This window comes from Hippoglossus stenolepis, chromosome 1 (genome assembly GCF_022539355.2).
Source record: "Hippoglossus stenolepis isolate QCI-W04-F060 chromosome 1, HSTE1.2, whole genome shotgun sequence".
NCBI classification, from domain to species: domain Eukaryota; kingdom Metazoa; phylum Chordata; class Actinopteri; order Pleuronectiformes; family Pleuronectidae; genus Hippoglossus; species Hippoglossus stenolepis.
Window position 1 is genome coordinate 17,105,273 of NC_061483.1, and position 144,179 is coordinate 17,249,451.

Genomic DNA, 144,179 nt, shown 5'->3' on the forward strand with positions numbered 1-144,179 from the left:
AGTAGATGTAAACACTGAGGGACCCAATTAACTTAACTACCTTCATTTGTAAATAATAAAGACTTAAACGTGTTTTTTTGAATAAGTAGTAATAATTTTATATTTTACTTGCAGCCAAGGGGAGCAAAACAATCTCAACACAAGGTGCATTGAGTAGCTATTCTGTAAACTTTCAATCATATCACACCACTAGCTGGGGTTTACACTGTTTATTATTAGGGCCCAAGCACCGAACAGTGGGAGGCCCTATTGAAATTGTAAGGATTATTAGGGCCCGAGCACCTACGGTGGGAGGCCCTATTGTATTTCGAAGGATTTCCATTTCCCTTTTAGGCTTTTTCAGGGCCTAGACGCTCAAATTCATACCAAAGTTTGCAGGACATTCAAGACCCCAAAAAGTAATTGTATTCTGGAGTAATTTGAAATGGGCATGGCACAATGGCTCAACAGCGCCATCTAAGGAAAAGCCCCTCAATTAGCTTTCACCGATCTTCACACAAATCGTAGCCCAGGTGTATCATGACCAGACAAAAAAAAAGTCTAGAGGTGCAATTTGAAAAACGCAACAGGAAGCCCGCCATTTTGGATTTAGTGGCCATTTTGGCCGTTTTCTACATTTTTACTTTGACGACCTTGTCCCAGGGCTTTCATCAGATCAACTTCATATGGAGATCAGTATCATCACAACAAGATGGAGATAAAAACTACCTCAAAGATCGATTTTTCGTCACACGGTGTGACAGTGGCGTGGCGTCAAAGTTTGAGTTTTAATTAGGGCCTGAGCACCTACGGTGGGAGGCCCTATTGTATTTCGAAGGATTTCTATTTCCCTTTTAGGCTTTTTCAGGGCCTAGACATGCTCAAATTCATATCAAAGTTTGCAGGACATTCAAAACCCCAAAAAGTAATTGTATTCTGGCGTGGCATCAAGGTTTGATTACACGCCATCAAAACACGAGGTTCTGTATCTCGGACATACATGGACCATGAATCCTTTGATGCTGATAATGCAGGAGTGGAGTTGATGTTGACGGCTCAGCATCAAAGGCTACAACCAAAAACAAAGGAAGCTGGACTTCAAACCTGTCTCAGAGCTGTGGCAGCTGCTGAGAAGGCTGTGATATATGATGTTGTGATATGTGATGTTGTGATATATGATGATGATGGCTTTACTGGTGCCATATGCTTGGCCCTATTGTATTTCGAAGGATTTGTATTTCCCTTTTGGGGCTTTTTCAGGGCCTAGCCATGCTCAAACTCACCAAAGCATGTGCTCGGGCCCGTTATTATTATTATAATAATCCAATTTTTTTTTTTTTTTCAGGCAAAAGAAGGGGCTTTTTGAGGGCTTCAACATGCTTAAATCGTTACCAAAGTTTGCAGAAAATTAGAAAGTGGTGAAAATGTACGTATTCTGGAGTAATTTTAATTCTAACTAGGGCTACGTTGTAGCACTGACACACCCAAGCACATGCATTTTGAAGCCTGTTGCGGTTAGTAGAGAGAGCAATCAATGACCAAGTGCACGTCTTCGCGTTGGATGCGTTTTGCGCACTGCGGCAAGGATAAACGCTTCACTTCCTGCGTCCATCACGCGATGTCGATCCTTGCCTGCTAATTGCTCATTACGGTCCACGCTATCAATTGCAGATCACATGGTGGAAATTGTATGTAAATTGAATAATAGTTGTTAAACAAAGCTTAGTTCCTGTTGCCAGTAGGTGGCGCCATCAATATTATTACATAAAGACTAATAGATCTGTTCAAGTAGGGGCTCTGATGTAGCATTAGCAATTTTGTTTCAATTGGACAATGTTACAACAATTTAATTATTATTATTTCCCTTTTGGGGCTTTTTCATTGTAGAATTGTAATTTAATGAGTAAAAAGTTGTAATAAGAGAATAAAGTTATAACAAAGCTTTTAAAAAATCATAATATTACGAAAGTAAAATTGCTATTTCATTTGGAAAAGTTATATTACGAGGATAAAGTTGTAATTTAATTAGAAATCGTTATAAGATTAGGAGAATAAAGTTGTGGATATGTTGCAGGACTGTTGCATAATATTAGATAAGGTTTAGCTTCTTTTTCACTGCATGAAAAGAAGTATTTGTGTCAGATACTGTCGCTGCAAATTTCAGTGGAATTTCAGGTTAACGGCTGTTCACAGGAATCTGCAGGCAGCACAGAAAACTGCCAGTAACTGCCCGGAATTGATGCGGGGTTCCAGTTTCTGGCAGTTTTACAAGCCTGAGAATGTTGGGAGGTGACCCCCCTGCTCCTAAGCCTAGGGGAGGCTTTCACATGTAAATGACAATGCTGTGAGCTTTACAAATGCAAATCAGGATAGTTTCACTCAGTTGTGCAGAGGTAACACCTTTTTCTAAAAGGTACTAACTAAGGTACCAACTAAAATATCTGGCGTAATTACACCAGGCTTAAAATAAATATAAAATCTGAAATTGTAGCTTATATAGATTTCTCTTATGAATTACATTGTATACCATGAGCAAAGGTCAATGCTATAAAAAAAAATTAGAAACAGTGCAATTTATTTCAACATTTGCCTGTCAAGCTCATCCAAGATAATATATTGGAATGGAGAGAGTGGCACCACTGTACAGTTTTCTAAGAGAAGTCTTTCTGCTGACACCAAAACACTGTGCTTCACATAAATCAGTTGTGTCATCGCGTGACCTCGTCATTTTGCAGAGGCTCCTGTTCTGCTGCGATTTTTTCATCCATAGAGTCAAAGCAGTGTCGCAGCTGGTTCAAGTTATCACGCACCAGTGCATTAAGGGAATGATCCTGCTTCATGGTCGTCAGCAGGTCACAGATTTCTTCTTGCATTTTGTACCTTTCTGCCATCCTGTCTCAGAAAAGCTCCTCAAAAACGTGTGCTCGTCTCTCGGTGTGCGCTTCACTATCTAACAGGGATGTCTTGCTAAATGTGATTTTGAGGGAATCCACATGGCTATGATGTTGCAGGTCAAAGGACTGACTGTGATGTTGCAGATAAAAGGACTGACTGTGATGTGTCAGATAAAAGGACTGATTGTGATGTTGCAGATAAAAGGACTGACTGTGATGTTGCATATCAAAGGACTGACTGTGATGTTGCATATCAAAGGACTGACTGTGATATTGCATATCAAAGGACTGACTCTGATGTTGCAGATTAAAGGACTGCTTTGATCATTTGAATCCTGTCCTGTACATTACAATGGACAGGACATTTGATTAGATTTTTTAAAACTATATTATACACTCACATTTTGAAATATATAATATATATAGATACAGTATATATATATATGTGTATAACTCTTCAGAAACTCTCTGCTCTTTGCAATGTTCCTACGTCTTCATACTTTGTGCTTGACACTTCATTTAAACTTTCAGCTATTTACCTTGTATATAGTTTTTCCATATCTTGTACAGTTTTGAATAATCAAAGTTTAAGTTTTATTATGGATTTTATAACGGGACACTGCAGGAGTGGGCTTTCATCTGGTCTGCTTTCCTACATTAGTTTTTTTTACTTTTTCTTTGGTAGGTCCCACGTCTTTCTCTTCAAACAGTCGATTCATGGCTTGTTTGTAGATCATTTCGTGCTCTTTCACACACAGTGTCCCAGACCCTTGGGTTCACCTCAAGAGGCAGAAGTGACTTGGTACTTCTGCCTCTTGAGGTGGTGGTTGCAGTCGTACATCTCTATAAATGCAGCCTTGAGGTGCTGAATTATTTTGGCCTGTTCTCGGATAATGAAATTCCTATGAGCCACTTCATCCTGTGAAGTCGCCACCATATTCCTCAAGTATATAGTCTCCATTAACTGTGGATAGTAGACTTTTTTCTTCCTTTTCTTCTTCTTCTTCTCGCTCCAGGCAAAATGACGAGGTCTGGGACCTTGGGTTCAGGGTCAGAGACGTCCACTTCATGGTCCTTTTATATCCCATCTAGCTCCTCCCCCTCCTGAATTTCCTGGCGGCGTAGCTTCCTATTATACTCTCCAATTAAAGTTTGCAAACCAACTAGCATGGCGTATTAATTGGGTCCAGACCACACACTCAGGTTTCGTCTTCTTTGGACCCTTCGTCCTTTACGATAACTCTGTTAAACTAGTTGGGTGGGGTATTTCTCAGGGTATTGTTGCCTTTCTCAGGGATTTATGGTTAGGTTTAGGCTATTAGCTATTAGCTTCAATGCAAACACCTACAGCTGTTCTAAACCAATGTCCCTGTCTATCGACCTAGATGTAAAAGAACATTCAATCCCCTCGTGGTCACTAAAATATGTCGGTGAAACTACAGTTTCTGTCATAACATGTTTTTATATAGATATGGTTAATTAATTCTCAGTTGTTGCTTGGGTGACATGTTGGATATATTTATATATTATTATTTCTCAACAATAATACAAATGATTATAATAACTTTTTATTAGTAGTAGTTGTATTATTAAATCAGTTTTATCATTAGTATTTGTAGTGCATGTTTCTTAACAAAGTTAAAAAGTGCCTCACAAGAGAATAAAACAGCAATTCAATTTAATTTAAATAATGTTAAAATCAACCATTGTATCATTTCATATCTAAGCTGGCCCAGTACTGGCCCTGTGCTGCTAAAGCATGACGACCTACTGTCACCAATCAGGCTCTGAAGCTGAAACTAATCTGATACATCAACTGGCATTTTATCAATACCAAGCTGTCAATACTTACATAACTATTTTCATGATTGATTCATCATTTTAATCATTTGTCAAAGAGAATAGGAAACCTTCTCTGATTCCAGTTTGTCGGACGTGAGGATTTATTGCTTCTTTGCATCATTGTAAATTAAAGATCGTTGTATTTCGAAAAGCATAACATTTGAAAGGTAATCTTGGAAAAGTGTCAACCATTGTATATTCATTTGTACCTATAGTGCAATATGTTTGCTTGATTTACATGAGAAGTAATCCCATTTAAACACACTACACGCTATAGCACACATTTTGTTTTATCTCACATTCATAATACTTAAGGTTTTAGGTTGTTGTTGTGCATACACATAAAAAAAGTCTCATCAACTCTCTTGTTTTATTGTTATAATGTATGTATGCAAATATTGTAATTGTTGTATCTGTGCTCTGCTGTAAGTCATATTCCCCCAAGCAGGACAATAAATACTCAAATAAATGATTAATAAAATAAATATTAGTTTAATAGTGTGTCCCTATTGGACCATTACTAGTTTAACAAGTTATGTGTTTGTTAGTTGTGACAAAATAAAATATCAACAATAAGAATCCTTATTACTTGCGGAACTTCTGTTTTTAAGAGTTTGAAAACAACGTAAGTACAATAAAGTTTCAATACAAGGCAAGAAAATAAAGGCACCTTCATGAATGTGAACGATAGAAGAGACAAGAGTCAGGAAGATCTGCATCAATAGATTTTTTTTAATTCAAAGTGAATCTTAACAATAATACACCATAAAGTCTTATTTTGACACTCACCAAAAGAGTCACCTGGAAAACCCGCTTAATGTGACAAAGTAGAGAAGGCTTGGTCACACCTAAATCACTGAGAACTAGAGAGGAAACACTATCGCAAACTGTAAAGAGACATCACATCCATAGAGTTAGTTTTCCCAGTCCTCATACTGTAAATATTGCACAGTGCAATTGCTACATGGCAAACTAGTGTAGCACAAAATAAAAAAGCCAATGAAACAAACAAAATAAACGAAGAAACAAAAGAAAAGCCACAAAAAAAAATCTACAGGTAATAAACAGTAACAGTTCAGATTTTATAATCAAATTGATGAGCAGACGATTCCATAACTTGCAGTGTGAATTAACTCTGAAATTGATAAGATGACCAGAAAACTGAAAATAAAACAAACCTGATCCAATCAAATCAAGAGTAACACAGTAGCACGTTCAGAATAATACAGACCCTGAATTTACGTCTCAAAAAGGATAATACCGCAGCAGAGGATTTGTTTTTACTGATAACTTTTAAAGTAATAATGTTACACATGACTGTTTTATCTGTTAAATGTTCAAAAAATGTTAAATCCTCAAAATGAAGAAAAAACAATCCAAACAAAAGGTGTCAATTGTGTGAGAAATAAAACAGTTTTACAGATTTCTCTTCTCTTGCATCAATTCCATTTTCCTAAACAAGTATCGGAGAGTTTATGCAGGCGCATTGCTGGTGAATACCTTTGGAGGAATCAAAACACAGATTACATTTCACATGCTTATTATTGGGGAACTATTTCAAGCACTAATCTGCCAAGTTCATGCCTTGTCGTCATAAGCGTTTCTTTCCCAACGTGATACTGGAGTATGATCAGTAACGCAAACAGGTAAGAAATAAAAAACATCAAATAAAATCATACAACCACATTAATGTCAGTGTTTGAAGTGGGGAGTATTGCACTCATGACTGACTGTGCAGAGAAACCGCAACCATCTCCTTGACGGAGCAGTTTCCTTCCAGGACACAGAAAACATCCAGGAAACAAAGCACGGGTCCTGTTTTACAAAGCCGGCGCTGTCTCGGTTACTTCCCGCTCGGCCTCGACTTGCTCGGTGGAACCGCTGCTCAGAGCGCACGGCTTCTTCTAGGCAGACAAAGTGAAGCAACTCAGGTGTACATGCACGGTAATGTAAAGCATGGAGATTATCTAAGAACACTTGGTGGTGCAATGACCGCACAATGTAAAAGTATTGCATCTGCTGTTCAGCCAGAGTGACTATCCAAAGATCGTTGAGTGTCATATCATTCAAAGAGGTTGGGTGTGTGTGTGTTTTATTGGTGTGTTATCACAGAGACTTCAGTGGCGGCGCTAATCTGTAACAAGAGAACCAGCAGCACCGCTGTGTACATGTCCTCTGTCGTGTCTACAAGCTGATCAGAGGAGAACAAGTCCCTGGACCGACACTGTGACGAAGTCCTATTTCATATGTGTGTGTGTGTGTGGGTGTGTTTAATTCCTGGTTGAGTGGCCGCTAAAAAGGACTGTCTACATGATAACAGACTGTAATTGGACTCTTATGCTTTCCGCCTCCAATTAAGCGGTGAGGAATCACCATCTCCAATTCTCACTTTCTGAATCTCAAGGCACATACACAGTGCTGCTCACACTGTCTCAATTTCAGTAAGGAACACGGAGCGATGGCCACAGTTTTGCATCGACGAAACACCGTTTTTGATATGAGACACTCATAAAGGGGAGAGCGATCCGAACACAAGGCAGTTTAGAAGAACAAATTGTGAAAAGAGATTTTCTAGCCAGATATAACATTGAACAGATTAACAAAATAAATTAAAAAAAGGTAACGATAAGTAGTTGTGAAACGTTCTTTTTGGAACAGAATCATTGGGCTAAATTCTGTTTTGGACTTTAAGTCTAATCAGCCAAACCCTTACAAGCCTAACTACCTGTATGATTGCTTAGTGGCAGAGTGTTTGTTGTGTGATCGGTGGAAACTTTACAGAAGTTTTATCAAATCAACACAATGGATTTTCTTTTTTTCTGGCATCTCACAGTGCTCCTGTATAACACCTAAAGAGTACTGGTAGTATATCGTATACGTACAATGAGAAAGTTAAATCAATCCTGCAAGCTACAGCTTCAGATGTGTACAAAACATCAATATGAAAACATACAAAAAAAATTAAGTTACATCGATACATCATTTATATGCAGTGATGAGCCCAAAAGGTTAATAAGGATAAAATACTGATGCAAAAACACACACCCCGAGAAACAACGAATGCAACTAATGTTCATCATCAGCAATACAGTAGTTACAATGACACTCCAAATATGAACGCAAAACACAAAAAATCAAAACCACTTCTATTTCAGATAATTAGGGACCTATACAAAAATAGCAACGCTAGGTTTAAACTCAGAGAAATCACCTAATTTCACAGCTATTGAAGTGGCAATCATCATATAGCAGCTTATCTATGATACATTCAAGAAAGAAATGATACGACTTATTAATTGCCCAATAAGCTAGACAAAACCTCGGCCATTTTAAATACAAATACATCTTTTTTTTGTTTGTTTGTTTTAATTTAACCCCATTCTACGACTACAGTATAACTGAGGTCTATGCAAACAGAATAGCTACCTTGCTCAGGAAATGAATTACAGTCTTTGGTGCTGCACAAGCAACTTCATTTGAAAATTAAAGACAAAAACAAATTACACACGTAACTAGTAAAATGAACAAAAAAACGCACACATAGCATATCCACATATATATATAGATGGTGCTACCATCATATATATATGTATATATCCTCCCTGACGGAATGTAGAAAAATAAGCAGTAGACACCGATAAGCCTCAAGCCTTTAACAAATGGTATAATGTAAAGGGAAAAAGTTAACTTTGTCACACATGCATAAATGAGAGAATTGCACACAAATAACTCACACCTTATCAAGCATCTGTACTAAATAGTCTAGCTCTATAATATATGTCCATATATGTGTGTATATCAAATACTGCATGGTTTGTTCAGGCTTAGAAAATTCCACACCATTTCTTTGCATTTTTCCCCCCTTACCTAATCAAAGCCATGCCCACCACACTTCTAAACATCTACGAAACAAAGTGAAAACACACAAAAATGAAAAGTACGAAGACGAAAAAGAAAAACAAAAAAACAAAAATAATTAATGACTATTTAGATTGTATTGCAGTTTCATCAAACAGTACAAATACTGTTAGTAATAAGAGTTTCACTAAATAGAAAGTGATTATCAAATATTAAGCAATACTCAGTACTTGCACTTTGTACACTAGTTCATTCGGGAAAGGGGAGAACGGAAAATAACGTTTTTTTAATGAAACAGCAAGCATTCGCAACAGCAAAGCATGCCGTTCTTCTCGAGAGAACAAAAAGGTTACTCACTACACACTGAAATATTACACCGACTCCGAAAAAGAAGCACCGCTATCCGCGATACATCACATCCATGCAGGCTATGCATGGACATATACACATGTGCATATATATACTCACACATAGAATGCATCGACTGATTGGAATTTCAAGTGCTGCAGTCCAGTACATTAATAATCATGTATATAGTCATATATAAGTAGTAACATTAACAACCTCAAATATGTAAGGCACTATGGCTGGGGACAGTTATACAATGCAGCGAGTCTTGTGACACAAACAATAAGAGCAACGTCTATGCATCTTTCCGTTTACATTTTTGCTCATGCAAGACCACATGCAGCGTGAGGAACGACCCTATTTAAATTGGTTAACTGACTTGACATTGCTAACACCAAAAGACACCGAAAAGGTACAAATACTTCAAACGCTGTACGACATACACGGTGGACAACATGTGCATCTGTCAATCTAGAGCTAGAGACTGGGATGGCTTTACAAATATGGATGTGTCTTGCACATGTAAGAAGGCAATATAGAAAAATAGCTGGGATCAGGGGTGCAAAGTCTAACTATTCAACATCACCCCAATTATTTACCTGTTTTGGGGAGTATTTGTAGAAGATCCAATGCAAAGATATATCAAATGTGCAAAACACATTAAGTGTGAGTTTAACTATCAATCCATTCTTTCATTCAATCATTCATACATTATTTCCTTCTAATTTCTTGCCCAAATCATCTCCACCATTGGAACTTTATATTTTAAAGCTTGAAGTTCAATTACACCCAAGTCTACATGATTCAAAAAATAGCTTGCTTTCTCTGTGGTTGTGCCATGGTTTCTGGAAAAAAACAAAAAAGTAACCATGCTGTTTGTGGTTTAAAGATAGGATTCACCCTGCTAACTTAGCCCTCAGGTGGTATGAAGGGTACCTGGGCAAACACGCTCAGATGTAAGGGTACTGGTTTATTTTGGTGGGGCTGAGAGGGAAACTGGTGTAGGCGGGCGAGGCGATGTAAGAGTGCGGGGGAAAGAGGGGCTTGAATTGGCCCTGGTGGTGCAAGGTTGGGGAGGGTAGCAGCCGGGGGTTGATGCCCATTGTGACCTGATGCATGATGCCTGCCGGGTGGGAGATGCTGTAGGTGGGCTGGAGGACGGGGCGAGAGGATCCTGGGGAAGCCAGGAGGTGGGCCACAGGCGCAGCTGTGACCAGAGTACCAGACGGGGGATAGGACAGTAAGGTGGGCTGGGAGTGGGGGTGGCCCCCGAGGTGGGGGGGTGGGTGTGGGGGTGGGGGCCCGTAGTGTGGTTGGGACTGCTGTGGGACAGGGTGAATGTGTGCCCATGCATGGTAGGGGGGATATAGGCCTGTGGTCTGCGGTGGGCAAAGTTGCCGTTCCATTCCTGGTGGCAGGAACTGAAATGCTGCACCTGAAGGCGTAGAGAAGAAAATCTGATTGAGCCTTTTCATCAACACCTGAGTTGGTGTTGGTGTTAGAGAGCCACTAGATGCTGCTGTTTTCCATGTCACTGTTGTGTCTCTAATCAACCATTAACAATTATCACATAAACCTTGTCTTACTATCTTAATTTGTGTGAATTACATTACAACTTTCTGTAAATTACCTCCACCACAGACGTAGTGTTTCCACCACTGTCCATTGGTTGTTTTATTTTGCAAGCAAGATTATGCTCAAACTACTGGACGGATTAGCACAAAACTTTTAAATCATCAAATCTGGTGTGGATCCGAATCAGGCAACGGATCCACGGATCACTTTCTTTAACATCACAAGACATTTTAATGATTTCTCAGGGAATAATTCATGGATTTAGAAATTGGACAATTGTGGTACAATTTGCCAACTTCTTCATGCTCCACAAAAGGGACAAATACAGGATATAATAAAAATGTTTATCTTAATTTAATCCGGCAGTCTCATTGAGAGACTTAGCATGGCAATTCTTTATAAAATATGGCTTCCCACAAGCAGACACTGTCAATTGTGTTCGGTAGGACACCCCATTCAAACCAGCATTACCTCTGAAAAGTGACTAAACTGTTTTAATCTCTGCCATCTGTTTTCTTGTGAATATTAAATATAGTTTTGCCATCTTCGATCCTCACAAATTCTCTCTGGTCGTACAAAAACTTTTATTGCTCTGTATATTCTGCTTGATCATCGGGGCCAGTGTCGCCTAGTGTCTCACTGCTTCCAATAACCATTAGCAAGTGGAGGACAGAAAGTTGTGTGTGTGTTTATATGCTTTTGTGTGTATGTTTGCACTTGTGTGTACTGTACATGCATGTACTGTATGTGACTGCATGTACTTACCTGCCCAAAACCTATAGGCTGCTGTTGCTGGGGCTGGAATGCAGGGTTCATCTTCTGCGGCCTGTTGAGGAGGGGGTTGGTGTGGTGATGCTGTCGCCCGGGAATGCCTCGCCCTCTGTACTGGCACGAAGACTCGAAGACTGAGGTGGGATGTGAAGAGGAGAGACACGGAGTGATGAAGGTGATGTGCAAACAATTCAGCATCCAACCTTATTACCCACATAATAAATAACAGAAACAAAAAAGATTCAGCTACACCATCTGAAAAAGGCAACATTTGTGGCAGGAGGATTTGTGGGCCTGTCAGTGATTTCAGCTGTGTTTGATCAAACCTTTAAACATAGTGGCAACTGTCCTCCGAATATGATCTAGATGATTATAAATAGAAATGTTTGGAAGATACGGGGGGGGTTTATAGAGGGGTCAGACCATCACCTATAAATACAGCTGGTAGCACTAGAATAGTAAGCTGTGCCCTTTTATGTGAGGCTTTACATGCAATAGTTTGGGGGTTGGGGAGGGAGATGCCTTTGACATTACAGGAAATATGACTATGATTTTCTCTTAGGATTTACACTTGAACCCACCACTTCTAAAAAGAGGCAGTCTTAAATGGCAGTGCTGCTGAAAAAGACAGCAATGTCCCACTGACCACAGTTGTTACTGTGTAAGCCTTCATACTGCATGCGTGACTCCATTTTAACATCTGAATATTCATCAAACATTTGTTTCGAATATTTTGTTCAGAGCGTTAAAAATCGTGGGGGAATATGTATGCGTTATGTGGCATTAAAAAAGTGCACATCCACACAGACACAGAGGCCGGAGCCGGAGTGAGGAGTGTTGACAGCAAACAAATATCCACTCAGGAGATCGGAGCAGATATGACATATCACCTGTGAGAACCTCTGTGGCCTACTAAGACAGTGAAATCCCAGGCCATGTGACCTGTGGAGCAGACAGCAGCAGTGGTGACTGGATCTTAGAGTGAGTGTGACCTACTCATGCACTTCGGAGTAAATAACACCATCAGTGTGGACTTGAGACATAGCAGCAGGTAGAAGGTATCCTGACATCTGCTTTATTCTTACAACCATGAAGGGTTTGAAAGAATTTAAGTCTAATAATCTGCTTCCAACCGATTTTAAGTATATAACAAGGCATACATTTCAGTCTGTAAGCTTGACACCTTTTATGCATTATGTTAATTCCAGTCAGACTTAAAAAAGGAACTTATCTATTGTATGTGTGTTACCAGTGCATCCAGCTTTACCTGTGTTGCCATGTGTTCCGCTGACACCAGCGTTGTTGTTGTTTTGCACCCTCATCGGCGGCACCACAACAGTACGAACTGTTGGCTTTCCAGGCTCCGTCGCCGGGGCAACGCACGCAACACGGGGCTCGCAGTTCTGGTTGCTGTCGGCCATGTAGCGTTGCTCTGTGAAAGGACTGTTGCTATGGCCGGAGGCATCTGAGGCAGGCGAGCTGTCCACTGTGTCACAACCGCTCTCCTGCTCGTCGTCTGACATACTGCAAGTGAGAAGGGAGGTTACACACACGTCTCTTTGTATGTGGTGGAGCAACTAAGCGTTTTCTAACTTGGCTCCATTGACCATACCTGTTGGGGTGTTTGCAAGGTGAGTTGCTGGACTGGGCTGAGGCTGAAGAGCTGGTGCTGAGCGTGCTGTCTGGACTGCTGAGGGAGCACACTCTCTCCATACTGACAGTGCTCTGACACGCCTCACAATCTGCACTACCCTTACATCTGCGTGCAGGAGGAGAGGAAACAGCAGCAGCCAATTAGACACTGGTATTGTACAACAAGTAAGGAAAATATTTAGTAGGAAGTTAAATACTTACTCGCCCATCGAGTGTCTTTGTGCGCTCTCCTCCTCGTCGCTGCTGATACTGATGACACTGACAGTCGGGCTGGCAAGCTCAGAGATCACCATGGCCTGCCGCTGCTCCTGTGAAACTGACAGCTCTTCGCAGTCCACTCGCTCCACTTTACAGCAGTTCTCGTCATCCTCGTCCACCTGCTGTGATCTTTGCTCCTCTCTGTTAACATGCCTTTCCTCAGGGCATCTAGCTTTCTCCTCCTCTACCTCCACCACATTCTTTGCTGTATCAGCCATCTTTGGGGACTGGCATGCTAAATTTTGGATGTTCGTGTTTTGGGAGAAGTTGCTGCCCCTACAGGGGAAAACGTATTGTGTTCAGAGAGGGGAAACACATTTTCAAGGCACGTGTGTGTGTCTCGACTGTCCATGCATCATACCTGTTCATACAAGGCTTGGATCTCTTGTTGGCAGTCGGCTGCGGCCACACCACATGTGCAATGCCTATGTTGATTGGCTGGTGCGTGGACATGGTCATTTGGTTGGTTAAGAATGGCTGAGGGTGTGCAATCATGGAGCTGTAATGGTTACCATGGGGACGCACTTTCCTGCATTAAGAAAACAGAACATTGCAAATTGAGACAAAAGGCTTTAGCACCATTACTGACAAAACGGTCCCAGTCCCTGGTCCCAAAGGACACGTATGAGTCATCTGTCATTAACATTCAGGGGACTCAGCAAGCTGTACTCTGTATCAGAGCAATGCAGCCATTCTCCAGGGTGTGCACAGCAAAGGTAATAAAGAACAAATATATTAGGGTTTTATAAATTTTTATATATATATATCCTGTAACCTGTAAAGGCACAATGTCATGACAGGATACAGACAATGTCAGTGAAAAGATATTTGCTGTGTCTCAATTCAGCGGCCGCATTCTGCGGAGGACCTGGTCTATGCAGTCAACGACAGCTGCATCCCCCAACGACCACGTACACCGCGCCGGACCAAAACAAGACTGTCTGGTCTTCCTATTGCGTCACCAGCTTGTCCTGCCGTTACAGCTGTCGCCTAGCAACAAAGCTACGGACGAAAATGTTCTTCGCTTGATTAAAAATGTTGAAAACATTTTGTTACCATTGTGTACCATACCGGTTAAGTACTTAGTACTTAAATTCTGACATTTTCGCCCTGCTTTTTGCTACCATTACCTCTTAGAAAAACAGTCACTGAAGCGCAATGAGTTATGGGAAATGTTGAGGCGGGAAGGATCCAGCCGGTGAAGCCTCCGCTGCTCTGGGGTGGAAGGACACATTTGCCGGCCGCATTTGGAGGAGCCTTTGAATTTGGACAGTCTAGTCGCACCGCTGTGACGCAATCAGTCGACAAATGCAGCAGATTAAGGATGCGGCCCTAAATTGAGACACGGCTATTTCGCAACTCCCTGACACACACTAATAAATTGCTTACCCCCAGTCACCCAATCTCTGAGGGCCCACAGTGTCAGATGGCAAAGTGGTTGGTGGTGGGGGCACTGATGTCACCTGCTGCCAAGTGGGCACCAAGATCTGCTGTGCACGGTTGGACCAAGCCTGATGGGAGTGAAGAGAAGCAAAGCAGTTAGATCTAGTAATTTTCCTCTGAGTGATGCTTTCATCTGCCTGTATGTAAAACTAAAAGGACGTTTGGGTGTATTCCAGAGGCCGTCAGACTGGTACACAGACACAGTGCAAGGGTTGGTCAGTTTATCTTGATGAATGCGCTTGCACTTGGACCTCATCAATCCTTGAGTAAACATTTTCTGATAATTGATCTGATAATCTGACATTTATTGTTTTGCTATGTATTTTCTAAACTTGTATTTTTAGATTTGTCTCATCTGTTGTGTGTGTGGATGAATTGTCTGTGCACTTTTGTTTGCTCTCCCACCGGCCTTGAATTGCCCCTTGAGGGACGAGAGTATTTTGAATTGAATCAGCTCATACATCACACAAACCCACACGTACATACATCAGGGTGATGACAACATTTTTTAATGTAATGATAAATATATAATAAATGATTATATTACATTCTCTACTTCCATCATCTCTATCCTAGCTAGACCCTCACCTGTGTGATGACTCCAGGTCTGATTTGTATGGGCTGGATGGGGGGTGCTTGAGTGACCAGAGGCACAGAAGTCTCCATTCGAACAGAGTAGCCTGCTGTTTTAGCCGCGTTGGTGGGGATTCCTTCAGAGACAATGGACAGGAATAATATCAGACTTCAGTTCATTCAGTCCCACCACCAAACGAGTCACAAACAAGTGAAAATAAGATCAACACTCCTACCTTGAATGGATGGGGGACACAGAATGAGGGCCTGCTGATATGACTCGTTGCATCCAAACTGACCACTTCCTGTCTGCAGTGTTATCCCAGGGTGCATCACTGAGGGGGCTGATGGCGCTAACCCCTGAAAACAGGAAAAAAAAAAAGAGATGAGTGGACTCTTCTAAGGTATTTAAATGATAAACAGTGACATTAAACAGCCAGTAGGTGGCGACATTTAAGTCAGGAGCAGTCTTGTTCTGCAGCCAGGCACAGAACAATAACCTGTATTGTACTGAGAGATTTGTGGGTTAACTTTAGACATTAACACTGGCTTCTCATCGGGTAGACAGTGGCTCACTTGGCTCAGCAGCGGTAGATCAGCATTGTGATCTATAACACTCGACTCTTCCACTCCAGAAGTAGTTCAATATACATAATTAAACATTTAACCTATTCAATGCCCACTTCCTCACTTGTCAACCCCCTCAATGTTGATCTTGTCTAAATTGATACACATTTTTAATTGGACAAAACACTCAGAACATTGTCTGGCAGCTCTTGGGTTGATAACCGTCTTTTATTCATCTTCTTTTCTTAAATATCTCCATAACTAAAAGGTTGTCGGACAACGTTCAACTTGCTCTTTGAGACAGGCCCGAGGGATAAACAAGGAACAATTGAGCATGTGCCTCTGCTTCACCACTCACGCTGCTCTCATGCCTCACTATAATCACATTTATTGAATAACGAGAACTAGACGTACGTTGTTCTGCTCTGGCTCCTGCATGTAGCCCAGCCCCCATACACATGATAGTAAACACAAAGCAGCCTTTCAAAGGATAATACTAAAAGAGCTGCAATGCTTTCCTGCAAAATCCTCATGAGCAACAAGGATTTATTATTTACTATACTGCTCAATGGAAAAATAAATCACAGCTGTTTTATTGTGCAAGGCATGTGTTCTTTCATCAGGTTGAAATTCTGAATAGGAATGAGAGAGCCTTGAGACTTTAACCTTACATTTGTACTGACGAAACACACATGTTGTTACTGTTATAGTGTCTTACGAGTAATGAGTCACACATGGTCATGATTTCACATTTCCTCAGCACCGTGGCTTTCGAAATAGACTTTAAGGTGTTTTGCATTATAAAAGATCTCATCCCGAATAAGAGGGTCATCTCCCTTTTCTCCTCAGCAACAACACTGATATGAGCACTGTTGCCATGACCTCAGAAACATGACGTGATTTTGTTGCCATGACAGCAGTGCAAAGACGCAATAAGACAGGCAAGTCGGCATACACAAAAGCAATAAAGTCGAGGAAATAGTCGACATGAACAGTCTTCACAGGAGCAGATGAACTGAACAAACCACTGCTTGTCAATAACCCTTACAATCAGTGATTATTCAATTATAATGGAAAGAGTAATATATATATTTATTTGAATAATACAATGAAATATACAGTTATTTAAAACTTACTCTTGTTAGTTGGTTCCTTTCATTTTCCTTTGCTAATTGTTTATATCCCTTACTATTAGTGGTGCACCGATGTATCGGCCGTATATCGGTAACGGCCGATATTCGCCTCGTTTACTGCCATCGGCCTATCGGTAATAAACTTGACTTTCACCGATAACATTGGCCGATGTTCATTGGTATGTTTTCTGCAGCCTGCCAATCTGGCATCCAGATTATGGTACACTGACGCCGGGTTTACACCGGGCGCTGAAGCGCCGCGCCGCGCAGCACAGGGCCAAGGAAAGCCAGGCGCCTCCCATCCACCCCCCTGTTAAACCTTTGTGCGGTTCACATGGGCTGCGATGCGCCGCGCCGCGCCCAGCGCCCTTCACCGATGGTTTCGGCGTGCGAGCGAGCGTATCGCGCCAGGAAACAGACTGAAAAATGATTTTAAGCGATATAAATGACATATTTGATATGATATAAATGATCAAATATGCATCCCATACTTTGTATTCCCTTCTGTTGTCCTGGACTTTTAATTTTCCCAAATCACATAATTAAATGTCCCCTCTGCCCATCCACTACAGCCACACAAGCAGTCATATAGATAAAAAAGGGGGCTAAAGGCTTGCTTGGAGAATACGTCATTTACCATCCGACACCAAAATTCATATTATTCAAGTAATAAACAAATATCGGTATCGGCTATCGGCTAGATTGTTGTTTTAAATATCGGTATCGGCCAAGAATTTCCATATTGGTGCATCCCTACTTACTATGAGTGGAATAAAACACCCAGTGCACATCAACATTTCCTGTACGTCTTACTTGTGCATGGACACCGTTCATCTTGCTGAAGGGATGGTTTACTGAGGCGGCACCATTTGTGGTCACAGGTCTGACAAATGGACCTTTATTTCTGTTGACCATCTCGTACGGACTGGGACGAGTCCAGCAAACATCCATGATGTGGAAACACGACTTAACACTGTGGGCAGAAGAGACACACGTGGGAGAGTTCAAGCTGTATGTAGGGAGGTCAAAATTACAACATGTGGGAGAATTTGAGGCACAGCGGACTCACTGGTTGCTGTGGGGAAAGTCAAACAGGTGTTGCATTGTCACAAAGGGGTGGTTGAGAGCCTCGGCAGGGGCAATCCTCTCCTCCGCGTCAATCAACAGCATCTTCTTCAGCAGGCCCACAAACTCCAGACGGTCTGCCTTCTCTGCCAACAAGTCACTACCTTCCAGATTCATCACCAAGTTCACCTGGAATGCAAACACTTGTGTTAAAACCTCTTCTCACAGGGCACAAAAACAGGATATATAAATAATTAAACTAATTTCTACTATACAGTTTTCTCTGTGTATGAATAAGGATTATTATGATATCTATTTCCTAAGGATGATAAACCTCTATTCATCATGAGTAATGAATTCACAAGAATCGCCTCCAACTCCAAAAAGTACAGACCTGAACAAGCATTGATGTTTGCCTTGGGAATTTCCACTGTGGTCTCTTATTACAAAGTAATACCTGAACCTTCATTTCTTTTTATTCAGGTTTAGTATTTAACAGATGGTAAGTTACGCTTACAGGCACTTTTTTTTTTTTTCTTTCTCCTTAATTAGATGTGCGTGCTCTTTTTTGTTCATACAGACTTCCTACCGTGAAGACCTAGTAACCTACATTCGCTCTTCATTTGATATTGAACTTCCCCTGAACTCGTCTTAAGTTCATTGTGGTCTGAGCAGCAAATACGTACGTGCGCTATGTCATCCAAATAGCTGAAGATGTACTTCCTTGCTTCCTTTGATTTCATTCCCGTCTCCTTCTCGTGCTCATCTGTTGACTAAAGAAAAAGACATTTAAGTGAGGACACGAGTGGTCACCGTGCACAGTAATGTTATGATCAAAACAGTTTGTTATTAGCGGTAAGTTAATTCACGCTATGTCAGAAGCCTCTGGTTGTAGCTTTGCTTACTAGGAAAATGTCATTGAAGAACCGCAATCTGATTCCTAGTATGTGAAGCAATGTGACTAACACCCTTTGTTTCAGGAAAGGTATCATTGCCTCTTTATGAGGAACAAGTCTTTTTTTGACCAATGGGAGTTATTCCTGACCTTAACCAGAGGTTGCTTGTTTTTTAATTACTGGTAACAAATCTAAGTGTGTGAATACAACTAACCTTTAGTCTCCATGCTGCATAAGGTGAGTCAGCCTCTCTGCGAAAGAACCGTGCCGTCTTTGTCCCCGTGTTCAATAAGTGTTCACCTGGCAAACCTTGTGTCTGAGAAATGTAGCGAATCTGTTTGACATAAGGATAGAAGAGAGAGAAGAAAGAGATCATGAACAAAAGAAGAAAATACAGTTTTTTAAGTTCTCCTTCACAGAAGCACTTTATTTTGTGAACCGATGATGATTTACAAAGTCATTTACAGGGTCGTCATGCCATCATCTCCCCCAGAGCTTTAGGTTCCTGAGGGTGGATGTGCATGAATGTGCACATCCACCCTGGATGGTGGGAACGGTCGCAGACACCTAAAAGATGTCACATTCCTGACAAATGGCTGGACTCAAGGTCTTGTACTGAGTGTAGCCTGTGTTTATGATCTCTGAAAGGTGTCAGGGTCTTTTCATATAACCTCGGATAACAATAATCCTATGGTCTCAATGCCAAGGGCTTCGCTTGGTAATGATGCTTGTCAGTCAGATGTTGCGGGGCAAGAATGTCACACACAGGTTTATGAGAGGAGACCAGTGAGGCCTTGCTGACGTCAATCACACCCAAGTGTTAAGGACAACAACCATTACAGATTCAGCGCTGCTAAGAAGCAATGAGACAGAGCCGCACAGTGAGAGAAGAGTCACTCGTCATATTCAAATGTAGTGGATTAACAGATTTACAAAATTATACTTAAGTCTATATTTGGAATTCACAAATACAGATATGCATGGTCTCAGATATGCATGTTCTCACTCCTTCCTTTATTTCTAGTGTCCACCCTGTAGCTATATAACACTGTCTTTATATCTTTAGTACAAATATTTTCCTTTCATTTAGTCAATGCTGATTTAAACTGACAAAACTTTCCCCTCATTTTCTGTCTTGCATCTATTCACTACCATTCATAACGTAGACAAGCTTTACCGACACTGTCACTTCCAACAAACTTTACCCTGAAAGTCCCCATCTATACTATCATTGTACTGTAATTCAGCAACATCATATAAACAGCAACAGACAGGAAAATAAAAACAAAGGCAGTGTGTGTGGGTGATAAAAGTCTTGTGATGGGAGAACCCTTATTTTTCCTAGAGGGTGTGTCTCTGCAGAGATCTGGCAAACCAGTGAGATCACTGATGTAAAGCCACTGCTTCACAAAACAACCATTTAGCGAGCCCGGGCCTGTTTCAGAGCAGACAGGAAGCAAAGGCAGCCTTTCTTTAATGGCAGCCCAGATAACAATACATGCTGTATAAGATGCATTTCAATGCTATCCCTCACTGTAATAACTGAGAGAACAGCTCAGTTTAGGATAACGTACCCACACCCTCCTACATACCCTGTGTACAAAGACTCACAAACAGGAACATTCCTTCTGGTACCCAAAAAACAAGATACGGATAAGCTGTGCACATATGAAGCATGAAGTGTTCCCAGCCACAGGAAAATGTCACATTATACAAGCAAGGGGTGGCGCCAGGGTAGAGAATACAGGAGACAGAACATGACGCATAAATTCTGCTGCGGAAATCATGCGTTTTTGTTTACAGCACATCAACAGCTGCGTCTGCCCTTACCAAAAGCTCTCGACTCTCTTCCTTTTTGTTGAAATATTTGTATTCTTTTCGTTTTTTTCAATTAGGAGTCGCATGTTAAAAACGTCATCAAGACGCCCACTTACTTGCTGTTAATTTACAGGACATTTTCCTGCTGAATTCTCAAATGAGCTCCCTTGGACATTGTCTTGACATTTTACGAAGAGGCTGGCAGGAAAAGTTCAGGATAAGTCCGGAGTAACTGACTTGGACATTTGCGTTCTCACATACAGCCCCTCTGTAAAATTTCAGGAAAATGCCCAGAGTTCGATGCATGTCTGAAAGCTGAATTAAGAGAGACCAACAAGACAAAAATATGAGAGAGTAAGAGACCAGTGAATTTAGCTCCTGGGCTAATTATAGCAACTCATAAAGAGACGCTGACTGAATGCTGAGACTGTCGCATCAAGGAGGTGTGCAACCTCCTGCTGTAGTGAAGTAAAAGATGAAGTGACTGGGGGATGAGGTAAGACGAGGGCAGAGCAAGAGCCAGAGTTATAAATACAATATGCTGTGTGGGATGGAACAAGACCCCATGCAGGGGGCAACGGCTCAGTCAGCTCCAACCAGATCACCCTGTGGCCCCCGGATGACACCTCACACCAGCAGTTTGCTGCCGAGCTGTTTACTGACATGAGTTGGTTATTTTATTTTAAGCAATAAAATGATCTACAAGCTTCCTGTTTGTAAGTACGGTTTTATATTTATATAGCAAACAAATGAAGGTAAATATACACTTTAGACATCAATATTATCAAAGCAATTTATATCGATCGTGTTTTTCTGTCACCAATGAAGCTGTGAGATAACCTGGGCAGATTACTATGAATTTGTGTTCTTGTTTTTTGTATTTCTCTGAAATGTTTTGAAGGAATAATGAGTGATGAAGAGGCAGAGTATTTGCCTTCATTATGAGATGAAAGTACCCAGAAAGCACTAGGAACCAAAATGAAAGTCATGGCATTTGTTCCATTGGTGCTATGCTCCTGCACTGGCTGGTTTTCCTATTCAGCGAATAAATGGAGAACCTTTGTGTCAGTGGGCAGGTTTGCCAAAGAAAGAGTTTCCCAAATGGAGGAGGCTATGAAAGCAGAGTTCAGTCAGAACCACTATCAAAAATCATAGGCATTCATTGAAATTGCAAACCCACATGGCTAAAATAGGGGTTTCCCTGGGATGTGCTTCCAGTTCAGTCGTCCCGGAGAACATACAAAGCTTAAAATTCACTGTAGGTATTTTAATCAACTGACAAAAATAGACACTAACATCATGATCCATGTACGACCCAGCAAGATAAAATCTAAAGCAATTTAACGCTTGATTTTGCTCCATGGGTCTCTCCCACCCTCTACTGCCAGTGTTTACAGTGCATTTGGATTTAAATGAATTCATCCTCCATAAGCAGATGAACGGATCCAATTTTCCGAAGTTGGCCCCTCACATAAAGAACACACTATGAGTTTGGCCGTGGCCGACACACTCACAACACAGTAATATGTCCAGAACATTCAGCGGAGAGGTGGCGTCTGGGGCAGGACATGATATAAATTCCACAGCAGAAATCATGCGTTTTGGTTTAAAGCACATCAATATCGGCCTGAAAGCAGCTATACAGTAGGTTTAGATTTTTATCTGATGAATGCTCTTTGCTACTCTATTCCAGAGTTTGCCTCTCAATACTTAATTTATTGTTTATTAAATAGTTTTTCACACTGCCTGTGCATGCAAACTTCATCCCATCCCCCCTTGTCTCCCCCTCCATCAGCTGCAAGCAGCCCCTTACTAAATTGAGGAGGCTCACCCCAGATATCTTTAAAGCTGCTTTGCGACATGCTGGCTGGCTCCTGCAAAAACAGATTTATCATATTTAGACTGGTGCTGCAGCACTCAAGTCAAATCTCTTTCGGAGGTGTTGAGTTATCTCTCCTGCCTTGGTCCTAGTGAGAATGAAAAATGATGCCAGACCATAAAGATACTTTGCTATGAGTGCAGCATGCAGTGAGGCTGAGTGCTGTACTGTAGGGTACTGCATAGGACAGAGACGGATCTGACTGAGGCTCTTTTGGCAGCCTTTGAGTAGATAGGGCTCCGGGGTAGGGGAAAGCCACTCAACATAAGCCCAGATCAGTCTAGTCCTGGGAAGACACTGTAAGGGTTCCACTGGGAGGGCCAGGCACCCAGCAGCTCTTAATAGACATACCATCGGTCACAAGAACATGCCTCTCTGCTCGCTGGCACAGACGCCAGCTGGTACGACTCTCAGGGTAGGTATATCACCAAGGTACCGGTAAATGCTGCACTAATTTGTTAGTTCAAGTAATTTGAGCGCTCGGCCTCTTTCTTCATTCAAACATTCTGCCTGCAATTATGCACAGAAGTTTTTCTTTCCCTCAAAGTCAAAAGTTTCCTCTCCATGCCGTCCTCGAGCAGAAAATCCCTTCAGCATTAGACCAGGTTCTCACACAGGTTAAAATGCAGAAACTGATTTTTCCAAGTGTACACACTGTGATAATGGGGCATTCTTGTCTTAGGTACAAACCATCTGGCCTAAACTTTGATGGTCAATGTCCCTACTGCCTTTTTAAGCTTTTGTCTGCTTCTCTTTCATACTGGCTTTTTACAAGACTTCTTTGGGGAGAGACAGACTGAAGTAGCCATGAATGACAAATCCCACAAAGTTGAACAGCATGAGCCACGTCTGAGTCAGTAACCCGAGTGCTAGCCTGTAATAGAAAGCTGGATGGCATGCAAACTCAAAAACAAACACACTGAAGCCTCTCCTCTGTGGGCTGCTGTGATGGGAAAGAATAGGGGGTAATGGAAAGAAGGAGAAAAAGACAGACAGAAACAGAACCAGAAAAATAAGTGACTGGGTGGAAAGAGAGGGTGGAATGATGCCTTGACAGCCACGTGGGCGATTTAGGGATGGGTGGGGGGGAAATGGTCAGCGAGGTAATTTATGAGAGAATAGACGGTCGGGTGGGTAAAACTTATAAACTGAGGGAAGGCCCACTATAAAATCGTGTGCCACAAAAAAAAACACTTCATGTGGTGATGCTGCCGAGAGGAGAGACTTAGTCATGGAAGGGGGAAAGCAGAGGTAGGAGATGCTGGGATGATTTTAATAAAGATCTGGAATGAAAGAATAAAGGATAAAGACGCAGGAACTTATTCCAGAATTATGAGACAAGAGCAGCTAAACAGGGACTGGTCAGAAATTAGATTTTTACCTGGTCATACTCCAGGGCTCCGGGGTAGAGGGGCCAGCCCAGAAAAAGTTCAGCGATCACACAGCCCAGCGACCACATGTCTATGGCTTCACAAAACGGCAATCCCAAAATAATCTCTGGAGCCCTGTGGAACAGACAAAACACACACATGTTAGACTACAGTAACAGAACAACAGTGTTTAATATGACGGTATTTCAATGTGACCTGTATGAAATAAAAGTTGTAAAATAAATGTTTTTGTGCCAATTTTCAAATCTGTTTCTATGAAAGTCATCACAGAATGAAAACATATTCAAACACTGAACATTTCCCAGAAAACAGATAAGAAATTAAACAAATTTCTTATATCACGTTAAACTATTAAATCTTTAGCAGACAACATTTCAAAGAAAAACGGCTTTGTGGGTGAAAGATACTCAAATTGTTCATGATAGCACCAACAAACCATTTCTCTCAATTTCACTTCTCGTGGATGTTATGTTTTTGGCTTTGTAAGCTAAAGTCTTCAGCGAATACATATCCATTATTAGTAATGTTATAGAGTTCCTGATGAAGGCCAGTCAGACGGGATTGTGCAGTACATGTGTAACAGTGCCAAGTGACCCGCAAGTCAGTGTGTGAGTGTACTAGAGCCGCCAGGCATCAGCAGGCTGATCCAGTGGGTTAGCAGGTCAGCCAGGCTGGGATCAGGGCTTTGACAGGCTGTTTGTATCTGATCCAGGCTGCTTAAGAATAAGAAGCATAGTCACTATTTCTTCACCTAGGTGCTGGCTCAGTGTTACTTTGAGTAAATCTATAATAGCACTGTAATACCATGTCACAGGGACGGCTGGTGGTGACGCAGGCCTGTCAGCTCCAATATAGGTAAGACGTGTCTGTCTGACATGACTGTCAAGAACTCTGGGTTTAGGACACAACAGCCTATAAATGTAGACAGAGCACTGACAGCATGAGGTATACAGGGTTTTTTATATTTTGGCGCGGATCCGGACAAGAGGGTGGATCCAGGATCTTTTTCTTCTCTTAGTTACTTTAGTTGTCTTTATCACACATGTATATTTTCTGCACTTTACATTTTTTATTCACCATAGAATACATAAACATTGTAAGCCTGGTAGGAGATCGATTTACATATACACTCCTACAACTAGGTATAAAATAACGACTGCGAGTTTCTTTGGCATTTTCACCAATTTTCCAGGGAATAATCTACAGACTTGATGAAAATAACTATAATTCTTCTGCAATGGAGGTTGTGATATCATGATCTGCATTGTTTTGGTGGCTTAGCTACAAGGCTTGATTAAATAAAAGGGGACTGTTGGGCCTTGGTGGAGGTATGCGCTCTACTTAATGCCATTCCAGTTGCAATAGTAATTATATCCTCATTGCCGACATAGATTACAGCGTTGCTCAGAGGAACTCAGCCCTAAAATAACATTAGAGAGTAAGTTAAACGATGGAAATACTTTTCACTTCGGTTCAGTCCACATGATATACCCTCTATTTAGGCTGCTGTTTCACACAACTGGACACAACTGTACCTTTACTTGATGTATGTAAGGGGATCCTACGGACAACTACTCTCTGACGTCTTTAGAGCTATAGGGGACTCAATAGTGAGGGGCTACATATGGATGGCAACAGCGAGATTTAGACCAGCTAAAATAAGTTTTTGATAATTTTATCACATGGTCAAAACAAATGCAAGCAACAGCTGGTGTAGCAGGCAACAGAGCAGCAGAGAAGCAACCAGGCAGTTATTCTAACCATCTCAGCTTCACAGACATGTCCTATTTATAAGGAACAGGTTTTCCCTGGGGAAGTGAGGAGAGGGAAGCCACATATCAACACACCCCTTGCATTCATCAGGAACCAAGGATGGTATAGGGGCATATTGTGCTTAAGCAGGACTGCAAGTCATTATACAGTTTGTCCTAGGAAAAGTGCTTCTGGGTGCAAGGGACCGTCTCTTTATTTGCCTTTGTCCTTATCTTTCCCTGCTGAGAGCACAGTAGCAACACAAAACAAATTTCTCCCATGGTAGACAATAAAGGAACCATAAATGAATGTAAAATCATAGGCTGAAAGAAAGAAAGCCAAACAGAAAACAGCAGGTCTCTCCCCTTTGGTTAGACGGTTGCACAGCTCAGCCCTAATCAACGCAACTTAAGCCGCACCACCCTCCTGTGAAACCAGATCTATTTTCCATCCTGAGGATATGACGTACAAGCTGAGGGGCCACCGAATGCTAGACGAATGACTGTTCAGTGACACGTGCAAGACCTCCGGAGGAAACAGGCAGGTACAACAAAAACAAGGTGATGGACCAGCATCCTGCCTTTAGCCCAGTTCACAGATAGATTCCAACTCCATGTAACACTTAACAGGAATAAATTGATGTAGAATATTAATGAATGAATGGGTGTATCTGGTAGACAGAAATAATCAGACAAACCTGGTCAGTGCCCGTAAATAAGAAGCTTTTAGATATATTGTGGAATAAAATAATTGAGGCTGCCTCTGGAGTAATAATCGAAATAACAACCTGTCGTATGTGATGTGCTATTTTGATTCTAATCTTGTAGTGTGGGTATGTTTAAGATTATAGAGAAGATTCTCCTTGTGTTCGTAATGCAACCTGATTTCAGCTCCTGCTATTGTAGTCTGAGCCCAACTTAAGTTATCAAACCACATAAAACATGTAGGTACATTAAATACAGAGGCACAATTCCCCAATATGTAACAAAGGTAATGGCAATTGGTACATAAAATAAATTCAAAACGATAATTTTTTGGATTGTTGATACATGATCATGGTGGATGTTTGCTCCGCATGACAAGTTTCTGGTTTGATATGGACTTCTCTCAGAAAATATCTGATATTTAAGAGGTTTCGGCATCAACTCAAGATGCATCAGGGCAACATTAATGCATTTACCGTCCATTAAATGCAATCAGACTTCTTCTAATGCTTTAATGGGCTGCGACATGAAAGCTGAACATGTTTTCCTCAGTCGCAATACAAAAGGCTGCATGTCAGGGCTGTTGACTGGTAATACTACATTCAGTGAGGGTGAGAAATAAATGACTTGGAGTTAGACATGAGTTGTCTACAATATCACTGTGTTCAAAGGTTTCTATGGAGTCTCATGTGTTATCGGTGCAAAACACCTTCGGAGGCAGCAGGGGGGGGGGACGACACATCTTCAAAGAGCTTTCTCCTGCATTGTCAAACGCTTTTTTTCCAAAAACATTCCCCAATTCACTGTTCATGTCTAGAAATTCAACCTTTCTATTACTGAATAACGTAGTCTAAAAGATGCTCATTAAGTTGAAAAAAAGCAGCCGTTAGAATAAACTAATTCACAAGATTATTTTCATAGATTTTCTCCCGACATGTTTCAATATGTAACACTGAGTTTTGGTGAGGGCCCTACAGTGATAGAGAATGAAGTCTGCATTGGCTGCTAGCTTGACTTTAATGGAGTCATCCCTAACATATCCTAATGTAAAATGCTGAGCACAGCAGTAACAGCAGACCCAGCACGGGAACACCACTATGCCAAGTCTAAGGGCTGCTGCACTTTAGAGGATTTTCAACTCTTGACCGATTTAAAAAACATGGGAGACCACAGACATAATGACAGATTAAACAGATTTTTTATTTTATAATCTTCCGAACACACCCTGGACGATTTGGCAAGAACGTCAGACCACACACTTGGCATTTGTAGGAAACCATTTCAGTGGCGTTTTCTCAATCCTTGAAATCTCACAGAAACAGGTATCTTCTTCTTCAGTTTTTCTTATGGCCGTTGGCAATGAATGTATGTAAATATTATTTATGTAAATAACCACCACCTTCTGAATTGGATTGTGGAACACTCGCGTGATTAAACGTGACTTTAGACAAAAAACTAAAATGGAGGAGGAACCACGTCGTGTGTTCTGTTTTGCAGTGAAAAAAAAGGAAAAAAATACAATGAATGTAGTCATGGCTGAGAAGCCCCTGCAATTGTGGCAAGGGGCTAGTCGGGTCTAAAATCGGCCCAATTATCGTCTAGTGTGCGGCAGCCTAAACTGCAAGTATGATTTTCAGCAACAGCCACATAATAAGACTCAAACAAGCAGAAGTAGTGGTAAAACTTTTTTTCTCCTCTCAGCCTGAAGCTCCCACTATATTTTACTGCTCCTTTGTGGATTAGTTCTGGCCAATGAAAGCATGTTTTTCCCTGGTCAACAAGTTCAACAGTTTGTCCCCTTGACCCAAACGGTTGCCTCCCTGCTTCCATCCATCTCTCTCTTTTCTTCTCTCTCTGTTTGTTTCTCTCTCACCCACAAAGAGGCTGAGGCACAAGCCAATTAGCAGAGGCAATGTAAAGACGATGCATGGCCAGATTCCAAGGCGGCTTGCTGATGTTCAGAAAAACTCCCTAAAAATTGGAAGAGGAGTTGGGTAAAATAAAATATAACCCATAATCATCTCCACACTGTCCTCTCTACTGCACAAATACAAATTTGATACTTCTCTTTTCTCAAGATAAGAAACATGTTTCTAAAGATGTAATGTTCCTTTAATCTGCAGGTCTCCAAAGTGTTTTCTTTTCACTTCTTTATCTCAACTGAAAAATAAATTTAGGGCAGACACAAGTCCTATTATTTGCAAGAAGGGCCGTGGTAGAGCAGAGAAATGCTCTCTTTTTCATATTCATGCCCATTATCTCACACAAACAAACAATCCTCTGAACTAGGGTTGTGCTGATAGGCAATAGAAGCGAGGACCGCCAAAGGTCAGAGCGATCAGCGATTGCTGACGGCTTAACCAATATCAAGACAATTTTTGTTGTTTTCCCATTCTGAATTATTAGTAGGGCCTAGTAATCATTTTGATTTATTTGCCCCTCCTTAGTTTCATTTTGGCACCCCCTCTACAGTCCACACAAACATCCTGTCACCAAAATACGCCTGTGCACACAGTCCCCAGTTGCAAAAGAGAAGAGGGATGTTTTTATTAACTATTAATTGCAAACGTTTCCACCACAGTGACGCCTCAATCAGAGTCGGTGCAGACAACACTGTCATACTAAAAGCCCATTATAGAGGGAACGTCATATGATTAATTGAAACATTTCATCTCTCGTCCAAGAGGCTTCCAAGTTCCCCTGGTCTTGTTATTAAGGAACAGATTCATAACTCGTGGCCACGACTTATCATCTGGTGCCCACGCGTCGTAATTCGCAGAAGTATAAACCAGGCTTTACACAGGCCTTCACTACAGTTGTCGTGAGCTCAGTCACAAACACAGACTGACCCCATTGTGACTCCATGGTGGAAGAACGGAGCCTCACTGCACGTCTCTTCCAGGAAATGTAATTCCTCACACTCCCTCAGAACACTGCATTATTCAGTAGAACACATAGGCAGTGTAGCACAGGCAGCACTTGCACTCTGATCTGCCCAGACCTCAGATTAACGTTACAAGGCTTTGGACATGTTTTACAGATGTACACCACTTAATGTGTTGACAAAGAGCCAGAGTTCAAAAAAGGATTTTGTTTATTCCCAAGATGGACTGTGCTTCTTTGACGTATTTTCAAATCATTGGCAAAAACTGTATCTCAGCTCTGGGCTTAGGATGACAAAAACCCATTCGTATAGAGGGTATAGTAAATAATTAGATAACTAATTGTATGAATACAAAGCTAGAAATGGAAGCCAACCCACAGTTTACGAAACAACCAGTAACTGATTCACCAGAATATATCATCCAACCAATCAGCCATTAATAGCCTTGACAACAAAATATCCTTCCATGTAGTTGTCAGCTTTGTAGCTTTTTGCCATTTCCAAGGTGAAATCATACAAGCTCTCCTTCAACATCTCACCCAAAGACATTTATTCAGCAAAAATTGCAACAGTGACTCAGTGACTATCTGGAATACAGAGCAGATTTTTGGATTTGAAGCATTTTCTACAGTTTTTAGTTTCTTCTTGTTAAGCTACCAAGTGAGACAGGCTTCGTTTATTGTGAAGCAGTCATATCAAAGCAGACTGTGTTACTGCAGCGGCTCACTGTGTTATTATCATGAATGTTGTAGAGTTATTCAAACAAAATTTGTACCGTAACAAAACATTTGCAGCTATTTTCATAAATAGATTCCTCATCTACTCTGGTAAATACTGCAGCTTCAGTTATTCCTACCAGTAACAGCACAAGGCAATATTGTATGAAAACAATGTGACCATCTGCACAACACCAGCTTAATCATTCGTTGCTAAAAACATGAAGCAGTGACACTGACTGATACCAAATCAGTTGAAGAGGCCAAATGAGCCTTTCACATGTGAGCACCAGTTGCTTCCACTTCATATCCAAGATTAAGTTTAAAACTACAAGAACTGCACTGTTAATTTGTCATAGCAACAAATGCTCTCTTCTCTTGTTAATACAATACAACATGACATAAACAGTACAATTTAAAAAGCCCTGATGCAGAATTCAGATGCTTGCTAACAAAAAGACTAAAAGCCATAACAAGCTACTTAGTCCACATAAATACCTTCCATCTGCTGCAATCATTTTTGACTGACTATTATTTTTTTTTTTTTAAAAACATCTTACTAAATTTCCAAATTGGACAGAATTCAATATGAGCCGTTTTACATGTTTATTAAACGACAATACAGTTAATAAGATAAACATGTTTTTGAGGACAAGAATAACATTTCTTCCAGCGGGTACATCAGCAATGAATAATAATACACTTTAATATTTGCAAAACGATACATTTAAAACTACAACTTAAATGAATATAATTAAGGTTTCATTTTCAAGTTGGCACCGTTATTGAGCTCAGAGAGTTCCAGCTTAGCTGACTGTGCAAATATGGCTGGAACACCGCGCATGGCCATTGGCCAGAAGCACGTAAACTGAAGGAGCAATCTGTCAAACTTATTAGTTTGAGTGGCAGATAGATAGGAGGTATCCACCAGCCAATGAACATTACTGGCTTACAAACATTTAATGCTGCGCACATAACCAAGTGCACACAAACACAAATGGACATATGAAAATCAAAACAGCTGACATTAGAGCTAGTTGACCTTGAACAAGTGTGAGCTCTCTTGTATTTCAAGCTGTCCTTATTTCATTCTGGCTGTCTATGTGCTTCACCATCTATAGAAGTCAAAGCACACTGGCCGGTGTCCCATGAGCTATTTTAAGCGACTCTTCACTCTCACCCACAGCAACGCTGTTCCCCTCACCGTATGCTTTGCATTCTCCGGTCTGTGAAGGGCTACCAACTACAGGGGGACAACTTTTTCATGTCATTAGTATTTTGTAATCGAATATTTGTCCTGACAGGAGACTTGCATCTAAAATGGATCCAAATATTCACTTCTAACATTAAATACCTCAATATTTACTGCAGCTCATAATGAAATGTACTGAAACTGCTGTTCACATTAAAGCCAATGACAGTCTATTAGTATTATAGTACTATAACTGGTAAAATATACTAGTATTTGATTTCTGCTATTGGTAGAACTTTATTATGAACCAAGTTAGCGCTAGAGTGAGCTGCCTTCTTCGCTTAGCTGGTCATTTCCCAAGTTACTATAAAAACTATCCAGCAGCTTTGTTTTGTCTGTACACACCATAAACTACCAAATGATGATATAAAGTAAAGATCATTTGTTTATTTGACTTCTGTATGTAAAGTGTTGCTACTCACTTATGTAAAATATCTTCCATCTGTGACCAGTTGAACATACAAATAAAGTGGAAAATACAAATTTTCACTGCACCTGCTATTTTGGTACATCAAATATATACTAGTGCACGTGATTTATAAGCAGACAGGTATCATTATGATCCTGCACTCTCACATCGGCTATTGTACTGCCGTATTTATTTTTATCAAAATACAAAACCATGTTAGACTTGGAAGAAATTGCTGGTCACCAAAGCTCCGGCTTGACAGTGCTGACAAAGAGCTGAAGCAGCTGCACGGCTCACTTCCTCCCCCACTAAAGTAGAACAAAGTACGACAGCTCTATTTTGAGCAACTTCCTGAAACAAAGTGCATTTACAACGATATTCACAAGAAAACCTTGATCAATGTGTGAGAATAGAGAAAGCCATCATTCTGTGTCATTGACAAGTATTTTTTTCCCCAACATTTTCATAAAACTGTGACCAAGGTAGGGGCAAAGCAAGTGTTTTCTCAATTTAGTGAAAAAAAAGCAACAGTAAATGCAAATAGAGATTCACATCAAATCATCTATTATCAATAACAGTTTTTTTTTTATTCCCTGTCGACCGTGCTGCTTCACTGGCTCAATGTTCAGGTGGTGAGAATTATTCAAATGCCATGTAAATTCTTTTCACTGGAACAGGTAGCACTGACCTGAATAAAGCCTGTTCCAGTCTCCTAAGCCTCAGGAAGACAAATGTTCACTAACAATCTGCACCAAAAAAAAAAAATCAAATGAATCTCATCAGTAGAGCACACCTATAGTTGGTCAGATATTACTGCCATAATGTACCAGGTGTAAGACAGGGATCTAAAAACAAACAACTTCCAGATATTAATGATTGTGTTTGCTTAGTATAAAACATGTTGGAAGGTTTATGGTTAACACAAACTGCAGGATTAAGTCAATCTTTCCAGTACCATTTAATCACGTTTTAAGTGTTAGGGTTTTTCTAGATTTAAAAAACATGTTTTCAATTTCTTTTTACAGATGTCTGGTGATTCATGCTGGTGGCATTTTTAAATTTTCAAACCAAAATCTCTTTTCATTTGCTTCTTCAATGCTGTTGAAACTGTGTAAGAAACACTGACACAGTACTGAAAGAGCTGTGCTCTCCCTTGTGCTCTCGCTGACACTTTGAAGGGCTAGACAAATATAGGAAATTGCATCTTTCAAGACATGTACAGTTGTGATTTCTCATATCAAGATGCATCAAACCTCATAGAAATTAGTTAATGTATTTTGTGGTCAGACATATGCCGTCTACAAGTATGAGAGAGACGCAAGATGGCCCATTAGCATTGGCAGGCAGTAAAAACACAACTAAACCAATTAGTGCAACGCATCAAGCTGACGCAGAAATGACATCCTACGTACTATAGGATGTCCTCACAGAGTAAGATCCCCTGGCACAGTAGAGAAAACAAGAGCCACTTGCCTTTCAAGATGAATATTGCCTACTTGCATGGATCTGTGCAAGACTGCAAGCAGAATATTTTATTTCCTACTGTCCCAACTGTGGAGGCATTTTCCTACACATTCCTCCACCCCAAACAAACATGTATGATGTTGTGTACGCTCCACAGCACTGGATATAACTATAATATAATCTTACATTCTAAAGCGACATCTAGAGATGACTTGACAGTTCTCGCAGCATATTATGTTATAATCTACTAGTGTGTGTAAATAGAGACTTGAAACAGAAAAAAAAGACACACTGGGTCACAGTTATGTCTCTTCTGTGAGTAAAGCACGAGTGAAACATGAGGCATTAAAGATCCAGTTTTCACGGAGCACAAATTAGAAGGAAGCATATCCTCAGATGGAAACTTTAATGAAACCTGCATAGACGGGCTGTATATGGGATTGTTGTTGGATTTGGATGAATACGCCCTTTTTCAATGGGCTCCATATAGCACACTTAAACTGTGGTTGTGGCGTGATCGTGTGCATTTACACTATATCATTACAGCAGTGGGTGACCAGCAGGGGAGCAGCAGAATACAGGAATCCTGACTGTATGTATGGTGGATAAATATTGACTGTTAAGAGGTCATTACTTGTGCTGCGGGAAAAATAAAAGCAAGACATAATGACATAAAGTTAATGAGTCAGTTAAAAATATGACTTGGTTGAATCACTACTGCTGGAGAGGGTACACCAGCTGGCAAGGTTGGAATTAAAACTATTTACCAACCAGAAGTAGGGATGGGCGATACAACGATGAAGATAATAATTGCAAAATAACTAGAAATATAAGACATGGTCGATACGTCGATAGAACTCATTCCATCCATGTTTTGACAGACTACACGAACAGCCAATGATAATGGATAATAGAGCGTAGGAGTAGCAGCTGGCAGCAGCACACATGCTAATGTCTGGGCTACCGCAGCCGTGCACTAATACGCCAGGAGTGGGATTGAGATAAAAGAGAAAATAACGGCAGAAAATGTTAACGAAAACTCGAGCGACAAATTTAGCGAAGAAAACACCACAACGGACACAGCCCAAAGCTTAAAAGACGAGGACATTGTTTAAAAGGAGGGTCAGAGGAATTCAATGGTGTGGAGAGATTTTGGCTATTTAAAGTCTGACAAGAAGCAGAGACGTGTGCACTGCAGATTGTGTCAAATTGTCGGTGTTTCCTGTTAATTATCTTGACAGCCCGCTATATTCTGACTTGTCCCACCCGCTTCATAATGAACCAAAAAATATCTCTAACTTGGTGTGCAATGCAATTTGGAGCACCATTTGCTGTGTGCTCATTCACGCTACCGTAAATTTTTTACCTTTCACGCGGACGCATGCAATGCATTTCCTTCTCTCACTTAAGAACTAGTCTTTCATTCTTTAGTCTGTGTACTGCACATGCACCCTATGTTATCGCCGTAGAATGATTTAATTGTAAAAGTGTAAGGAGATGATAAATGCAAAATGGCCTATATTATATTTACTTATATCAAAGTCTCTGTGCAAAGAGAGTAAAGGTATAGTGAACTGATCACTCTGGCCTCTTACACTACAGTTGATACCATTTGAGGCTTGTTTTGCTAGAAAAAGCACTCCTCGCAAAATGCCAAAGGTAATCTATCCTGCCAGTTTTCCTTGTGCACATGCAAGACCAGCAGAAACAAAGGCATCCTCCTAACATATACATTAGGTATTGCATCTACAGCCATGTCAGACCCCACAGCCAGTAACAGTATACTTGCGTGTTGAATGGCATTCTGTATTTTTCCTCCCAATCTTTCTTGCCTGAATCAAATTGTGCACTGTATGCAGTTGAGTCAGTCTCGCCTTTGTCTATTTTTCTCTCTCATAGTTTGTGTAAATTCTTAAGGCCAAAGTTGCTTTATGCCAAACATACCCAACATTTTCACAAAATTAAATGAATATATTTTCTCCTGTACTTTTGAAGTCTTGCAAAACATTTTTTTCTATCATGGGCAGCAACAATGACTGTGAACCCTGCTAATAAAAACACTGCAGGGTCAGTTATTTTTCAGCATGTGGTATGTGGGTCCTGAATAGGCAGGATGTTGTGCAGTATGGGAGACATTTCCTTGTTTTGCCAGAGGAAGGATATTTTTTAACCTGGCTGTGGTGGTCTGGACACCAACAGAGAATAAAATTTGTTTTATATGCACTGAACTCAAACTTGCCATGTTAAAAACTCTTGTTTTGTACTCACCTATAGTACCGAGACTGGAGGTAAGTGGAGCACACCGCTTTGGACACGTGACTTGCGGAGCCAAAATCTATCACCTTCACCCTGTAGGGTTGCCTCACTGGGTCCACCAGCATTATGTTCTCTGGCTTGAGGTCTGCATGAATTAGACCCATGCTCTTCAGCTTTTTCAGAGCTGTAGCTACCTGCTGTAACACAGGTCTGATCACTTTCAGGGACAGGGGGCTGAACTTATTCTGCTTCAGGAAATCGTACAGGTTCTGCTCGAGCATCTCAAACACCAGGCAGGTGTGACTGCGGTGCTGGAAGCATTCGAAGGCTCGCACCAGATTGTGCTCATCTGCATTCTCCCCACTCAGACGAGCAAGGATGCCGACTTCGATTTGACCCTGCCGTGCGTATGAAGGGTGGTTCTTCAGGATCTTCACAGCCACAACCTCCCCCGTGCCCCTTTTCCAGCACTTTACAACCTGGCCGAATGTGCCACGTCCCAAGAAATCCAGCACTTCATAAGTATTCTTCATGGAACACAGGACTTCATGATGTACCACCTGATAGTCCCCATCTCCTCCTCCTGCCCCTCCCGCTGCACCAACACCCCCTGGGCCTGCAACCTGTTTGGAGGGGCCCCCTCCAGCCACCACAGCTGCAGGCGCGGTCACGGCTGCGTTCCCCACATTCGTCGTTTGCAACATGGCGGGCAACATTGACAGTTCTTCCACAATCTGCATGGTGCTCCCTCGATTATCCAGTTCCTCACTTTTACGTTTCAGTCCACATCGCTGCGAGCTGTCAGCTGAGTTCAAACCTCCACAGTTCTCTTCTCTGTCACCCTCCTCCTCTCCACCTCCCTTGCCTCCTCCACTACAGCCCTCTCCCCTTCCCCCTCCTCCTGCTCCTGTTGCTCCACTGCTGCCCCCACTTGCTGCGTCTGCCTGCTGCTGCTCCTTGCCCTGCAAGTGGACAACCCCTGCGTCCTGCCGCTGCCGAGCCGCAGCTGGGCCTCCTCCTCTTTTACTGGGCTGTTGTCTCTGTACCCCACGCACCACCACTGTCTGCACCGGGTACTCACGTCCTCCACGTACTTTCACACCCACTGCAAAGTCTCGGTTCACAAACGAGTGGGCTTGTTTTGTTGGGTGCACGATGCCAAGGTTTCTGCTGTTCAGATAAGTCTGCGGGTGTGCCCTCTCATGGTACACACAGCTGCTGGGCTCAACTTTGAGTTTCTTCACACTGCTAAAGGCACTTGTCTGGGTTTGATAAATGTGTGGTGGGTAGACCAAGACTTGTGAGGCCATACCTGCAGATAAAGACAAACAAAGCAGCATGTCATTAGTTTGGATGCTCAACAAAAACAAAAAACAAAACAATTTTAACAATTTTACAAAGAATGGTGCATTTTAAAAGAAAACTGATAACAATTGGAGCCCCACTAATAAATCAGTTATTATAATAATAATAATAATATGGTCCAATATAAGCCTTTCACATACGTTACGGTGTCTGTGCATGTCTACGCAAATAAGCACCAATATAAAAACTATTGTAAAGAACAATGCAAAAAAATATACGTATTTGTGTTTACATTTTATGTAAAACATTCATGTTAATTTTATTTATTTATTTATTTAAGTTTATGATTGAAAAGTAAAACATAAATCAATTACGTTTCTTTCTCATAAGGGTTTGTTAATGACATCTTAGGAATCATTGCCATTTTCTTCTTTTAGATCTGCTGATATATAGTATCAACATTTTTTTTTTTACTCCCTAATATCCGTATCGGCCGCTGAAAATCCATGAGTCTTGTTCTAAGAAGAACTGTGGACCGGACTAACATGTGACTTCAATGGTGAAAAACAATACAAAAATAAATATCTAGTTGATTTATTATGCCCAAAAAAATATGAGTATATTCAAAACAACTGACAGCACTGATCTAATTATATTGTTGTGAATATAAGTAGGTGATGACATCACAGATTGTGGTGCCACACTAACATCCGACCACCTGTCACCCAAGCATTTGTTAAATGTATCAGAGCAAGAGTGCATGTTGTGGTGGAGTGCTCGAAAACACCTTCACCAATTCTGCCCTATACTCTGCAATCCCACCCACACCTCCACACAGCTGATGACTAACTTCTCAAAGGTTTGCCTGACCTTTTCCTGCCATTTCCATGCATCCTACTGCAGGTCTCTAGGCAACCAATGAAGATGGAGAGAGAATAAAGAGACAGACAAAGAGAGAAAGAAAAATAACTAACAAAGCATCATCAGGCACAATTACTTAAGATGTGGTTCTTTCTTCCCTCTTCTCCTATTACATGTGGATAAAAACAACTCATGCTCATGGAGAAATCTTGCTAAAAATATTCTGAGACGCAATCACTGTGTAACAGAAAAGGAGCAGTGAAGTGGCATGAATTTCTTGATCCTGATCATCTTTAAATGCCATTTTGAAAATTCTCAGCAACCTTACAGTACACACCGTATGTGTGCAACACTGGAGTCAATGACCCAATTTCATTCTGAGGCACATTTACTGAGATACAAGCAGCTTGTCCCCAAAGGTCCGATACTTTAATCAATAGTGATTTTGCAGACCCATGTTTTTCTGCATAAAAAACTAATTAAACAACTTTTTAATTGTTCTGTGTTCTGTGTATAAACAAGTTTTACTAATACCACCATCATTTTAATGTCCCTATTTCCCCAATTCATTAAAAAAAAAAATTCAGTTTCTAAAAGTCTATCAATGAGGACAAACAAGTGAGTCAGGTGTAGTCTGTTGGTGGCTCTGTAGAGTCTCCTAAAATAAACACCCCTGATGGAAAACACACTTATTTTGTGATAACAGACGCTGTGAGCCACCCCCTGTGACTCTATTCTGAGCAGCAAGATAAGGTCAAACAATTCCCTAGACAGCTCCCTGAACAATCACACCCAGTGTTACTGTTTGGTGGCACTGCTGATCATCTTCTCACTTAGAAACAATTTATAAAATTATCCAAAGCAGGGCTCAACAGCGCAGCCATTTTGGTTGTGAATAAAAACTAAATAAGAAGTTATCCATCAGGAAATTAAACTTAAGGTGGACTGAAAGTCAACTACAGTCTCACAAATTGTTATTCAGCCCAAAAGCATTTGTATTAGTGCTCATAGGAATGTAAATGATCACTTTTGAATGACTATGGTATAGGAGTTTGCATGTTGTCCCTGTGCCAGCGTGGCCACAGTGTACAGTCTAAAAACATGTGTGCTGTGTGTGCTGGGATTTCCTTTAATTGTTGTTGGGACAGTTTCTAACACATCCTTCAGTTATGGTGTGTTGTCTGTAATTTAGAGCCCAACAAAGGCCTCTATTAGTCATTAGAGACAAAGTAGTGTCGAATGTGAGAATTTCAGACTATGTCATACTTAATGGGATTTTCAAAATAAAGTTGCTGAGACAGACATCAATGCACAGACAAACATATGTCTTATAAATGAAACGCACTACATCTGTACTGAGTGTTTACTCTGCTTCCGAAATAGATATGTTTATTGTCTGGTCTGGAGATATAATCTGTCTTTTGCCAAGATATAGTCTGTCCCAAGACGGAGGTAGTCTGCACTCTCACCAACTAATCAATTAGGATGTCTAGAATATGAATACAAGAATAGTATTACACAAAACCCAATTTCAATTTTAAACAAAACTAACTTGGGTAGGAGTTTATTTCCCTGGCCACAAAAATACAATCACCAAATCAAAAGGTAAATACAAGTCTGACACAAAGATATGAAGTAGGCTGCCTTTGTTGCTTCGAAGCCAAACGCATGGCAGCTGCTACTATTATTACCATCTGGAGCCAGATACTGACTTGGTCAGCCACGAGGCTCCTCCTGTGGTGTCGCATTACATTCTTCAAAGCTGCAAAACCTTTCCAGAAACCTTGAGCTGCTAAGTAATTGCTCACAGTTGAACCTTTGACCCTGGCCTACTCAAAATTAAATTGAGAAGAAAATAAACACTAGCCACCTGTCTGCAATGAACAAATGGTACTGACTGATGAACCAAAAGTGCCTTTAGGCAAAGAAATGATGGTGATGAGAGGACAAACAGGTGACGACAGTCACAGCATGTTATGAGTAGGGGACAAAAACAATAATTGAAGCACTCTCTCCAACACAATTTCTCCCTAACAGGGCAAAACAAATACATGGTCTGATCTAATCTACAGTAGAATGTTATGTTTCCATTCAAATGTCACTGAAGACAATTTAAAAAAGCAATATACAATACAAAAGTGTGTAGGAGCGTGTTTCCACAAACTACAAATATTCCCCTTAATACTGGTCTTACTCAAAATCAGTTAAATTGTGAATGATGGAAGGACAGTAATGATTTGTTTGTTACAGGACCAATAACCCAAAACTGCACTAGTGTACTGGATACACACAAACCCATGCCACAGGTCAGTAAGTCAGTGAGGAGGTGTAGAAACTGTTCATGGCCATGTGGCTTGACTTCACAGTGAAACACAGTGTGGCTGCTATTAGTTCAGCTTTCACTCTGGAACATGTGAGCTATAAATATTTGTCATCCTTCAGCATATTAAAACAGACACATTGAGCATTCACACTTATCAAAATGATAACATCACCTTGCATCATCAATTCTGTGTGTAGATAAAGCTAACAGCATACAAAAACAAATGCATAAAAAGGTATGGTCCAAATGATAAAAAAATAAAAAGTCTTCTTTAAAAAAGACATGATCAGTAAGGAGTGGATGACTAACAGAATTTCCCCAAATATGCCAAAAATCTGACCATTACCGGGAACGCACAATTCAAGTAAAAATGAAAGCCAAGACTAATTCAACTCAGAATTGAGATCACCATTCCCCCCCATGATCCTCAGGGGCTTTTTAAATTATTGCAGTCCATGTCATCTTCATTCAGACAGTAAAAGCAAATATGATTATTAGCATATAGTTAAAGATTGAAGAATGATGGTCTGGTGGACCGTCACAAAAGGCCAAATTAATAACAGGCAAGTTAACTGGTGTTGCACGTTAGTAAAATGTTAATCCTTAATCAACTAGTATTTCTGGTTCTAACTAGCTTAGTCAACTGATCGCACATGTTCCTAAAATATGACATTTGAAGTCATTTTTAAAATGTCACTAATAACAGCAAAATATTAGGTGACATTTGATATCTTCATAAAGTGTTTTAAATGCTTCTATGTGTGACTAAAGGTCTCAGTATGGTTCAACCAAACTAGGACGTACTGCGTACCATGGGGAAAGATTTTGGTAGATACTCTACCATACTGTTTTCTTCCTAAACTCATTTTTGCTTCTCATGATTTTAATTTTATTCAAGTGACCTTGAAATGTTTGGTTTATTGATTAAATAATGCAATAAGGTATTCTTGGCTACTGCTCAGTGACAATGAAAGTTAAGGTACTTTATTCTCCCTCTGCTTCCTGATGTTGATATCCCTCACGTCTGAAGAAGGGGTTGTCATCTTAATTCAATCCCACCTCTGTGCACACTGCCGTGCTTTGCTTGTGTCTCGTGAACATGATCTTATATGTTCATTCGATTAAAATTTTCTAAAGCATGTGACCATGTGTTGCTTCAACTATATATTTATGACTATCATTTAGGACAGGGGGAGAACTTTTATCCTATCCAGGGCAATTTCAGCTTTTATAAACATCCTTTAAGGGCCATACATCAAGCTCATGACCTCTAATGAAATGGCTGTTACAGCTTCTCTGTTGCGAGGTGTCACAGACAAACTGATATAGTTGTAATGCCAGACGATAGTGATGATAATGCTACTCACAGTTGGTTATCCACGTCTGATTCAGTGAGTCTTGACTGGATACAAGTCTTGCAAGTTTCAGTTTATTTAACAACTGCTCACAGAAGTGGGTTGTCCAAAACAGAGACAATCTGCAGTGTCTGTCTCCTCAGAATGGGAAAATCCTCTGGACTAAAGTTTATAGACCCAGAGGGGGGTTGTTATACTTATGTCTGGAGCTCCTCCTTGGTTTACAGCTCAATGACTTTGTGTTGCAAGTTGTCAGGTACTTTGGATGGTTCCACATTAAAGTTTTCAGTTTTCTTTTCAGGTCCTGACACCTCTCACCAAACGCCTGAGGGAGTTTTGCAAACACCAGTATTCTGTCATAGACATGACAGCAGGCTCTTTTTCTTGCAGAGCAGGAAAATACATGCGGAGTTGCAAAGATAAGTTGCAATTCCTTCTTCCTATCCAACTTGGCAGCAATCACATGCAGGGATGTTCATACTTGACTCTTAAACCATTAACTGACAGATCACCGTTTCCCATTAACTAAGCCAAACCTCTTTCTAACTTCGGTTGTAGGTGAGACTTTCGTTTATTGCAGTAAAAGGTCGAGTGCTGAGATAAGATTTTTTTGTATTTTAGACTTTCTTGTAAATGAATATGGTCAGAAATATCCCCCCCATCAAAATCTAGAGGTCTACTCCTTGTTGGATTAACCCCTGTATATAGCCAATACACTGTACAGTTGACTATTATGCTGAGGGGATTCTGAATGAACAAAGATTGTCTCTTATTGGCCACAAGGATAATGGGATCAAAGGTCGAAAATATATGTAGGTAAAGTTTCACTATAAGGAAATGTGTCAATACATATGTGTTAATTACTTATCAGCCACAGAGAACCATAAGAATAAGACACCAAAGAATCACTCACTACACATTCTCCTCTGCACAGTTTTGCATTCAAATCCATCAATCTATCAGATCTATCGCACATGTATCAACAGCTGTCACCAAGTAGCACACCGTGAAATGCTATATGCCCCAACATATTGATCAGCAGTTTTGATGACACAAGCTTACATTTCTCACTAAAAAGCACATGAGCACGGCAGCAGAGTGAGACATTTTACTTGAAAACCAGATCGTTTTTTTCCCCTCACCAGTATCTGAACTAAAGCATCTGCTGTGTCTTTAAAACCTATGGCTCTGACAGGATGGCTGAATGCTGGAACAGATTTCAAACTCATCACTTTTGTGATTAATGCAAATTATGGCACAACATCATCTTTTCTTCACAACCTAAACTCTCAATCATTCTGTTTTGTTCCCTGAGTCATGTCTGTGTGAACACCTCAGGATGACATTACTAGGAACCCAGTCTTTAGGGTGGCCAGTCTGGCCACAATGCAAGACAGATAACCAGCTGCCCCAAGTGCAGCGAATCTGTGCAGCAGGACATCACATGACAGCACATTCCAAAGTTCTGTTGCCTCCACACCTCAGTTAACATCCAGGCCCTGCTTGTACCAATCACTGTATGGGAACACACGTTTTAAACATTTATTTACTGGCCTTGTTGTGCTGAGTCTCTTGTATTACTGGTATCATTATAACTTGGAACCTTGCTCATGTGGCCTTGCTACTGATAAGCTGAGGAATGTGACACATACAGCGGAACCGAGTGGCTACGCAAAGGGGAAACCACAAAAACATTGCAGTAGTGTATTTATGGTGTCGTCTCAAAGGGTACACAGTTTTCTCAAATGATGACTGGCAGCTGATTCACTACCATCAATGTTTCAGAAACCTGAACACCAACTCATCTCTACACACAAGTATATATATAACGTCATTTGGACTAAGACATCCAATGCCGTACTCTCTGTATTGTCCTTGTGTTCCAGGCAAAGAAATTACGGGTAAAGATAAAAGGCAGAACAAACTTCCATTCTGTGACTGATGTGCCTCATATTTTTTTCCTAAGCTGAAAAATTCCCCAACCCCCGCATTGTGGTACATCTTTGTGACTGGGCTAGTACTACAATCATACGGGACCCACATACATGCTGGGGAAAGTACACGACTTTAAGGTACTTGTCCACCATCTGAAGCTAAGATTTCTCTTTCTGGTTTCACATTATAAAAACATGGGTGTTTGTGTGAACAGGAAGTCAAAGTGATAGTTCCCTGTCATATAAATAACAGGTACTGCAGACTATGTAGTTGCCTACAATTATAAACGGGCTACGTCTGTTTTGCTAGTGGGTGGTGTTGATGTCCAAACCCTTGCACTGAAGCTCAACTATTAACTCTATATCTTCTTTTCAACTTGGTTTGCAGTTGGTTATGAGTCACATGAACGTGCACGTTATGCATAAACATACACTGTTAAACATGATTTGCTAATATATTTTACATAGTGAGTTTAATATTTGCACTTTACCCTCAGCTTCTTCCGAGTTGAGTAGGAATAGGAAAAACCAGGGAGAGGAGTGCTGCACAATAAGAGTGGTATAATAAAGACAACACCCCGTCTGTAAGCCATAAAAATAACAGGTACTGCAGACTATGTTGCCTACAATTATGCATGGGCTACGTCTGTTTTGCTGGTGGGTGGCGATAATGTCCAAACCCTCCCATTGGAGCTCAACTATTAACTCTATACATCCTTTTTAACATGAGACCACCACCTTCATGGTGGTCAAGGACCAAGTAAATTAATACAGCAATGTTAGCCGGGATTAACTTGACGTTAGATCTAAATGTATTACCATTGTTATGCACCAACTGGTGTGAGGTGGCAGGTAAAAGAAAGAGATTACGGTTTCACATTACAATTCTGAAAATATGTTTTTTATGAAGGCACATTTATAGCTGTGTTGGCCCAACAATTTAATGATCATAAAACCAACTATAGTGACAATATTAACTGGTACTAACACTGAGCAACATTTAGCCGAAAAGCAGTGCTAGGTTTTTCACCCTGAAAAAGGTTTGCTATCACCAAAGCAAACACGGGTTAAGGATCTGCTGAGACCCTTAAGTGTCATGACAGTTTCAAACAGGTGTTAAAGACCCTTCCTCCTAGTTCTGATCTTACCGTCTATTTTATTCTTTCTATAATGTTTTTTTTAACTTGTTGTAAATATGTTCTAATCTGTGCTCTATTGCAGTGTGATCGTCAATTTGCTTTTTTAATGTTTCTTGTTGTCTCCTTTCTAACTGTTCCCCTTATATCTTTATCTTGTGAAGCACCTTGGAACTGTGTTTTAAACGGCGCTGTATAAATAAGTTTTTTTTTTTACTTCTGTAGTACATATTGTACATGTACATCTATCCATTATTCAACGATATCGTCACATATGCTGCCTCCCAAATTTTACAATGGGTGATGATGTGAATTCAAAAAGGTCTGTTAAGTTTTTGCAAGCTGTGATTATGGTTCAGCGATGTTTGAGCCAAGCGTTATCTAACATATGTGATGGATTAGAACAGCACTCACGAGTTTAGCCAATCGCTCCGTGTTTTCCATGTATGGTAATGGGCTCTTATGACACAGGATCTCTCATGATTTAAACATGTTCAAACACACGTCGACGGGTCGCCGTGACAACACCTACCTAACAAACACTCGTGTTAATGATTAGCACCAACGTCATCGCCGCTGCTGTTGCCCACGATGATTAAAGAACACGCCGCGAGTCGATTACTTCAGCGACGTGTCGTCACAGTTAGCTGAATACAGAGGCTACTGCTGACACCCGAATATAGCCCGGAGCTCGCTAGCTAAGTTTGTGGCTAAGTTATGACTTTGTATTACGTCACGTTTAAACTATCGTGTCAAAGCTTTAGCCAAACACGCATGACGCCATTGACAGACAGGCTTCCACCGTGGAACACTCACCTTCACATAGAGTCACTATAAGTATCATCCAGGGCTTCTCTGAACATGTTATGGACTTATAAATCCACACCATGCACAGTTCGCCTGCACTGCTGCCATCTTGTCCTGGACGACAGGAAGGGAGAGCTCGCTCTCGGCAACGCCACCATCTCCCACATTCTTAAACACTAAATAACTCCGACATGTGATCGTCTCGAAGCACCGCACCGGGCCCGGCTCGTAGCTACGCACTTCAAATTCGTCTCCTTGCTCTCAGGGCGCCGCAGCCCATTTCCGAGAGGGTGTCCGGACCCCGTCTAGACGCGAGGTTCTGCGGCCCTGCCACACTCCGACATGTCCCTTTTTCTACAGAGACTGCGAGCGAATGTTTGTGAACTGACGGCATCGGCCAGACCCGAGGAGTCGAGCACCGAGCACATGCACCCGCAAGGATTCAGGCTTCACAGTGGCACGTACACACATACGTGCATGTGCAATACAGCAGCCTGCACAATATATATATATATATATATATGAATGATGTTTTCATTATATTAATTTATGTTTATATTTACTCACAACTATTTCTTTTACATATTTTTATTTCAATAAAGAAAGAAAGAAAGATATACATCGTGAATTGAATTGAAAATGAATGAAATGTACATTTGACTTGTGAATGAATCACATTCCTGTTGTAGATTTACTCACCTGAAGCTGATGGTGAAAAAAACCATGATTAAACTCTTTAACCATACAAATATAGTTTGGTTTTTAACATGATCAACAATGTGATTTTCGCACAAACAAAATATATCTTACTTCATGGAAGTTTAAAGTCACAATTATTGTTTCAAGTCACTGTACTTGGCTATTTAGCTACAACACAAGTTTATTATCAATGGTCTAGAACAAGGAATGGGGACATTTTGACAATTAAAAGCATCTACCTATACCTGAGAACATCCTGTACAATGAAGGACCTGGATTGAACATAGATGCATGATGATGTAAAATGGAATTTGTTTGGCTCTATTAACTAGATTTATCAAGAATTTATTTTAAAGACAAAGGGGAAGTTGGCCCTAACCGGTTATTTCCCAGAAAACATATATATGTTCACAGGAATTTCATTGCTCAAATACTGACATCTGTTTCACATTCGACATTTGAAAATGCAGTGGAAGTACTTAATGAAGTCAGTATGTACAACCAGCACTAATTCCTTTTCTGTCTTCAGTGTCAACAACAGAGTGTTACTATGGAAATGATTGGCAAGGTCTGCTGCTCAGACAGTCAGGAGGCACCCAGCTGACAAGGAAAGCTGCTCATAAGCCCCCAGTATCTGAGAAGACCAGCTGTAACCTAATCCACCAAGAGGCCTTTGTCTTTCCCAGTCCTGACCCGTCCCCACCCCGGTTACAGACAACAAACCAACAGGCCTGGTCAGCTGTAAAGCAGGTGTGAACACCTCTTGGCTAACCTGCTGCGTTTTGAGTAAACACAGCTGGGGTGGGAAGAGTGGAAGCAGAGATCAGAAACCAAGATATGTTGCACCCAAAGTAGGTTGTGCATGATTTAACTTCACACTTAGACATATAAGCTTACAAGTTAACAATCCTGAAAATCCTGCACTGATGCCACCTCATCTTGTGACCATATGATATCTGAGAATTATATATATCGAAATGTGATGCACTGTTCTTCACCTCAAATGTCTGGTCCACCAAGACTCTCATTTACATTCATACAGATATTCGCTCAGTGGTCGTTTGCTCTGGTCTGTCTCTGGTTATTGACCACGCAATTGCAACCGCTCGTCCTCGTGGCTATAATTTGATCCTTTGTCTCCCCCTGTTGGGCAGCATGGTGAAAAGCATTGTGCAGTGCAGAAAAAGCTTTTGTTGTGTTGTTGCCGACACATAAATTATATGTTGTGATTTTAGATGCAACAACTAAATGATGCATAGTCTCACGCAGAAAATGGTTAAAGTGCCATAACATAAATATCAGGAATAATTGTTGTGGTTGCAGAAGTGTGTCTTTATTTCTATGATGACCACTGCGAGACGCCCCCTACAGGCCAAAATGATGTACTTGGTTTGCAGTCACTTATGAGTCACATGAAACGCACGTGCTCGACATACATAAACATATACACAGTTGTGTGGGAAAACAATGAAATGCTAACATATTTAACATCATGAATTGTATACACACAAATTATCAATTATAAGGCAGAGAAGTGCTGTACATAGTAGTTTAATATAGAGGTCAAGAAACAACAATAATTTGGATTATTTTGTTAAAAAGGAGAGATGCTGAAAGAGGTTGTATGTCATATCCGCCTAGAAAAAATGAATGCACCACCAGGGTGTCCACTAGTACATTTTCTGCAACTTGACAGCCATTAATTTCCTTTGTAGGAGGCATGGCAGCCACCAACATACCCATGTAACCCACCCACTATTCTTTCCTTAGTTTATTTATCATTATTATTACTATCTATTTCACCTGTGTTTTCACTTGAATGTATTTATATAAGTTTTTTTGTACAAAAAGTAATCATGGGCCAGTATTTGGATTCAGGAACTTAACTTAACTGTCCTATGTTTAAGTTTAATTTATTTTGTCACATATTTGAAAAAAAGTTGATCAATAATAGACAAACAAACCCAGGATTTTTTCTATATCAATACAACTAACCTGAAATCGTAGTGTGGACGATTGATTGATTATTCTACCAACAAAAAAATATTTAACAACTATTATGATATTGAATAACTGTTTTTAAGCAAAAATGGGAAATGTTTATATGTCCCAGCCTCATGTAAACATCATGTTTTCTTAGCCCCCATGACGGTGAACTTGAATATATCTGTGTGTCTGACAGGTGGTGGTAAAAAGTTTAGGTGTTTTGAGAAGATTCATATTTTATTGTGAAGGGCTGTCACCGGACGTCTTATTGTTTTTACGGTTGGCGGAGCGGAAGTCAAGTTTCACGCCATTTTGAGGAATCGGCCAGCAGTCGAGCAGCTATCTGCTGTGAGGGCAATGTGATCGACCCTTTGAGAAGCTATGCCGATGACTTAGTTCTTTGAAAAAAGTCGCCATCACGTTGATATTTGACCTTTTTCACGCGTGGTATAACATTTCTAACTTAGATTACTCTTCCAGACATGTCCACCGAAGGAGCCGCCGACCAGGTAGCTACATGCAGTTCTTCTGAGGGGCCAGCTAGCCCCGAGCGGAACGCTAGCATAACCTCATTTAATGTTATTCTAGGTTAATGTTAGCAAGCTAACTCCGTTACAGTGCTGTGTTGTATTTACGTCGTTATTAGCTGGTGTAACCTGGCCCCACTGCTAAGTAGTGAATTGTTTTAAAGGTTTGAGGCAAAGCTACAAGTTTAGCTTGCCGTGCGCCAAATTGACTGGCTAGCTTTAGCATTGTCGTTTTCTTAAGTCGTCCAACGTTAACGTGTTTAGCCTCGTTGATATCAGCGGCATGCAAAGTGGGTATTAACGCACATTTGCTGCCACTTAGTCACATTTACTAACTGTAGTTTCCTCTGTGCTGGATGCAAGCTACAAGGGCCTAGCTAGCCAGGGAAGAACAATTGATTTATCAGTCTAATAACCTCAAGTAAGTGTTAAATAACGGTAGATGTACTCCATTGATCACAAACTTGTAAATTCCTGTGTTACAGCAGCAAGGTATCAAGCTTCTTTCACACGAAGCAAAATGTAAAAAATACAAGCTCATGACAATGCAAAATATACAGTACTGTACATACTATATGCAAAGACAGGGATAGAATGCAATGTTCATAATATCAACTTTTAGACATACTACTGGAGTACAGCAAGGAATTAATTGTACCATCTATCAGTAATTAACCCATCCCTTCAATTTGAACCTGTTGGTCCCTGTAGGCGTCACCACAACACAACCATCACCGCGGCCCATTCAACTTCATAACCCCCTTTATCCCGTGTGTTTGTGTGTATGCAGGCGGCAGCAGCAGAGTATATCCCCGAGAAGGTGAAGAAGGCAGAGAAGAAGTTGGAAGAAAACCCATATGACCTTGACGCATGGAGCATTCTGATTCGAGAAGCACAGGTTTAGTGACACAGAGTTGCATTCCTCGGGTTTAATAAGCAAACTGGGGATCGAGGGTGGTGCGGGTCAGTGGGGCAGAGTTTGCAGATTGTTTCAGTACAGTTCGTACTTTAATTCCAACATTAATGCTCCTTTCGTATGTTCAATAGTGTGGGATGTAAATGCATTCTCCTTCTTTAGAACCAACCCATAGATAAAGCAAGGAAGACATACGAGCGACTTGTCACGCAGTTCCCAAGTTCTGGCAGATTCTGGAAACTATTCATTGAAGCAGAGGTTAATACTTTTTTTTCTTAAGTGTGCATGGCTTGGGATTTTATAAACATGATCAACAATGTGATTTTCACACAATCTAAATGTCTCTTACTTAAATGGAGTTTAAAGTCACAATTCTTGTTTTGAGTCCCTAGACCTGACTACAACTCTAACCTGTACAGCTTTTATTTAAGTTTTTTGACAATTGAAATCATCTCCAACATGAGAAAATTCAACAGACTAAAGGACCTGGACTGAACCCAGATGAATGATGGTGTAAAATTGAGCATGTCAGACTCATTAAGAATTGTGCCTTTAAACACAGCCAAAGGGGAAATTAGCTCTAACCGTTTCTTTTCCAGAAAACTCTTTTTGTTCCCAGGATTTAAAAACAAAATACATTTTCTCTGCGCCATATTTTAAATGGGGTAAAGTGAATTTGTTGCATGTTTGGTCTGCAACAGTATTAAAACTATTTTAATGGTATTGGAGTGCATTAGCCTTTTATTCACTTGTCGTGTCTATTTATTGCCTCCTGTGTCATTTCTTTGGGGTAATTTTATAAACAAATATTTTTGATTGTGTGGCCCATTCTTTCCTTGAGACAGCGAGCCCTCCCCCCCACTCCTCCTAAACATGTGACCAGCAGTGACCCATTTGCCTCGATGCCACCCACAGGCTTTGCTGTTATGCAGTCAGGTACTGATAGGATGATTCATTTTCCCTAGCACTTTATTTCTGCTGAAGAACCCGTTTTAAATGCATTATCTGATGCTCTCCCACATCTGCCGTTCACTACTGCAGCTGGTGTGTAACATATTAGCTCGTGCACATTTGTACAGTGATATCAAGTATCAGCATTGAGCTTCTAGTTAAATGTCCAGTGTGTAGGTCTAGAAAAAGTTCTGCTCTATGCTGTGAATAGAAAATGGCTGCGTGTTGAGGTTGAACTGGTTGTAGTTTGTTGTGGGGTTGCTCCCCTGGGTGAAATTATCCCTGCCCCCTTTTTTCTCGCCGTCTTCCCCCCCTTCAAGATTACACAGGACAAGAAAAAGCCTGGTGTAATATTTCATGGAGTAGATGTATATGTGTCCTAAATAGAAAAAGAACACATCAAGCTTCTTCCAAGTGGACTCGGCTTCCCAAGGACAGTCGTCAATAACCTCATCTGGCCTCCAGGTGGCAGTATCTGTACTTGTACCAGTAAAGCTTTAGTGACACACTCCATATTAATGTTTTACCTTCCTGGTAAAATTGACATCAGGCAACAAATGCAGGGTGGTTATTGTAGGTATGAGTTACAGACGATTCATAGATCGTAAGAAAGTGCAGCAGGACAGAGGGAGTTTGAATAAATGACCATGAAACATTTAAGGCATCAATGCTTTATTAGTGTGGATGATGGGTTGGATGTGGCAGATTTAAAGGATAGTGTCCACCTAAATGGGAAATTAAATATATTTTAAGATCGATTACACATTGAATAGGCACATTAGACTGATCATTACTAAGGGTTTGGTTAAATTTGAACTAACCTGCAGATCCTTAGTTGACAGACCTCAGCAGTATTGTTAGGAGAGTTGTTATCCACAGGGAGCTTAAACTATTCTGGGCACCATGGAGTTTATACAAAACCTTTTTCTTTTTTTTAATCAAGTAATTGGTGCATGTTTTGGATTGTCAGTGAATTAGGAAAGGTTTTTAATTTACAATTGAAAACTTGTGTTTGAGAACATGGCTGGTAGCTTTTATCATTCACAGATGTGCTGCTAGTAGAGAACCAGAGTCAAATTCCTTATATGCATAAACCTACTTGGCATATAAAGCTAATTATGAGCTTAATATACTGCAAATAATCTGATTTGCTTAAGTGAACAAATACAACATTTAGGTCTTGATTTTATTTTCAGCATATTTTCATTGTATTTCAACTCAACCTTTTTTTGTAGCTATTATCATTACTTAGTATTCATCTTTCCCACAAACCACAAATTATTCCAAAACACAGCCATAAGATATTATTTCAGCATATTTGCTTCTACTGCTGATAGGACGTACTGGTTATTTTAACTGGCTTCAGGCATTTTAATCCTTACTGAGAATTAAAAAAACTAGACAGAACATCTCAAAGTCCTTTACAAGGCGGGTGTGTTATTTTAATAGGTAACACTTGATTTGTAATTCTTAATGTAAAGATTAAAGAAACCTCTGTCTGGTAAGTATGTGGGTTAGCTGTCTGTTATGTCCCCATTTAGTAGAGCTACATTTTAATTGTAGAAGTTATTGTTAGTGTGTGTAAGTTTCCTCAGTCAGATTTTACTAAGGCCTCATTTGCACAAGTTGCACACTAGGCAAATTCTCATTCATCGCTTGCATCTTGAGAGAGAATCCAGTTCAATCAGGATTGTGTCTCAGAAACGCCCTGTAGTGTGTGAGCGTGTGTCTGTGAGTGAAGGCTGCCAACACATGACACAAAGCTGGGGTTTACTTCTGCTTTTATGTTTGGGCCCTATAGAGTCCATTCTACCCCTCTGCTGTCTGTCTGTCAGACCATTTCAGGATAATTGTCAAACAAATCCTTTCCTCCATTTTGAAGGGTTAGGGCAACACACTTTACTATAGAGAAAATATGTAGTGTTTATTTTAGGGACACAAATCAGCCTAGTCTGTTTCTCCAAAAAGGAAATGTGACATTTGCAACATCGTTATTCCAAATGCAAATCTTTTTATAGTAGTTTTCACAGCTTGGTTGTAGAGTTGGTGCACAATTACAAACTTGTTAACTGCAGTGCAGAAAGCAATTCACACACCTCATTATTGTTTGCAATTACTGTAATCTGTTTGGATACTGTGATGGTTTCCATTTATTTTTTTAAGAAATTTGATTTGGCCAGAGACATTTTCAGTGTAGTCATCTTTTACAAATCATCATGTCCTGATTTACTTTCCCTCATGGAATTTATGTCATCTCACTGTTTCTGCCTCCTACCTTCTCATAACACGTTTCCTCCCCATAAGGTGTAATTGTTAAGTTTGTATTAAATTATGTACCTTTTATATGGGCTTCCTTTATTATATTAAATCAATTTCAGTTTGTTTAAACGATCACATACGTGTGTTTTTTGTCTTCAGTAGAATTTGTGCTTCATGATTCTGTTAAGTAACCTGGTACTGAAGCCTCCTTGTAGCAGTCACTAGTAGATATGTGTTAATGTAACTCTCCAGCAGGAGCTGCTTCAGAGTTTGTAAACATCTCACTTGACTTAACAAACCTTATAAACATATATCACAATCTAATTTGATGGCTTATCCATTTTTTGTGTATGATGTGAAAACACCAAGATGGCTCAGATTTAATGGATTCTGGAAGACTGCTTCTAACTGAGTTTACATTATATAATTTATTTCTCATAAAGGAGATATTTATGAATATATATATGTATTTAAAAAATCTTTATTAATGGACTTACTTTTTTAGATTCCAGGTTGTATAATATGTATAATTTACAGGGCAAATATATTTCGTGGAAAATGAGACATTTTATTAGGAGATGGAACTACACACATTATTTCTCCCTTTAAATATTGGAGATGAGCAAGTAAAGTAGGTCAGTCTTTTTCTAGAGATGATGCCCTGAAGGCTCCAAAACTGCATCACATCTTATCTTAGGAAATGATTTCCTAGACAATGTACTTTTAGTTTGGCTCTAGTATCGAGACAGGTTTTAATTATTATTTTGATGAGTTACATGAAATACCAAAAGAACCTTTAATTTTGAATTCTTGGCTGTAGCTTTTTGATTTGGATGTCGTAACATTCCTTTACATACCAGGGTAGATTGAGTTTAATTTATGTTTTTAGCATTTGTTTTGGATAATCATCATAAACGAAGTGGATACCGCCCGCACCCTCACCACTAAAAGGAATAACATTTTTGTTTCAGTTGGATCATTAGCTCACAGTTGTGTACTTTCTTAATTGGACATTTCTTTGTCATGTAAATTATGAATTTTTGTCACCAGTCAAGTTCACCGCTGCCTTTTTTAACTTTGTAGCACACATTAACATAGCATCACAGAATGGATCTACCCTTAACATAGGCCAACGCTGCTTACCCCATGTTATCAGTAGCCTCTCCTTTCTGTGCTGGACTGGACACTGGCTTCACGAGAAAGAAACTCATTCCTGCTTCGTTGTTGACTAAGGGAACACGGTCGCCTAAGTCATCGTGGAATTGGATTTAAATGTCAGATCCTTATTTCTCAGAGTAGAAGCACCTTTTCTGTATTTTTCTTCAAAATCTGCTCTTGATCTATTTGTCAGGATTTTCTCTGTAACACACGCTCTCTGGTGTTTTTTTCTTCTGGGCTATGTGGCGCAACCTACAAACAAAATAAACCCCTTCTTTTTTATAAAAGTAATTTGTCATTCTTGTGTGAAATTCACTTTGTTGATCGTATGTGTGTACGAATGTTCACGTTGTGCATGAATGCATGTTTCCTTCATTCCCCTAAAAGTAGGGGAGACTTTTGAATTAACGTTACATTTACACTCTTATTTGCAGATCAAGGCTAAAAACTATGACAAAGTAGAAAAGGTAAGTGTCCATCACACTCACAGAAGCTGACTAGTGTTATGTTGATACCCAGGAAGGGTTCATCTTAATGTCTTTAAATAGAATAGCTGTCTTCTACCTTGGTAGTTGCCAGTGATTTCCACTACATCATGCACACACTTTTATAACGCACACTAAAACTATCTGTGTATTACAACAAAGTCAACGTGAAAGTCCTATAATTTGCAGCATTGAACATATACTTCAACATTATTAATTTAAAATACAGAATACCCAAAACAAAACCGTGTGCAAACATCCTCCTCTGTTTGACCTTTAAAGTCTGAGATGACTCGTCGCAATCTGGATTTTCCCATATATCTTATAAGTCTCCACCTAATGTCATAATTGTGTTACCATGACTTATTAGGGTTTTTAAAATATTTATTATTAAATATTAATATTTTGTGTTTTATTTCTTTGTTAGTACCACCTTTTCATATGTAACAATAACTGTAATTAAAATGTGAACACTGAACCAACATCTACACTGATTTGTTCTCTCACTTTCTAAATTCACTGAGTTTGTCTAAAAATGTCCAGTTTTGCCCGGGACTGGACAAAAATTACACTAAAATGTTCATATTTCTCAATATTGATGATTATCGCAATAAATGTCACATTCATTTCAAGACTGATACTTTCTCCTGAGTTAAGGTTGTGGTTTTAAACTCTTTATGAGCAGATAATGACAAACACTGGATAAACAGCAAAACTTTTTACAAATCAATTGAGTTATTCCTCAATGTGTTTACACAATGCATTGGCAATATATTGACATATATCGAACCTCTGTTATACTGCTATAGATGAAAATTACATTGTGATAATTATTGATATTGTTTTATTGCCCAGCCATACTTCAAAACATCAACATGTTTGTATTCGTCAAACAAACTTCAAACTCTGGTCTGTTAATCTGAGTTTGGTGTAGCTCACTGGGCCACATCTGAAGCCCGTGTAATGAAGCAGGATAACTGGAGTGCGCTAACGATGCTAAGGACACGCAACCCCCATCCCCAAAATCCTGCACACAGTAAAAAATGATTTTTCAATTTTTTCCTCAGTGCAGTTTCTCATCCAACACAGGTTTTGCCACTCATGCAGGTTAATTTGAGATTGGGAATATTAAGACAAATCAAAGGAACAGTGAAGATTGGTGGTTGTATCATCATCGAATATAAAAAATATTTGTTTATGTTTCCATTGACTGTGTCCTTCCATATTCCCTGCAGTTGTTTCAGAGATGTCTCATGAAAGTGTTGCACATCGACCTGTGGAAATGCTACCTCTCATATGTCCGAGAGACCAAAGGGAAGCTGCCCAGCTACAAGTAAGAGCACATGCTGCATAGTGGGGCTGAGCTGAAGTGTGTCGGCTTCCCTCTGTAAACCTGTGTAACACATATTTAACTGAATTCACTTCTTTTCTCACCCTCAGAGAGAAGATGGCTCAGGCGTATGACTTTGCCCTGGATAAAATAGGCATGGAGATAATGTCTTATCAGGTAAACACATCTGAGCTTTGTATTTGTACTTTCTTTTATCGACTGTCACCTAACAGATAGTTGTTCCTCCCACAGATTTGGGTCGACTACATCAACTTCCTCAAAGGGGTGTAAGTGTTTATCCCGTGATATCCAGAGGCTTCCTAAATTGGTGACCAACTCTTTAAATGTTGACATTGGTGTTTGTCATCTTATTAGTGAAGCCGTTGGCTCGTATGCAGAGAATCAACGGATCACTGCAGTGCGGAGGGTCTACCAGAGGGGCTGCGTGAACCCCATGATCAACATTGAGCAGCTCTGGAGAGATTATAGCAAATATGAGGAGGTGAGACACACACCCACGCCTTGTCTTGTATGAATGTGACAGTGATGGAGCGATGTCTCAATTTCATAACCATTTTTTTTCATTCATAACCAGGGAATCAATGTGCACTTGGCCAAAAAGATGATTGAGGACCGGAGCAGAGACTACATGAACGCCAGGAGAGTTGCTAAAGTGAGATTTTCCACACAACGTTTCACGAATCCTTGTATTTAATATCAAAAGTCAGGCTGTCTGCTGTGCGCTAATACAGACTGTTTTGTGGTGGTGTGTTTAATTCAGGAGTATGAAACAGTGATGAAGGGGTTGGACAGGAACGCACCGTCAGTACCGCCACAGAACTCCCCTCAGGAAGCCCAGCAAGTGGAAATGTGGAAGAAGTACATCCAGTGGGAGAAAAGCAACCCACTGCGCACAGAAGACCAGACCCTCATCACAAAGAGAGGTGACTGTTTGTGGTCAAGAGTTATTGTGTTGTGTTTGGGATGTTTTTGAAAGCTTTCAGGAATTTATAATTTGCTTTAATTTATACTGATTCTATTTGTTTCATTTTAGTTTTTGTCACTTTTAGTGCTTTATTTGTTATGCGGCCAATGTTCTTTAAGTCAACTGCCTTGATTGTTTTTAAATGTTTTGCTTTTACTTGTTGTTAAGCACTTTGTAACATTGTGCTGTATAACACAAGTGCTGTATAAATAAAGTTTGTTTTTAATATTATTATTATTATGTCATCTTAGTTATTTATTAGACATTAGTCAATGACTGCAGCCATTAGAGGGCGCGGGTTCTCCTCACTCTTGATTTAGACCATATATTATGATCAGTTTGTGTTGTGTGTTGCAGTGATGTTTGCCTATGAGCAGTGCCTGCTGGTGCTGGGTCACCATCCTGACGTATGGTATGAGGCAGCACAGTATCTGGAGCAGTCCAGCAAACTGCTGGCGGAGAAAGGAGTAAGAAATTAAAACTTTCACGCTCAAATTTAACGCGAAATTCACAAACTCCTCCTGAGAATTTTTCAAAACAATCCTATTATACTTTTATATGTTTTTTTTCCTCTTAGGATATGAATAATTCCAAGCTGTTCAGTGACGAGGCAGCCAACATCTACGAACGTGCCATCGGGACCCTCCTGAAGAAGAACATGCTTCTGTACTTTGCATTTGCTGACTATGAAGAGGTGGGCGTCCGGTTGCTGATTCTGCCGTCGCCAAGACAACAAGAGACGCACGGACTGATCAGCGGGTGTCTTTTCTTGCTTTCCTCACAGAGTCGCATGAAGTACGAGAAGGTCCACAGCATCTATAACAAACTCTTGGCCATCGAAGACATTGATCCCACACTGGTCTACATCCAGTACATGAAGTTTGCCAGGAGGGCGGAGGGCATCAAATCTGGACGCACAATCTTCAAGAAGGCCCGGGAGGATCTGCGCACACGTCACCATGTGTACGTGACCGCAGCACTGATGGAGTACTACTGCAGCAAGGTGAGAACACACATGGTCACACGATAAGTGTTTGTAAAAGGTGTGACTAGAATCAAACCTTGTACAAACACTGTCAAGCTCTTTTTATTTTCCCCGGCAGGATAAATCAGTGGCCTTCAAGATCTTTGAGCTTGGTCTAAAGAAATATGGAGACATTCCAGAGTACATACTGGCGTACATCGATTACCTCTCTCACCTTAATGGTAGGTTATGTGTCAGAAAATCTGTTTTATTTACTACTAATTTGTAAATCAAACACACAAAGGCATAGTAATAGAAAATATATATGTAACTTCTTTTTATTCTCGGTCTACTCTCCAGAGGATAACAACACCAGGGTTCTCTTTGAACGTGTCCTCACCTCAGGAAGCTTGTCACCAGATAAGTCAGGGTAATGTCAAGTTTGAATTAAGTTGCGTGTGTGTGTCTGTTTTCTAAAAAATCCATATCTCTCGTGATGTTTGTTAATTTAAATTCTTCTTCCGCTCCTCAGCGAGATCTGGGCTCGGTTCCTGGCGTTTGAGAGCAACATAGGAGACCTGGCCAGTATCCTGAAAGTAGAGCGCAGGCGCTTCACTGCCTTCAAGGACGAGTACGAGGGCAAAGAAACGGCTTTGCTCGTAGACAGATACAAGTTCATGGACCTGTATCCCTGCTCGTCCAGTGAACTCAAGGCCCTTGGATACAAGGTGCTTGTCATTATATGACGGACCAAATGTTTAACAGATCAAGCTTCTTTGTTTACGTGATATTGAAACTGTTTCTACTGTGTTTGTGTGTGTATAGGATGTTTCTCGTGCCAAACTGGCAGCTCTGCTCCCAGAGACGGTGGTGACGCCCTCTACACCTGCACAGAAGGATGAAGCCGACCGTAAACCCGAGTACCCCAAACCCGACACCAATCAGATGATCCCCTTCCAGCCACGTCACCTCGCCCGTATGTATCCCTGAGCTGCTTGCACGCTTCCCTCAATAGATCTTGTGGCATATCAGTGAAACCCTGTATTTAGACTCCTGCTCATCACACGGAATTATTAGTCTTAACATGTTTCGCTGTTTTACGCCCCCTTCTCTTCTTTTCTCTTCTCCATTGACCTGATTCCTCTTTGATGTATCTGTTTGCATTTCTCTCCACAGCTCCCGGTTTACACCCCGTCCCTGGCGGAGTTTTTCCAGTCCCCCCAGCTGCTGTCATTCTAATGAAGCTGCTCCCCCCGCCTACGTGCTTCTCAGTGAGTCGCAGCAGTTCAATTCTATCGAGCTCATACTGTATATACTAGTAATGAAAAGAGCAGGGGGTGTTTTTTGTCTGCTTGGACTCAAAGAGTGTGTGACTGTGTCTTTCTGCAGGGTCCCTTTGTTCAAGTGGATGAGCTCATGGAAACTCTTAGGAGATGCACACTTCCTGACAGTAAGTAGATTCTAGCAGCACTTCAGACGAATCCAGACCATGTTTCTTTTTAGCCGCATTGACGTGGCTCTGGTGATGGAAGCGTCAGTCGGACGGTCCCTCAGTCACTCATTGATTGGCTAAACACTGGTCCAAAGTAAACATGTTGTGAAAATATTATACTGCCCCCTACTTGACATATCACTGATGCATTTGTTTGTCTCTTCAGCTGTTGATGCTGCTGTAGAGCTGATCACTGGCAAACAGCCCGACGCAGGAGGCGAGGGCAACGGATCCATGGAGAACCACGCTGTTGCCAAGTCACTAAAGAGGCCTAACGCAGACTCTGACGAGGAGGATGACAAAGGAGCTGTGGCTCCGCCCATACATGACATCTACCGCTCACGCCAACAAAAGAGGATTCGATAAAGTAACTACAACCCACGGTGAACCTGACAAGAATGTAATCTTAATAGCCGGTCATATGGGGTTTAACGTACGTGTCCATGTTTCTGAGTCTTTTCTTACAGATCTGTTGATTTCTCTACAGACGACAAACATTCATAAACACACACACACACACACACACACTCACACAGACATACACACAGTATGATCACCTGAGTGTTCTTGTGGGGCTTTTTTTTGTTATGTTAACAGTTTTTATTTTTAAAGACTGACCATTATACTGTAAAAAATTTTAATTCAACCATTGATTCAGCCGTTTTGACCCTGTGATCTTCCAGCGAAGGAAAAGTGGAGTTAAGGTTTTTTAGATAACTGGAGGAAACACAGTTCATTTCAATAAAAGTGAAAAAGAATTCAACTGGATTTGTTTGTTTTTTGACTTGACTGGTGCTTTTTGCGTAATTGTCTTTCTCTGTAACTGAATTAACTTTTTATTAGGATTTCATATAACAGTAATGCTGTGCCAGGCCTCATCATTACCACTAGATGGCAGTCTATGACACTTTATTTTTGATCTGAAAGTTCAGTCATCCCCTCTATGGAGATCAGCAGGATCTCAAAGTTACGTTAAGATTTATCGAGTAAACAAGGATTTGAAAACTTAACTCTTTATTCGGGCAAAGAATATTTGCTTTTCCATTTAAGCTATTATTAAAACATGTTTTATTGCTGTAAAAGCCACCGTGTCCAGGCAGATCTTTAGCTGTGACAACCTCTCTTTACTAAAAAATTAATATCTCTTACACAGTGAACATGTTTTATTATAAGCCAGCTGCTCTTTTTCACATTGAACTGATCACACCATTATTTGTCTACCCAGCACAGCCTTTGTTCTGGGTATGCGGCTGCCTATCTCACCTCTGAGCCTACTCACTGCCAACATTACAGTATAGAAGTGTTTATGCAGAACACCACACCACCACCACCACATAATGAATACTACTTTGAAATTTTCTGCATTTGGAAATCTCAAAAACTGTAAAAAAGAGAAAAAGAAATCAATACTTTGGGTTTTTATATTTAACAGCTTCTGAATAATTAACATTTGGTAGAGCTCCCCACCAAGACTACCTAGAAAGAAAGTAATTGCTTGTGTGTTTCTTCTCACTCTCGTTTTTTCTTTCCAGCAGCAACAAAAACTAACCGAACATAAAGTCTGAGAAAAGAAAGTACCCGTCGTTTTCTAGAATTGATAAGCTGCTGGTTGCATTTTCAACATGCACTCTTAAGATGCTGAGATGAAGGCACGTGTTTTGGGAGGGAATGTGAATAATGACAGAACGTGAGAAACCGTAATCCCAGACCACTTCTACATCCACTTGTATGTTTTTATGTTATAAGGACAGTGGATGTTGATATAATGGATATTAGCATGAGAACCTCGATAGCACAAAGCAACTGTACCAGTCTCAGATCCCATTCAGACCTGGTGATCCGTCCTGAGTGATCCGACCACAAGGGGAGCGAGAACAGGTGTGAATGTGATTTGAAATCTGATCTCAGACCACATTTGGAGGTGGTCTGGGACACATGCGGTCACTATCTTTTAACTGTATGAACGTGTGTGCGTTCTGAGTGTTTCACATACATTGATTCATTTGTGGCCACATAAGGTGACAATGGGTGGTAAACGTAATTCATAGAAAAGGCCATGTCCACAGCTCTTCTTGTGCAAAATATCTAACGAGCAGGTACATTTGTGGACATTGTTCTCTTTTAATCAGAGAATACACATTTGGTGTCTACAGTGGGAAAAAAAAGCTCAACCTACATGTATGAATGTTTGACATGTCCAGCTGAATTTTATTATTTATTAAGTTGTGTGTGTGTGGTTTAAAGGTAGTCCAGGGATGTTTGATCACCTGTTAGTGTGTGTGTGTGTGTGTGAACAAAAGAAAATATTTTAAAACAGAAACTTGAACATGCAGCAAAGGGTTTTCAATCAAAAAGAAAAAAAGAAAAACTTGCTGACATCTGTTTTGTAGCAACAAACACAAAAGCCCAGAGGGATGATTCTCCTGAATGTCTCTGACTGTTTGCAACAGCACATCATCAGACTTTCAAATTTCCGTCACATGGCTCCTCGGACTGTGCGTCGCACTGTTTACGAGAAACCATATGAACAGACACGTTTTCTTTTTTGAATTGCTAACACTGTTCCTATTGCAATAGCAAAAAGCATATGTCCATTGGAAAGTCCTGTGCAGACTTATCCTTACTGGCTGCAGCTGCAAAAACGCCATCAAGACGCATCGCAGTGTGAAAACAGAAAACAAAAAATTAATGCAAGAATCCATTTTGTCATTCTGGAAAAGTAACAGTCTCATGGACATTTCATGTTAGTGTCCTGCACCAAATAAATATCTTAAATATTTAAGACAAGTAAATATGTCCTTAAATATTGCAGCTTATTAAGAGTATCAATTAAAAGTTCACATTGTTTTTCAGGAGTTTTAAATATTTACATGCAGGCAAATATTCACTATACCACCAATCTTCACATCAGCTTTTCTTTTTACATCTATATTATTTTACATTATAATACATTGCCTTTTTTTTAATACATTTTTTTTACTGTAGTAACATGTTGATACTAGACAATCTATTTCCAAAGTACTGAACAAATATCTCCGGATGGCCTTTGTAAAACTGTCCCAGCAGCCGTCTCTTCTCTCTGATGGAGAGTGCAGGGTTCTCGTGGATCGTCCGCAGTAAAGACCAAAGCTCCTCTTTCGTGGTTTTTTGTGTGTTTTCTGAAAAGGTCTTGGCGCTCAATCTTGTACAGAACGTCGTTCCTGCAGTAAAGAGAGGTGGAGAAACGGAAATGAAATGAAAGCAGAAAATCTTTATTTAAAGCAAAGGGATTTCTACTAAAATGGAGGTAAAAGAAACTGTGTGCGAACCTGTTATCATATCTGGATCTTTCCCTTTTACAATGTTTGTTATTCTGTCGCTGACCATCTTGTGCAGAGAAACAGGAATCTGGTGGAAAAGAGAGAGAAAACATATATTAAAACTCTACTTATTTCGACTGAAAGATCCAAATCAATATGAATAAAATTGTGTTGAATTGAATTATTATCTTTATTTAGTTTGTGTGATTTTAGAAAGTCAGTTTGAATTATTAATATCTGATGTGTGATTGGTTACAAACATTCTGTGTAAACAGCATTTTCTCCTCCCTGTGCCTGAGGTCTTTTGCAGTTCGTGGATTGTGACATGTCTCCACACGTTCATATACACACAATAAAGGAGTAACGCTCACTTTGAAAAGGTCGCAGTGGTTATCCATCATGAACAGAACCATCAAGTCCACCTTTCCTTTGGGGAGTCTCCTGCTGTAGACGATGGCACTCGAGAAAGACCTTTTCACCGCCATTCTGTTCTCAATCTGACGGACAAACATTTAGAGTTAACAAAGATCTAACAGACACATCTACAGACGCACACAAGACGCGCACAAGCTCTCACCTCTTTGTGCAGTTTGACCTCCTGTAGTCTGGCTGCAGTGGACATGAATCTCAGGAGTCTGCGTAGCTCCTCCCTGCTGCGAGAGTCCTGCAGCTTCAGGCTGAGCTGCAGAGCCTCCAGAGCCTGCTCTCGCTTGCCGTTCACTGAAAACAGACCAAAGGAAACACAAAGGATGAAAATGCTGCGCAAGAGACAAGCGGCCTTCGTGTTTAAAGTGACACGGGCAGGAAAATCCTGTACATGAAAATGTATATGAACCCTGCTTTTGTGCATCATCTTCATAAAAGCCTCAAACCAACACTAAACCAGCTCCCCCTCTCACCGAGTAGCTCCGAGATGCCCGAGTGGATGTCAAAAACGTGGTTGCTGAGCAGCGGCAGTTGCTGTGTGTGTCCATAATGCTGAGCCAGCACCTCGTACAGCAGCTTCTTACTCTGGAGCAGGTCGTTTGAGCAACCGGCCAAACCTCGGCTGACCTCCACCACCAGTTCATCAGGAAGGAACTCCAGACAGTCCACGGCCCCTGACATCCACTCATCAGCCCTGACGGAGAGGGAGGGTCATGTTAGCTTTTGATATTTAGTGAACTCGACTGCTTCCAGTGATGCAACATAGATTTTGTCATTTGCAGGTAAAAATACATCTAAATTAAATGATTTTGTATGGATGTAAGTTACAAATAATTATTGGTATAAGAAGCATTGCAACATGATAATAGATAGATAGATAGATAGATAGATAGATAGATAGATAGATAGATAGATAGATAGATAGATAGATAGATAGATAATTAGCTGTGAAGCAGTTGTTAAAAACAGTGAATACGGACTGACAGATGATAATAAAAGTATTCAAGGACTCACTGGGCTTCACTGAAAGCCTTGAGGACCTCTCGGTCCAGGTAGCTCGATGTATACAACAGGTCTGGGTCACTGTCCATGCCGTGCAGCGGAGGCCGAGATGCCTCCTTGCCCTCCAACAGGTTCTCCAGCAGGGGGAGCTCTACCAGCTGCAACAGCCTGAACACAGCCTGCTGGTGCCACACCTCATACACCACTGTGAAAACACAGAGCTAAATGTCATTAAGGGTCAAAGGAACACAGAGCCTGTGCTGTGTTTTCACGTCACACTCTCCTGTGTCTCATCAGACACGACTTACGCTCTTGCGAGAGGCCGAGGTTTATCATCTGGGGGGTGACGGTCGAGCTCAGGTTGAGGTTTCCCAGCACGTCCTCCAGTGACTTGTCCGTGTTAACAGGGGAGTGGGTGGAGTAGCTCAGCACCTCTTGTCTGAAGAGTCATAAAACAACAGCAATCAGTGGGAAGTTAAGGGAAGAAAAAAATGCTGAATGTTGTCTAGGACCTGTGATTACCTGTGACTCACTTTATATCTGACAAAATAAATGCTCAATTTCCAGCATCAAACAATCTCTGATGGACATTAAATAAGACATGTGACATTTTTTTCCTTCTCCGTTTACTTTGAATTATCCCCGTGAAGCCCTGACTGGGCCCAATGCAGCGAACAACAGAAGCCTCATTTAAACTGTTTGAGCACATGGCTCGTCTTTCATCTGCCATTAGGCACATCAGACTTTCTCTGGTGCTGTCACTCTTACAACAACAGCAGATCAAAAGGGGAACAAACAGAAAGTGCTGGCCATGTGTTCGCCCCTCATCAATAAAGCGCCCTGCCTGTCTTTGCTCAGAGCTCCACAGCTCTCCCCCAACTTCACTCACCAGCCTCAAGTGAAAGAGAATCGCCTGAGTTTAAAGGAAGAGTTTGACATTTAATTTTCAATACGCTTAATGTGTATTAGAGAATATAAAGAATAAAATATATAACAGCCAAAGTCAGCACAGTAGTGATCAGGGGATGGAGTCACAGTAGCGAGCTCCTGCCATTACATGCACTCAACCAATCATGAGTCAGTTTCAGCTGTCAATCAGAACTTTTCATCCTTTCCTTCATTTTTGCAGCATCTACTATATTATACAATAACTGATCAAAACCAAACATACTGGGAAAATGAACACTTGCACATACATCAGTGTGACATGAACTGCCTAAAATGACAGAAATCTTTGAGGATCATTTATCTAACGTGTGCTTTGACTTTTTAGTTTGGACCATGTCCCGTCCGCTAACATGGAGGAGGCCACCAGGTGGCAATTGAGACACTTTGCCTTCACCTCTGTGGAGACGTCATGTCGTCCATCTTTCTATACAGTATATGGTCCAAACAGCAATGAAGCTACAACCAGCAGCCAGTTAGCTTGGCTTAGCGCTTAAAACCTAAAAATATTTTTATTTAATTGTAGCCAAAAAAACACTTCAACACGTAACCCCTTGTAAAAGAAGTAGAAGTTTATTTTTTTATTTTTTTTTATTTTGGGGCAGCTGTACCAGGTGAACTATATGCCGCCCCCAAGTAGAAGTTTTCATGCTTAAGTTTCAGTGTTGCAAACAAGTGAAACACCACATATTAACTTCTTTTAGTGGCACTTTCAAGTGGTTTTGTCGCCTTTGTTAGCAAGCTATGCGTTTATCCCTATTTCCCCTTTGTGCTAAGCTAAACTAGCTAGCTACTAGTGCTAACATCTTATTAAGCATATTGACATGAAACTCTTGTTTTAACTCTCACAAAGAAAGCAAATACATTATGTTTGCACAAGTACCTCAATAGATGTTGTTTCTGTCACACTTTTCTTTGAATGTTTCTTATTTATTTTGCAAATTCTGTTACATGAAATTAAAGTTGCCAAACTCGTGACTTGAAGGGCACTCGGAGAGAGCGCGTAGTCCTGCCAAGGCGAACGCACTATTTTGCAAGATTAAAGAAAGTGGATCCACCCCCTTAATCAAATCTGCTCCAACAAAAAAGTTTCAATAAAGTTGGCTCAGTAGCTTTTGTGCAATCCTGTTAATACACTCCAATAGAAACATCACGAAATGAAAGGGTTACTGGAAGTGAATAGTATCAAAACATGACTAAATGATGGCAGTTCAAGAGTTTCATGTCATGCTTCACTAGTTTTCAGAGGCCACGCTGGATTTGGGATTAGCTCTGGCTATCAGGAGGAAGGAGAACAAAGCGAATCAAAAATGAGATCTGAAGATGTTGTGACAAGAGTCTGTACCTTTCATGTGATGGACTATAGCCGTTCGTGTTCCTGTTCATGCTCGGTGAGTCATAGCCGCTCTCGATGGTGCTGGTGGAGAGAGAGTTGGTGTCGGTCAGCGATGATGAGGAGGCGGTGGTCGGGCTCAGGAACCTGTACAAACTGAAACTACTGTCCTCAAACGTCACTCGCTTCTTTTCCTTCCCAAACACTTTAATTCCCACCGGCTCGAACACCCTTGTGTCCATCAGAGCCTGGCAAAGACGGACAGCCTTGTAGCGAGGCACTTCCTCATCGCCGAAGAAGCGGTTCAGTGTGATGTGTGCCAACACCACATCCACGGCGTCCGAGCCCAGGAAGCAGTCATGGTAGGACTTGAGGTTGTGGCGTCGGCGCTTGACCTCCACCTGAGTGTGGAGATTGGAGATGATGCTGCTCCAGATGTAGGTGGCCCGGAAAGGCTTCCCAGCCATGACTTGTCCTGATGGAGGAGGAGAAGAGAGAATGAGTGGATGGAAGGTGGAGGAGGTCGGGAAAGAGCGGGATGAAGTAGAAGAGATAAAATTCATAAATCAGCCAAAAAAAGAACGAGATTCCTTCACATTTCATAATGACAGTTCACGAGATGCACAAGTTATTTGCTGCCCAGATTTCGATGAACTGGAAGATAGAACTAGCAAATTAGTCAATAAACAGAAAAGGAATAAGCTACAATTTACTGTACATTTTAAAATCAGTTAATCATTTAAATCATTCATCAAGAAAATCTGACAGATACTTCTGTGGGTTTTACGTCTGGAAATTTGATTAACGATTGTTGTAGGTCAGACTTGAGGACATAACTCGTGCTCTGGGAAATTGTGAGGGACATTTATATATGTACACATGTATATAAAGAGCATATAAAGCCACACATACTGCAAACATGAGGGGAACTTTACAACACCACCCATTTGCCTCCACAGGCAGACGCCATAAAACCCTTTCACAACTAACTCAACTCTCCTAATCACTCATCCTTTTGGCGATCCACTTGTTATTCCACAATTGACTTTCTCAGCTTTGTCTATTGTCTGAGTCTGCAGAGAACGGTGCTTTCTGTCTGAACCGAACACACCCTCCCTGTCCTCTGTGTAATGTCACATACTTAGAATTCAAATTTCAGTTAATGTACGTGGGTGTAACAGCTAAAGGTCCGGGATCAATGCAATCTAATGGGGGGTAGCAGCCAGACCCAAATCCTCTTTTGAGGAGGCATGCTTGTGCACAGAGTATTGACGAGCTTACTTTTAATTTGATTAACACGATTAACACTTAAGAAGCAAATACTGCAGTCTGTGTATTTAGAGGAAGTAATTGTTATGTAACTGTGGTCGGAGACACGAATGATTCCCGTATATTATCTTGTCTATTGTTATTGTGCTGAAATACCACGTGAGACAAAGGGTGTGGCCCTCGTTGTTGTGAGTGCGCCCTGTGACAGTCCTGCTGAAGATTCAACCCTGTTTAAAATCTCTCCGGCAAAAATATTATCTGGAAAGCAGACATGCATGTTTAAATCTCCCACAATCGGAGTTCTGATTTCATTTGGCATTTACAATAGACGGGAGTTCAGAGACCTGCAGAGTCACTCGCTGTAAGTTTAAGAAAACAAAAGCATCAAATGTGCCTGATTTTCTTATGCAATCATTCCACACTTCCTGCTCCACTCAATCTCACAAGGAAACAAAGACAATGATCACACTGTGAGCGTTCTCCCATTAGAGATATCCTTGTGTGTTCCTGCTGTATTTCCCACTGCCGGGCTGCATTACAGGCAAGTAAAGCAGTACATGGCCCATGCACTCAAAGGCTGACACACTAAACACACTTTCTCAGCATATTTCATCTGCCAGTCGGTGTTTGATATAGGTCTTTGTAGGATTTGTGCCATTCACCGTAAGCCAAGCCGGACCGATGACAGCAGAGCAGAGCCGTCCTTTGGCGAGATGTTACTGTGGCTTTTCATCTCACAACAGGAGGCATTTTAAAGCCTGTTGAGCAAATGCAACGGAGAGGATCTGAGAGATTCACTGAGGCCAGGGGCCATAAATCAGGCACCGACAGCAGCAGCAGCCAGGCCGATAACACAACATGACAAATACAATTACTGACCCATCTGTAAAATGTGACAACAAAACACCCGGGGGGGCGTCACAGCTTAGAGCATATGTTTACCCACCCGTTTCGAGAAAAAATACAAACAGCTCACTATGGGAGGAGAGGAAGATGTGATGGTGATCTACTGATTAATGAGATACATTCAAGTCAAACTGTGCGTCCCTCTGGGGGAGAGAATGGTCCCGAACTGGGAATTTGCAAATCAGGGAAGAACAACAGAGGCCGGAGCAAAAACACACATCAGCTGTTTGCATCAATAATAGGAATCAGAAAAAATATAATATGGTGACACAATTCATTGAAATATTGCATTCCAAGCTTTAAGAAACTCAAATTTGAAAATGTATCCTTAGAATAAATGGAAGAATAAGTCCATCTGTCAATGTGGTCATTTTAAACTTACTTAAATGCAGAATATCACAGGAGTAAAATACTTTTGGACCAATTAGCGGGAAAAACTTAATTATCAGAACGAAATCCTTGATTTAGGAGTTAGGGCAGGGCCATCTGGAGAATCCCACCAGGAGGCCAGGATTACCGGTCACACAATAAATCCGGATCTGATCAATATCCATTAATGCTTGTTCAAAAGGTTTAAAGAAAAAAAAGAAAAAAGAAGAAGTGGGAGGTCAGGTGTGGGTCAAAACAATCCTGGGAACCCGGCTCTGCTCTGTCACCTCTGGTTGCGTGCACCAGCCAGAGATTTGAGGCCAGTTTGCATAGCTGACGCCAGTCTCCTTCACCGGGACTTTGGCGGGAAAAATAAAAAAAGATCTATCCCACAGATAGACAGACTATAGTGGGACGATGCATGTGGTTCAGTGAAGTACATCAGTGCAGCGGGTGTTTGCACACATCAGAGTGGGTAAATAACCGCAGAGGGAGCACACACACAGACACACATGGGAATCTCCTCCCATGTGAACATGGTGGTTACAACTCAAACACATGGGAGGGATATTTACTAAGATGTGTCGTGCTAAAAAGAAATGATTCGCCAGAAACTGATTTTCAGCGTCTTGGTAGCTGTGTTTATGCAGTTTATATACATCTAAAGCTGCTTTTATCAACTAGTTATAACTTGTACGCATATACCCTGATAATAGTAAAGGTATGTGTTGATGACATTTTAAAGTTGCTTGTACACCAACTTTAATACTTCAACTAGTAATAAAACAAATAAATCAAGTTTGTTCAAATTAATGTTAACAAGTTATACAAACGCACTTGATGACATTAATTTGACAAAAATGATTCTGTGTAATTACTTCATTATGCAATACTATTATTTTCCATGTGTATATTTGTTTGGTAGCCTGTGTCTAATATCCTTTAAAATACATGAAAGCTATATTTGATTTTAACATGATTTAATGCTAAATTGTATATAAAATAAAGCAATTGTCTCTTTACATTCTATGTGTAAGTTTACCTCATCCTCACATTGTGGCCAATCCAGTCAATTTTACCACTTTACATATATTTAACACAAAATACAAAAAGAAAACCAATATCTCTGGATGAAAAAGCAGTGCAATACATGTAGTAGACACAGACGAGGATGTCAAGAGAGCTTTTGTCGAAAATGTCGAAAATGTTAATGTGCTCTTAAGAAAAACACAAGATCTCTGCAGCGGAATTCATACGTTACGACCTGACTCTACCTGTGTGTCTGAATGGATAATCTCCCGCTGCTTTCTCATGTGTGGAAGGTAAACTCCGAAAGAAGTCCGAACCCAATTCTCCGGACTTTCCCCTGGAGGTCGTGTCTGAAAATGGCTTATGTGAGAAACGAAATGTCCGAGTGAGAGGCTTCGGACATCCTCCGGAGTTTCTCCTGCAAGTCCCTATACTATTAAAAAATGTATAATGTCAGAATGAGCCCATGCGGGAAAACAGCAGGAGATCCTCCAGAAGATTCACGCCAGCCAGTGGGCATAATATTGACATTTCTCACATGGGATGGAAGCAAAACTGAAAAAATAAATAAAAAAAGAATAGAAATATCTCAGGTTGAAAAAAAGGATCTGAGTGGAGAACCTCTCGCTGCGCTTTTCATGCGTGAAAGGAAAACTCCACAGAAAGTCAAGACCCAATTCTAAGGACCTTACCCGAAGGTCATGTCTTAAAATGGCTTATATGAGAAGCCAAAGGTGTGAGTGTAACGCTCCGGACATCCTCCGGAGTTTCTCCTGCAAGACCCATGATGTAAGACCCATGCAATGAGCCCATGTAAGAAAACAGCAGGAGGAAATCCGGGAGTTTTAAGCAAGCCAATGGGCATAGTCATGACATTTCTACCACGGGATGGACGCAAAACAATACAAATATATCAGGATGAAAATAACGAGTCGCTGCGTTGATCGTGTGTCAAGAGCAAAATCAGGAGAAAGTCCAGATCCAATTGTCCGGACATTTCCCGGAGTTCATATCTGAAAAGGTTAATAAAGTTCACATTTTCCACTTTGCAGAGACTGATCACATTTTGGCATGAAGCCCCTGTCTAACCTGCAGTATGCACAGGTGAGGATTTCAAACGATGAAAAAAGAAAATGCCCTGGGGCCCTGCCAGACCAATGGCAACAGCAGGTTGTTGTTAACAGCCTGTGGCAGATCCCTTCATTACCCACAACACGCGACTGGTGAGATTAACAGATCGAGCCTCAGCACAGAAACACACTGGAAGTCGAGGGGGTTTATGGGCCCGTATGAATCTGAGCCCGAGTGAGTGCTCAGTGTGTATGGTGGCAGATACACATGATGATGACGATCGTGATCCTGTTCTACCTGTGTTTTCACATAACATTGCTGCAGGCTGCAAGCTGCTGACTCTGCACCCAGCACGCTGAATGTCAAAGAACTCAAACGGTTATCTAAGTTCATAGATTTGTCCATAAGTGATCTAAATTATACAGCAAAATGCAGTATGAAATCTTTATCAAATTTGCCTCATAATATTGTTGTTATACTTATAGAAAATATGACAACATGGCCAACGAAGGGTGAGATAAACATTCGGGACATATTTGAAAAACACAGTGAATTTACATCCACTTTTAAATGAGAAAGGAATATAATAGTGACTGATATACTTCACTTTCTATAACAAACAGCAGCCTGTCACCAAAAGTCCCAAATGGGGACTTACATTTCTACTCACAGCCCGAGAGTTTCAGCCTAATCCAAACCATTTCAACACCACAGGTTGAATCAACTATCCCAATTACAACCAGATAGCAGCAACATCTATACTTGATCAATAAAGTGGTATTACCTGGTGATCGGTGCATTCAGACGTCCTCCAGTCTCTACACATACACACACACGCGCACACACACTCTGTCACATCCCGTCCATGCTCTGCAAGTCCCGACGTGACGCACGCAGCTCAGCACTAGAGTCAGCCCCCGAAACCGTCCCCTCCCACTGCGATACATTATTCATGCCAATCACCGCCCTGCCTCCTTCAGCCTGATAGTGAGCGTCTCAGTGTTTCTCTCACGTTTAACAACTCACCGAACAACACACTATAGTTTCTATAGCTGAGACTGTAGTGACAGCTCGCTTGAGAAAGGAAATAACCCAGGAGAGGTTTAATTTCCAAATCATGGCCCAGATCGTTTTTCTTTATCACACGAAAACATGTGTCAGGTGAATATTAATCTATGAGAAAAATAAACAAATCTAGAGTTTCGTATTTAAAGTTTCATATTTCCAGGTTATGTGTAATGTTAAACATGCAGTAAACAACCTTTCACTTACCCAGTTCTAGAGCACACATTGTTTGTAAATCTGATCTGATAAAGACCAGGAATGTTTAACTGAGGAGAGGAGAGGAGAGGAGAGGAGAGGAGAGGAGAGAAGAGGAAAGAAGAGGAGAGAATAGGTGAGGAGAGGAGAGGAAAGAAGAGGAGAGGAGAGGAGAGGAGAAGAGAAGAGAGGAGAGGAGAGGAGAGGAGAGGAGAGGGAGGAGGAGAGAAGAGGAGAGGAGAGAGGAGGAAGAGGAAAGAGGAAAGAAAAGAAAAGGTGAGGAGAGGACAGAAGAGGTGAGGAGAGGAAAGAAGAGGTGAGGAGAGGAAAGAAGTGGATAGGAGAGGAGAGGAAAGAAGAGGTGAGGAAAAAAGAGGTGATGAGAGGAAAGGAAAGGAGAGGTAAGAAGAGGCAGGAAATAAGTGTAGAGGAGAGGTGAGGAAAGAAGGGGTAAGGAAAAAGAGGAGAGGAGTTGTCACATCATCACCCATGAGAAATCAAGAAAAATAATTTCTAAGATACAACATAACAACCAAAGTCAAAAATGTCACATAAGAAATAAACAGTCAGCTCTCGATCCTCCCCAGAGAGAATAACACACCATCACCTGCTATGTGTGTCTATCATCTTATAAAGAGCATGCTCCACTCTGCAGTCCCTCCACAACCAGAACAAGCTCCACTCTGCCAGCTCCTACCTGTCCACCACAACGTTTACCAATGCATGCACAGTCTTCTCCAATTCACAATATTTAGAAATAAAAAAGGAAAAATCTCACAGAGACCCTCAAACCACCTGTTTCCTTTGTCCTATTTGGTGTCACATGACTGCAGGTGCCTCATGATCAACAGCGGCCCTGATCATAACCCACCACATCAACAGTCTTCGTTTATTCATAAACAAACAGTAACCTCACATGAGCTGTGGTGTAAGCACACCGATTTCCTAAACCTGGCCTCTCACCTGGTGACTTGCGTCTTCCTTGAGGTGTAATCCGACGAGGGAAAAGCAGTAAGTCGACACTGTGAAGCCAAAGTGAGACTGAAAGGAAGACAGCTATTATAATCATGAGGCACAGGCATGCAGCGGGTGAGGCGTGTAACTGGGACAAACCGGTTAGATGGCAGTCCTCTTCACCTCTTCTTTAGAAAAATGCTCTTTCCCCACCAGGTGAGAGAGCAGAGTCAAGACCTAGAGAGAATAGTCACAATATTCCGTACTGTCATGGACTTGAGCAAGGCAGGTTTCACCAGCGCAGAGGTTCCAAAACTAGAGGTCGGCATCACCTGGGAGGGTCACAAGACACCAAAGGGGGGTCGTGGAAGTCAAATAAAATAACAAAAATCAAGCGCATGTTAACTATTATTCATATAAAAGTAAAACAAATAGTAGATATCTCTAAAATAAAGCCATGAAAATAAAGATATATCTCGGATTTTCTTTTCTCCATGTGATCCCGAGGTGATCATAACAGATTAGCAACAGCACCAGTTGCCACAGGTCAATTCACAACATAAAACACTGCAACATGTTGTTTCTGCTAAGAAGGTTGTATTTTCACCCCTGTCATTTTGTTTGTCAGCAGGATTATACAAAAACCACAGAACAGATTTCCATGAAACCCAGAAGAAGGATGTGACACGGGCTGAGGAAGACGCCATTCAATAATGTCATATGCAGCATAATGCTGCTGTAGGCTAAGAAATAGGGTTAGAAACCTGTTACTATGCCCAATGTGTCACTTAGAGAATATAAATTCTGAGTGAATCAACAGTTTATATGTATCTTCAAAGGTTTTAGAGCTATATTCAAATTAATATGAGAAATTTGGGGCATAATTGTTGGGTCTTTGGCAGAGGTGTGCTCTCTACTGAGTGCTATTCAAGCTTTTTATACAAAGTAGCTCAAGTCAATACCCTTTGTATTCATCAACCACCACTCGGGATACTTGTCTCTATCAGTTATTTTGGAGGTGGGGGCCTGAAATGTCTGGGAACCTATGCTCTTACGAAACAGCACATGAGCATGTGTGCAACTTTAAAGAGGGACTTCACTGATTTTACACATGAAATACTACTCAGTCCTCGGTGGATCTGAGAGGCAGGAGGTTTCTTATGAAAGATGCTGAAGATGCATTATGGGAAATGTAGGATGCAGTGTTTTTGGAGCTTGGCCAACACTGGAAACTAGAAGTGAACATATCTCAGCTCCTGCTACACAATCACAAAAGACTACAAAGCAGAGATGGGTACAGGGTCAAGAGGCTGACCCTGACCTGTAGTGTCCATGGAGTCGGGCTGGGAACCTTTGGTGCATCACTCTCCTGGTGGTCCTGAATAAAGGCATTAAATGCACCCAAAAATAATAATTTAGGATAGAACTGCAAAGGTTCTTGTTGAATTAAAAATGTTTTACATGTGTGGGTCAGCAGAAGGGAAATAAGAAATCAAATACTGTAGAATTCAAAAACCAGCAACTCAGGAAGAGCAGCACTGTAAATCTTTCATTACTGTAATGGCAGTTGAAAACGTCTCAAGTATTTTCTCTTACATAAAAACTAATGATATCATACGTGAGTTTTAAAGTCATTCATTTGAATTCAGTCACATGAACAACCCCAGTCTTTACAGTAAAAGCCATTATATAAAACCCCTGAACCGTGACTTCATCAGAGCTCAGCGAAAGTTTTAGAAGAACAAACATCAGCAGATTAGCTCTTTTTTTTTCAATTTCAATAGGTGACGTTTTTTAATATTTATACAGTTCTCATATCTTCATATAACAAAGCGAAGCCACGCCTCTGAGCTCGGTGCCTTCGGGTTTAAGGTACAGTGAGACGAAGCCTTTGTTTGGAGCCAAAACTGGTTTTACCAGTGTTCAGCTGAAGGAAGTAATTAGATGATCTGGTATTTTGTCAACTGGTCAAAAAAGCTGAAGGTGTCATTTCAGTGACACAAAAAAGGGAAGAGAGAGAGAGAAAGAGAAAGGGGTAGAAAAGAAAGAGAGAGAGAGAGAGAGAGAGAGAGAGAGAGAGAGAGAGAGAGAGAGCACTCCCGTCAATACAATCATAAACTCTCGTCTGCAAGGTCAAAGCAATATTTACTCTCCTTTTTCTCAGCCATATGCCTGGAAAGCCCCACACGTTTCCTTTTACCTCCCCTTCATACTAATCGGTCATACAATGTTATCCCAAGTAGTAGTTGTTTACACTTATGATAATAATATGATGATGATATCCTGAGGAATTTTCTCCAGGAAGTAGCTCTCTCTAAAAAAAGAAAGAAATGTTCTCATGCAGGTACAGTACTTTTCACTGAAATTCAGAGAAACCAGGGGCAGATCCAAGGGGGCACTGGCTGAAATTTGATTGGCCCAAGAAGTGCCCCTGTCCCTTTGCTCAAAGCCATGCAGAAAACAGTAAACAAGGAATTAACCATTCTGAATCAGTAAAAGTACATTCACTTTGGACATATAATCGTCCCCTCTAGGTATATTTTGGCCCCTTTATAGCCCCGATTTAGAAAAATCATAGATCTGCCACCGCTTGTTGTGAATAGAAAATGGACTGTATGTATATCACAGATATCTCAGCATTTTTACAGTACAAGTTACATTTACCAGTTTATTCACATTGGGGCAATTTGGGGGTTCAGTGTCTTGACCAAGGACACCTCAGCAAGCAGACCAGAGGAGCCTGGGATCAAACCGCTGATTAGTGGACGACCCACTCTACCTCCTGAGCAACAGTATTCCCAACAGAAAAGTGACACAAATTGAACCAGGAATCTGTCCACATAGTGCTTGAGTAAATGCTTAGTTACTTCCCACCACTGCTACATACGCAGATCCAGATGTTGAGTCATCAGTGGGATGTGGTTTGTCTGAGCAGCTGCCAGACTGAGGAGGAATCTATAACTCTCCTCTTTCACAGATTTCTGCTGTGTAACTGTCTAGTTGACTGCTTACAAATGGCTTTAAAAGTGCACCATCACCACACAGCACACTAGTTCTCAGTAGAGGGCATTTCCAAAACCAATAAGTTGTCAGAGTTTTGCAGAAGGCGTCCAGTTTCTGTGCCCTCCTCACATCCTCACGCTGCCTCGAGGGTGCTCTCAGTCTGTCTCCCACACATGCAACAATGCAGTGCATTAAAATTCATGATGCTTTTCATCTGGACAGCAGATGTGCAGTATCTGTCCTCACCAGTCGTGGCCGTACTGGAATCTCAATCGCTGGCCTCACTGGCCGTCCTCCACCCCCGTGTCCTCCAAGTCCAAAGGACAGAGGACAGTGGCTTTCCTCACAGAACTGTCGCTGCAGCACAGAGACACTTTTGTAGTTTTTTTTGACAGGGGGTGTTTGCCAGTAATAAAGTGGCCGGCTGGGCTGGACAATCATATTTTATTCAACAGCCCCAAGACCCTTTCAGATGACACAATGTCTGCCACCCATTCACAGTGAATAGTTTGGTCATGAGAACATGGTGGGCGAGCATCACGACAATTTTCCCTTTGCCCTGCTGTCTCGTCCCCCAGAGGGATACATGCCAATATCAACTGCACACTCCAACCAGCAAATAACTGGAACCCAACAAGCAGGTGAAGATGCAAAACTGACCGGCCTCTCTTAGCTGAGCTGTAGAGGAGACAAGCGTTTTTTGATCTGAAGTAAAGCTTCTATTAAATGTGATAAAATTGGTGTAATGAAAAAGCATATGATGCAAATCAGGAAGGTATAGTTCTGAGCAGGACACATCAGTGAGGCCTTTGAAAAGACATCTACTGAAGGACGACGGTGTCCCACCCCTCTCACAGTGGTCAATAGCCGAGGTTTCCATAAAATCTGGTTTTACACCGAGGCTTGGATCCACCTGCAGAAGCTGCTTTGACCCCTTTTCCACTCTCTCTTCCCACAATTCACGCTGGCAGTGTTGTCACTGAAAGCGAAATGCCCAAAAATATCTTTAAAAAAATCTGGTGTAATGGAGCGGATCATATGTACCAAACAGCCTTGGTACACAGCCATTTCCTGTCACTTCTAAAATCCAACAGTCTTCCTCGTAAAAACACTTTAAAGAGAGAAGTGTCTGTGCATTCCATTTCCACGATAAAAGGGAATGATTGGTATTTAGATAGGTGTGTTCTAGGTACAAGGTTAAATATTTCTTAAGAGCATGGCATGATTAGACATAGAAGGGCAGAGTGTATTTCTCTGCCATGGTCCAACAGTCCCCAACAGTTATGAAACCACATTTAAATTCACTAGATCCTGATTTTTATTTGCATCTGCATCAAATGACCCACACTCATGAATATCAGTCCTCTTAACATGCCTGATTTATGAATTTTGCTCTGACAAATCAACAAACACTATCTTGCAATGTTAAAGACAGCGAAAAGAAATCCTGCATCCACACTTGAATTAGAGCCAATCTTCCTTAGGTCATGCCCCGCCCCAAAATGTCATGGAATCAATTGAGCATCATGCTGTTTTTGCATAATCATGCTAACTAACAAACAAGCGAACGCAGATGAAGCATTATGTTCCTGTGAGATTTAAAGAACATATGAACTTTTAAAGTTCCACATCATTCAAACACTTAACTTGATCATATATTAGGCCACGTTTTACCATCTTCTTATGATTTTGGACAGTTGTATGTATGTAATGTAATTTCATGGAGCAAATACTGAAGAACAAACATCACTCATTCCCCTTAAGTTAGTGATTCGGCAATGAAGATGTATTTTGCAATAGTCTTTGCAATAATGTGTTGTATACATGTAGGAAATCCCTCTAAGCTATTACTCATGTGTTACCACAGCATTTTCTGAATCTAGAACCGGTCGCCTCAGACAAAATGCAGCAAAAACAATCGTCTAATACATGCGGCACTTTATTTACAAACTGCATCTTTAAAGAACAAGATCACTTTGATAGCATAAAACTTGTAACTGTCTTATAAAGAGTCAATTCTTTTAAAACCGTGGGAAAAAAAGTGTCTTAAAAAGTGTAGTGAACAAGAGAACATAACAATATTTACTTCTGTGAAAAATATATATCTATTTGTCAAAAACTGTAGGCTATGTCTGTAAATAAGTATAAAGACAACAATTTTTTTTCTCATTTACCCTCCGATAAATCAAGGTAATAATATTTGATTAACAAAATTAATTTTTTTTTTTTTGAAAGCAGTGCTGGAACTGCAATTTCCTTTTCGCATCTTATAAGCAAAGGGCTGTGTGAAGTGTTAAAACACAATATAGATACAGTATATAGTTACTAGATTCCTCCTGAAGGAGAATTGCTGCAGTTCCCACCTCCCTGCTCTTTTATACAAAATGTACATTATATATAAGTTGGCACTCCATTATAAAATGGATGTTTTACAAACAGTATATAACTACGGTTATATATAATATAGAGAGATTTTTTTTTTTACAATATATCAACTCTGTATATGAGCCTACTTATCAAATGATTGAAGGCTTGTTATAGCTGTAGGCGATCAGATTTCTGCATCTTTTTATTTGCTGTGCTCTATTTCCTTTGCCAATTGCTTTCTATCTAGTGCATACTCACTGGTTATAATCTGGTATTCAACTAAAAAAATGATTTATAAAATTAGAAATCTATGAAAAGGGCCCAATAAAAGTGGGCTTTTAACTACAAAAGCTACAAAGGCTAGGAGAAGCAAAATGCGGAGATCTTCCAAAATAGTCCCCGGACAAGTCCTTGTCCTCTGTGGATCAGGTTATGGCTTCCTGCTCGGACGCAGTGATACAGACCATAAACTCTGCTGCCATCCCACAGTTGGCCTCATTCCACTTTTATGCCACAGACCCCTGAACGTCTTTCAGATGAGTCCACCGACAGGTCCCTGATTAAAATCTCTGCGTGGCTGGAAGGAGAGGTTCACTCCATCCTTCTCCGCTGCCGCTCTGAGCTGGAGGCATCCTCTTATTTTTATGTATTAGACTTAGTGTATTTAAGTCTTTTTTGATGTAGCCCTGGCAGGGATGGATCATCTGCAGGCCTGCTGCACTTGATTGATAAGCTCTCCGAAGCGATCAAACAGCCCCTCAACCCAAGCTCCGTTCTGCAGACACTTCTGTACGGTCTCTTCCTGCCCGAGGTCTCCTGTCTGCACCCGCAGAGATGCAATCTGAGAGGACAGAAGAGTATTAAGTATTTATCAATATTCCATTAACTGGCTTTAATACAATAGGGGCAGAGCAGAATAATAAGCATCTGAAGTAAAAGCTGAAAAGCAAAAGAGTCTACATGTGTGTACGACGATGTCTCACCTCGTCCTTACACATGAGGTATGTGTGGTACTTGTAATGTTGTAGAGAATGGTACAGAGAGAACCACTGGGTTTTCTGCTGGTCCACTGTGTACTCCTGGAAAGAGGAAAAGTAAAAACGCTTTTTATTTTTGTATTAGTCTATTAAGAGAGAGCATAACAGGAAAAGGGACATGAGTGGTTAAAAGCTCTTAGAAATGTGAGAGAAGCATAATGATGGCACTGCGCCCTCTGCTGGACAGATAAGTGCACACTGAAGTTTACCAAAACATTGGCTCCCATTTGAACCCGATACAAACACTCATCTCTGGTGATTCAGTCACAAATAGACAACTTTAAGTACAAGTCAGAACGCACCCAAGACACACTGAGGGAAAAAAAATGTATTTGATTACTCAGGTCACATTCAGAAGTGGTCTGGGACGCATGTGGCCAAATTCTGTTAGCAGTGTGAATGTAAATGCGTCCTGGTCCCCATTATGACCTCCGAGCTAACATCTTCTGACCCACTGTCGTTTCACAATTAAGTGAAAATATTTTTTAACTAGAGCGAGGAACTCAGATTCAATCACAAGATGTCACTTGAGATGCATGAGGAGACTGACTGTAAAAACAGATGATGAAATGATGAACGTGGAGCTCTCCACTTGTGATCAGATCATCTTAGTTTTCTTGTCTTACTTGTGGCACTTTGTTAGGCATCTTGTAGGGCTTCATGGTCTTCTTGTTGTAGGCCCGACCACTGAGACGCACCTTGAAGGCAGGAGATTCCCCATCCTTTTTCAGCTCAGTGACCACTGAGATCTCTGGGAAGCTGTCGAGAGCCGCCTGAAGACACATAACAGTCACATAACACAGCTTCATACACTGTCGTTAAGGTCCTGAGAGTTCTTATCTTTCCTTTTGTCATCAAAATAGATCAAGACGCGTTTTTACACTTTTATTTTTTTTTTGTGTGACCAGGAGGTGAAGGGGAGGACTGATGTCAATATTATATGTGTTTGATGGATAATTTATTTCTGATTTAGAAAGTAACAACCATCTCTACTTGCTCTGCTGAGATACTCATTTCCATTAAACTCACAACAAAACATAAATGTGTAGTTCTGAGGACACCCACCTTTAGGACTTGCCCTATGGGAAGCTTGTGAAGCAGCCGTTTCCTGTTGTCGGTGATCATCCCGTCCACTCTTTTCATATGTGGCAGCAGCAACTCATCTGAAACATGACAAGTCCGATTTGACCCATTATTAAGCCGCCCTCGCTGAGAACAACAGCTCAGTGTCCAAAAAGTTAATCCACTCACCTTTTGCCCTCTCAAGTGCCGTCATTACATCTTCGTCTAAGGCAACGCTGATGAGCAGTTCCACAAAACTCTTGAATGTCTCCTTCATAGCTCGAGTGTTGAGGAACCGTGAAGCAAACGGCACCGGAGGGTTTAACTCTGAGTGTGAGAAGATCCAGAAGATATTTAGACCAAAATCACATCAACTTGTATCAAAACTAAGGCTTCGTCCACATGAACACACAGTTGCCCACATTCACTTCCTGATCGTGTCATATCAATCGCGACATGGCTACCAGCTGTGAATGCAAAGCTTATCTAACCCAGACTTACACCACAGCTTTCCTGTTCTTACTTTTCAGCATTGCCATTTCTCATTCGTAGTAGTGCAACAAGAAAATCTTCTTCCTAGTTAGACTGGCATGTACATGAATTGTTTATGTGTTATGCCTTTTCAGGTGTGCGAGTCTGGACTGTGATACGGCGCTAAAGCGCTAATCTGGACTAGATCTTTTATAAAATGAAAACATATTAGCATGAACGACCTATATTTAATGAGAAATATCAAAGGGCAGCTGTACCATTATCTTCACCACCTTCCTCTGCAGATGACCCTGAGGCTGTGGGGGAAAACTCCTCCTTCCATTTCCTCCTCTTCTTAGGTGGAGGTTCTGCCCGTGGCTTAAGGTGTTTGGGACGGGGCTTCTGGCTCTGGGAGACTGAGGAAGCATTCGCCGTCAGGCCCAGTAAAGTTTTCACCTGAACACCCCTGTGTGACAGAACCAAGACAGTTACACCACAGAGGACACACATTTAAAAAAAAAAAAAAGAAATTTCCCTTGCATCAGTCAGTCCTCTTGGCGTACCTTAGTGAGTTCATAGGCTTGCAACGTGGCTTCCGACTACAAACTCGTACATACTCCCTTTTGTTCACGGTGTCCAGAAACTTCACATAAACCCTCTGGTACATGGTCTTGGCGTCACCAAAGTATCCAAGATACTACACACAGAAGTAAACAAAAGTCATTTGAATGATCAAATACTCATTCTTGCATATACATGTGTATTACTGCTGCTTTAACTTACACTGTTTGTGGCTGAGAAGACTCTCTTTCCATCTCTGAGTTCAGGCACAAATTTCTGCAGCAAAGCCTTCTGGACCTTCCAGATGGCCGGAGGCTCACTCCCTGCTCTCATTGTTACCTGGACACATGCACATGACAGAGTACAGAGGACAGGTTTCAGAATGCGGCACTAGTTCAGGTTCAAGATAAGCAAGTATAACTGTTCAAATTTGAGCATACATGAGATCTGATATGAATATCTATTCCTAATTTGGGGTTGAGCAGCTTGTGTTACAGGGAAAGCGCAGGTTTGGTTTTTAGCAAATAGACATCCTTCAAGGATGTTCATTTAAATAAGGGCGACTACATCAGAGGGCGATATAGTTTAGCTCCGACAGGTCACATTCAACATTTATTTCATTTATAATGATTTCGTCTAAAAATTCATGTTCACAAGCATCCATTTTTCCATCCATGCTGTTGACCAGTCGTACCTTCAAGTTTTCAACGTCCTCATTCCGGACGACAAACTCATCTCTCTCCCGGTACATTCCCTCCCCTCCACTGTCCGATAGCTCCTCGTCAGTCAGTCCCTCCATGGCCACACTCATCAGCTGCACAGCCACCTGTCCCGCTGCCATCTCTTTGGAGTTGTCTTTAGCAGCAAATGCAGCCGTTCCCATGACGGAGTTTGTTGCTTGCAGAGGAGTGGTTACCTGTGGGAAACAGGTCTCTTTGATGGCGTGCTGCATGATGGGAACTTGATCTGGTTTCATCATCGGACCAGGGATTGTGTTTTCTGGAGAAGGGTTGTAGATGCAGCATATGAATACGTTGAAGAAAAACATTTTCTGAAGTGAAATGACTACACGCATGTAAATAATAAGACATTTAAGAAAACATTTAATTAAATTTTAATTTACGCTGCATTAATCCAATTCACTTTCGATAAAAAAAAGAAAAGTTTGTGGTATTTGTGGCAAACCTCTGAGGATATGGTATAATTTTGTAAATTGTAATAAAAAAAAGAATCGAAAAACAATTTATGATTATTAATATAAACAATAGTAGGTTGATGCTCAGGTAACATACAGAGAGCTTAGATGTGTGTTTTTGTTATTACCTGTCCTGGTTTTCCGATCTGAAGACTCATCCAGAGCCGAGAGTGCCGAGCTAATGCTGTTCCTCAGGGCCTGGTTCTTCCCGGTGTTCTCCTCCTCATCTGAGCTGAATGACGGCAGCGTTTCTAAGTTCTTTTGCAGATCTTCATCCAGACGTTTCTGATGGGAGCTCATTGCTTGACTCTCCTGTGAAATCACAGGCCCCGGCAGAGTCTGCAACTTGGGTGGCAAAGCAGGCAAAGCGGGCAAAACACATGGCAGTGGTTTGGATGAGGTGGACAGCTTTCTGGGTCGACTTATCGTTCGCGTAGGACTCGGAGAATATTGCTGCTTGGGGCCAGATTTTATGAAGTCAATGAAGGAGCCAATGAAGCCGGTTTTGACCTCTGGCTGTTTCTCTTCCACCTCACGAATCTTCTGCCTGATTCTCTCCTGCTGCGGACAACCATCAAATACGCTGTGTGAAGTAGATGGCGAGCTGACGTCACTGCCCCTGGAGTTTTGCCGTTTTACCATCCCACTGCGCTTGGCCGCTCTGACCTGTCCACTGTCCTCCTCAGGACCACCTGGTTTGGTCAAGGACTTGAAGCGAGCCTTCTTTTTGGGGTAGTCTTCTCCGCCTGGGCCCTCCATAAGACCATCCTCTGTTTTAATACACTTGAGATTATCTTTGATGCTGCTCTGTAGACCGGAGGGATCATACAACTGCCCACCTAAGTGATAATCATTCTCAGAGCTTCCTCCATCTCCATTTGTATTAATGTCAGAACTGCTGACCTGAGTGTCTGTGGCCATCTGAGGTCCATTTAGTGTCATGGTCAAAGTGTGGGAGTTAGTGTTGGTGAGGATCGAATGTTGTGCTGAGGAGAAACTAGGTGACATGTTCCTTATATCCACAGTCTGGTAGTGTCCTTTAGTATCAGCCGCATGTGCCATCACTGCCATTTGAGCCTCGGTGGAGGATGCAGCCTTGACAAAGTCTTGCGGCGTGACGCCACAGGCCGCGACCGTGGCAGCCAGGATGTCATCAACATTCGACAAAATGTTTCTCTCATCTGCGAGTAGCATAGATTCAGGGAAGCAAATGGAGTTGAGAGCAAAGTGGTTCTTGGCATCGTTTGACTGCTGATTTGCCGAGTGGCTGTAGTGGTGTTTCGAGGAATCAGGGCATCCTGAGCTCTGCTCGGACACAACTGTGTCCTGCTGCTGACTGTGGGGTTCAGTGCCAGTGGGACCTAGCAGTTCCCGATCCATCTGGAGATACTGGACCTGCACTTGGCCCAAACCTTGCTGCTGTTGGATACTTTGCACTGATACCAACTTTGAAGGGTTCTGACCCTGGTGGACAATTGGCTGCTGAAGCAAAATCATCTGGCTGGGCTCGAGGAGAACCTGAGTGCTGGGGATGGTGATATATTGGGTGTGGGCTGCCGGGATCTGGCTCTGGGATTGATTATGATTCTGGTGGTTTTGTTGATGTGGCTCAGGAGATTTGAGTTGGAGAGGTACATGTGAAGATACAATACTGGAGTTTGCAGTTTTTATGTTTGCAGTGTCCTGACCGTTGGCGCTGATTAGATGAATGTGCTGTTGGTTGAGGGAACCCATTCTTTCATCCTTTACTTGCTCCGTGTGTGTATGACCCAGTCCCATGAGCTGGTCATCAGAGCGGGAATTGCTTCGGATAACACTTTGCGTTTTGTGATGGTCATCCATTTTCGAAATAACATAGATGACATTGTGGGCCGCCATGTTGTTGTCTGCTGCCGATGCCTCCATAGTCGCCTGGTGGAGAGCCTCAAGGTCCTGCATCGGTAGCTCTTCAAGTTTGTGTTTGCCGTATGTTGGCTTTACATCCTGTATAGAGGATCTGACGTTATTGTGTAAGGCTTGAGCAGATGAAGAGAAGGTAGGCAGTGGTGCAGACAGAACATATTTATGTTGCTGGGAGAGAGTGTCGTGCGTTTTACCTCCCACTGAGGCTTGCATGAGAGTGTAGTCCTGCGTAGAATTGGATGCAGACAGACTCCGAACACATGTGGGTGGGTAGGAGGAGTTAAGGGATTGGTTAATGGATTGTACTGTGGCAAAGCTCTGAGAATGAGTCACTGAAGCTTGTCCCTGTGACTGAGATGTAAAAGTCACATTAGGAGAACCCTGAGAGTGGGATGTGGGGTACCTCTCCGAGAGACTCCCCAAACACAAGCCCTGGACCTGGGCTCCGTACTGGACCTGCTGCTCCTGGCTCAGGCTGGGACTGGTGGAGTAAACAAGTGTCTGACTGACAGTTGCCACATTGCCAGAGTGGCAAGAGAGAGAAGGCAGGGTCTTGTAAAGGGATGACAGTTTGTCTGCGGTGGAACTGGGGGTCTGTGACTGTGTGTGTGGGGTGATGTAGGTTTGAGACAAACTGTTGGACATTAGGCTCGGTAGGTGGAGAGACTGCTGATTAGAAATCACTGAATTCTGGTTGTGCCCTGGGGAAGAATATCGCTCCGGAGACCCACTCGGCAGGTTCTGAGTGTGGCTGTGACTCTCTTCACCCCCAGCTGAGTGTGGAGCTAGTTTGGCAGAGCAGTCTTTAGCCTTTGGCACTGACGTAGTCGAATAAGCTTGAGTTACCAAGTCTGTTTTAGGCTGCGGAGCGCCATTGACCCCTTGAGATGAATCTACTCCTGTGGAAGGGCTGCATGACACTGGAGTCTGACGGGCAGGGTCCTGCTGGTAGGACACATCTGCTTCACTGCCAGAGACAAAGTACCCCGATAACGAGTGCTCAGAATTGGGCAACTGCTCTGAGGCTGTGTGACTGCTAGAAGGCCTCTGGTGGTGTTTGATCACACTACATTCACGCTGAAGAGCTCTTTCAATGGAGCCTGAAAAAACAGTGGTTGCGTAGGGCTGCGGGGCAGGCACGGTAGAAGAGAGCAGGCTGAACTGGGGTTGCAGGAGGTGGGGGGCAGACTCCTGGGCTGAGCGGTATGTGGAAGACTGGACAGGCAAAGTGGAGCCCAGAGCAGGGGCAGAGAGATGACTGAAGGCCAGGGCAGTGGGAAGCACGGTCTGGCTTGATTTGAGATGTAGGAGGGGGTCGGGGTGAGAAAACAGGCCATTGGTGGAAGTGCTGAAGGCTGGATCCTGGAGAGCCAGGGAAGGGTTGGTAGCATAACTCCTGGGAGGGTAGGCACCAGCGTGCTGATAGGACGACAGAGCAGCTGGAGAGGGGAAGGTGGCAGTGGAAGGCAAGGCACCAGTCAAGTACAGCTCTGTGGTGGAGGAGTTTGTACCTGCGTAACAAAAAAATCAAAAACAGTTTTAATATTGTTCTTATACTTATATGAAATGACTTTTTCATCAAAATAATTAAACTGGATGTGCTCTCACCTGCAGGCCATGATGGGGGTCTAAAGGGAGTAAGTAGTGAGGCACTTACAGGACCAGCCTGAAGGCTTCTCGACTCCATGGCTGACAGGAAGCTCATGATTGAGGTCTCAGGATTATTACTGTTTGAGTCAAGAGTTCCTGAAAAGCAGAAGAGGAAGATGATCACTGAAAGAGACTATGTGAACATAGATCCCATGTCACAAGTAAATAAAATCAACATCTTAAAATATAGTTCACCTTAAAAGCAAGCAAAAGAAATGTTTATCTCTTGTGACATTTACTTAAACTTTAACAAATGAAAGCAAACAGTCTGCCTAAAATATCTACCTCTGAGACATCTCCACCAATAACAATGGAAAATTCATGTTTTGTGTTCAGAGGGTCTCAACAATATAAAAAAATCTAATTGCAATATTATAATATATTACAATTATGAGGAGTTGTAATTTAAGTGTGAATCAAAATTATATGTCACCACAATAGCTCATTTCCAAAAATGCACGTCGTGTGATTTGAATATTAAACTTAGACATCCATAACTCACCTGCTGCAACAGGAAGCTGTGACGTAGTGTAGGTGGGAAGCTGGTGGGTGGATGTGTAGCCTTGCCGCTGGAGGAGCTCTGCATCAAGGTGTGTTGAACCATAACTGGGACTGCATGAACACACAAACAAACATGTGAGTTCTCATTCTCACAAGCAGCAGAGCACACAGCTATATGAACAAGTAAATCACATCTCATGGAAAGTAGCAAACTCTGTTTGCCTGAACTATTTAGGGGAAAAAGTGAAAAGTAAGTAATTTTATGTCTATTATTATACTTCTTATTCTCCTGGGAGAAAATTGATGGGAAACAGAAATTAAATCACAAGTAATCAGATCCAGCCAGTCGGATCTGAACTGTTTCAGCCGCAAGGTAAACATCTGAGGACAGAGAACACAGAGTTGAAGGGGAGTTATCTGTTTCTACTTCTGGTCCCTCCAACACAAATGCACAATCCTCTTTTCATATGAAACCTCTCACTGCTAACTAACTATTAACTTGTGAAAATGAACACATCATGTAACAACAAACCCCAATTTGTGCAGTGGGGGTCCGAAGTTTGAGATCACCTTCCAGGACAGTGGTCAGAAGGTGGTAGTGAAGTATCCCAGATGACAACTGATAGCATGTGACGATTCATTTTACTTTTCATAGTGTAATCAATTAATGTTTTAGATTCACCGATAGCTGAAATTATAGCAAATGCATCTGTCAGCGCATCAGTGATGATTTCTTGGTCTAATTCACCTCAACATACCACAAGTGTTATTTAGGTCATGCCACATGGAGAAGTGATGTAATCTGAACCTGTGTTCAGCAAATAAAGGGTATAACTCACTTGATTAATCATCACAGTCTGCTCGTAGGAATATTAAAGTTGTTGTAATTAGTTGTTTATTATGCAACAAGTCACCCGAGTGATCATTTCTGTAGTCTACCTCCTCGGACCTTTCCCTTAATGCTCTTTCTTTCATGGTAAAATAACTAATTGTTTGTTGCACGGGGTCGGGAGGAGGACAGTTGCGATAAACTACAAAGAATATGGTGAAACAGCTTTCTGTAATTATGCAAGTTGGAACAAAATCCCACCACATGTTAGAAACGCTCTCCCTCAACATGTTTTTCTTTAAAAAATGATCAACTCTTGTTTTTACGATCTTGCTTTGATTTTTTTCACCATTTATATTTATAAATTGCAATCTTAATATTGCTTCAACCCTTCATTGATCAACATTCCGTTGTATCTTTTATTGTGTTAAAATGTTCAGTTGCTAATCCGCTGTTGTTCTGGTTTACGTAAAGCAGGGGTTTTCAAAGTGGGGTCCGGGGGAACCTAGATTGTGTCTGTTCAGGGGTTCTGGACGTGCACAAGTATCACTGATGTAACGGGAATCGCTGGCATGTCGATGTTTTTGACCGATGTTGTAGGATGTTTGTTTTGCACCTTAACTCATGTTTGAGGTTGTATCTCTCTAGTTTTTCTACCTGTTTAACTTGTACTTTGTTTGTGTCTCTGCCTGTCTTGGCCAGGACTCACTTGAAAAAGAGATTTTTAATCTCAACAGGACTCTGTATGTTTAAATAAAAGTATAATAAACGAAGTAAAGCACCTTAAGCTGCATTTTATTATTATTGTTATCAGAGCTACTTTTGAGTGCTACATGCTGTCTGCTTGTGGATACATTATTTTACTACAATTTAGACATTTAACTTTACATCACTGTAACATATGGAGGAACATACCAGTGTTTGCTGTAGTTGGAGATCTGCAACTTTGGTTTAGCAGCTGAATTCAGTCCGTCTGTTTTATTAAACATTATATAATATATATATAAAAGACAGCTACGGTCCACTAACTCTAAATAAACCAATAACAGTGGCACAGAAACACAGAGCCTGGGACACGTCGCCTCAGAAAACCCCAGGAGCTGTGCACCACTAATGTGAAGAGCCATGACTGACATGATTAGCTCTGGTGGCTAGTTACCTCTGTTGTTTGGGCTTTACGAGCACCTGTGGGTGGAGAAAAGAGGCCGATGCGATGCTAGTCCGAGCTCCATGTGTCCTAAACTTGTTCCAGATATAAAACAACACCGGTCCGCAGTTTTCCTAACTCTGCCCGGGGGCCATGCTGAGGGGACGGTGTGCTAGCGAAAACTAGCAAGGTGGGCGACAGTGACGGCGGCTAAGAAAACACTGACAACTCAGCGGCTCCGCAACCCCGCTCGAATTCACTAAAACGTGTCCGCAGACAACAACCGGGACCCCCGCACTTTTTATTCCTAGGCCCCCCTCATCCCCGAGCTTTCCTTTCGGGAGGGTGACCCACCACCTTCCCGCTTTATCTTCCCTTACCTCGGCTTGATACTAGCTGCGCTGCGGTCATAGGCCCAAGAAGCTACGGTCTGTGCTGGTGGAGCCAGCGCGTCCGCGAAGCTGGAGGTCGGGTAGTTCCTGTCCATCATCCGGTGAAGGAGCGACTTCCCCGACGGAGCTTCGTGGAGCAGCGAACACGCATCGCAGCAGCAGCAGTGGCGGCGGCAGCCCGCGTCCGACACCGCCGAGCGACCGGGCAGAGCAGTCCGGCCGGAGCCTCCGTGAAGGCTGCGGTGTGTTCGACTCTAAAAAAGCCCTTTTCCTCCTCGGAGCTCGTCAGTCTGAGTTCACCTCCCGTCCCGTGGAGCCGTGGAAGCCCTGCATGGCTTCACGTACCCATGTCAGTAGGTTTCCCAGGATGCACCGCACACTTGGTGCTGCAAGTTTCCTACTTTCCCTTCCTTCCACCTCAGAGTTGGTGCGACTCCCACCTGCGTGTTTCCCAGGAGGTTTCCCGAGAGACACCAGGACTGACGTCGTTAGTAAAGTGTTGAAATAATAACGATAATGTCAAGATTTAAAGCAGTCTTACCATTGCACTGTCATTTATGTACATTCTATATATAGTTTTTTATCCTGTATATTTTCTATAGCTTTGTTATTATATTGTTTTTACATCTTATATACTGTGGTACCTTGCTGCTCTAACACAGGAATTTCCCACTTTGGGATCAATAAAGTCCATCCATCCATCTGGTCTTGTGCATACTCATTTATCTCCTGGTAGGGCAGGGCAATAAAACAATAACCATCCAAACATCATTATCATTAATAGCAATACAACAAAAGTTCAATTTTTTAAAATCATTTATTTGTTTTTCTTTTTTTATCTTGATATCATTTTTGGTCATATCATCCGGCCCAAACTCCTGATGAATTAATAAATTATAAAAAATAAACAGGCAAATGCAATTTTACGAGCCCCTACACGTCACTGGATCCTCTGTAGAGAATAGTTGAGAGATGTTCCACTTTGTGAGACCTTGAAATAACGTTTGTCAGCAGCTACACTTTATTTTGGTAACCATTTGCCATCCTTGATAATAAATAGATGAATTATCTACACTGTATATTCCTACTTGTTTCATTTTTTTGTGTTCTTAACAGGTAAAGATGGCAATTTCTCAGTATTGGTATTCACGCAAGCGTTCAAACAGTATCCAATATCTTGATATGGTGTTTAAAATCGTATGGCCTGCCTGGAGCTGCTGACATTTCTTTAATGCATTTTGTTTGTGTGATACAGGAAATTTACATGTTTATTTGATTAAAGAAGGCCAAAAGAAATGTTGTCATCTTAACATCTCCGTGTCCTTGTCAGACAATTCTGGACATACATTTTGACTGTAAAAATAACATTTATTAATTATTTATTTATTATTTATTTCAACCCATTTAAAAATAGTGTAATCTCACGTGATGCTCTTGAAACATTTGAACATAGTCCTCAGCCTTTTTAATGACAACCGTAAACATTTTACATACAGATGTGTTCAAATCTGATATGAAAACCTCTATGAGTCAATGTTCACACACAGAAGAAAAGTGACATAAGAAGGTTGCTTTGGTGTAAACTCATTATACTTCCAGGATGATGTCAACCTCAGCGTTCCAGTTTGCACATATGTCTTTTACAGTTGAAGAATAAACCATGTTTTATCTAATGTGGATGAGAAAATCCTGAAAAATTACAAAATGAGTAAATAGCCACTACAGCTCTCTTCAGTTTACACACACATTGACAGTCTCACACACAGTTGGCAGATGAGACAAAAAACATCTGGAAAAGATTTTTTTTTTTAGTGCTTCGGGTCAGCCTGAACCAACGAGGCCTTGGTAAATCCTCATGTCATTAAAATGAGACTCATTCAAACTACAGCTAATTGAGTGGCCTTGTTACACACATGCTGAACATCTGTTCTCAGTGTTACTATCATAGTCATCACAGCAATAATGGTCTAACTGTAAAAATTGTCCTGAGTAAATGTTATAAAACCGTCTCTGAAGAGTTCATAATACATTTAATAAAACCAACCACAACACAGATCATGAAATTAAAAACGTCACATATTAATAGAGCGCTCTCATAATTATATAAATTTCAGACACAATATAACTTAATAAAGCAACAACAAAATCAGCACATGAAAAAAAATCTGGTAATTACAGCTGTAATTACAAAGTAGAGCTGGTAGACCAGTGCATCAAAAACTCTTGATGTTTTTCATTCATGGCAAAGTGAACCATCACACCATGTTTTAATTTTCCTTCAGAAAGAGACAGGGAACCATATGACAACACACCAGTCTCTCTCAGTGATTACCATTAATACTTAGTGTAATGAAACATAACCCTAATCTTTCACTCAGCATCTTGTATCGAAAACAACCACCCTTTAAGAGAAAAAGTATTCCCTCAGTTTAAAGCACTCATGTCCAACACTGTATTGATTCTTCATTTTCATTTTGATAAATAAAGCAGCAAACTGAGTAAAAATGTATTATAAAGCTCATTCGGCAGAGGGTAGAGGTTATGTGACTGAACCCACAGCTGAGGAAATAGAAGAGGTGTAAGAGAAGTATGTCAGAAAGAGAGAACATTACACTTCCAAGGAAAAGATACACCAACAAAGCAGAGAAGATGGAATGATGTGTGAGTAGCATAAGGCACCATTTAAAATCTTGTGATGATTAAAACATTTGTGAAAGATAGTTGTATTGTATTGCTTCCGATTCATGAAGGTACTACCGCCGGATGCTTCCAGGGCGTGACCTAAAACCAGAAACAAAGAAAGATGTAAACTACGCATAAAATACCTGTCAGTGACTGCAGCCTGGATTGGGAATGCATGTATGTGTGAGTGTAGAAGAGGAACCTGAAAAGTGAGTTATATAACATACGCTGGAAGTATTTAGACACTGTTTTGCTCTTCAGGCTCAGAACGACAACATTCAACTGCTTCAAAGCTCAGTTTAAACTTGGGTAGGTTTAGGTCAATATAAAAACAAATATGTGTGAAGCCGTTTTTGAATTTCAATGAATTTGTTTTCCCTTAAACCTTTCAACTTTGAGAAACTTGTGTAGAATCAAAGGACAAGAAATGTCCGCACACCAACCAAAGCTCCCACAAAGCTTTTAATAAACTCCCAGGTACCGTTTTGGGCCACTGAATAAAGGGCTTGTGCCCAAAATGTTAAATAAACCTTTAAACAATTAGTATTTATATAGACCATTAAACACATAGCGTTAAAAGGCCCTTCTTCAGGTCTGTGCCTAAATCCTTATCTGGGAGATAACTAAAAATGTAGTGGGAGCTTCAGCTGGTGGACGGACATTTCTTGTCTTCTGGTTTTGTTTGGTCCTGTCCAGAACCTAGTCCTCATCAATGTGGATGTGTGTGCAAAATGTAAACACAAAAGCATATGCAAATACCCAGGATAGGGAGGAGGTGGGGCGTCGTGCTGTCCACTTTTTGCAATTGCCTGCTCGTAGGAAGGCAATCCGGGGGGGGTGATTTCCTCCATAGGGAGTGGTGGCCCAGGTGGCTGCACAGGGTTTAAGGACACCTCCTCTAGCCGGCGCATTATTAGAGAAGCGTTAGTCCTCCCAGTGCGAACCCGTATGGAACTGTGAGAGAAGCATAGACACACATATGTCATTCACCTGTGACCTACTTATGTATTGAGGTTAGTGATAACCTGGAAGTGATAAGACAACTGTGGACAACAAAATGTACGTTTTAGGCTCCCAACTGTGGGTGGCACCTGGTGTGACAAGAAGCAGAAGCATGTTATAAGAACAGGTGCACAGCCAAAACATTTAACCAACAGAAACTTAATCAGCAAAAATGGGGATAACTGATCAACAGTTTCAGTCAAATTACAGGCAAATTACAGAACATTCATTCGTCTTAAATGAAAACATTTGATTTATTTTCCGACTGTGATTCGTGACCTGAATATTTACCTCCACTAAGGAGATTTTTCTTCACCAGCATTTGTTTGTTTGTTTGTTAACAGGATTACATAAAAACTACTGGACGGATTACCATGAAGCTTGATGGAAGGACGCGGTTTCAGGGCGGAAAGAACCCATGAAATTTTGGTGCAGAACCGGATCAGGGGGCAGATCCAGGATTGTTTTTTTTATTTAACATTGCCAAATAGGGTGTTTTTCAAGCTTTTTGTAAATATCTCAAGAAATAATGCAGAGATCTTTATAAAAAATTAATAAATCCAACATCTGAAGGGTGATTATATCTATAAATAGGAGAAATTTGTTTCAGATCCAGGTAATGATCGGGATTTTGGAAATAAATATTTGTATTTTTATGGAGGGTGGTCTTTATTCAAACAAATATTCCTCTCCAATATGTCAGGGAATGTATATTTTGCCTTCGTTTATTGTGAGTATTTCGCAGAACATTTCTGAGTATGTGGTTTATGTATCTGATGCAATACATGTATATGGAATATGAAGTGATGAAGTGGCCACTCAGCCTGGAGGTATATGCTCTTTGAGTGCCCTTCTAGTTTTCAAATATTTTTTTGTCAGGAAAAGCTGACTTGGGAAAAACTGAAAGATTTTCCACAAATTTTATTTTAAAGACAAGATGGGTAATTGAGAAATAATCTCTCGATGAATCGATGAAATGTCATTCCCAGCCCTTAATAGGTAATAACTACAGAAAAGTGACAGAGGAGCGTCCAATTATACTGTAGAAACTGAGTGTCAGTTGTCAGCATATGAAAATATCCTCGTGAATAATGTATGTTTTATTATACAGTAGATATTACAAAAATGTTTAGCTTGTTGGTTTATTCAAATACTGTATTGGGTACAAAAGAGTTGCACTAGTATCTACAGACTTGAAATGACTGCCACTAAAAGATGGTTGTATGTCTTACTGGTAATAAAGACCCTCCCACTCACCTTGACTGGCTGAAATTATCTTTACATTTGCCATGGCAGAAATACCAAAGCAGGAGGCCAATGACAACAATGGCCACTCCAGCAATAATCAGTCCCACCAGGAGAGACGTCACATCCACACGTGTCGGGCGATTGTCCTTAGCTGTGGATCATCACAAAGCACAGAGCGTAACAGGACAGTGCTGAGATTGTCAGATAATGTCAGTCATTTATACTACATGTAATAAAAGTACCCAGCTGAGCAATACGTGACTGTTCCTCTTCCTCATCTGAAACTAGTTTAATTATTTACAGTAATATCTCTATGATGTAAAAACAAAACCACAAGACACACAGTTTGACCCACAGTTTCAATCTGAGCAACTGCCTGAGTTGTAGACCGAGCATTTGTTTTCCAAAGCGACGGTGCACTGCTGAATAAGTGGGGAAACAGGTTTGGGAAAGCACTAAAGTTGTACTTGCAAAAAAAAAAAAAAAAGACGCAAGCGTTCCTTGAGATAACATCCACTACTCCTCTCATAATGTTTGCTGATGAATTCAAGAATTAATTGTGAAAGAGTTTCTCTCTCTGTCTTTCTTACCGTCATTGTACTTCTTCCAAAAAGCGTCCTGTAAAACAGACCATCAGTATCAGTACGGACACCTCTGCTCTTTGAGCTCATTCAATGTCCCCAGTGGGTGCATCACTTAACTGTAGCCGGGATGTTCTCAAACACCTCCCTGGCCTCCTCATAGTTGCAGTCTTCTTCATGACACTCCCTCTCCAGGTTACCGGGGACGAAAATCTCAAAGTCGAACCGATTGAACAGCAGCTGGCGACCCAGGAACGAGTGTGCGTCCCCCTCATCTACGAACACTGGGACAGACGCACAGTGTGGATGATTGGATTGGATCAGATCGTCTTTATTAATCCTCATTTGCCACCAAATACAGACAACAAACACTAACCACGACCTCTACCGTACACGTCAAAATAATGCAAACACCCTAAGAAGCTATTTGAGACACGATGCACAGCTGACAGATGCCGTGGATCCAGCCCACAACTAAAAATGTTCATTAAAATTCTGACCTAAAATAAAAGATCAGCATTAATATTAATGAGTATGAATGTGGAACACTGCGGCACCACTGAATGAGTCTGTAAAAACACTGACCCCAGGTGAGTCTGGGCCAATCACTGCACCAGAGTCATAGATTATAGATTATCAGGGGGACTGATTGATAAAGACACCACAGAGGTGGGGGGGATGATCAGTGTATTGATTAGGGGTGATGTTAAAATATGAAAATCGTTCTCACGTTCTTGGTCCTGGTCGTGGTCGTGTGTGGAGAGCAGCCTCCTCGTGCAGGCCAGATCCCCACATGACAGCAGCTGGAGGAGCAGGAGCGCGTGAAGCAACATGGTGGCGCGTGCACCTGTGCGCGGGCACGCGGTGCAGCATTCACCGGCAGAGCCTCCTCCTGTGTCGATCTGTTCCTCAGCCTTTAACCGCACAGCGACACGACTCCTCTACATGACCCGTGGGGAGGGCACTGAATGGAGGGAGCGCGGACAAAGCGAAAGCGGCGTGAAAAAAAGGAGCGGCAGGTTACGTGCTACGGCCTCGATCGGACGGTTCAGGAAACGTTCAGCAAACGTTCAGCGATATTCTCGAAAACGCCCCGGTGGGAAAAAGTTGGACGCAGCCGAAAAGATGGAGCTGGTGGATGGAGGGGTCCTCGGCTCGCCGCAACACAGCTCCGGTGGGTTAGAGAGGAAGAGGAGCAGGAGGAAGGTGTCCCCGGTTTTTTTTTTTGTTGTTGACTCCCAACAGATGTGGCCTCTGAACTTCACTTCCTACACCACCTGCGCAGACTCGACCAATCGATCGCGTTTACCTGGATGACGCGAGAAAGGCTGCGTGAATGCAAGTGGACGCTAGGTGGCGGCTGGAACCAGGGAAGTGGACGTTGCATGACCACGCAGGAGTGCTAAAGGGGATCGAACACGCGTCAGCTGACCTGTGACTCAGATACCACAGCTGCACTCCACCCTAACTAACACCACATCATCTGCAGGCCTCTGCTCTGCGTCACTTTAAAAGCTGCACTTCACCTGCAAGGACCACAGCAATTTGTCATTTAAAGATTTGAATGGGCACTGATTGGACTGGATGTTAAGGACAGGTTGTTGAGGTGAAGATGTGACTGGGAGGAGGCTCTGTTGACCGGGGCGGAGGGAGACTCAGGGTGGGGGTCCCGTCTCAGGCCATCATTTCACCCGAGCTCATTACCTCTATGTTATTACCTTTAAGTCATTTAAACACTGCTGCTGTCAACTCTGGACATTTGCCCTGAACAAGAGCAGAAACCAAATGTTTTTGTCACCATCATGTGGAGAAAATCAAAATGATGAGTATATTCAATATGTATAGCCTATATTCATACATGGGAATAATATCTCAATAGGGAACATTCATTTCCTCTAAAAGGACAAAACACTCCTTCATTTTTTTTCATTTCATTTATTTATTCCGAACATGTTTATACAACAATAAATACACGCGAAAACAAGGGGGGGAAGACGTCCGCATTCATATAAAATCCCACTGAGAGAAATTGAAATGAGGCAATCCATGCTCAAAAAGGAGTAGGAAGGACAAATCACATCACAAGTCATAATACCGGATCAATATGTTGTCACTGAATTTATTATGACTGTTTAACACACTAAATATATCTACCTTACCGTATGTATATATTGTATGAACTTAATGCTGTAATATTTATATATAATAAACAATAAAACACTTAAACAATAACTTATAAAGAGGATACTTGGCCTTGAGCATAAATGATGATATCTTCTCTGTCATTGTTCGGTTCCTCTGCAGACTAACTCTGATCTTTGTTTTTTCCCCTGAAGACTCTACAAGTTTGATTTCTACAACAAGGACTGTTCTTTTAAAAGCAGTAAATCTTGTCTTCCAACAGCTCTGGAGCTGGTGACTGCACCACCATGTACAGGCCTTGTATGGGAAAAGCTTGTGTGACGGGCCCCCGAGTGACTTTGACAGAGAAGACGTCACATCTGTGCTTTTCCCCTTGCAAAGTATAGTGACTACAGCAATTTCACAGACATGACAAAACAGCAAAACATGCAGTAACACAAGTCCAAGATAAAGTTTCCCATTCTGCTCAGCGAACCATCGTCCACAGCAGTGTTTATGTTTCACACTCTGTGTAAATAGTCATATCTGCCTCCGAGCCTCCGGGCCTCTTGCTCAGTGTTTATGTAAAGCAGAGATAGGATGCAATTGAACATTATCTCACTGACTTCTGGATGGTGCTAATTGAAGGGCAGCGAGAGCCCCTCTCTTGTACTTGGCTACGTCTCTGGATACTGTCAGGCTCTCGGATTTCCCCAGAGGAATGTTGATATGAAGAAAAGGGGAGAAGTAAATGAGAACTTCCAGACTTTACCTATATGTGATGTCAGATGATACAATATACTATAATATTCAAGCTAAGATGATTAATAGGGCTTCGCTGCATGGGGAATTCCCGAGCTAACGCAGCGAGGTTTGTGCTCGGTGTGACCAGTAGCATGGGGAGTGTTCAGATTCTTTACTTATGGTTCACAAGTCCATCTTAAAACAACAGTCAGGTGCTTGTATGAGCACTGAGATGATTTGTAGTCGCTGCTGGTTTTCCTCCTGTTCACACTGTTATTAATAAAGATAATACTTTTATTCATGGAGCAACGCAAAGTACCAACACAAAGTACAAAGTGCTGCACAACAAGAAAGCAAAAGGTTAAAATACAAAGTCCTTAACATGCAGAAGGAAGTACATAAATAATGTTAATAGTGATAATTATGGAGATAAAAGAACAATAATAACCTGGCAAATTAATTCAGGGATATACCTTTTTAAAAGGTACATTTACAGTCAATCTCTGTTTCCATAGACAGTTTTTATTTTATTTATTATTTTAATCATTTGTCACTGTAATGAGATGTCCCTGTGGTACAATGAGTAGCATAACTCGGAGACAAGTGGGAACATTACAGTCTAATAAATATAAAAACAAAACATAGAATGGGGCATTAAAGCAGATGAGTATATGTACTCAGTTATATTGCACAGGATAATTTTGCACAGTTAGGATATTGTTGCACATGGTCAAGTTTTCTAATCAAGTGCAATAGTAATAAGGACAATTTACTGAATAGATTCATTTTCCGAAGTTTTCTATTTGATCTGCTTAACTCAAACATTAGCGTCAGGTTCATTTTGGAAAATAATTTGGCACTTTCTGAATCGTGTCAACTGTGTGTCACTAATCCCTTAATGGCCTGAATGAACAGGAGTGATAACACACAGCTTTAATGTGCAAACTAGCACCTGACTGTTGTTTAAGGACTTTTAAAACTCCAAACCTATCCTCTTAGTAAAAGTAACAGTACATAGTGGCATACATAGTTTTTCACAATAAAAAATGTTCTCCTACAAAAAAACGTATGTTTCGGTGCCACTTTCCAATTGGAACTTCAACTCATTTGTTTTTCATGACTGAACAATGCAGACAAACCTTAACCTATCTATGATAAGAAAGGGTCATGGTGTTTGTGAGATACACCATCCTCCACACACACACTATTAACATCTGGTAAATCTCATATGATGGACCATCGACAAAACAGTCACTTAAAACCAGTGAAACAAATTAGAGACAAGAGGAGAGAGCGCTCACTGTGCAGCATGAGTGAAGTAACTGAAAAGCAACTGCGTGCTAAGAAAAAGGAGCATGTGCGGAGAGATGGAAACTGAGATATAAAACTTTACAGACAGTGTGTTAAGCCTCGGTCACATTATTTTTCTCCACCTTGCCACCAGGCCACCCGTGCCGTGGTGAGGTTACGCTCCTGAGAATGTGTTGTGTGATTTACACCCACTGATAAGAGCTGGAGATGTTGCTCCCTGCGGACAACTGGACAGAAGTGAGCGGTGAGCCTCAGCAGACCTCCGGTACGATAGGAAAGAAAACAAATGTACACATTCACTGATGATTTAATCTGGTATTTCAGCAGCAGGGTTCGAATAATAAGAAATGACCTGGTACAGATTTGAGCAAGTTGAACTGGTGCTTCATTAGTGTCAAAAAGTGGGTGCACTGTGGATTTGGGGTTTCAGGGAGGGGATTCAAAGAGTGCAATCTCTAGTCTGCACTTTGTCAGTTTATGCTGATTTCATCACAGCCCCCAGAGGGAGAGAACTCCAACAGACCCCTTTTTACACCTAATGCCTGGGCCATATATCATGGGAGTTCACATCCTCGTGTTCTGGCCCGCTGCCTGAGAGCAGATTAGTGCAGGAATAAATGGCACTTTACTCAACATCAATAGGAAAAGTCCCTGCTTTTCCACTTTTTTTCTGACACGTCGAGAGCGAGTGAGTCACGCTGACTACAGCTGAACAGTATCTATAACCCTGTGGACAGTTTGAAACTTTGTTAGTGGCAGTGAATCAGCCTACACCACAAGCTTTGTGTTGATGCTACAGTAATACAGCTCAGGCAGACGGGGTCATCAGAAGTTCACATTGCTATTGTCACTCCTCATGTGTTCCCAGTCAAGTGACCCTCCGGCTGCAGGCCATTTCTCACAGCTCATCTAATACCGGCACGCTGTCCTTTAACTGAAAGCAGATGTGGAGAGCTGCTCGAAAACAAGCCCCCATTAAAGTCAGTGGCATCATGAAAATATGACAAGTTAAACAGCCGTCCGGAAAGACTGATTATTCAGTATCTGTATTTTCCATTAATGGGACAGAAAATCTTTGGCTGTGCCTTCTCAAACTTTGTAATTATTCATCAAACTCGACGCTGTGTGCTGTATTAATTCAACCTGGAGAAAAGAAAAACTCAATCACGGGCGATCTCCACTGTTCTTTTATTGAATGAATATAAAAACTGATAATTTCAGTCTGGGAATCTGGGAGGTGGAAAAGAAGAGGGTCAGGCAGTCTAGACAGCTGGGTTACGGTGGAATTAAGCAGAGGGTGACAGGGCCTGCAGACTGGTCTTGACGGCTGCTAGGTTTGCCTTCCAGGAGGTGAGGCTCTCGGACAGCTGCTGCCACTGCTGCTTGCCAAAGGTGCGATGTGTGCTGTGGCTAATGGGAGCGCAGACAGAAAAGGAAGAATGTTAAAACGGATACAAATAAATGCAGATGAAGGTCATGTCCCACCGCCTCAGAGAAATAAAACAGCAGTAGTAAATGTAACTGTGGAAAAAGATATGATGAATGTATTCTGTATGATATCACAGCCATTTGGAGGCAGAATCGCAAGAAAAACAGTGGAATGTTTCCTTGTACAATAGTTTTCCTAGTTTCAATACAGACCAACGAATTTCTACAGACCATTTCAAAATAAAAGCAGATTCCTTGACCATTACCACATACTAATTAAACGTTAAATTCTTGCAGCCTGAACAACTACAGAAGCAAGCACTCCCCGGTCCATCTCCACAACAATCTCAATCTAATCTTAATCTGCAAAGGCTCTTCTCACTAATAACAAAAAAATCTCTTAAAGTAAACTTGATGTTGTTCCAACAAACACAATTTCATCTCTTAGATGAGATGCATGTGTAACTTCCAATTTAAAATAACAGTGAGATGACAACCTGAGTTACAAAAACATTGATCAATTGAAAGTGCTGCAAAATTACAGAGCGTTGTAAGAAGAAACCTGTTTAAGATAATGATACTTTACCTGACAAATTCAACCAAATATATAGAACGTGAATAAAGAAAATGAACATAATTTTCTCACATAAAATGTGAACATAAATGTACATTCTTTCTGCATTGTTTCTTGTGTAAAATAGGATTTCATATTAGAAAACATATGCTTATACCAATATATGGTCAGAAATTATATCAAGACAAAAGAATATGTCATATAAGTCAATATGATGTGAAATGTCACATTATTTCTTTTAAGTTGAAAGAATTTTGCTCCTGGGTGATAGTTGTGGTTTTAAACTCTTCTTAATGAGCAGATAAATGAAAAATCCTTGATAAACAGCAAAACATTTGACAAATCTGAGGAGGATCAATTATGTGTTATACCTCCTTACTGTGCCTAAACCATGTACAAGTATTATATCAATATAAATTGGATGTCTGTTTTGTTGTTATTGATGAAAATATATCATTATTGATATAGTTTGATTGTCCAGCCCTGGTATAGTACAGTATGTAGTATGCAGATTGACAATCTATGAAGTACTTTTGGATTGGTACCAGTTACGGCTGTTGCCACAGGTAACATAGATCTTTATTACAGCTAAGCCATGTGTGATGGTTTAATGGAGCTTCATACCTCACAACGACTTTCCGCTGCGTCTGGTCGATTTTGCAGTACACCATCTTGGTCCGAACAGCTAAAAAGACAAAGTGGACAGGAGAAGAATTATGAGACGGCCAAGGCTCTGACAGAAAGCACTAAAAAAGTCCCACGACACGTAAGTGCTTTAAGAGAAAATGCACTTGGAAAATGAAACTGAAGAGGAAGCTAATCCCCATCGCAAAACACTAAAATGTGCTATTTTTGCTTTTAGACACTTTTCCCCACTACAGTTGGTAAAGTCAAACTCGTGTCCCATCATCTCCACCTCATTCTTTAGCGGAAGGTGGCAGTAAATGAATGACAAAGAAAAGTCAGGCAACTGTTCAATCGCTTTCCTTTCTCTTTCTGCCGTGAGAAACTAACATGCATGCTTAATAAGGGAGAACAGCAAAGATCTATTTGAGGTGTACCGTCAATGACAAAAGCCTCAACGTCATCTGGTCCAATCTGCAACTCCGTCTGCATGGTGTCAAAGGAGATTTCCTTGAATTCCACCGCCATGCCCATGAATGTCAGCAGACGCATCTTGGCCATGTTTTGCTCGTGAGACAGACCTGCAGAGCAACGAGCAGGGATCATTAAGCACCAAACAGTCACAGTCGATTACTCTCCACTCTGGGAGTTTCCCTGTGATAATTGTTTCTACATTTAGGAGCAAGCAGTCAGGGAATCTACTCATTAACACAAACATCCCTCCACACGGTCTGTTTTGAGAATCCATCCTACACATGCTTTTAATTACACCTAAGCCTCGAGTAGTGAGAAAGAGATAAACTGCTGACACACACATTCCTGCACAGTGTCAACACAGCACTGCACGTTGGCTCAATATGGAAATCAATTTAGAGCTTACGAATTTTTCGCTGTGCACTAAACTGTATAAGACTTTTAAACATGATGTGTATACATATGCATTTGTAGAATTGATCAAGTTATGGTTACTTACCAAGAGAATCGATGAAGTCTTTGTTACTCTGGTAAAACTTTACGTATGATACTAGTTTGGCACTGACAAAGATAGTTAATAGCTGTAAAGACAAAGGGAGGGAGGAATGGCAATTAGAAGACTTGATAATCACAATTAGATCATCTTTGTATTTATACACATTGAACATATATAATAATATACATATATACATATAATAATCATAGACAATTGGAATAAACATCTCACTGGCTTTCTGCAAATTGTTTCATCCGTGATGTATAATTACTAAACTATATATAGCTTTGTAATTGATACTCTATTGACCCTAAGAAACTGCATACATTTGAGTGAAAATACTTCCCCCCATTATCTCAACGTGTTCAGCTGATGATGTAAAAACCTGCTACTCAACATTCAAACCTATTAAGTAACATTGATATTGGGCTGTTTTTGTCCTAACAAATCAAAATCTAAAACTCAGTTAGGAGGCTTTTACACCAGTGTGTGTTATCCTACTTATCACATGACATAAATTGGTATTCTACACAAGCAAGATTGACCAGCTTGTAACAATGACTGATGGAAAATTTTGCTTTAGGAAACAATGTTTTCGGCGCAGTTTTGGGGCTATGTAAGGCACTAACAACGTCAAAATCTGCAGAGAACAAAATTGACAGGACAATAGTTTCTGGCAAAAACCTGAAAAGGCCTGTAATCTCTTTTATATAACCTGTAAAGAATCACACATCCCTCAGTACTCACATCATGGATTAGTTCTCCCTCCAGGAAGCGAACAGGTTTCAGGGTGAGCAGGTGGTCAAACAGGAAGGTGTTGGGGTCTTTGAGAGCACGGACGATACATCTAAAACACAAAGCACACAGATGGATGAAAGTATGATGAATGTTCAGTACATCAAGGCTTAAAGAAAATTGTTAAAAACAAGCTCTACACATTTACCTGTGGGCATCAACCCGTGCTTGTGAAGCGTTGTCTTCTGTGTAACTTCCCAGCAGCTCAACCATCACTTTTGCTGCCGTCTCACTAGGAAATGAGGAAAATACTGTGTTGAAAACTTTTTCCCCCACTTTTTAAATTCACTGATGATTTACTTCTGCACATATCCAAACATGTATTTCCCCACACACCTTACTCTGTCAGAATTTACCTTTTTTTGCCATCAACCAAAGCTTCATACACCAGCCTCAATAGCGTGTGTTTCTTCTCTGTGTTCAGGTTCCAGTCAATGATCCACTTGCGCACCTGATCAGGGGCAAAAACATTTAACAAAAAATCAGCTACATAAGAAAACTTACAGCCCATGGACATGTGTACATTTCAATAAAAAACATTCCTCATTTAACTTTGTCTGTAGCCAAAAAGATAAACGAAAAATCTACAGTTTCATCGGTCAGTTTTTGCAGGGGATCATGATGAAGAGTTATACCTGATCAAGGTCAGTGGGGATAAAGTTGATGGCATTACATGTTGCCGCCACTTTGATGAGACCACAGAAGACAGTATATCTCACTGGAGTGTTCTCATCCATGCCGTGGAACAGGTTGCTCAGCCTGTAACAAAACAGTTCAAGAGACAGTTATACATTTTCACCGAGATTCGGTTTTTTCCAGATTGGTTACATGTTTTGAGATTTGTTTTAGCTGGAAGATAAAGACTTTGCTGATTCTTAATGTTCCTATACAGTAAAATTCCTGATTTAGTTCAACACCAAAACAGTGACCTAAATTGTTTTCTTAAAGAATGTATTTTCTTTTGACCAACATTTCAGAAACAACACAATATGGAGGTGATGCTGAAGGTTTTGGGGGGGGGCAGGGTGACAGGACTCACAACTGCATCCGGAGGGAGGGTCTCTCTCCTTCACGGAACTTCACCAGTTTCTCACAAAGACTTTCAATGAGAGCCTCCTGCTTCTCCGTCTCCAGGATCAGCAGCAGAGACACGATGCTGTTCATCACACTCTCGACATCTGCAGAGAGAAGCAGCAATTAGGCTACAAGTAAAACATTGTTATTCATCCAGGTGAGGTTTCAGACTCGGCTGATTACTTCAATATTACACTTTAAATGTGGCACATTTAACTTATAACTGCAGGGGTAACCTTTCACACCAATAAAAACCTGTCATTGTCCAACATGTACATGAATGATGGTGGGTTAGACACAGGGGTGTTCATCGTGGCCTACCTTTATCATCGTCCTTGAGGCAGACGTCACACGCCTCGATGATCTGAGCCAGATCCACATGGAGTCCACCTTCAGCATTCTCCTCGGAGATTTCGGCTCCTTTGGCCTTGATGTATGCTCTCAACTCTGAGGCCTGTACACAGTAACATAATCAGCATTAGTGGAGAAATAACACCCAATAACACAAATAATGCCATGCTTCGCGTGTATATATATATATACACACACATGCTTCAGTGTGTGAGTAATGTAAAAGTGTAATATTAGCAATGTGTTTATAATTAAGCATTTACTGTGAGGTTCTGTTTTAAAATCACATGAAAATTAGCTGCAGCCAGCTACAAGAGAAAATAAACATATTCAAATATAAACCTATTAAAAATGCTAGAGCTATAGTTATCTCGTAAGAACAGAGCTGACTGTTTGGCAATGTCCCCTGCTTTGTTTATCAAGATGTGAGGCTACGTAGTTAGCATATATAGCTATCCTAAAATTACAACACTGAAGACCTGCTACTCGAGCGGTGACAGCGTTATCCGTAAATACAGTGATTTAATGGCGTTAACTATAAACTCCTCTACATACACACAAGCTAAACGGTTCATTTAATCATGCAAGTACTCGCACCGAGCTTCAACATATGTCACATTAGCAGCGTGCAGCTAACACTCAGCATGTACCTGTCAGCTGCTAAGCTAGCGGCTAGCGTTTTCGCTGGCTAGCATGCTAAGCTACCTGGTTGGACAGTTTCCGTTTCTCGACTCATCCGCAGGCAAAAAACGGAGCAGGGAGAGTTTTTAAAAGGAAAACGCATCGTACCTGGTCCTCCTCCGTAATGTCGATAAACGCTGGGACGCTCATGTTTGGTGACTTTGTTTGAGCCCAGATGATGAAATCCACGCTCTCACCACGGCAGAGACCTGAGCGGAAAAGAAAAAGGATCAACGCCGGTGGAGCTCTTCCTCTTCCGGGTCAAGTTGTTAAAGCGACAGTAACCACATCTGGAATTTACTGCGAAAGTATGTCTCATTGTATTAGCCCCTCTCTCCAAAGAGAGCCTTTTAAAACTTTATCTTTTTGAATATCTTCCACCTTTATAATTTATAGTTTTCTTTTAATATGTTCATTTTATATTCATTGTTATTGTCCTGTATGTGCTGCACAACTTCAACTTGTGCTTCCCCTTCCTTCAGAGGTCAGACAACCTCATAAATACATTTTTATCACCTGACTTCCAGCAACACATCCTAATATTTCATTCTTCTTCATCCAGACATCAATCTCCTCTCTGGCAGATTAACCCTGGAGGCCTCGGACGAGAGTTAAGGCCGACAGGTGAACCTGATCCCGGGGAGAGGTTATCTGATCGAGCCGTGAGGACCACCATCGCAGGCCTGGCCCGGAGATCTCCAACCGGAAACACAGTCGGTGTCATAGGGCAGAGCTCTTCCACCAGACACCCGCTGACCCATGGGTGCACACTCCCTCTGTGCCAAGTGTGATCCTGTCCATTGTGACCATGGCAGGTCATGTGGTGATTGAGGTGAGTGAGGTGAAGAGGGTAAGTGGTGCATGAGTTCACCCCAAAACTCTGGAGTCAGGTTACTTAACATTGAGGTCTTGATACTGTGGAGTGTTTTCCATTTCCAAGCTGCGCGTCACCTCCGTTCACCTGTCACTAAACTATGTGTTGTTTTTATTCCTACACCGTGGGTACGAATCATGCTATGTCATCATTTCTCGAAAGTCTTACTCATCATGTATTTCTCTTTTCAGTTACAGTTAGGGAACTGATGTGTGTTGCGCTCACTTGCACGAATACCTTAAAATAGTGCGCGGAGGGGAACTGGCTGGTGCAGTGTTTCCTCATTGTGGTAGTGTGATGCTTCATCCCGTTAGGAAGGCAAGTGCCTGGTACTGAATCCCACCCTTGTATGCTGTCATGGCAAAGAATTTATAGCTGCTTCTTCACAAGTGTGCTTGTGTAACTCTGAGGCTTTCATTATCTGATTAACAGCTGTTGTCAAGTGCCTGGTCTATTTCAAGTCCAGAATAAGAGCGTTGGGGGGGCTTTGAAGCTCCAGGTGCATCGAAGAGAATTTGTTTTCGTCTTCTTTAAAAGCTCTTTAAAGTGTTGCGATGCTCGATAGCGTTTGTAATATTGACGGCAGAATGTCCTGAAAGTAGCATGGATGTTACAGAAAACCCTTTTATCTCCTCAGAGACTGTACCTGGTACATGTATTAAACTGGGATTTAGCCTGTTTTATATCCTCCTAAATCTAACTTGGCAGCATAGACTTCATAAGATTCATGCAGACATTGTCCATGTTACTTGCATTGATCTCTGATGGGTGTAGATGGGTGCAGAATTCAGTGGAAGAGTATTGGTCACTCTATTTATTGTGGTTGTGAAATCATTACAGATGCTGCCAAGGCAAATTCCCATCATCTTACTTTTGCAAGAAAGTGTAATGTCTCATGATGGATACCAATTCTCTTACACTTCCCGTTTTTTCTTTGACTTGTTGCCAGTGGCTTGTATTTGGGTCAACAAAGTATTAAGCATTTTTATATATATATATATATATATATATATATATATATATATATATATATATATATATATATATACTGTTAACTTATATAGAGGTTTTTTTTTAACTTCCCTTGAGTATTATTTTATTTCAATCTGTAGTCTCAGGAAACCATTTAAAAATAGAATTGGATTCATTAAAAAAATAAAATGCAACTATACTAAGTTTATTTTATAAGGGCATTCACCCAGATACTAGTTTATTGGCTTCACATTGCTTAGGCTAGTGTGGTCTAATACAACAGTCTTGCAGTAAGTCATACCTTAATGATTAATGGTCCATCTCTGCTGTCATTTTAAAGGATGTAGTGTGTGGTGTGGTTTAACTGTATTGCATTATATTGATGAGTGTTTCTTTTATGGGCGGCCCAGTGATTCAGTGGTCAGCACTGTCGCCTCACAGCAAGAATGTTCCTGGTTTGATTCTCAGTTATTTCCTCCTGGGTTTTCTATTCCAGCTTATTCCCACAGTCCAGGGTCTCACAGTCAAGACATGCAGATTGTCCAGGGTACGCCCCAATATAAATGATATCATTAATGAATGGATGGATGTTTCTTGTATTTTGTCCAGCTCGTTCACACCAACTAGTGTATCTTAAATAACAGACATACAATAGAATAATGGAGTTTAACAGCAACACAAATTACATCCCCCAAATACACCATACACTTTCAAACAAAAACAAGTAAGCCAACAGACCTAAATCTGTTTATATTCTAGGGCAGGTTTAGGTTAAGGTCAGGTTAAGGTCAGGTTAAGGTTAAGGTTAAGGTTCAAGTTAGGCAGGTAGTAACTATGGTTAAGGTTGGAGGAAGTGTCCAGGAAATCAATGTAAGTCAATGCAATGCTCTCTGGGTGTGTGTGTGTGCGTGTGATTGATCCTACCTCAGTATTTCTTTGTCTATATTCTTTCCTACCTCTATATTAGTCTATTAAATTAATATGTGGTTATGATTTTTTGTAGGACAGATTTTTAAATATATATTGTCAAAATCTCCTCTGTGTATGTTTGATTGGAGATAGCCCAAGTTGTTCCGGAACTGCTGGCTAATCGCCTACTCAGCCTCCTCAAAGATAAATGACTGTGTGTTAAGAATACGTTGAGCCCAGGTGTCTGCTTTTTCCATGTCAGCCGGCCAAGTGGTGAGTATCCATGTAAACCAGCCTCATGTTCATCATCCAACATGGCTGCCTACCTTCCACCCACTAATTGTCAGGTTCCCACAGTTCTGCCTGCTTTCATAATCTCTGAAAAATCCCCTCGCTCGGGCTCATCTATCAGTCACTGACCTTGTCAGGCTGCATTGCATGAGTAACTTCCCTGCTTCCCTCGGTGGAGTCAATGGCTTGTTAATTACTTACAAACCGAGACACCGTCCCCACACACGTACACACACATATACAAGAAAACAAATAATCAAACAAAGGCCAAAACAACCTCAACCAGAAGTAAGTCCGAGACATGTAAAGTCCAATGATGGACTTTGGTTGTTTACTGCTGCAGAACTATATTATAAACATTTTACCAGTTGTTTTAATTTTTTTTGAATAAATGACCATAATCGAACTGTTGGAATAGTTATAAATAAGTTTCACAGTATGGGCTCTATATCTTCTGTTAATTAATTGTGTTTCATTATCTCAGTTGACTTCTCTTATTCAGATTTTGGACGGTGAGTCAATAAGCACTCATTGATACAGGCTACATGCTAAGAACACTGCTAACATATAAGACAGCTGTCACCTCATATTAAAAAGGAGGAATTGTCATTATTTACTTTGACCTTACAACCAACTTGGCTGTAGACTTATTCCTTCTGTCATTTTCCTCTATTTTTCTTTAATATATTTCACTTCCTAAACTCTACAGCTGTAAATAATAGCTGATTCATTATTTAGAAAAATTAATTGGCAAGTATTTTGTTAATCAATTAATGATGAGAAAAGAATGTTTCATACAAATTCGTGTCAGATTAACGATCGCAAGGATTTTGCTGCTTTTCTGTATCACTTGTTATAGTGAATTGAAATTATATTCTGTTGTTAGGACAATATAAGGATTTTGATCATCTCACTTGTGAAATTTTATAGACAAAATGACAAATTGATTTACCATCAAAACATGTGACTAATGAAAAATTTACAGCTTTAAATAATTTTTCAGTGTTGTGAAAGCTAAAAACAGGAATTGGGCTTTAAAAAAAATATTGCTCCATAGTAACTTTTTGCCTCTTTTTTTTCGTATATTTTTTTTATGGCTTGAAGATTTATCGAATGTTTGAGTCTGGCCACTTTCTCGGAACTTGGTGGAGACCAAACCGAGGCTAAATTAGGAGTGAATATTGCTTTTACACATCGATTTGTTGTTGTTTGGTTAAAGTTTACAAATATTTGCTAACTAGTTAGTCACAACAACTTAATTATTTGAATAAGTTGTGGCTGTGTAATTTAATGTCTTTTTGCCCCCTACTGGCAACAAGTTAATTAATGCAGCTCTAATCACATTAAAGCTCATCGGTGTATAGAGTTAAATGTCTTATCCAGCTGAATGCCTGTGGTCTATCGTGTTGGCTGTTCTGCCCTTATGATCACTTGGTTACCCAACCATCAGATGATCAGTCACACAACTTGATGCACGTCATACTTAAGGAAATTAATTTACAATTATTTTTGTTCATTCAATTCGAACTTTATTCTTCTTTAATAAACAGTATTTCGTAGACATTACTCGGCCAAACTGTACTTTCCTTCGAGCAGCTAAAACGCGTGAGCAGACAAAGAAGGTTGATTCGTGAAATACCACTGTTATCTTGTCATATCACTTAATGACCAGCTTCATATCACAGACCGCAGCAATCCATCAAAGTGAGTTTGCATTTGTGGTGTTGAGCTATCTGAGGTCGTTAATCCCCCTTCCCCACATGGAATGTGCTATTGCAACCTAATGGCAGCAGCTAAAGAAAAAAAAAAGAAACAAAGTTACAGTCCTGGAATTCTGATATTTCTGTCTGGACCGGTTGAGTCACTGCAGAGGGACTGGAGCGTTTTCATGATGTAGTGGTCTCTTTTCATCAGAGAGTGTTTATATTACTCACACCCAGAGTCTAGGAGGAGAAATACACTTTTTAAGAGAATGGTCAAACAAAGAATCAAATTTATTTCCATCGGGGATATGTTACACAATATTTGGCTTGATGCTACAGATGCCACATCTCTGAAATATTAATTAAAGGCATGTTTAACAGTGTGACCCTTTGCCTTTAAGATACCATTCAAACTCTTGCAGATAAATACAGTGCTGAAGACAGAGAACAGGCAATTATAAAGGTGTCTTATTAATGAATCGAATTGCTTAAGAACAAGCCCAAAAATATAAAACAACTGAGGGTATAGACTTCATTTGAAGATGGACGACATGACTGCACCACAAAAGTGAAGCCAAACCGTAACGATCGCCACCTGGTGGTTGGCTGCAGTATAGGTTCAAATCCCACCTCATCAATGTAAGTGAATGGGACATGAACCAATCTAAAAATTAAAAATAAACATCAAATACATTTTATAAAGATAGTTACTAATCATTTTAGGTAGTTCTTATCACACTGGTGTTTGTTCAAGTGTTCATTTGTACGGTAGGTTTTGTTTTAATTCTTTGTTATTTGAAAACAGGGTCAAACATCATGATTGACAGCTGAGACCAAGTCACGATTGACTCAAATATGTCAAACATTACTGTTTGACATATTTGAAATTTTGTTCATCTATAGTGTGTCTCACTGGGGCTGAGAAAGTTGCAGTAACAGCGCATTTCCCTCAATTTGAGAGATTACAGTCACTCTATGTTCTGATTGTGGTGATTTGTCATCCGAGTCATCCTGTAAACATTTGCTCTCCTCGCCTCAGAATGAGACTTAAGGGTAGGACAACAGAATCAGTAACCACTGGAGATATCTGAAATGTTTTTTGCTTACGCCCTGGCTGCAGCTGCCGGGGTGTGACAGCAGGGAAGAGGCTGTGGTTTACCGTTAACAACTGATAATGGCCGGCCTTGATCCTGACACACAGGCACCTGCTAGGATGAGACATACAGTGGGTTATTATTCAGAAAATTGCAACAAGACACTGGAGATGACTGTACAGTGGAATACAAAATAAACATCAACTTATTATTTAATGGTAAAAAACTATCAAATATCAATGTAGGTTAATTTTAAAATGTAATAACAAGCTGACGATCTGTTAAACGTCTTGTCAGCCTCTGACTTTAAATATATCGGGAATTTCTATCAATGATATATTCCACTCAGAGAAAAGAAATATCACATCTTGTCAACAAACTGTTTGCAGAAAGGTTATGAGTTACAAATAGAAATTAAGTATAGCATTAATCCAACAATTCAATGATTTTCGTTTGAGCGACTAACGGTTTGTGTCGGACTGGACTTGGTAATGAACTGCTACAGACATGTACTAATCAAAAGTAACTAATGTAGGTCATGGATCCTGTGTGATTACAAGTTAGCAGTGGAGCTAACACACTCAGGTGTGTTTCCTGTGAATCCCATTCTGCTGACATACCATGAATGCAGTTTAAAACCAATAACTGTTGTGATCCCTCAAAGATAATTAGATGCTTCCTGTTCTGTATTTTTATTATTGTCAACAAACCACATTTAAAAAGTCCCGGCAACAAATTATTCTTAAAAAATACTGCCCGTGTCGCCAGAAGCTGCTCCAACTCATTCCTCTGTGATCTAAAATCTATTAAAACACATTATTAAGGCCACACTGGGTGATGTGTTCTTTTTTCACCATAAACATAAACACTGATTTAGTTTGAGTAGTCCCTGCCAAATCCCCAGTTTACTTATTAAGCATTTTTTAATGAACGTATAAATTCATGACCCATTTTAAAAGTCGGTTTAACGATAGATGGACTTACGCCTGTTCTTAGGATTGGCTGACCAAAACAAAGAATTTCCTTTATTAACTTTCATTTAGCTGTCACTCCGTACTTTGATCTGACTGTTTATATTCCTCGCTTAAAAGTATTTCCACTTGTATTTGATCCTGGAGAGTCCAGCTTGTAAACGAATGTAAATGAATATGGGGGAGAGGGTAAAGGTGAAAGGTGATCATCAACATGAAGAAGCGCTGGTGTGTGAAACATCACCGGACCAGTGTTGTGTCTGACACATGAGCCGTGGAAATCCCTCTCCTCTGTCTCTTATCTCTGCGCTGATATGCAACACTTTGAAGAGCAACTCTGAGAAGATATGAGAGGAAATTAAAAAGTGGCAATTGTTGCGTTCTATGTCGGCCACAGGCAGGAGCAAAGATGTGTGAAAATGAAGTTTTAGGTATGATGCAGATTTTTCCAAATGTTTGCGTCAATGTGTAAAACAACGAGATGATGAGAGGTGCGTTCGTTTTTGTTATCTCAAAGAGCAGGAGACTGGCTCTCGCACAACCCGAACACTGTTCTGAGGAACTCATTGAGAGAAGACAGAAGAAGATAATTCTTTGGTGTTCTTTGGCTTCCTAGAAATGCTGCTGTGTTTGTTATCAGTGTGTTTCCATGCCCACGCAGACAAGTGAAGGACTAGGCCTTTTTTTTATGCCACTGTCAGCACATCAAAATAACACCTGTTGCTCTCTGGCACTTCTCTTACGCAGGCTGTTTTGATGATCATATCGTAGCCACAAAAGAAAAAACTGATTACTTAATGTTTTAAAAATGTTAATAAATCATATCGTTTTAAATCGCCAGCGCTCGATTTAAAGAGAAGCAGCGTAATAAACTGTCTATCTTCAGATGCAGTAGCATGAATACAGATGGTTATTAAAATGGAAAAAGTAATTTCTTTTTCATGTGTCCCGCCAAATCACATATCTGCGTAGTTTATCATGCGTCTCTCTGGCTGGAACCAACCCCTCTCCAGTTGCCTCTTACTCATCGCGGTGTAGAAAGCTGGAGTCGAGTGTATGTCTTGTAAAAGGTCAGAGGCAGTATTGACCATTTCCCTTCCTCGGCACGGCGTTGTTGTTTTAAACCCTGAGTTAACCAGAGAGCGAGCTGAAGAATGGGTGTATTTGGGGACTGCCATCCGTCATAGGGGCTGAAAGGCTTGTTTTCTCCCGGCCCCCGTCACATTTGATGCATCCCTGCTAAAGACTCCGCTGGGGAAGGCACGGCCAGCATTTGCCTTGGCTCACAAGCGTATCCTCTCTCTCTCTCTCGTACTCTCTTTCTCTCTCTCTCTCTCTCTGATTTTTGGCAAGATACTTTTAATTGTGCCGCAACCTTTTGTACATGTACTACATTATTTAGTGTTTCTGTTTGTTTGTAGAGGGCGGACCACAGGAGGGTTCTTTTATTTTCAAACTGTTTGGGGAGAAATTAATTATCTTTGCTGCTATTTTGAAATCAGCTACGTGGACGTCCTCTGGATGTCTGCGTGATCCCCGGGGATACGGGTCCGCCTTTGCACTCGTTTGTTTCCCAGAATAGAGTAAGTCAGAGAGCACTTTATCTTTTCCGTGACCACGAATCATCCAGAGAAATCTGTGTTTATCTTTCAGAGGTTATGACTGTTAAAATGGATGTCATCAGATATGCTTGGATTATTAGATTGTCAGATAGTTCTTGGTCAAATAGGGGTTATTGTTGTCCTGAAACGAGTTAAAGTGTCAGTATGTGTTTTCAGAAGAATAATTAAATAGCTTAGGAAACTGCCCTCCCCCACGCACCTTTTTGACCTCAGATTGGAGGGGGGGGGCAGTGCCCAACAATGACGATAACTTTCTGACTTTCACAGCTGACAACATGTCGTAAGAACAAGTCTAGATTAGGTTTTTACCCCTGTCCATTTGTTTATTGGTTTGTATGTTTGTGAACAAGATAACATAAAACCAACAGGACGGATTGCTACGAAACTTGGTGGAAGGATGTGCTATGGGTCAGTGAAGAACCCTTTACATTTTGGTGTAGATCTGCTTTAGGGGGTGGATCCAGGAATCTTTTCTTCACTATCTCAAACATTTGGAGATAGATTGCATTTTTTTGACATTTTCACAATTTTTCCAGGGAATAGTTCGCTCTACTGAGTGCCACTCTAGTTATATTCTTAATTATGTGACGAAGAATGTGACTTTGTCTTTGACCAAGCACCAGTTAGTCTGCTAGTTCACCATCCAATCACAGTGGAATCAGCATATGTCGAGCTGCATCAGGTTTTCCATCAATTGAACCTCAAACAGAATAGTCACAAAACTGGATTTAAGTGGATTTATCAGTGCGATTGTGCAATAAAGACATTGGGATCAACAACAGCAGCCTGTGTTCATGCTTCTTCAGAAATTTGTCTGCAGATTTCATCACTCTTATGGGTTTTTTTTCTTTGAATTTACTCTCATTTGTTTTTCTTGCTTCCTCCTCTTTACCCATTTCAGTTGCCCGTCTTCCCCCTCCCACCACTTCTTCTTAAGTTGAATTAGTGGTCACTCACTGTATGTTCACTGGAATCCTAGACTTTAATATTCCAGATGGTGTTGAGAGGAAGTGGCGAACAGTCTTCACCTCTCAGCATTGCCAGTGGAGTTTTTTAATACCATGCTGAGTGTATGATATCAATAAAACAAATGAAATGACTTTGTAAAACTAATTCACTGGTGCATAATTTATTTTACACCAAAGATTTTTAAATCAAGGGCCAAGCCAATTTTTTTTTTTATTTACAAAGATCAAGGTTTGTTTTTACTGCTTTTGTTCCTACTCCTTCTCATATACACTGTAAAATGAAGTGAAGACAGAAGTGAGCATTATGTTCTCATCACATCTGACTGTTATGCTCCACTGGATGTAGCATAGTATATTTGTTCACTGTTTCAGACTTTAAAGTAAAGGAGGCACCAAAGTGCTGAACTGACAAATATTATAATGTTAAAAGATCCACAGCAGCTGTGTCGAATTCACTGGCATATTTCAACTTACTGCATTCTTCTGTAGTTCTACACTGAGTTAAGGTCAAAACCCCTATCTCTTAAGTGCTCACACACACACACACACACACACACACACACACACACACACACACACACACACACACACACACACACACATTCCTCCCCCTCTCCTCCACTAATAAATAATTATCCTTTTGTGTGATGTGGCTTTGCTCCAAGGCCATGCAGTTTGCGTGAAGTAGCTTTTAGCAAAACAGCGCTATTACCAAAATGGGATAATTCAGAGTATGTTTTCTGCATGCTTTATTTTTTTACATTTTAATTAATTACTATGTTATTTAATATGTCATTGAGGAAAACAAATCACAAGTAAAAACCTCCAATATATCAATTAATAAAAAAAGCTTTTCTAAATTTGGATATGTGAATGCCTTCATTGGAATTAATATAATAATAACTAGAACTCTCAGTTGAGTGTAAACCTTCCAACAGTCCCCTTATGAAACCACATTTATATTCACCAAATCCAAATTGAATTGTATTATATGCTATCTCGCAATGTTAGAGAAAGAGAAAAAAAACTATCCTGAATCTGCCCTTTTATCAAATCTTCATCAAAACATACTGGATTCTTTGTTTTGTTTTGTGGAAATAAGTTTTCTTAACTTTGTCTCATCTTGCATCAAAACAAACAAACAAACAAACAAACATACAAAACAAAAATAATAATATACGATAATAATTAATAAATTAATACATATTTATAATTTAAATAAAAAATGTACTTAATAATTAACTTTTTATATACAGTCTATGTTCTTACCAAACCAATTGTGATCTCTTGTGACTCACCCATTTTTCACTTCTCTCGTGTCTTTTCTTTATGTTGTTGCCTCATCCAGTTAGAAATAGAGTTTGAAAATGGGAAATAGTTCATGTAACAGAAGAGTCAGAAATGATGTTAAAACTTGCGAGAAACCCACAGGTCAACAGTGCAAAACATCTTAGTTTTTATAAAAATGAAATTCTGTTTTATTTCGTTAAACTTTGAACTTTGTCAGTTTTAATCAGTTGTACATGTTCAGATATCCATATGTTTTGATGTATACACACAGGAAATTAAATACATAAAAACACTATTTTACTTGCTGTTGTCCATACTTTAAGCCCCTTCAACGAAGTCCCTCATTTTTCAGAGGAATTTAAACACCTCAAACATATTCATAAAAACTAATGCAGCTATTCAATTGACCGACACTTGAACAAAGAATCGCCCACTCATGCAAATGTGCTGTTAGTCAGGATCTGCAGAGAAGTGCACAGCCGCGCTGGCCCGGGAGTCATCTTCTTCTCAGCCTCCTTCGCTCCTCCCCCTGTCCACTGAGTTATGCACTATTTGAGCCTTCAGGAGAGTAAGGAAAGCCAGACATTATAGAGACAGAGGGACAAGGCACTGTTACCCTCACTGACTCCCACTTCCACCGCACTGCAGATACACAGGGAGCTTCAGATTTGGCAGAATTTGTTCATCAATGCGCCTTCAATCAATGTCGTCATTTGGTTGGAAAAGATGGCTCCTGTAGTGATTTGCGATAACTGATGTTTGTTTCTGTAGAGGACTTTCCTTCGTGCTCGTTGCTTCTTCAGGTTGAGTTTTTGTTGCGCTTGTAGGAGTTTATTACTGTGACTTTTTAATTTCCCATCCGTGTCTTCACTGGAATACCCTCATTCTTCTGTGAACTGTCTCGAGCTGCCTTCAACAATGCTGACTGAACCGTATGGAGCCATGTCCATGGGGTCAGACGTTCGAGATCTGACCCTTTTAACTCCAGCGCCTCCTATGCCATCCTTACCAGGAGCTGGTGGCGGCTGTGGGATGTCTGTTGGCACTGGCCAGTGGACCCAACTCCTGGACCTCCATCCAAACTCTCCCTACAGCTCCCTGCCCTCCCACCCCTCCCTGATCAAGCAGGAACCAGGTTGGGGGACCGCGGACCCCATAGAGGACCCTCACTGTGGACCCTGTGGGGCCTTCACGGTGCACTTCTCAGGCCAGTTCACAGGGGCAGGCCCCTGTCGGGTCGGAGCCTTCGGAGAACCAACCACAGGTCAACCCAGAGTGTTCCCCAATGGGACCTACCTGCCCAGCTGTGTGGACAGTCCCCCTGCAGCCAGGAACCAGGGTAAGCCTGCTGATTACCAGTCCCACCTTTGTCTCCTCTCATTAGCTTAGTTATGTAGCGGCCGCGAAACACGAGGAGCTGTTTTCACACTCTAATCAATGAAGTCTAGGTGTTATTACAAGCCAGTTATTTCACATTTCCTGACATGTGTTCATAATGTGACTCCGTGTTTAGGGTTTCTCAACAGTGTTGTGTCTGAACAGGATGCTATGAGCTGTCCCGGGTCATTCTGTCCCATGTGAGGAAGAGGCTGACAGATTTCTGGTAATCGTCTGGCAGAGATCACCAGTGGCTCCTGTCCACTGGGGTTTACAGAGTTTTTCTGTAGAAATGATTTTAATGCCTTTGAAATTCAGTCACTCGCAGAGTCACTACAACAGTTATTATTATTATTATCATCATCATATATAATAAGTTATTAAATTAGTGTTATTTCAACAGTAATATGTGTTTAATTTGGAATTAAATGATTAGGTAGATCATCTATAAGGCTTTACCAGGTTTAATTACTGCATACTAGTGCCTCCTTAAGTGTCTGTAATCATACACGTTCAAATAGTTTTCTGAAGTGCAGGTTTGTCTGTACGATTCACATTCAAAGTATTTTATGATTCTGTGTTGATTTTACCCACATTGTGCACAGAAACTTGGTAACAGCACATTTTGTAATTTTTGAAATTATGCCTCATCATAAAATTATTTGAGGACAGAATTATACCCTCTGGTACCGAAGAAAGGTTGTTAGTTTGGTTATTTTGGTTGTTGTGTTACTTATTTTCTATATTATTTTTGCTCATTGTAATTTAACATCATGAACAGTATGTTTGCAGTTTTCAAGAAGATTTTTTTGTGAAACTGACAATGAATTTGTGACAGTTTTAAAGTAAAACTTTGTGTCTCCAACACCAGGTGTAAAAATACAAGTAACACTGGGTCAAAACAATTTCTCTCTACTTGGTAAATTGAACCCAGTAATTTCTACAACAACAAAATGAACAATTATATACATTTACAAAGAATATATAATAATGAACAAGCTAATGTTTGCTGTAGTCATACAGGCTGTGGAAAGAAAATAATGAACTATGAATCCCTAAAATCGACTTGTTGCTCTGACCAATACTTTAAACATTTTTAATTCTTTACCTGCACAAAACACATCAGAGGGGGTTTTAAATATTTTAATCTGGAATCATAATCTGGAATAAAACTTTTCTGTGCTGTGTGTCCCGTTCTGCTTTAACATACAGTGGATATGATATCTCTCTGTGTGCTTACTGTCTGTTGGGGCGCATCACTCAGAGGTCAGACATTTAAACCTGAACGTGTCGGCTGATGTGACTTTGACAAACAGTACGCTGTGAGTCTTGTTTTCTCAGTGGAAAGTAGTTTTTGATGAAGTGATAAAATGCTCAGAGTAACATTCTACAGGCTGGGGGGATTTAAAGAAGAGTCACTTTTCTTTAAACTTTTCAAGATCCCTCCGGGGCTGGCCTCAGGATAAGGCTCTATGTGTAGACGCACATCACATGTGGTTGTATGATTGATTTCATGTACTATTATCAGATTTGACACCCTGCTTTAACTCAGTATACACTGTATGCATTGTTACTATATATTATTACCATTTTGCAGTCGTAACAGACAAACGTAACACATTTTCTATATGTGCAATTCATTTCTTCTCAATGTTGTTTTTTTATCGAGAATATTCTACAGTGGCTCATCTCGGCCTGTCAGAGGTGTGTTTGCCAAATTTCCTTTTCCATCTGCCTGCAACCACAAGGCCAAAGATTGATGGCTGGAAAAAATAGATATGTTACAAGGAAAGTGGATTTAGTCGTCTGACGAATGTGTCTCTGTAGTAACCCTGCTGGCACTTAGAGCTTCTACCAGGAGGATTCGGATAAACCGCTCAGATGCTGGAGACTGTGCAAGCTTCAAACTGTTACAGTCATTTGTGAGATGGTAATCTAATGACTCGACCAGGCAAATAAGATCCCTTTAACTTCCTTCTCTCTTTTGCTTTCTTTTGTCAGGTTATGGAGCGGTGGGTTTGGACAGCAGCCCCAGTTGTGGTCACGTTGCGTCCCACCACACCCCTCAGCTCTCCAGCCTCTCCTTCAAACACGAGGACACACTGTCACCTCCAAACAACATAGGTAACTGTCTGCATCCCCAACGTTTTTCCACTAAATTGACTCGCAGACTGGGAGGCTGTCCTGTCACGGCAAGGTTATATAAGTAACCTGTCATTTTTCATATCACAACAGAGTCGCTATTTTCCTTCATCTCTCTCCATCTTGTGTGCGCACACGCACACATTCATGCCAGCAGACACACACAAACACACTCCTTCCTCTCACACTAAGCATACGTATGGTGAATGACTCTGGAAGTGATAACTTGAGGAAACAGCTTTATGTGACTGCTGGAATGTCAAAAACTGTCTGGGGACTAATATACTATACGAACCTGAAAAGCACCACTGTTTCTAATTGTCCTGTTCTCTCTTTGAAAAGAAGAGCTGTGCCTGACCATGTCTTTAGAATGATCTATTAATCAGTATATTTATTTATAAAGAGGAGTGAATTTGAATGTTTTTAGTGGCACGTCTGGGACAGAAAACAATAAATAATACAAATATTCTTGGACAAGATCTTTCTTTGGAAAGTTTTAAGACTCATGTCTTAGTTAGCAAGCTGTTGTGGGACAATGAAAAGTGTGCCGCTTTGAAATTAGCAATTTTTCAAAGTAAAGTTGCAACTGAGTTTCTTAATCAATTAGTGGATCACAAGAAAAGGAATTAGGAACAATCGTAATAAAGTCTTAAAGGGCTTGACTTTAGGTTCGAACATTGGGTGCGTCTGAGGTCAAATAGATTGGTCAAATACACTGGATATTTTCTAAATTGTAATTTCTTACCAATATGTAATTGATATACAAAAGAAATAATCACTATCTATACGTCATATTGCCAGATAATACCAACTAAGTAGTCGCCAAAGTAACTACAGTAAAATAGTTACTCTTTGTTCTTGCTGCAAATTAAATTGAAGGGAGAAAACCAACCACTTTATTGTGTTTTTATAACAGTCAATCTTTTTCATTCAGTGTGACAGTATTAATATCGTGGTTTTTTTTTTTACAGGCATTGGCTGTGCAACATAACTTAAACCCACCTCTTCAGAACTGCTTGTAATCTGTGAATACAATGTATATTTACTATTTGTAGTTATTTAATTTAATTTCTCTGTTTTCTTTTAACATTTGTAAAATGTATTTGAGCCATGATAAAAGTATTCAAATGTTTTCTTTCATTATTTCAGTTGACCAGCAGTACGGGGCGCCTCCTCCCATGTTTGGTTGCCACAATCCTTCAGAATCGTGTCCGAGCAGCCAGGCTCTGCTGCTGAGAAACTACAACAGGTACAGTTTGTTGTCGCTATATTTGACTCCTGCTACCTTGAATCCTCTTTCCTGTGGAAATTCAACCCCCCCCTCAACATTTTTCAGAAGAACAACATTTAATGTCAGATTTACTCTCTGTTCATTTTCGGAGGTGTGAACTCTCTCTGATCCTGCGTTAATGTCTAATTTGTTCTGAGGTTAAGTGTTGCCCAGCAGGTCAAAATAAACACTTGAGTGATCTACTGCTGATGTGTCTGAGTCTGTCCTGAGGAACAAAAAGTAAAGGTTCAGTGTAAATAAGAGGTGACGGGAGGAGGGGTACGGCTAGGACAGGGAGTCTGCTTATTCTAACCTCTGAATGTGTTTCCAACTTGTTTTCATTTTGATGCAAAGCGTCTCAAAGGGTAAATTGGGATGAAATTCTTTGAATGCCGCCCTGCGATGTTGTTGGAGGAAAGGAACATGTGCACCCCAAATACTGGAACAGCAGCTGATAAGAAGGGGGAAGACTTCACTGTTGTTAGTACGTCCGGCCCGAGCTGGAAACCCTCAAACAAAACAGAAACATGGACACACACACACACACACACACACACTGTGTATATATGTCAGATATCAGTGAGTCTTTCCACAGTGTAACATAGCTGAGGGCTGATTAGCGAGCCATCATGATCCTTCCCTCAAGGACGTCTCAAGGAATGCTGTCCAGAATTCCCCCAAAACTGTTTCCCACCTTTAATGATACTGAGGACGGAGTGATGTCATGCACCGGGCCGTGGTGTGCTAGGCACCGAGGCACTCACCCCCGCAGAGTGCACGATTGCATGTCCAAGTGTGTGTTTCTGTACAACACACCAGTGTGGTCTGCCAAGGTAAAGAATGGCCCGGAGCCCGTGTTTTTTAATGAAGCCAGTGAGGAGTGTGGTGGGTGGACAGGATGTGTTAATAAGCCGACCATTTGGAGTTTCCCCTGAATGAAATGTCTTCATTATCCATATAAGGGAAGAGATAAGACAGGAAGGACACACTGTAAGATAAATAATATCAGTGATTTATAATTTCTGGATTTTCCCCAAAAACTACATTTTAACAAAGAACCTTCATAACCTTTTCATTTACTAATATATTACCATATTTCTTGTTTTTATGTTTCCCTCAGTGACAACGTTTACCAAATGGCATCTCAGCTGGAGTGTGTAAAATGGAACCAGATGAACAGCCTGGCATCTTCCATGAAGAGGTGAGCGTCTCTCTTTCTCTCTCTCACTCTTTCTATATTTTTTCCATATAATACTATATTCTTGTATTCTTTGTGATGGAGGAGGAAGAGGAGGAAGAGGAGGGTTTGACCAGATGGCTGTTGGCCTACTGCCTGGGGAAATCAGGAAGAGGAGAATAGTGTGTGTGTGTGTGTGTGTGTGTGTGTGTGTGTGTGTGTGTGTGTGTGTGTGTGTGTGTGTGTGTGTGTGTGTGTGTGTGTGTGTGTGTGTGTGTGTGTGTGTGTGTGTGTGTGTGTGTGTGTAAAAAGAACATTTTGACAAGACCTCATTTCTAAAAAATTGTGGTTTTAGATTTGAAGCCCCCTCAAAACCTGGTTTCAAATCTTAAGATACTTTCTTAACATTAAATCTTAAATACTTAATTAATTAAGTAATCAATCATGGAAAATATTATATTATATACCTTATATTATATATAATTACTAATGACAGGTGGTGAATCTATAAAACATTTTATTAAAGCACTTAATTAAGTTGTGATGTTCCAAAAGTGTGCTTGCTGTTAAAGACGGAAATATTTCTTATATCTCTTATATTTCTATTCTATTAATTAAAACACAAAATGTTTCTTGTATTATTATATTTCGAATTTTGTTTATTTATAGAATCTGGCATACTGTACTACATCATACTAAACTGCACTATAGTTTACCTATAGGAACAATGTTTTGCTCTGTGTTTTAATTCCATTTAATTAATTTTTCCCCAGCGGTGTTCATACAACCAGTTACGACAGTGAACCCATAGTCCCACCTCCACCCATGCTCGTCAGTGCTCAGTACCACATACACGCACACAGTGTGTTCAGAGGCCTACAGGTCGGTTTACACTCACACATACATCCATACACAGTTATACAATTAATACAAACGCAACATGAACATCTCTACCATGAAGCCCTCTTGACTCTTCCTTCTATCCTCTCTTTCTAAAGGACGTCAGACGGGTACCTGGCATCGCTCCTCCTGTTGTGAGGTCAGAGGCCAATGAGAAGCGTCCATTTGTCTGTGCTTATCCAGGCTGCAGCAAGAGATACTTCAAACTGTCACATCTGCAGATGCACGGCCGCAAACACACCGGTGAGACGATGGGATTTACACAACTGACTCCTGCTCGGACAGCTTCTCCTCGTAAATTACAATGACAAAGTCTGAAGAAGAGATAGAACCATCATGTTTTTTATCAGGGAGAGTTTGTTGCTCAGGTTTGAGTGTGTGTGTATCTGTGTGTGTGAAGGGTGGATCGATAAAGATGGAGCAAACTTTACCCAGATGAATCAAATCTAATCACGTAACATATGAATAATTTTGATGGATGATGATGATTATGAAGATGATGACGATGTGGGTGTTTTATTTTGCAGGAGAGAAGCCTTACCAGTGTGATTTCACAGACTGTGGCCGCAGATTCTCTCGCTCAGACCAGTTAAAGAGGCACCAGCGCAGACACACAGGTACACAAGTGTCAAACTACTGCATCTGTACAGGAGGACACACTGAGCTCATCACTTCAATTTTATTTGGGGGGAGTTATTGTAAATCCAATTTAATCCAGTGCAAAATACCATGACTCAAAGTTTAAGCAACTACCTCTGTTGGTCCTAACAACAAAAAAAATAATGTTTCTTTTACCATATAAATCCTGGTTTCAATAATTAGACAAATATTGTCTATGTTTCAATGGCTCACTTCATAAAAGGTCCAAATTATTATTTTGTCTTAATTCAAAATATTTTTAATTTAAAAAGAGAACCTCCTCATATTTTTCTGATATAAGAAACTTTGTAAAATGATCTTTTGTAATTTGTAAAAAAAAGCGTTTCATCTCTTACAGTGATCTAATGAAATGTTTAAACCTTTCTCTCATTTCACATTTCTCTCTCTCCCACGGCCCTGACCGCCGCCGCCCTCTCTCTCTCTGTGTAGGAGTGAAGCCCTTTCAGTGCGAGACGTGTCAGAGAAAGTTTTCACGGTCAGACCACCTTAAGACGCACACTCGGACTCATACAGGTAAAACAAGTGCGTATACCTTTATTTTCTACGTCTCCATTCTTTTTTGTCTGGCTTTTTTGAGTCAAGCACAACAAAACACAAGCTTGCATTCCCAGGGGTTGAATTCACTCTAAAGCAACAATTTCTCTTGTTTTGTGTTTTCCTTGTTCGTCCCCTCCTTGTCAGGTGAGAAGCCCTTTACCTGCCGCTGGTCCAACTGTCAGAAGAAGTTTGCCCGCTCTGACGAGCTGGTGCGCCACCACAGCATGCACCAGAGGAACCTGACCAAGCTGCAGCCTGCCATCTGAACAGCGAGGAGACGAGGAGGAGGAGGAGGAGGAGGAGGAGGAGGAGGAGGACGAGGAGGAAGGTGACAATATGTTGTGCCAGCTAGTAGAGAGAGAAGGTTGGAGCCTGGTCAGCGGTTATGGTGCCTTGTCAGACTCGCTGATGGGATGAGCACAGCTGATGCCTCCCTCAGCCACGCAGATGACGTCCAGAGCAAGAACTCACTGATGATCCACGAGATCCCCAAGAGGCACCTCCACCAGCGCTCGCTCATCTGACTTTAAAACTCAGACTTTGAAAGGATACGGTAAATCTGAGCCAAGAAGATTTTTTTTTTTTATAGGAGATGAGGAAAATATTGATTTTGGAAATTTCAGTACACTTGCACTGGCTTTTTGTTTTATTGTTAAAGTTGTGTCACCTTGAAAAATGTGCTGGGCCGTGTAAACTGGATTTAGGGAATGGACAAACTTTTTGTCCATGAAGCTGAGCACGGAGAATTGTTGCTTTTGGTGGAATGTGAACATATATCCTTACACTCGCCACCACCACCAAACTGCTTTGTATATGTTTGTATTTGCCCACATTTATAGACATTCCTTTTGTATTTTCTGTGCTTTTGTACGTTTATAAAATGTCGTTCCACATCAGTTTTGAGAGTAAAAGTGTGTGTGCTTTCTTGTGCGTGGGTACGAGAGAGGGAAAAAAGGAGGGCCAATGTTGTTGTTGTTGTCGGGCTAAGAGGCCACCTATGAGCGGGGGAGTTGGGGCGTGAGGGTGGTGGTGGTGGTGGTGGGGGGGGTTGTTGAGGTGAGGGGTGGTGGGTGACAGACAGTAAAACAGCACCCCAGCCGTGACTCTGACAGGGTGCAGGTCTCACCCTCCTAAATCTCCAGCACACATCTTCATAACCACGAACATCTGGAGCCCAATAAATCTCATTAGAGAAGACACATACCTCAGTGTCACCTGGCTCTATACTTCACTGACTGCCCCCTTCTGCACAGGCCAGGCCTTGACACACACTCACACTCACACACACGCACACAAACGTAAAATAATAGCCTTCGGTTTTAAACGACACTTTGCATCCTTAATCCACATGATGGCAGTATCAGCCTTTTCACTCCAGCACATGGGACTCCGACAGTGAGATACTCCTCAGTACTTCATATAGCCCACATCCACCCTGTCTTCCTCTTAGTGGCTCTGAATCTCCACAATAAATATGTTAATGCAAAAAACGAACGTGAGAGACAGGAAGGCACGTTGAGAACAGGCCCTGAAACATCAAATATGGATGATGTGGATGGAGTCGTGTGTCAGCTCGTGTGCGAGACGACGAGAGATGGGATGATTCAGCTGCAGCAGGTACGTTAATAAAACATGAGCATGGCTCTGTGGGCTAATGAAGTCACATACCTGGAAAAGCAATGTCAACACACATGTACAAGCACATACGTAGAGTTAGCTGTTGGCTACATGTTCACAGATGGAAACCACTGCACACATTTACTGGAGGCATTAACTCTGCAGCTGCACTGTACTTGTTTCATTCCCACTGCAGACCCTGCGAGAGAGATTAAGATGCCGCTCTCCTATTTCAGGGTCACGTACGGCTCATTTGAAGTGGTGATTCAAGTTGTTTTCCAATCCACGTAATGGCCGCGAGGTGGTATCTCTGTGATGTTGTGTTCTTTTTCTGTTTCTTAATCCGTTGCACTTTGATTAAGACGTGCTTCTCTTTGTTCTCTCTCTGCAGGGGAGCCGGGAAGCAGGGGGCCGAAGATCAGAGGGACAGCGGAGTTGAACATTTTACTCACTCCAGTTCACTCTTAACTGCAGACTGCCAAGACTCTGTGTGTGTGTGTGCGTGTGTGCACGTGCGTGCTTTAAATGCCTTCAATCATCATCACACACTGAAAGACACGCTGACCTCAACCCTGCACCGATGTACCTGATCTACATTCCAGAAATTGATTGAGAAAGTTTCAGATTGGAGATATCTGATAACACAGCAAACGTCTGCATTCCGTTCCCCTTTCTGCCAAACGTTACCACCGATCTGAATGCATGAACACACACACACACGCGCGCACACACACACACACATGCATGCACACACGCCACCAGATGCCCCCTCAGCTGTACTGCTGGCTGTTTGCCTTTAAGGGGTGTCAGCGTGGGTAATCTCAGGTGACATACACCTGGTAACGCACAGCCCAAGACATCTGTAGGACAGCAGGCCTGCTAACTTCACAGCCTCAGAACCGCATGCAACCACCCCAGAAGGTTTCCTTTTGAATGCGAGCGCGATATATAACCTCCCTCTCTCAATCAGAGCCAAGAAATAAGTACAGTTCACTCCATATATGCAACTTACAACCTTTACTTTCTTTGCACTCTGTGTGAAGTCACATAGAATTAGAATGGCACTCAGTAGAGCACGTATCTCCACCAAGGCCCAACAGTAACAGTCCCCTTAGATTCAATCACCAATCACACATTCATAGATATTAGTTTCCTAAATGTGCTGGATTTTTTCCTGAAGAGAATTGGAATGAATTATTCCATGAGAAAATTAAAAATGCCCTATCACACAATGTGGAAAAAAAAATTCTGATTCTGGACCAAAATTTGATTGGTTCTCCCATGACCCATGCCACATCCTTCCTCCAAGTTTCATGAGAATCCATTCAGTTGTTTTTGTAATCTTGCTTACAAATAAACAAACGGGGGGGTGAAAACATGACCTCCTATAGGCAGATGTAATAATGAGGCTTTTCAATGACTTGGTCTAATAAGGAGAGATATTATTTTCCAGAATGTTATCCAGTGAAGTCCCAGGTGCATCCAACATCAGCATAAAGCTCATGCTGTGATTCTTTGGGCAAAAAAAAGACGTTATTTAACCTCTGGGAGCTGGAAAGGTCAGTGCACATGTAGCGCACAGAGGCCTCTATGAGCCTCAAGGGATTGTTAACAAGGTCAAGGCCCCAGAGAGGAAACTTCACAGGAGTTACAAGGCCCACATGCAAAAAAAAAAAAACGCTACTCCAACAGGAGGCGCTGTCGGGGACTGTTCATATGTTAAGTGAAGCATGTTTTCAGTTGTATTCCCAGACACCCCCGCCTCCTCCCCTCAGGCTACAGCTCTCTTGTGCAGAGCTGCTGCTCGGCAGTCTGAGGGGCCTAGGGGTTCTTGGGGGGTTTTCCCTGTGGTATAGCAGGGAGCCTGAGGGGCTCCGGTGTGTAGGAGCACTGGGAATGCAGAGGCCTTGGGGGGCCTGGAGCTCAGATGGGGCCTAGAGGGTAAACTTTCTCACTCAGGGAGCAGAGATGGAGCAGATACAGAAAGACAGCGAGGGGAAAACACCTTGAGAGGAGTCTGTCAGATACGCAGGCAGCAGCCGGGAGGGTCCCATGAGAGTACACAGGCACAGAAACACAAATAGTATGTATACTCCAACCCAAAACCAATATGTGGGCCAGCAAATAGAGACAGTTAGAGCTTTTTAAAAAAAACATATAAATAACTCCCCTCGACTGTCCCGTCTTTCATCTTCTCCTCATTTCTCCCTCCTGCTGTCTCCTCTATTCCGCTGGAAGATATTAACTCCTAACAGGATTAGATGTGTCTCTATCATGTGAGATTCAAGATCACAAACCAACCCGTGCCCCCCGGGGAGCGGTGGGACGGGACGGATGAAAAAAGGCCTTGCTTCACCCCCTCCTCTGTCTCTCTCACCCCCCCACCCCCATCCCAAAGGTATCCAGATGCTGGGACATGGGGAGAGAAGACCAGGGAGAGGAGGGAGACAAATGTTGACAAATGGAGCGAGAGAGGCGTTTTGTCCAAAGATATCAGTCTCACTGGGATGACGTTGTCTCCACCCTCACTGTCATGAACTCCACTGTGGGCCACTTTGTTCGTCTTTTAATTAAAATTCGAAAAGTTCCTCTCCGCATATATCATAATAGGATATGCGGCGGCCTGTCAGAGCGAGTGGGCGGCTGGAGCAGCGAAGCAGCCGCGTAAAAAGCTGCTTGGAACTGATTTTGAGTCATCCTGACCTCAGTCCAAAGATCTCCCATTACTCCAAAGGCAGTTACAATTAGTTACCAACTCACTAGGTTTATGGTTCCTAAATTGAAATGTATGGCTCTTTAAAGCCTCCTCTCTAATTGTGTAGTCATTAATGGCCTATTTCATATCTACACTGCATTGACGGGCACATAAAAACTCACGATGATGGACGAGGAGCAGTTGTTTAAAGACACGAGGTTTTATCCTACCCATGGTTCTGTCCCATCACCACTAGGAGGAGTAGTGTCCCGTGGTGGTGGGGGGGAAGAAGATGGATAACCACTCTCTCAGAGATGGCATGAAAGATTGATGGATTCCTTCAAGCTTCATTTTCCAGAAGTAGAAACATGCAAGGCGCTGAATTAGCCTACATTCACATGACACGCACATACAATCACACTACTTGCACGAACACAGAGGAAATGGTCTGCGTATGATCGGGGCTGGAGCCCGAGTTTTAGAAACACTGAGATCATGAGTCGGGTTCAGACGATTCGGACAACACATCAGAAACAGATTTCTTTTTTTATTTTTATAAATATTTCCTGCAAAGCTAAAATTCTCTTCATGATACTCTAGCAAGAGTCTTTATTTTGTGATTTAAGATTGAAGATGAAGTCCATTTTTCAATGAAGGGCTACACGTTTTTTGGAAAGACAACCTGTCTTTTGAGTCACATTTTATTTATAGAGCCTGGGACTGAAGACAAAGTTATTTATTCATGTCTAACAAATATTTCACCCCTGCTGTCTTATAAAACCATGAGAGATGGGATGCACAAAACACAATAAATAACATAAAGAAATAAATAGAATCAGCCTTTAAAATACCATCCAAGTACAGGCTTTGAATGTAGAATGTGATATTTTAGTTTGATCAGGGTGTTTTTTAACATTTTTGTTGATATCTCCAAGAATTATGCATGAATCAAACATATTTGGGGCTTGAAATCGATCAATGTGTGTAATTTCATGCAGATCCAAATAAATATCTGTATCTAGTGGATTTAAATGTGGTATTTTTCAGCTGCTGCATGGTATGGTATGGCTGCTGTATGGCTTCTAACTGCAGCCAATGTGTAGCTGAGAAAAGTAATTGTTTTAATTTGAGGGGACTGGTCGCCCTTGGCGGAGGTTTGCGCTCTACTAGGTGAAGTTTTAGTTAAGACATATGACTACTAGCTTACTGAGAAGTAGAAGTAATTCTACTCATTATGGTGGTGACGGCATTAATAGTAAGTTCTTCTGTGGGCAGCTTCTCCTTATTCGCTGCAGTTTCCGTGATAAAACTATGATAATAATGACTTGACCTTAAATAAGAAGAGCAGAGAAAAGTTGTGAACATGTCACATTCAAGTAAGACATATAAAGTGTTTCGTGTAAAAGCTTGATAATGAACGATATTGTCCTTTTTCTTTTTTTCTTTTCTTTCTTTTTTACCATTATGCATGTTATTATATAATGGGCAGAAAGCTTGTTATGAAAGCCTCAGGATGGGTCAGATGTCTTGAAGATCATTACCAACAACACCCTGAGCTACAAATCCCCAGGGTGGAAGGAACAAACACAAGAGATGAAAGACAAAGATGAGGAGGCGCAGATAAATTCCGATGGAAAATAGGCCATGGTCATGATGCTAAGAGTCAGAGGGGAGCAGAGTAACAGAGGTGTATGTACATGTGTACTTTTTCATGCAGATGAATAGTACATTTTTGGTTTTGCTGATATACAATTTGCAGTGTGCAATGAAAAAATTTAACTCTTGATTGTTGGTGGACAATAATACTGAATGGGGGGGGGGGCTCATGGTCACAGACATTAATATGCTACACACTTTATGACCCCCCTCTCCCACTGCCCCCATCCTCTTCTCCCCCAGAGGGCTCATTATTGTCAGTGGAGAGGGGTTGATCTACGCAGACACTCATATGAGCGCCGTCCGAAGGCATTACTGCACACACACACACACTCCCCCAGTGTGAATGATTAGGATCCTATCATAAACAGGAGGGGCAGGCTGTTAAACATGACCGCGAGGCAGGCCACACACAGGCCACGTGCCCCCCCACATCTCGCATTCGTTTCTTACACATCCCTCTACGCACCGCTAACACTCATCCACCTTCACTCACATGTTGACCCAGACGCACAGATGCACCCAGACACACGACAACCCTCATATGCTGTTTGGAGGAAGTCCATTGAGCTACTTGGTGTTTTAAGCTGCCCCAATTATTCAAATGTAGGATGCAAGACTCACCCCCCCGCACTGTGTAACATGGCAATAAAGCAAACATTAGATTATCTAATGGACGGGATCAAGGCAAGGCCGTTTTATTTATAAAGCAGGTTTCATAGGCAGAGGTGGTGTACAGAGATATTAAAAACAAGAAAGAGACAAATCAAGAGAAGAAATCTATTTAAAATCAGTAGAGTTTAAAATGATTTTTAATATAAGAGAATATAAGAAATTCAAAAGAGTGGAATAAAAGGGGTAAAGAGATCAACAGAGGTAGAGAGAAATAAAAATGATGAATCTGTATAAATATGAGGGAGAGAAATAAAATAGTGCATAGTGACTAAAGGCTGCCTCATGTTTCGATTTTGCCCTGGGTACCACTAGCAGACCACTCCTCAGTGATCTCAGGGGTCTCACAGGGTTGTATTGGACTATTAAGAGATTTAACAAAACTTAAAAATCAATCCTGTGGCTGATTTAAGAACATCAGGACCTAAAAATAAATAAAAATACAGATGCCACTAAAGGTAACACCTTGTTCATCAGACCTGGAGCAGGAATTCATCTAAAAAGGAATTTGCATTCTGGCACGACACTCTGCAAGTGGAAACCATGCAAGAATCTGGTAACATATTTCAGCAAAGTCACCTAAACCTAAAGAAATGTTAAGGATTAAAAAACTACCGAACAGGACGTTGTATGGCTCCTGCGGTCTGAGAGTGTTTGAAGAAGGTCCTGCATTACAACAGAATAACACAGCCCACACATACATCGCCCTGTCCCTTGTTCCTAATGAGCTTTATCGCATTGGTCCCGCTTGACTTGTCTTGCTAACTGGCACACATATATCCATATGTTCCACATGAGCAGGCAGAGGGGACAGGCTGGGTGGCAGAGCTGCTTTCTCAGTTACATCTAAGAGTTTTACTGCAACAGCCAGCAGCAACAGCAAGTCAGCTTAACTCCATGTCCGCTGTGCGTGTGTGTAGACTGCGATTAGTCATGAGAAGTGTTAACAGCATTTGCTTGTTCCTGATGTTCAGCGCATCGAAAACTTGAATACCGACTCGAGGACTTGGGGCGGCCTACACCCAAGACAAAGAAGCTGCCTTCAGTGTGGCCCGTGTGAAGCTTTAAACCCCATACAGCACATGTATACGTGTATGAACTCAACACATGTCGCCCGTCTCTCTCCTGACCTGCAATTAACCCATGAGGGTTTTGATGTATACATCTATTTAGAGCTGTTTTCAGATGTGTCCTGAAATTTTCTGTAGCGGCTGTACGTGAGAACATAATTGTGGGAGTACTTCCAGAAATGTTCCTGCCAGCCCCCGTTGTAAAATGTCCAGAGAGTGAGCCCATGTGAGAAAACTAAAGGAAAATGTCTGGAATATTCATAGTGAGTGAGTGGGGGTCCAGACCCCGAGTTTGGGGACCACCGCTCTAGAGAGAAACACATTTAAAAAGTCTTAAATATAACTTAGCTGTTCAGTCGTAGCAATTAAAACATGCCTGTGCTTTTCAGCCACTGAGGACTTCTTCAGTGCTAGTCTGAAATTTTTCCTTTTGGAAAAAATGAAAAGACAACATATTTATGTAAAGAAATTATAATTCCTTGTTCTCTCAATACGGATGTTAAGCAGCTTCACACACAAATAAACACAACTTTACTTTTACTTTAATTGTGACAAAACTCATGTGCAGTGTGGAAAAGGAAACTTGTTTGTGCCCATGTGTGATGTGGAAGATTCATGCAGCTGAGGTTTGGGTTAATAAAGAAACAAGAAAAATGAGGAGGAAAATGGTTTTCAGTTAGGTGAATTTGACTACACAGCTCTATGCACCTGTCATATCAAATATCGATTTCGGAATACAAAAACAACAAAAAATGATAAAAGTTGAATTTCTGAATCACCAGGTGAATATACAGTATATGTAATGTCAAATACAGTGGGAATAAAAACATTGGGTTAATCTGATACAGAAGATGAACATAGATGTAACAAGAACATGAGAGGAAACTTGTCTTCCCTCGTGTTATGTATTTCAGACATTAGTCATCAAAAAAATCCAACATGGAGTTAAACTGGACAGCTGTAAAGTAACAGAGCAAACGTTTGGCCCTAAGTAGACCAATAAATACATTTCAAACCATGAACAAAAAAAACTTTCACAGGCTAAACTAAAACCAAACACGTGCAAAAACCATGCCGTTGAAGATCAGTTAGATTTATAGCATGTAACTAATCCAAAATAACAATAATAATAACAATAAGGCAAACAAAAAAAATGTGTTTTCAGTGAAAAAAAAAAATCTCTATTTGAACACTGTAATCCTGTAAGACACTCAGACCTTAAGTTCAGAAGTTATTTTTATAAATAAATAAAACCAGCATAATCGTTCCGAGCTGTAGTTTCACATTAACGTTGCTGTTCCTGTATCTGACAATTCACGTAAAGCTCAGCATTGGACTTTGACGGGTTTTATGAAAAGACTGTCTGCACAGATCTCTGAGGCAGCGAAGCCGGCCATGCGGCTGGAAGGCACCATCGATGGAGAGTAAGCTCTGCTCCTGAATGTCAGAAACCGAGTAGTCGACACAAACACCGAGACGGACTCCTAGTGGCAGGACAGAACTTCATTCCTCCGCTTGTTTGATATCTACAGTGTTGGTTTTAAAGTTCCGCACACTGACGTCCGTCCCACTATTACCAGGAAACAATGGAGTGGTGGCAGTGGTGGTAGGAGGAGGCAGAAGAGTCTGTGATTCTGTCTCTAAAGACAAAGATGTTCAAGAACCCTTCTTACACATACAGACACACACTCACACACACACACACACACACACACACACACACACACACACACACACACACACACACACTCACACACACACACACACACACACAGAGCTCAGAGCTCGTCATGGTTCCTGGTGAGGTCCTCTCCATAGTTGGTGGCCTGACTTCCAACGAACATGTTCCAGTTCTCAATAATCTCTTCTTTGGTCAGCATCTGATCCTGAGAAGAGAAGACAAGCGAATTGCAAGATCAGTAATTGTTATCATAACCGTATTTAATGCAGTGAAATATTATGGCCAGAAGAAAAGACACAGGACTTGAGCTTGTTCCTGAAGCTCAGTCACGTTGTACCTTGTCCTGATCCGACTCGTAGACCAGATGTCTGGCCTCAGCCTGGGCATGGTCGTAGTCTTGGGGCATGATCCAGTGGCGGATCTCGTCCTGGTCCATCTTACCATCTTTGTTCAGGTCTCGGAAATCAGAAAACTGCTCCCGCTCAGTCTTGACCCACTCTGGCTCAGGACCCCCGTCCTCATGGGCAAACATGTCAGCTGAAATAACAAACACAGCTGTGAAGTTAGCACAGGAGTGGAAAAGTGGGTGGCGTTCCTCAAGGCTCCATTTTCGGACTCTTCTAATTAACAACTACATGCTTCCGCTCGCTCAGATAATAGAATATTGTAACATCTCCTATCATAACTATGCAGATGACACACAACTCGACATAACAGCGTCACCACATAACTGCGGCACCTTACATTTACTGAATAATGAATGTTTGTATGAATGTAACTAAACAGAAAAAGAAAAGAAAAATCATTTAAAGGTCAAAAGTCGGGGCTCACCTTGATTCCATAGCTACAAAGCCACTAATCAAGCTGGACATTTTTTCTGTAGTTATGGACTTATGATAAAAATTACAAAAACAGCCTAATGCCATCTTAAAAAAAAACATAGCAAGAATAAAAGGATTTCTGTCTAAATAAGACTAAAAAACATGTTTGTGTGTTCATTTACGGTGGGCTACAATATTCTGACGCCTTCACAGGTCTTGGTAAGAAAATCTAAAAGACGACTGCAGCTCCTGCAGAAGGATGCAGCCACAGTCCTCACAAACAACAAAAAAGTGAAGAACATTACACCAGTTCTGAAATCACTGCATTGGCTTCCTCTGCAGGATAGTAATTGGCAGCTTCAAGGCTGTATACAGATGTGAGCCTTTCCAGCCCATGTGCAATCAGTGGACTTTACCACAGGTGAACTCCAAACAAGGTGAACTATTACTGATACCTGAGCTAAATGTCAAGAGTAATAAACACATATGTCAATGAGATAATTCAGATTTGCCTTTCAATAAATTTTAAAAAGAAAAGTTGTGTTAGGCTTTGTCATTATGACGTGACCGAAGAAGGAAAAACCTCATTTAAACTGTTTTAGTATAAGACTGGAACACAACAAAACATGAAGCACTCTCAATTCTTTCTAAATGCACTATGTATTTATCAGCTTGTGCTGCTAATTACCACTGAATGGTTATATTGCTGTTATTTCCATTACTGTGTTGTTGTTTGCTTATTTAAAATGTATTTGATTTACTGGAATTCATTGCTTGAACTCACCGATGTATTCGTCCTCATCCACATGTCCGTCGCCATTCTTGTCAATGTCCCCCAGGGTCTCCTGCATTCACAAGGAGTTAACGGTGTCATTAAAGGAAGACACACGGGTCAACAACAGTGAAACTTTCACTTTGAGTAATAAAAGACAAATAGGTTGCCCCAGGCAGGATGAGTGAATGTACGGGGGGTCAGCTAACAGAAAGCTTCTTATGTAGCAAAACTCCTTTAAGCCTTGCTCGATCGTTTTCTCTCCAAGATCCTGGATTTGACGGTGTGTGAATTGAACTAAACGGTCACTTAATGGTTTGCAGTGTGAGCATTAGTTAACAACCACACATTTGCATGTTTAGTAACTGAAGTGCATGTGGCAGTATCACATGCACGCAGCTACACAGATTCAAATCAGTGTATACATCCTCCAGGTGAGATGCCCTCTCTGAACTCTGCTGAATCATTCATGGACATGTAGCTTCTCTACTCTAATAGCTGGCGAATAATAAATAAGAGCATTCATCCATTTTCTATAACCTGTGAAAGGTTACGTGTAAACAAGACATTAAATATGAAAAAGCGATCGGCCACTGTAGATCTGTAAACACTGAGTGTCAGAGGTATTCTTTACTTTAGTGAGCTTGTGAGGGACATTTCACAATAAAAGTGCTACATTCGAGTTGAGTCAGTAACATTAATATCATAGTTTACAACTATGGCCAATGCTATACCACATGTCTTGATGATAAACTGAATTCATTGGGATGATTTTGAAAAAAATCATTATTAATAACATTGGTTATATTCAAATTGAATGTGGTGTGAAGCAGAGCAACGGTTTGATACTTTAGTGAATGAAAAGGTTGACTGATCCAATAGTCAATGGTTGATTACTGGTGCAGTGGTTAGCACTGTTGCCTCACATTGAGATTTGGTTTGAATCCCGGTTTGGTCTTTCTGTGTGGAGTGTGCATGTTCTCCCTGCGTTTGTGTGGACTTGCTCTGGGTACTCCGGTCCTAAGACATGCAGATTGGGGTTACGCTTAATGGAGATGGTGGGAATGTGAACGTGAACAGTTGTTTGTCTCTATGTGTTGTTCCTGTAATACGCTGGCAACCTACATTTAGCTGTTTTCAGACATGTCTTTTAAATGTTATACGCAGAAAGGCTGGAGCCTCTCACTCGGACATACAGCCCCTCCGGAGAATGTCTGTTCTCCAGAGTCAAGTGCATGTCTGAAAGCAGCTTTAGATGGATGGATCGTTTACATGAAACAAAATGCAGAACATGGGAATTATCTCAACATGTATGTTTGAGTCTCAAGTACTTGATGACAACCATTTGTCTTGTGAAAACAAAAACCTTCTCGTACCGTGCATGGCAAAAACAAAACATGGTGTTTTCTGTGCACGTGCATACACACCTGCTGGACAGTGAATGGAGCAGAAGTGGCACTGAGGGTAATGATTGGAGTGGTGAGCAGTGTTTTTTAAATTTTACAATGTGCTGTAGTGGAGGTTTCTAGCCTCTGAAAGCAGCAGCAGCAGAGATCAGCAGGAAGAAATGTGACGCTGGACATTTCAACAGAGCGTCCTGTTATGTGAATGAGAGTGTAGAGTTGGCGCTCTGTGAAGTGGCTTCGTGTTCCTCCCTCTAGGAGCTCCATTAGTTTCTGTCCCATAATCATGTTCAACCTAGAGCCCTTGAATGTCTCCTGAATTTTTCTCATACGACTGCATGCGTGAAAGATAAAGAAGGAACCTAACCCCTTTCTTCCTATTGTGAGAAACTGAGATAAAGCCAGATTTACCAGAATCAGTGAAGACGCCACAGGCGGAACCGTTCCTTGGTTAACATTCGGTGACATAAAAATGAGCAATTAATAATTAACTCTGTCAAATGGGTGGTACAACTTTTATGAACACGGCAGCATAGTGCATCGCTGCTAACATTTGCCACACAACTGTTCCAACGAAGCCAAATTTATATTTAAAGACAGAGTCTTAAATAGGACAGTGGGACCATCCCTCTGGACCTGTTCCAAAAAAAAATACAGAAACTCAATGATTTCCAGGCCCGGTTAACATTTCATTTGGGAGTCATCCAAACGAAGAACATTCATCTGAGAGGCCCAGGAAGATTAAAGACAAGGAACAGAAACTCAGATTTGCTCCTGTAATGAAAGTAGATTTCTTACTAAACTTTCACTTCACTGGATTTTAGTTTGTTCTTAGTGTTAATCGAAATGTCTGGTATTTAGAGCGTCCTCTGAGGAATCTCTAGAGACAAACAAACACCAGCCTTATTACCCTGCCTCTTTGAATCACATTGAATTAAAGGGTGGTTACAGAGGGCTTACCAGAACCACTATATCCTTCATGTGTTCAAACTCCTCCGGGTGGAGAAAGGCTGTGAACTCCTCTTTGTCGGCCACCAGGTCCCCGTTCAGATCCGCCGTTTTAAACCTCCTCTCGTCACGAGGAAGCATCTTCTTGAAGCTGAACTGGTCGGTGGCTTCCTCAAAGTCCTCCGGGTTGGCTGAGAGGGTGAATTAAAACCAGGTTACTGTGGTGTCTGCAAATGTTATACTTTAAAACTGTACTTTTAAAGAAGTGACTCCTTACACAGGTAGTATCCGTATGTGGCTTGCTTGTACTCATCCCATGAAACCTTGTTGTCTTTGTTCAGGTCGTAGTCTGTCCACACCTTTGCCACGTTCTCATACACATATCGCTTCTGCACACGTTTTATCCACGCGTTCAGCTCGGCTGTGGTGATGTAGCCATCGGCGTCGCCGTCTATCCGGTCCACGATTTTTCTGCGAGACAAGGAAAGAGAGGAAACGCTTTGTTGGAGACATTATGTTCACGGAAAAGTCAAGTCTGGGGTGGCTGTAAAGCGGGTCGTCCTCTAACCAGGTCAGTAGTTCAATCCCCAGCTCCCCCATTCCTCATGCCGATGAGTACTTGGGCAAGTTACTGAAGCTCAAACTGAGCCTGAAAGTGCTGCACCTAGATGCTCTGTATGAATGCGTGTGTGAATGGGCGAATGGAGAAACTGTACTGTGAAGCGCTTTGAGCGGTCATCAAGACTAGAAAGGATCTACATAAATACAGACCATTTTCCATTCACATTATTGGGCAGCTGAGAAAGAGCGGGACGTCCACTAACCAGAACATTGATGGTTCGATTCTCATCTCCTACAGTCCGCATTACACTACTGAGCACCAAAATCCCCCCCCCAAGGGCTGTGCCATGGTGTGATGGAAAAAGAGTTGTGTATAGAAGCATTGTGTGGCTGAAGGAGACTTGAACAGCTCACAAGACACTGCTGCTCCCTTCATCTCTGTCAGACACTTTCTTTGTATAAATACTTTCAACAACTCTCCATTTATGTTAGACAGTGTTTTTTCTCATGAATGTAAATATTGTTACTTTGGTACATGTGACATCTAACTGCCCTTCAGTCCGTCCTGGGAGAGGGATGCCTCACATATGACTCCCTCTGAGGGGTTTTCCCTGCTGACAGGGTTTTCTTCTTGGTAGTTGAGGAGGGTTAAGGACAGAGGATGTTGCAGCTTGTTAAGCCCAATGAGACACATTGTGATTTGTCAATATGGGCTCTACAGATACAATTTGACTGATTGATTGATACAGTAAAGCACTTTGAGTGGCGGGTAAGATAAGAAAAGCAGCTAGAAAAATACAGTTCATTCACTTTCTAACTCAACGATGAGTTGTCCACAAACCTGCGGTCACCAGCACCAACAATCAGGAGTAAATATAAATTTGGCAGTGCCATTTTCACTACAAGGAATGTGGCTCTAATTAGACTCTGGTGGGAGGGGCAGGCAAACCTATTTCAGTGCGTTAAAGAAGTGCAGTGTAGCAGTGGTGTATTCTGAGAGCTGGGCTGCCACGTTGAGATGTTCCAGGGATCCTCCCACTCTCCACACCACAGGAAAGAGCTTCTCTTTGGGGGAGAGCCCAGATCAGCCAACGTGTGTTTCGTGGTGCCAACTTGTCACCCAGACAAACTGAACCACGTGGCACCTGAAGCCTGTGACATCAGCACTGCGCATGAAGTCTGCCTCCTGCCACAGCACTTTACTCCCAACTCCATCACCTACGAATGCTTCTTTAATGATGATGATGGTGATGATGATGATGATGATGATGTATAATTAAGATTTACGCAATTAGCTCTTGTAGGAAGGAGGAGTGTGTGCGAATGATGCGCCGCTTTACTCAGGCCTGTGCAGTGGGTGTGCTGGCATGCGCATCTTTCTCATGCACATCTGTCTCATGCACATCCCTCTCATGCACGTTGTTAAGTTTTAATGTAGTTTAGCCTGAACAGAAACACGCAACCGTGGAGGAGGAGGGAAGTGAGAGGACGTGATTCAACAAAACACAAGTTCAATGCAGCAACCCTGAGGCTGCCAATGAGTGATTGGCCTGGTTTTTTATTCCCAAACATCAGCTCCATGTACCAGAGTGAATAATAATAAAGAATACTACTAATAATAATGGTCTTACCCGAGTCTGTCCTTGCTCTCCTCCGGGGTGAGCTGGTCAAACGTCTTGGCCTCGTCTTTGCCCAGAAAGGCCTCATGGTCGTACTGGAAGCTCTTGTTGTCTTCTTGCGCCGCCCGGAGCAGCTCCGGGTCCTGGAAGATGACTCGGTCCTTCCTCAGGGTCGGCTTGCCGTGCACCGCCGCCCCCGTGCACAGGAGGAGAGCGCACACGAAGCCCAGCGCGTCCATGGGAGGATGTTGTTGGTTTCCGAGACGCAGGCCTGTGACTCTGCACCGCACAATGCGCCAAGCGGTCTGTGGAGCAACTTCCCAGTGGCTGCACCGCTACACACCGAGCTCTCCCTCTCTCTGCTGCGGCATCAACACAAACCCAATCCTGCACACGGCTCCACGGCTCCACTCGGATCACACACACTCCGCACTCACGTTCTCCGGTGCGTTTTTTTTTTGGGGAGGTAAATCCTGTCCCTCCTTTTTTTTTTTTTCCAGGAAAAGGGATGCAACCAAACCGGGATTTCCTGCCGCCTCACGCACAGCCAATCACGGCGTGCGTTTCAGGCAGGGCCCAGACTCGTGGACCGGCCGGGTACTTGCGATTGGTCCGCGGGGGAGTCGGTAACGTGAGCGGGATTCAGGCGCCACGTTGCAGGCTGACGCTCAAACTCGTCCCCGCTGTGAGTGGACTCAGCGTGGGTCAGCGTGGAAACAAGAAGTCAAGGGAACAGCTCCACGACCTGCGACAAGCTGCCTCAGTGGCCCCATCATGTCCCCATCATGTCCCCATCATGTCCCCCCTCGCACCAACACACACTGTGGCTGTGTGAGTGTGTGCAGGTATGTGTACGCAGGTTAAAACTTGGCCTCAAGGCCCCACTGCCTCAGATCGGCCCTTTCACCAACTAATACACAAACCTGTAAAAGTTCATAACCTCACAAAGGGTTTAAAACTAGGTCCCACAACCCGGATACCCTTATACTATCTGCATGGGGTCACAGTGAGGCCTGCAATCAGTGTGGCTGTGTGTACATGTCTTTTTACATAGTTATTACCTGGCATGTATAGCCCTCCTGTGTCAATGTGGAATATATGATATATAAATGAGGCCATTTTAAGTCGAATATGAATGTCGCAGCTTACGGACACTTGGATGACACACAGGAGCGGTATGGAGGCATTTTATGTTTTTCTTCTGTTTTGTTACATTTGAAGAAGTGGTCGCCATTTACTTCAATCGTATTGGATTTGGCTTCAACGCTGTTTACACCTGAAACTCCAAAAGTGTTTTGTGGACTCAAACACTTCACCCACCCCTCCATCAGCATAGTGGTGAGTAGATGAGTGGATTTTAATTTTTGGGTGAACTATCCCTCTAATATGAAAAAGTCAAATACAGTACTATAAAACTATATACATTCAGGGATGTCTTTGAAACCAAAGTGATAACTATAGGAACATGTATGTATAATTTATTGCGCATTTTCCATAGGTGAATAACCAAAGCAGTGCAAACAGGCAGGTAAACAGATATGCAGAGGATATTGAACTATGAGTTTAGAAGCCGAGTAATAAAAAGTGTTTCTTAAAATCCTCATGGTGTCACAGTGAGGCCTGTTTGAGGCTGATTGAGAAGCTTCCTCTACAGAAACTTGGATAAAAAACCCAGTGACTACTTTAATTATATACCACAGCAACATGTATTTACTATTTACTGGGAATCCAGGCACATGTCTGCACACAGCAGATTGCACCATCAGAGAAATGATAATATTTGGTTGCTGAACTAAAGCTGTGTCATCACTTCACTGTCTGAGAGAATGATTATATTTGATACTGGAGTAATAGCTGCTACACATTTGGTGTGAGGCTTGGTGAGGTGGCTCCACAGAAGTTTCTAACATGTTGTTTTTGTAGTTTAGGGACTGTAGAGAAATTAAGGACAGAGACGTAAAAAGAGACTTCATTTCATATTATTAACACTTTCCATTCTTGAAAGTATTGTTATGATCAAATGGTTACATGAATAAATGTTTTTTTTGTCTGCTCTATGGAGCAAAAATGATGTGTTTAGATTTTGTCAGTGAAAATAAAAGGTGCATTGTAAGTTGGATTCACAAATTATACACAGGCCATAAAATTCCAGGCTTTTAATAAAGAGTGAATGTAACACACTTGTAAAAGTTTTGACCATATGACTACAATCTTATTTAGTTTTGATATTTTTTAGCTCTGATTTTCAACAACAGTTTTGATTTTTTTTTTCTCTTTTCTGTTTTCACTGTTTTTACCTCACCTCCCCCTCGGAAGCCTCTGGCATGACCACGCCTGCAGCAACCACTCTTAGTTCACCTGTGTCTACTAGTGAAAGTAAAATTTGATCTAGTAGCTTAATGTTTTGCTGGTTTCTGTTGGTTTCTACATATTGATTGTTTTTAATAATTCATGTCTGGCTAAATGCCCCCACCTCTGTTAAACAACAGCCTTTCTCCAAACTGTCTTCCATGCAGTAGATGAGACAGTCCAGAATGGGGAGAGTTCAGATTTCCCTGCACTGGTTTAGGGAGAGGAGTTTTTTTGTTTGTTGCCTAAAACCTACAGCCTGTGTCCCAGCTCCATTTGGTTCGACCTGATTTGCTCATTCACTTACAGTGGTCACACCTGCTGAAGTCACCATACACTAAAAAGAGCGTCTGCAACTGTGCATGAAAGAGCTCATCCTCCTCGAGTTTGAGTGCATGCTACACACATCTTTGCTCAGCTATCATCAGCGAGCGCTGAACTAAAATGAACTGTTGGCAAATAATGTGTGTTTTGATATTTAACACCATTGCAACAGCTGTCTGGAGGAATTGTATTCTACACGTCTGACCAAGTGACTCTGGTGTTGTGGGATTAGTTTAATAATGATTGCCAGTCAAACATTCAATATCAAACACAGTATACAACACAATCTGATTAGTTTGAATAAAGTGGAATCGAGGAGAATTGGCGCCTCTGTTCAGTTATTTAGAAATAGAAATATATTTGGAGCTCTTTATTTGAGTATATGAGAGTAGCTGGAATATTCACAATGTTACAGGATTGCTAAAAATATCTTAAGATTTGATTGGGAAGGTATTGTAGTGTTTCTAAGTCAAGGGAAGGGAGAAGAGTCCATTTTGCTTAATGTGACATGTAATCAATCATACACCTATTCTCCAAAATATCAAGGATGACAACATCTTCGATCAAATTAGTCACAGCAAAACATTTTAGTTAGGAAAACAAAATCTAGGAAGAATTAAAATACTCCCACAGTATCCAATAAACCATATTAGACTTTGTTAACATTGCAGCAGTCACCATTTCCTGTGTTTGGTGTCGGGATGCACCAATCCAATATGTTTTATTTGGCACCAATATCGATCTTGCTGGCCGTCATGTGCTCGGTTGGCTTAGACTGTGGCTGTGTCATTATAACATTCAGTGTTTCAGGTATCAGTTACATTTATTCAGTCACGACCAAAGACTGTATATAAAGATCGACAACGCATCTCCACTTCCTTGCTATCCAGAAATGAAGTCAATCCCAGATGCCATCTTGCGCTGATGACATTATTTGGAGCCAGAATCTGCAAAGTAACGATCTGGAGATGAAGCTGTGGTATGGAGCTCCTGCCGATACACGCTCAACCAATCGTGAGTCAGTCTCAGTTGTCAATTACGACCTTTCACCCCATTTTTATATCATCAAATAATAATAATTAAAACCAACTATTCCTGGAAAAATGAGCACTTCTCACATCAGCGTGACAACAACTACCTAAAATAAAATCTTCAAGAAAAACGTATTTTTCGTTTATTTTAACTTTTTAGTTTGGCCCGTCCCATCCACTAACATGGAGGACACAGGTTCCTGACCAATATTGCAGCTAGCCAAAAGGGGCAATCGAGACATTTTGGCTTCACTTTTGGTGAACTGTTGTGTCACCCATCTTTATGTATAGTGTATGATCACGACAGGCCACAGGCTGTTTTTATGCAGTGAGGTTTACATTACATTACATTACTTGTAACTTAGCTGACGCTTCTATCCAAAGTGACTTTCAATTGGTGCATCCAACATCTTATAAGCAACATAACTTATAAGTTTGTGGTAAATTCAAACTTTTCACCAACCAAAAAATTATTCAGTGTGAGGTTGTGAAGGTGCTTGTGGTTTGTTAAGTCTTTACTCGCAACATAATGTTTCGAGAAAGACGGCAGGAGTTTGCATTGGGGGTGGGGGGACTGGAAGCATCACATTACTCATCTTCATCTCAACATGCTGTAATGTGGACGAGCAGACTCCGTACCCTGGAAACAACTTGCTGACACTGCCATGCCTAATCCCGCTCCGTGGGTAGGAGGAACATGTATTTTGCCATTCATCATTAGCATAATAAGCCAGCACATGGCACTTTGCTGTTTTGCATAAACAGTACACCCCGGTTTATGATTATAAAGCGACCCTCGGGCTAACTAGCCTCTTTATTCAATTAATGAATAGTTAATATATTTAAATTAGTCCTGCCTGGTCAGTTTGAATCAGCGTGCTGTGCAGACGTGAAGAAGTGTGTGTTTTTCCACTGAGATAAATTTCTGAAATTTACCAAAACAAGTATTAAGCAATGTAAACTTTATAAAATGTGGATTGTATGAGAAAAAATAAATCACTTATTGATATTGGACACAACTTCAAACTGCAAGAGAAACCATATTATCTGTTAGATTTTTAAACTTCGGATGTCACCATGCTGGATTGAGATTATTTGACTGTATTACGACGGGACAGTGTCAGTTTCAGAGGTGTAGACTGTGTGTTGACGGTTACTGGGAAGTTCCAGGATTATTGTTAAAC

At 41.2% G+C, this 144,179-nt stretch overlaps 8 protein-coding genes across 12 annotated transcripts; 2 read left to right on the plus strand and 6 right to left on the minus strand.

Annotated features, from left to right (window-relative positions):
* Nucleotides 1-5,427: 5,427 nt before the first annotated feature.
* hipk3b (homeodomain interacting protein kinase 3b) lies at nt 5,428-45,486 on the minus strand. The gene is given in 17 exon segments (XM_035153904.2): nt 5,428-10,201; nt 10,204-10,356; nt 11,262-11,401; nt 12,535-12,791; nt 12,880-13,026; nt 13,122-13,454; nt 13,540-13,707; nt 14,568-14,689; nt 15,210-15,331; nt 15,431-15,554; nt 17,708-17,867; nt 17,964-18,148; nt 18,646-18,732; nt 19,070-19,189; nt 23,934-24,057; nt 35,393-36,692; nt 45,111-45,486. Coding segments are annotated over 17 exon segments (3,945 nt in total). The 5' UTR covers nt 45,184-45,486; the 3' UTR covers nt 5,428-9,871.
* Nucleotides 45,487-48,075: 2,589 nt separating this feature from the next.
* On the plus strand, nt 48,076-59,616 carry cstf3 (cleavage stimulation factor, 3' pre-RNA, subunit 3). The gene is made up of 20 exons (XM_035167612.2): nt 48,076-48,295; nt 49,104-49,211; nt 49,392-49,487; nt 54,032-54,064; nt 55,318-55,415; nt 55,523-55,589; nt 55,665-55,699; nt 55,788-55,914; nt 56,008-56,085; nt 56,194-56,356; nt 56,755-56,864; nt 56,975-57,091; nt 57,182-57,400; nt 57,501-57,603; nt 57,722-57,791; nt 57,894-58,089; nt 58,187-58,337; nt 58,538-58,632; nt 58,751-58,811; nt 59,020-59,616. Exons 1-20 carry the CDS (start codon nt 48,269-48,271, stop codon nt 59,217-59,219), a joined length of 2,154 nt encoding a protein of 717 aa, XP_035023503.1. The 5' UTR covers nt 48,076-48,268; the 3' UTR covers nt 59,220-59,616.
* A 1,565-nt stretch (nt 59,617-61,181) lies between these two features.
* Nucleotides 61,182-73,621, minus strand: depdc7a (DEP domain containing 7, paralog a). Of its 2 annotated transcripts, none has more exons than XM_035168811.2 (9): nt 72,726-73,621; nt 65,871-66,333; nt 63,889-64,019; nt 63,593-63,785; nt 63,052-63,272; nt 62,730-62,872; nt 62,524-62,649; nt 62,162-62,240; nt 61,182-62,053 (listed from the first exon to the last, which is right to left on the minus strand). In XM_035168811.2, the coding sequence occupies exons 1-9, from the start codon at nt 72,829-72,831 to the stop codon at nt 61,830-61,832; spliced, it is 1,686 nt and encodes a 561-aa protein (XP_035024702.1). In that variant the 5' UTR covers nt 72,832-73,621; the 3' UTR covers nt 61,182-61,829. The 2 variants fall into 2 exon arrangements, with proteins under 2 accessions (XP_035024702.1, XP_035025471.1); XM_035169580.1 differs by lacking the exon at nt 72,726-73,621 and adding an exon at nt 71,287-71,387.
* Nucleotides 73,622-77,019: 3,398 nt separating this feature from the next.
* Nucleotides 77,020-89,279, minus strand: qser1 (glutamine and serine rich 1). The gene is made up of 13 exons (XM_035166505.2): nt 88,822-89,279; nt 86,467-86,576; nt 85,923-86,060; nt 82,541-85,825; nt 81,912-82,216; nt 81,440-81,556; nt 81,220-81,353; nt 80,935-81,122; nt 80,375-80,512; nt 80,189-80,286; nt 79,750-79,896; nt 79,070-79,165; nt 77,020-78,927 (listed from the first exon to the last, which is right to left on the minus strand). The coding sequence occupies exons 1-13, from the start codon at nt 88,929-88,931 to the stop codon at nt 78,787-78,789; spliced, it is 5,007 nt and encodes a 1,668-aa protein (XP_035022396.1). The 5' UTR covers nt 88,932-89,279; the 3' UTR covers nt 77,020-78,786.
* A 1,004-nt stretch (nt 89,280-90,283) lies between these two features.
* prrg4 (proline rich Gla (G-carboxyglutamic acid) 4 (transmembrane)) lies at nt 90,284-95,799 on the minus strand. Its single transcript, XM_035159208.2, has 6 exons — nt 95,077-95,799; nt 94,467-94,630; nt 94,356-94,383; nt 93,775-93,916; nt 92,275-92,469; nt 90,284-91,614 (listed from the first exon to the last, which is right to left on the minus strand). The coding sequence occupies exons 1-6, from the start codon at nt 95,177-95,179 to the stop codon at nt 91,587-91,589; spliced, it is 660 nt and encodes a 219-aa protein (XP_035015099.1). The 5' UTR covers nt 95,180-95,799; the 3' UTR covers nt 90,284-91,586.
* Nucleotides 95,800-99,691: 3,892 nt separating this feature from the next.
* On the minus strand, nt 99,692-105,284 carry eif3m (eukaryotic translation initiation factor 3, subunit M). Its single transcript, XM_035159196.2, has 11 exons — nt 105,128-105,284; nt 104,309-104,441; nt 103,953-104,091; nt 103,549-103,672; nt 103,270-103,364; nt 103,062-103,145; nt 102,866-102,965; nt 102,122-102,203; nt 101,586-101,729; nt 101,149-101,209; nt 99,692-99,932 (listed from the first exon to the last, which is right to left on the minus strand). Exons 1-11 carry the CDS (start codon nt 105,167-105,169, stop codon nt 99,809-99,811), a joined length of 1,128 nt encoding a protein of 375 aa, XP_035015087.1. The 5' UTR covers nt 105,170-105,284; the 3' UTR covers nt 99,692-99,808.
* Nucleotides 105,285-116,238: 10,954 nt separating this feature from the next.
* wt1b (WT1 transcription factor b) lies at nt 116,239-124,672 on the plus strand. Of its 2 annotated transcripts, none has more exons than XM_035147746.2 (9): nt 116,239-117,052; nt 119,092-119,214; nt 120,382-120,481; nt 121,623-121,703; nt 122,453-122,561; nt 122,678-122,822; nt 123,107-123,196; nt 123,669-123,752; nt 123,921-124,672. In XM_035147746.2, the coding sequence occupies exons 1-9, from the start codon at nt 116,632-116,634 to the stop codon at nt 124,040-124,042; spliced, it is 1,275 nt and encodes a 424-aa protein (XP_035003637.1). In that variant the 5' UTR covers nt 116,239-116,631; the 3' UTR covers nt 124,043-124,672. The 2 variants fall into 2 exon arrangements, with proteins under 2 accessions (XP_035003637.1, XP_035002829.1); XM_035146938.2 differs by having other exon boundaries at nt 116,243-117,052; nt 123,669-123,761.
* Nucleotides 124,673-132,012: 7,340 nt separating this feature from the next.
* Nucleotides 132,013-139,811, minus strand: rcn1 (reticulocalbin 1, EF-hand calcium binding domain). Of its 3 annotated transcripts, none has more exons than XM_047340700.1 (7): nt 139,304-139,811; nt 137,389-137,582; nt 137,124-137,302; nt 134,773-134,833; nt 133,505-133,704; nt 133,261-133,372; nt 132,013-133,192 (listed from the first exon to the last, which is right to left on the minus strand). In XM_047340700.1, the coding sequence occupies exons 1-6, from the start codon at nt 139,528-139,530 to the stop codon at nt 133,265-133,267; spliced, it is 969 nt and encodes a 322-aa protein (XP_047196656.1). In that variant the 5' UTR covers nt 139,531-139,811; the 3' UTR covers nt 132,013-133,192; nt 133,261-133,264. The 3 variants fall into 3 exon arrangements, with proteins under 3 accessions (XP_047196656.1, XP_047196652.1, XP_047196654.1); XM_047340696.1 differs by having other exon boundaries at nt 132,013-133,198; XM_047340698.1 differs by having other exon boundaries at nt 132,013-133,206.
* Nucleotides 139,812-144,179: the final 4,368 nt, after the last annotated feature.

Bases quoted from the DNA above. Each gene is read 5' to 3' on its own strand.
- cstf3 (XM_035167612.2), top strand. From the start codon at position 48,269: ATGTCCACCGAAGGAGCCGCCGACCAG. The intron at 54,065-55,317 runs GTAAGTGTCCAT...TATTCCCTGCAG, and splicing joins ACTATGACAAAGTAGAAAAG to TTGTTTCAGAGATGTCTCAT. The intron at 56,086-56,193 runs GTGAGATTTTCC...TGTTTAATTCAG, and splicing joins ACGCCAGGAGAGTTGCTAAA to GAGTATGAAACAGTGATGAA.
- depdc7a (XM_035168811.2), bottom strand. From the start codon at position 72,831: ATGATTATAATAGCTGTCTTCCTTTCAGTCTCACTTTGGCTTCACAGT. The intron at 62,650-62,729 runs GTGAGAGCTTGT...TTTGTCCGTCAG, and splicing joins AGGTCAAACTGCACAAAGAG to ATTGAGAACAGAATGGCGGT. The intron at 62,241-62,523 runs GTGAGCGTTACT...CTTTTCCACCAG, and splicing joins ACCACTGCGACCTTTTCAAA to ATTCCTGTTTCTCTGCACAA.
- qser1 (XM_035166505.2), bottom strand. From the start codon at position 88,931: ATGATGGACAGGAACTACCCGACCTCCAGCTTCGCGGACGCGCTGGCT. The intron at 86,061-86,466 runs GTGAGTTATGGA...TCTGCTTTTCAG, and splicing joins ACAGCTTCCTGTTGCAGCAG to GAACTCTTGACTCAAACAGT. The intron at 80,287-80,374 runs GTGAGTGGATTA...GTCATGTTTCAG, and splicing joins GGCACTTGAGAGGGCAAAAG to ATGAGTTGCTGCTGCCACAT.
- prrg4 (XM_035159208.2), bottom strand. From the start codon at position 95,179: ATGTTGCTTCACGCGCTCCTGCTCCTCCAGCTGCTGTCATGTGGGGAT. The intron at 94,631-95,076 runs GTGAGAACGATT...CGTCTGTCCCAG, and splicing joins CCACGACCAGGACCAAGAAC to TGTTCGTAGATGAGGGGGAC. The intron at 91,615-92,274 runs GTATTTGCATAT...TTCTGGTTTTAG, and splicing joins CCACCTCCTCCCTATCCTGG to GTCACGCCCTGGAAGCATCC.
- eif3m (XM_035159196.2), bottom strand. From the start codon at position 105,169: ATGAGCGTCCCAGCGTTTATCGACATTACGGAGGAGGACCAG. The intron at 104,442-105,127 runs GTACGATGCGTT...TACTGTGTACAG, and splicing joins ACATTACGGAGGAGGACCAG to GCCTCAGAGTTGAGAGCATA. The intron at 101,210-101,585 runs GTACACCTCAAA...TTGTCTTTTTAG, and splicing joins TGAGGCTTTTGTCATTGACG to CTGTTCGGACCAAGATGGTG.
- wt1b (XM_035146938.2), top strand. From the start codon at position 116,632: ATGCTGACTGAACCGTATGGAGCCATGTCCATGGGGTCAGACGTTCGA. The intron at 120,482-121,622 runs GTACAGTTTGTT...TGTTTCCCTCAG, and splicing joins CTGCTGAGAAACTACAACAG to TGACAACGTTTACCAAATGG. The intron at 121,704-122,452 runs GTGAGCGTCTCT...ATTTTTCCCCAG, and splicing joins CTGGCATCTTCCATGAAGAG to CGGTGTTCATACAACCAGTT.
- rcn1 (XM_047340700.1), bottom strand. From the start codon at position 139,530: ATGGACGCGCTGGGCTTCGTGTGCGCTCTCCTCCTGTGCACGGGGGCG. The intron at 137,583-139,303 runs GTAAGACCATTA...CTTGTCTCGCAG, and splicing joins GAGAGCAAGGACAGACTCGG to AAAAATCGTGGACCGGATAG. The intron at 137,303-137,388 runs GTAAGGAGTCAC...TCACCCTCTCAG, and splicing joins CACATACGGATACTACCTGT to CCAACCCGGAGGACTTTGAG.